Source organism: Lithobates pipiens, unplaced genomic scaffold (genome assembly GCF_037356315.1).
Source record: "Lithobates pipiens isolate NorthernLeopardFrog02 unplaced genomic scaffold, aLitPip1_a1.2 Scaffold_23, whole genome shotgun sequence".
NCBI lineage: Eukaryota > Metazoa > Chordata > Amphibia > Anura > Ranidae > Lithobates > Lithobates pipiens.
This window is the reverse complement of record NW_027507785.1, coordinates 26,240,647-26,384,825: the sequence shown is the minus strand read 5'-3', so window position 1 is coordinate 26,384,825 and position 144,179 is coordinate 26,240,647. Positions and strand designations below refer to the sequence as shown.

The following is a 144,179-nucleotide window of genomic DNA, read 5'->3' as shown; positions in this document are numbered from 1 at the left end:
CCGGGGAAGCTAAAACCCAAACCGTCCAACCAGGCCTGGTTCTGGTCCTGTCATGTGCACCTCACTGTACACATGACCAGGCAGAACTCTAACACAGGCCGGCCAAACTGAGGCCAAAGTTACACCTACACAATCAGCCCTCAGAACCCCTTCACTGTTCTGAGGCAAAAACTAAATTTGTACATAGCGGACACCTTGTCCAAAGTGTCATCGCTACACAGAGATCAGAGGTAAGTAATAATGCAGAAATCAGATGTAAGTACTAATACAGGGATCAGAGGTAAGTAGTAATACAGAGATCACAGGTAAGTACTAATTCAGAGGTAAGTAGTAATACAGAGGTAATTAGTAATGCAGAGATCACAGGTAAGTACTAATTCAGAGGTAAGTAGTAATACAGAGGTAATTAGTAATGCAGAGATCACAGGTAAGTACTAATTCAGAGGTAAGTACTAATACAGAGGTAAGTAGTAATGCAGAAATCAGAGGTAAATAGTAATACAGAGGTAAGTAGTAATGCAGAGATCAGAGGTAAGTACTAATACAGAGATCAGAAGTAATAAGTAATACAGAGGTAAGTAGTAATGCAGAGGTAAGTAGTAATGAAGAGGTCAGAGGTAAGTAGTAATACAGAGATCAGAGGTAAGTAGTAATACAGAGGTAATTAGTAATGCAGAGATCAGAGGTAAGTACTAATACAGAGGTAAGTAGTAATGCAGAAATCAGGTAAATAGTAATACAGAGGTAAGTAGTAATGCAGAGGTAAGTACTAATACAGAGATCAGAAGTAATAAGTAATACAGAGGTAAGTAGTAATGCAGAGGTCAGAGGTAAGTAGTAATGAAGAGGTCAGAGGAAAGTAGTAATACAGAGATCAGAGGTAAGTAGTAATACAGAGGTAATTAGTAATGCAGAGATCAGAGGTAAGTACTAATACAGAGGTAAGTAGTAATGCAGAAATCAGGTAAATAGTAATACAGAGGTAAGTAGTAATGCAGAGATCAGAGGTAAGTACTAATACAGAGATCAGAAGTAATAAGTAATACAGAGGTAAGTAGTAATGCAGAGGTCAGAGGTAAGTAGTAATGAAGAGGTCAGAGGTAAGTAGTAATACAGAGATCAGAGGTAAGTGGTAATACAGAGGTAAGTAGTAATGCAGACATAAGAGGTAAGTAGTAATTAGGAATGAGCCGAACACCCCCCCCCCTCCCAGTTCGGTTTGCGGCAGAATATGCGAACGGACCAAAAATTTGTGCAAACACGCAAACCCCATTGAAGTCTATGGGACTCCAACGTCATTTTAATGGCTAATATGCAAGATATTGTCCTAAAAAGTGTTTGGGGACCCGGCTCCTGCCCCAGGGGACATGGATTGATGTTTTAAAAACAGAAGTTATTTCGGGAGCAGTGATTTTAATAATTCTTAAAGAGGAAGTAAACCCTAAATAAATAAAAATTAACCCTACAAGGCAAAGGCATAATGAGCTAGTATGCATAGCATACTAGCTCATTATGAATAACTTACCTGAGATCGAAGCGACCCTCGTTCTTCATCTCCGCCGCTGCCATGCATCCCGGAGTGACTTCCGGGTCCCGCGGCTCCGGCGCTGTGATTGGCCGGAGCCGCGATGAAGTCACTCTGGCGCATGCGTGCAGGAGCCGTCATTGACGGCATGATCACCTCCACTTGCGGCGCGCTCAGTGCGCCTGCGCCGTACACAGCGGTGCCCCTTTTTTTTGTAAAATATCTCCTTAACCGTGTAGGTTGACCACTGGGCACTTAAACACCCTTAATAACCAGACCAATTTTCAGCTTTCAGTGCTCTCACATTTTGAATGACAATTACTCAGTCATCCAACACTGGACCTATATGAAATTTTTGTCCTTTTTTTCCCACAAATAGAGCTTTCTTTTGGTGGTATTTAATTACAGCTCGGAGTTTTATTTTTTGCTAAACAAACAAAAAAAGATGCAAAAAAAAAAAAAATCATGTTTAATAGTTTGTTATAAAATTTTGCAAACAGGTCATTTTTCTCCTTCATTGAAGTGCGCTGATGAGGCGGCACTGATAGGCTGCACTGGTGGGCACTGATGGGCTGCATTGGTGGGCACTGATGGGCTGCATTGGTGGGCACTGATAGGCTGCATTGGTGGGCACTGATAGGCTGCACTGGTGGGCACTGATAGGCATAGATAAGGCGGCACTAATAGGCACAGATAAGGCGGCACCAATGGGCACAGATAAGGCGGCACTGATGGGCACAGATAAGATGGCACGGATGGGTGGCACGGATGGGCACTGATAGGTACCACTGATAGATGGGACTGATGGGCACTGATAGGTGGCACTGCTGGGCACTGATGGGCGGCACTGATGGGCACTGGTAGATGACACTGATGGGCACGGATATGTGGCACTGGGGTGCAGCACCTTTGTTGAGGCAGATTGTGGGCACTGCTGGGTGGCACTGTGGGCACTGCTGGGTGGCACTATGGGCACTGATGGGGGGCACTAATTTTTTATTATGTGTAGTTATGAGGGGGCATGTGGACACTGGCAGGGGGCAGGTGGGCACTGGCAGGGCTGGCCGTGATCGGGACTGATGTCCCGATCACGGCCGCCGGTGATCGGCTTTTTTTTTTCTCCTCGCGCTGACAGCGCAAGGAGGAATAATAGCCGATTACCGGCTCCGTTATATCACATGATCAGCTGTCATTGGCTGACAGCTGATCACGTGATAAGGGGTCGGGATCGACCCCTTGCACGAATCGGTGATCAGGCGAGTCTCGTAGACTCGCCGATCACAGAGCGCGCCGGGACGATGTCTATTGACGTCGTCCCGGAAAAGGAGATCCGTGCTGTAGCCGTCATTTGGCTATAGCGCGGGTCTCAAGTGGTTAATCACCGCTCGGTTTTTTATTTTTTGTGCTATAAAAGAAAAAATACAGAAAATTTTGTAAAAAAATGAATTTTTCTTTGTTTCTGTTATAAAATTTAGCAGATTAGTAATTTTTTCTTCATACATTTTGGCCAAAATTTATACTACTACATATCTTGGGTAAAAATAAGTACAAATTGGTGGATATTATTTGGTCTTTGTGAAAGTTCTAGAGTCCACAAGCTGTGGCGCCAATATCTGAAAATTGATCACACCTGAAGTACTGACGGCCTATTTCAGTGATGGCGAACCTTGGCACCCCAGATGTTTTGGAACTACATTTCCCATGATACTCATGTACTCTGCAGTGTAGTGGAGCATCATGGGAAATGTAGTTCCAAAACATCTGGGGTGCCAAGGTTCGCCATCACGGGCCTATTTCAATTCTTGAGACCCTAAAAAAGTTCAGAAAAAAGTCCTGCCAGCAGCTTCTTTGGAGCGGTGAAGGAGCGGTAAACACAATGGGGCAGCGCTGTAATTCCGCCAGCAAAACGCCGCTATTGTGGCGGTTTTAAACCTTTCGTGGCCGCTAGCGGGGGGTAAAAGCGCCCCGCTAGCGGCCGAAATGCGCCGCAAATCCGGCGGTAAAACGCCGCTAAAAATAGCGGCGTTTTACCGCCAACGCAAAGGGTGGTGTGGTGTGAAAGGGGTCTAAAAGTGAAAGAATGTGTAAAATGTGTTGAGTAGAATCTGTTTGTAATTTTGAACTGGTACTTTTTTAAAGTGTAGCTGCAGTCAAAAAAATCTATTTTTAAGCTTTTTGGAAAACATAGGGAAGGGTTATCACCCCTGTATAATTTGTTTTTGCTGTCTGTGCCCCTCTTCAGAAGATTTCACCTCACTTTCTGTCCCAATGACAAATGTTTTTTGAAAATTTGGGGTTTTTAGTAAAACAAGGATTGGTGATAAAGCATCAGTGGAGAGGAGACACGTTTTTCCCATATCAACTCTTACAGGAGAGAATTTCCCTTCCTAGGGGGAGATTTCCTCTCACTTCCTGTTGTCTCCTTCCGTTTTGTAAGTCGGATTTTTGAAAATAGGGGACCGCCTGTATATACTATACGGCCTGCCCTATATACTCTGTGGAAAATTGGGCCTTAGGTGTTTGTGGTACCAGAACACTGTAAGCCCTCAGTTAGGCTGTATGCACACGGATGTTTTAAAAAATGGGCTGTAAAGCTATTACAGACGGCAGGAAAAAAGCAGCGTTAAAAAAACGCAATTTTTTCCACGTTTTGCATTGAATTCAATGCACGTTAGCTCTATTAATAAATCAATTGTTCCCTATGGGAGCCCATTGATTTGAATAGAAGTTGGATCAAGATGCTCCGAGTTGCAGTGCGACTTGTGTGCTAAGAACCTTGAAGGGGGAACTCTGCGAAAATTTAAAAAAAAAATTGCGTGAGGTTCCCCCCAAGACAATACCAGACCCTTATCCGAACACGCAGCCCGGCCGGTCAGGAAAGGGGGTGGGGACGAGCTAGCGCCCCCCCCCCCTCCTGAGCCATACCAGGCCGCATGCCCTCAACATGGGGGGTGGGTGCTTTGGGGAAGGGGGGGGTGCCCTGCGGGCTCCCCCACCCCAAAGAACCTTGTCCCCATGTTGATGAGGACAATGGCCTCTTCCCGACAACCCTGGCCATTGGTTGTTGGGGTCTGCGGGTGGGGGGGCTTATCGGAATCTGGGAGCCCCCTTTAATATGTGTCCGCCATAATGTCGCAGTCACAATAAAAAATCGCTGATCGCCGCCATTACTAGTAAAAAAAAATATATATTAATAAAAATGCTATAAAACTATCCCCTATTTTGTAAACGATCTAACTTTTGCGCAAACCAATCAATAATCGCTAATTGCGATTTTTTTTTTTTTATTTTTTTTTTTTACCAAAAATATGTAGAAGAATACGTATCGGCCTAAAGTGAGGAAAAAAAATGTTTTCTTGTATATTTTTAGGGGATATTTATCATAGCAAAAAGTAAAAAATATTGTATTTTTTTTCAAAATTGTCGCTCTATTTTTGTTTATAGCGCAAAAAATAAAAACCGCAGGGGTGATCAAATACCACCAAAAGAAAGCTCTATTTGTGGGGGGAAAAAAAGATGCCAATTTTGTTTGGGAGCCACGTCGCACAACCGCGCAATTGTCAGTTAAAGCGACGCAGTGCCGAATCGCAAAAAGGACGCCTGGTCCTTTAGCCGCAAAATGGTCTGGGGCTTAAGTGGTTAAATAAGCGGTGTCAGTGCTGCCCGTCCTCTGTACATCCCTCCAGCCATGGGATGCTCCATATTAGCAGTGTTGCTGTTTCCTGAGCTCTGCTATACCAGCTGCTCCATTGTGTGGGGATTATCCGTGTTCTGCTGAAAAGGGTCTCCCATGGGAGATATAATCAGAGTGGCTGGTAGTGAGGGACCTCCACCCCTTCCCCCACCCACCCATCCATCCTATTCCTCATTATTCTGCACCCAGCTTAGTTCTGGGACTTCTATGCCGCTAATACAGCATGCAAGGTGGGGATTGGAAAGGCCAAGTCTATGCAAAATCAATGTGACTTTGTGTGGCTCAGTGACACCACAGTATGGCTCAGTGACGCCACAGTATGGCTCAGTGACGCCACAGTATGGCTCAGTGACGCCACAGTATGGCTCAGTGACACCACAGTATGGCTCAGTGACACCACAGTATGGCTCAGTGACGCCACAGTATGGCTCAGTGACGCCACAGTATGGCTCAGTGACACCACAGTATGGCTCAGTGACACCACAGTATGGCTCAGTGACACCACAGTAGGTTTAAAGATCTCAGTGACTTTGTTGGGCGTTTACACCATAAAGATTCTTGACAAACTAAAAAAAAAAAAAAAAATCCTTTGGTACAAAGACCTTTTATTTCATTTATGTCTCTCAATATTCATGTTTTTTCTTTTTTTCTTTTATTTTTTTTTTGTGAATTTGTTTACTCCTGGTGTCCTATACATTTCTTGTGGTGTCCATCTTCTTCTTTTTCTTCCTGTGAAAAAAAAATCTCCTAAAATAATAAGAACAGCGAGGAGGTGTGTTTTTGAGCGCAAGCAACAGGTCCAAGACCAAGCTGATCGGAACTTCTAAACCCTCATGAGATGTATGAAGCCCGTTACTTCAACCCCATTGATTTCACCCGTTCTATTCAATCTGATGCAATTTGGCAAAAGTTTGACTCCCATTTTGAGGAACATTCCGTTTCGCTCGATGCGAATGAACATACATTTAGGTTCCGAGCACACTATAGGTGTGTGCAAGCCTATTGCATTAGGGAGTACAAACACACATATGTGTATATCAGCAGAGCAGAGGACAGTGTCAGTAGGGCAGAGATTGGTGTCAGTAGGGCACAGATAGGCGTCAGTAGGGCACAGATTGGCGTCAGTAGGGCAGAGATTGGTGTCAGTAGGGCAGAGGACGGTGTCGTTTTATTTTATTATTTTTTGTTATTTTGTACAATTTTATTATTTTAAATTAGGGCAGAGATTGGCATCAGTAGAGATTGGCGTCAGTAGGGCAGAGATTGGCGTCAGTAGGGCAGAGATTGGCGTCAGTAGGGCAGAGGACGATGTCGTTTTATTTTATAATTTTTTGTTATGTTTTACAATTTTATTATTTTAAATTAGGGCAGAGATTGGTGTCAGTAGAGCAGAGATTGGCATCAGTAGGGTAGAGATTGGTGTCAGTAAGGCAGAGATTGGCGTCTGTAGGGCAGAGATTGGCGTCTGTAGGGCAGAGATTGGTGTCAGTAGGGGAGAGATTGGCATCAGTAGGGGAGAGATTGGTGTCAGTAGGGGAGAGATTGGCGTCAGTAGGGGAGAGATTGGCGTCAGTAGGGGAGAGATTGGCGTCAGTAGGGGAGAGATTGGCGTCAGTAGGGGAGAGATTGGCGTCTGTAGGGCAGAGATTGGTGTCAGTAGGGGAGAGATTGGTGTCAGTAGGGGAGAGATTGGTGTCAGTAGGGGAGAGATTGGCGTCAGTAGGGGAGAGATTGGCGTCAGTAGGGGAGAGATTGGTGTCAGTAGGGGAGAGATTGGCGTCAGTAGGGGAGAGATTGGTGTCAGTAGGGGAGAGATTGGCGTCAGTAGGGGAGAGATTGGTGTCAGTAGGGGAGAGATTGGCGTCAGTAGGGGAGAGATTGGCTTCAGTAGGGGAGAGATTGGCGTCAGTAGGGGAGAGATTGGTGTCAGTAAGGCAGAGATTGGCGTCTGTAGGGCAGAGATTGGTGTCAGTAGGGGAGAGATTGGTGTCAGTAGGGGAGAGATTGGTGTCAGTAGGGGAGAGATTGGCGTCAGTAGGGGAGAGATTGGTGTCAGTAGGGGAGAGATTGGTGTCAGTAGGGGAGAGATTGGCTTCAGTAGGGGAGAGATTGGTGTCAGTAGGGGAGAGATTGGTGTCAGTAGGGGAGAGATTGGCTTCAGTAGGGGAGAGATTGGTGTCAGTAGGGGAGAGATTGGTGTCAGTAGGGCAGAGATTGGCGTGAGTAGGGCAGAGATTGGCGTGAGTAGGGCAGAGATTGGCGTGAGTAGGGCAGAGATTGGCGTGAGTAGGGCAGAGATTGGCGTGAGTAGGGCAGAGATTGGCGTCCGTAGGGCAGAGATTGGCGTCAGTAGGGCAGAGATTGGCGTCAGTAGGGCAGAGATTGGTGTCAGTAGAGCAGGGGACGGTGTCGTTTGATTTTATTATTTTAAATTAGGGCAGAGATTGGAGTCAGTAGAGCAGAGATTGGTGTCAGTAGAGCCAAGATTGGCATCAGTAGGGCAGAGATTGGCGTCAGTAGTGCAGAGATTGGCGTCAGTAGTGCAGAGATTGGCGTCAGTAGGGGAGAGATTGGCGTCAGTAGGGGAGAGATTGGTGTCAGTAGGGCAGAGATTGGTGTCAGTATTGCAGAGATTGGTGTCAGTATTGCAGAGATTGGCGTCAGTAGTGCAGAGATTGGCGTCAGTAGTGCAGAGATTGGCGTCAGTAGTGCAGAGATTGGCGTCAGTAGGGGAGAGATTGGCGTCAGTAGGGGAGAGATTGGCGTCAGTAGGGCAGAGATTGGCGTCAGTAGGGCAGAGATTGGCGTCAGTAGGGCAGAGATTGGCGTCAGTAGAGATTGGCGTCAGTAGGGCAGAGATTGGCGTCAGTAGGGCAGAGATTGGCGTCAGTAGGGCAGAGGACGATGTCGTTTTATTTTATAATTTTTTGTTATGTTTTACAATTTTAATATTTTAAATTAGGGCAGAGATTGGTGTCAGTAGAGCAGAGATTGGCGTCAGTAGGGCAGAGGTTGGCGTCAGTAGGGCAGAGGTTGGCGTCAGTAGGGCAGAGGTTGGCGTCAGTAGGGCAGAGGTTGGCGTCAGTAGGGCAGAGGTTGGTGTCAGTAGGGTAGAGGACGATGTCGTTTTATTTTATAATTTTTTTGTTATTTTTTACAATTTTATTATTTTAAAATATTTTTTACAATATTTTTTTTTTTTACAATTTTTCTAGGTTCCCCATTATGGGGCTTTGGTGAAATATGTAGGGTCTAACAGACATCTGATGTCTCGCTTTTGAGACAGGGAAAGGGACTGACTACAGAGATTCCCCCGTCCCTTTCTCTGTACAGTGACTGAAGGGGAAGTTCTCTGCTCTCTGCGGCTTCCTGTTCATTCACAAACAGAAACATGGGAAACACAGTTTACTATGCTTCAGTTAAGAGTGAACACAGGAACAATCAGTACAGATCACGCACTGTGTTCATTCAGAAAAGGAAGGGGAAATATTTAATTTAACGGCCCGTTCCTTCGCTCTTCATCCTGAAATATCCCCCCCCCGCAGCAGCCGCCGGGAGAGGAGAGAAGGGAACCTGGCATAGAAAATAAAGGAATAGAATTCAAAAGAATATAATAAAAAAATAAAAGAATAGAATATAACAGAGTGAAACGGGACAGAATACAAAATAAAAAAAGACTAGAATAGAAAATAGGAAAAATGGAATGGAAAAAAAGAGACAGAATACTATTTAAAATAACAGAGTGAAACAGAATAAAATAGAATAGAAAATAAACAAATAAAACATAACCATCTTCTGAAATTCGAACTTAGAATAAAATAAATTTGCATTCAATTAGAATAGAAAAGAATAGAATAGAAAATAATATACTATAAAAGAATAGAATAAACAATAGAAAATAATAGAATAAAATAAAATATAAAAACATTTCCAAAATTCAAATAGAATAAATTCAAATAGAATAGAAAATAAAATAGAAAAAACAATAGAATAGAAACAATATATTATTATATTATATTTTATATTAATATTATTATCAATATTAAACATTTTGAATAGAAGAAATTTGATTTAAATTCAAATAAAAAAAAGTCAAATCGATTTGAATTCCAATGTACAGTCTGATCACTGAGAGAAGAGGAGACTGAGGAAATGCTTCTTCCTGCCTGCAGCAGACTGATGACATCATCTCTGCCTAGGCAAAGGTCCATGGCGGAGAATTTAGGATTTTCTTTTTATTGTCCCACAAACTAAACGTGTCCATAGCCCATCCCCCGGGCTGTGGGGGGTGGTGAGGTCATTGTCTGTATTTCCCTGGTGATCTCACCTCTCCGCTAACCTGCAGGAAAATGATAGAAGACATGAAGATCGGGACGGGTCATTAATATTCATCCTCCTCACCCGAGATGACAGGACCCGACAGGTTCAGAAATCAAAACCTCATCTTTGTGTTTCTATGAATATCTTATCGTCTTGTGTTGATAGGATGACAGGAAAGGTGATTTTTCCACCAGAGGATCCCCGTCTATCAATTCTCCTTACATGGGTTCTGCTGAAATAAAACTTTCCTTCAAAGCAGAAGTGTCCAAACTGCGGCCCCGGGGCCAAATCCAGCCCACTGCTAGGATTTATTTTTCCTTCTGATGTAAGAGAGACTCTAATTCTGACTCTGTAAGTGAGGGCTCTGATGTAAGGGGAGTCTCTGATTGGGACTCTGATGTAAAGGGGGACTCTGGGACTCTGATGTAATGGGGGTTCTCTGATTGGGACTCTGATGTAAGGGGAGTCTCTTATGGGGGACTCTGATGTAAGGGGAGTCTCTGATGTAAAGTGAGTCTCTAATTGGGACTCTGATGTAAGGGGAGTCTCCTATGTGGATTCTGATGTAAATGGAGTTCTCTTATGGGAACTCTGATGTAAAGGGAGTTCTCTGATGTAAGGGGAGTTCTCTGATGTGAGGGCAGACTCTTATGGGGACTCTGATGTAAGGGGAGTTCTCTGATTGGGACTCTGATGTATGGAGAGTCTCTTATAGGGACTCTGATGTAAAGCGAGTTCTCTGATGGGGACTCTGCTGTAAGGGGAGACTCTGATTGGGACTCTGCTGTAAGGGGAGACTCTAATGGGGACTCTGATGTAAGGGGAGTCTCTGATGGGGACTCTGATGTAAGGGGAGTCTCTGATGGGGACTCTGATGTAAGGGGAGTCTCTGATGGGCACTCTGATGTAAGGGCAGACTCTTATGGGGACTCTGATGTAAGGGGAGTTTCTCTGATGGGGACTCTGATGTAAGGGCAGACTCTTATGGGGACTCTGATGTAAGGGGAGACTCTTATAGGGACTCTGATGTAAAGCGAGTTCTCTGATGGGGACTCTGGTGTAAGGGGAGACTCTGATGGGGACTCTGATGTAAGGGGAGACTCTGATGTAAGGGGAGTCTCTGATGGGGACTCTGATGTAAGGGGAGTCTCTGATGGGGACTCTGATGTAAGGGGAGTCTCTGATGGGGACTCTGATGTAAGGGGAGTCTCTTATGGGGGACTCTGGTGTAAGGGGAGACTCTGATTGGGACTCTGATGTAAGGGGAGTCTCTGATGTAAAGTGAGTCTCTAATGGGGACTCTGATGTAAGGGGAGTCTCCTATGGGGATTCTGATGTAAATGGAGTTCTCTTATGGGAACTCTGATGTAAAGGGAGTTCTCTGATGGGGACTCTGATGTAAGGGCAGACTCTTATGGGGACTCTGATGTAAGGGGAGTCTCTTATAGGGACTCTGATGTAAAGCGAGTTCTCTGATGGGGACTCTGGTGTAAGGGGAGACTCTGATGGGGACTCTGATGTAAGGGGAGACTCTGATGTAAGGGGAGTCTCTGATGGGGACTCTGATGTAAGGGGAGTCTCTGATGGGGACTCTGATGTAAGGGGGAACTCTGTAAGCGGGAGGGGGCTGTGATGTAGGGGGGGCCCTGATGTAAGGGAAGACTTTGTTGGGGACTCTGATGTAAGGGGAGACTCTGATTGGGACTCTGATGTAAGGGGGACTCTGTAAGGGGGAGGGTGCTGTGATATAGGGGGGACCCTGATGTAAGGGAAGACTTTGTTGGGGACTCTGATGTAAGGGGAGACTCTGATTGGGACTCTGATGTAAGGGGGAGGGTGCTGTGATATAGGGGGGACCCTGATGTAAGGGAAGACTTTGATGGGGACTCTGATGTAAAGTGTAACTCTGTATGGGACTCCAATGTAAGGGGGGGGCTCAGATGTAAGGGGGGCCTTGATAGGGACTCTGTTGTAAAGCTGATCTGATGAGGACTCCAATGTAAGGGAAGAGTCCAGTGTGTACTCCAATAGGGGGGCTCTGATGTAAGGGGAGGGGGGGGTATTTGATGGGGACTTCAAAGTAAGTAAGAACTCAGATGTTAATGGGGAAAATACTGCATGATGGCCACTAGATGGAGTTGAGGAGCATTCTTATGTCCTGTGATGATACTCAGCGCCATCTAGTGGCCATAATGCCGTATTGTCTGTATTACTTATATTATTTGCAGATCAATTGTTATTCATTAGAAAAAAAAAGATTGAAGGAGGAAAATGCTGCATAACATACAATATACAGTGCTTTGAAAAAGTATTCATACCCCTTGAAATTTTCCACATTTTGTCATGTTACAACCAAAAAACATAAATGTATTTTATTAGGATTTTATGTGATAGACAAACACAAAGTGGCACATAATTGTGAAGTGGAAGGAAAATGATAAATGGTTTTTAAAATGTTTTACAAATAAATATGTGAAAAGTGTGGGGTGCATTTGTATTCAGTCCCCTTCACTCTGATACCCCTAACTTATATCTAGTGGAACCAATTGTCTTCAGAAGTCACCTAATTAGTAAATAGAGTCCACCTGTGTGTAATTTAATTTCAGTAAAAATACAGCTGTCCTGTGAAGCCCTCAGAGGTTTGTTAGAGAACCTTAGTGAACAAACAGCATCATGAAGACCAAGGAAGACACCAGACAGGTCAGGGATAAAGTCGTGGAGAAGTATAAAGCAGGGTTAGGTTATAAAAAAAAATATCCCAAGCTTTGAACATCTCACAGAGTGTGAACACTTTTTCAAGGCACTGTACACAAAGTATCCTTCTAATAAATATACAACACTGCAGTCCACAAATTGTAACAATACACACCCAACTTTTTTTTTCAGGTAGAAACAATCTATTTATGTCGCCATGTAAATCATCCTTCACCACAGAGAACAATCTGCTCCATTCAGTGTGATAATCCACACCCTGGGGTGATAAAAACGTCACATAGCTGTTCATCCGGAGCGTGTGTGACCAGGACAGAATGTTCTCAGGCTAGATTCTCTGCAGATCAAATGTTATTCATTGAAAAACAAGAACAATTGAATGGGGAATCCACTAGATGGTGCTAAGGAGCATGCTTATGTCCCATGATACTCAGCGCCATCTATGGACCATAATGCAGTATTTACTGTATTACCTACTATATTCTTTTGCAGATCAGATTTTATTCATCATACAAAAAAAGTGTGAATGGGGGGGGGGGGGGGGGAATACTGCATTATGGCCAATAGATTTGCAAAGAATTGAGGAAATAGAAATACAGAGAATACGGCATTATGGCCACTAGATGGCACTGAGTATCATGGGATGTTAGCATGCTCCTCAGTGACATCTAGTGGTCATAATGCGTATGTTCCCCGTTCAATTTTTTTTTATTGTTTTTATGACTAGCATTTGATCTGTATAGACTATAGGTAATATGGAAACTACTGCATCATGGCCACTAGATGGCGATGAGTATTATGGGACATAAGCCTTCTCCTCAGCGACATCTAGTGGCCGTAATACAGTATGTTCCCCATTCAACTGTTATTTTTATTTTTTTAAATGAATTACATTTGCTCTGCAAAGAGTATAGATAATATGGAAAATACTGCATCGTGACCACTAGATGGCAATGAGTATCATGGCACATAAGCATGCTCCTCACCACCATCTAGTGGCCATAATGCAATATGTTCCCCATTCCATTTTTTATTTTATTTTTATGAATAACATTTGATCTGCAAAGAATATAGGTAATATGAATACTGCATCATGGCCACTAGATGGCGCTGAGTATCATGGGACATATAAGCATGCTCCTCACAAATGCTATCCATTGAATGTAGTGTAGTCTCCATTTACATATTTTTTCTTTAATTGAACATTTGATCTGCAAAGATTATAGGTAATATGGAAAATACTGCATCACGGCCACTAGATGGCGCTGAGTATCATGGGACATAAGCATGCTCCTCACAAATGCTATCCATTGAATGTAGTATAGTCTCCATTTACATATTTTTTCTTTAATTGAACATTTGATCTGCAAAGATTATAGGTAATATGGAAAATACTGCATCACAGCCACTAGATGGCGCTGAGTATCATGGGACATAAGCATGCTCCTCAGCGACATCTAGTGGCCATAATGCAGTATGTTCCTCATTCAATAATTGTTTTTTTTTTTAATGAATTACATTTGATCTGCAAAGAATGTAGATATAATGGAAAATACCGCATCATTGCCACTAGATGACAATGAGTAACATGGGACATAAGTATGCTCCTCACCACCATCTAGTGGCCATAATGCGTATGTTCCTCATTCAATTATGTTTTTTTTGTTTTTTTATGACTAGCATTTGATCTGCAAAGACTATAGGTAATATGGAAAATACTGTGCATCACGGCCACTAGATGGCGATGAGTATCATGGAACGCAAGTATGCTCCTCAGCGACATCTAGTGGCCATAATACAGTATGTTCCCCATTCAATTGTGTTTTTTTTTTTTAATTAATAACATTTGATCTGCAAAGAATTTAGATAATATGGAAAATACCGCATCATTGCCACTAGATGGAGATGAGTATCATAGATCATAAGCATGCTCCTCATAGCCATCTAGTGGCCATAATGCAGTATGTTTCCCATTCAATTGTTTTTTTTTATATGACTTACATTTGATCTGCAAAGACTATAGGTAATACAGAGAATACTGCATTATGGCCACTAGATGGAGCTGAGTATCATGGGACTTAGAAGGGGTTGTAAAGGTTTTTTTTTTTAAATAACAAATATGTCATACTTACCACCTCTGTACAACAGTTTTGCACAGAGTGGCCCCGATGCTCCTCTTCTGGGGTCCCCCCAGCAGCGCTCCTGGCTCCTCCTCTTCTCGAGTGCCCCCGCAGAGACCCGCATTCCCCCGGGAGCATGTGTCCTGCTGCTGCTGCATCCATTGACACAGACAGTGGAACTCGGCCCCACACCGGGTTTGCACGGCTGGAACGATCGGGTTCAGGTAAGTAAAAGGAGGGCTGGGGGGGGCTGCTGCACTAGAGAAAGTTTTTCACCTTAATGGATAGAATTGATTACACATGCTCCTCGGCTCCATCTAGTGGCCATAATGCAGTATTTTCCACATTCAACTGTTTTTTTGTTTTGTTTTTATAAACAACATTTAATTTGATGAAACTATAGCCTAAAAATATATTTGATTATGCCCTATTCCCACAGAATGGATTTAATTTTAATTTAAATAAGTAGTTTTTTTTTTTTACCATCTCCTCTGATCCTGTCTCCTTCCGTGTCATACAGTCTTTGTCAAGTTCCAGTCTTCTGCTGCAAACTTCAAAGCTACAGTACATTCGGGAGGACTTAGACTGGCCATACACCTATAGATTATCCGCAGATTTTCTATGGTCAGATGGAAGAAGTGGAACAGATTCCTCCATCTACGCTGAACTGTGTGGATGGAAGAATCTCCTACTGGCCCCAAGCTTCCGTATCTTGCTAGTCGGCCCCGCTGGCTCTCACAATACCTGAACATTCTGATTGGGTGCAGGCATTGTTTAGGTTGAGAGCCAGGATGGCCGACTAGCAAGATACTGAAGCTTGGGGACCAGTGGGAGATTCCTCCATCCACACAGTTTAGCATACCATGGAGAAATCTGTTGCACTTTTTCCATCTAACCATAGAAAATCTGCAGATAATCTATAGGTGTATGGCCAGCTTTAGGATTTTGGAAGGAAATTGGTGTCATTTTAAAAGTTACTTCAAAAGCGTCAAACGTATGGCGAGTTCCCTCTGTGGACACTGAGTGGGTGGGATTGGTCACAGTGGTGCCGGATCATTTACACGAGGACACAGATTGCTTCCACTTCATTGAAATTTGGACGTTTATTGTTACGTTTTGCGGACTGCACTGTCCTATAATCATTAGAAGGACAGGAGACGAATGTTGGAATCAGGGGCTGTACAAGGGCATTTCACAAAGTTCCCTCTGTAACTGTTGTGATTTTATGGATGTCCGGTAAAGTTATCTCAACTCCTCCTGTGTGGGAATGACGTGTCCTCTGCCTCCTGTCATTACACAGACCCTTAGTAATTCTTATATAAGGTTATATTTCAGTGTTATAGTCCAGGAATAGCGCATTGTCTCTCTGCTGCCTGACTCTGGGTGGGGCAAAGCAAGAGACAAGCAAAACATCACCTTAGCAGGCAAGTGACAATCCACATCTGGTGACAGGTGACATGGCAAGTGACAATCTGCAACGTGTGGCAGGTGACATGGCAAGTGACGATCCGCAATGTGTGGCAGGTGACATGGCAAGTGACGATCCGCAACGCGTGGCAGGTGACATGGCAAGTGACGATCCGCAACGTGTGGCAGGTGACATGGCAAGTGACGATCCGCAACGTGTGGCAGGTGACATGGCAAGTGACGATCCGCAACGCGTGGCAGGTGACATGGCAAGTGACGATCCGCAACGCGTGGCAGGTGACATGGCAAGTGACGATCCGCAACGTGTGGCAGGTGACATGGCAAGTGACGATCCGCAACGTGTGGCAGGTGACATGGCAAGTGACGATCCGCAACGTGTGGCAGGTGACATGGCAAGTGACGATCCGCAACGTGTGGCAGGTGACATGGCAAGTGACGATCCGCAACGCGTGGCAGGTGAAATGGCAAGTGAAAATCCACATCTGGTGACAGGTGACATGGCAAAGGACAATCTACAACGTGTGGCAAGTGACAATCCCCATCTGGTGACAGGTGGCATGGCAAGTGACAATCCACAACTTGTGGCAGGCAACGTGGCAAGTGACAATCCATAAAGTAAAAATATCATAAACAAATGTCCAATCATAGAAAGTTCATAAGTGAGTCCGGATAAACGTTTGTGACACCACAGTGATTCAACACGATCCAAAAAGCGCATAAAGTGCCCGTCACCGTATATTCAATGCGCTTACCAGAAAGTAAACAAATTAGGGCGTTTGTATATATTCGATGGGTCCCATCAAAAGATATCCTCCTTTTTAGTGGGTCAGCTCTCCATCTCCTAATAGTACCTTCCAGATACTAATATACTTCGTGGTCCCAATAAGGAGCTCAGTAATTCCCAAAAAAGAAAGGAGTTTGCAAGCTGTTTTGTAGTCATTTCTGTATTCCATGCACCTTAAAAATCCGGGAGCCCCATCCTTACACAGACCCTTTTTTATGCACTTAAGGTGTTTTTTTATCGTTATAATCATTTAATGATAATTACTTATATATTTTGTCACTATTTTTTATTTATTTTAGTATAGGGTTGGCGCAGTTTTCCATTTCTGTATATCTGTTTGGTGTTATATCACATCTATTGCTGCTGCCTGTTTCACATATAGTTTATTTGTTTTCACGTTTTTTCCTAGCGCGGCATAATTTTTTCCAAGTGACAATCCACATCTGGTGACAGGTGACAAAACAAGTGACAATCCACATCTGGTGACAGGTGACATTGCAAGTGACAATCCGCAATGTGTGGCAAGTGACAATCCACATCTGGTGACAGGTGACATTGCAAGTGACAATCCGCAACTTGTGGCAATCCACATCTGGTGATGTGACAATCCGCAATTTGTGGCAAGTGGCATGGCAAGTGACAATCCGCATCAGGTGACAGGTGACATGGCAAGTGATAATCCGCAACTTGTGGCAGGCAACGTGGCAAGTGACAATCCGCATCTGGTGACATGGCAAGTGACAATCCACATCTGGTGACAGGTGACATGGCAAGTGACAATCCGCAATGTGTGGCAAGTGACATTGCAAGTGACAATCTGCAACTTGTGGCAATCCACATCTGGTGACGTGACAATCCGCAATTTGTGGCACATGACATGGCAAGTGACAGTCCGCACCTGGTGACATGGCCAGTGACAATCCGCAACATGGAAACTGACAGTCTGCATCTGGTGGCAGGCAGGTGATGATCCGCAACGTGGCACAAGTGACAATCTGCATCTGGTGGCAGGCGATAGTGACATGCTCGGGGCGTCCACTGATTCTGCATTATGGGGAGTTGAACCACTTCATTATATATTACAATGTAATAATATAAATAATGCGTTTCAATCATCCTGACACCATAACAACCATGGTGCCGGTATAATTGAAGTGCCAATACCAGCCATTTCCCAGATAAATTGCCCGCAAAAAAAAAAACCTTATTTTCTGGCAGTGCCCCTCCTGAGACTAGACTCTGGATCCGCCCCTGTGCTGCTGTCAATCAAATGCAATGACGCGGGCGCTCGGGGTGGGGCCTGGCCCGGCATTCGTGTCTGTGGACGAAAATGCTGGACTCGGGAGCGCGCCCGCAAGGTAACCCCCCGGGAGAGCGCTTCTCCTAGGGGGTTATCTGATGTGGAGAGGAGCCGCAAAGGCCACCGGGGGACCCCAGAAGAGGAGGTTCGGGGCCACGCTGTGCAAAATGAGCTGCACAGTGGAGGTAAATATGATATATTCGTTTTTAAACAAAAACGTTCCTTTACAATCACTTTAACCACAGTATGGCTGTATGGAGAGACTAAATCCCCATATTTACTTATTAAGATCAGGTGTTTTTAAGTCTTCTAAGATTTGAAAAGCAACCTTTTTTTGTGTATGTGGGCGCTATTCATATGGTTCAAGTCATAGAATAGTGTCTCATCATTGGTGTCAGTAAAAGAATGGTGTCTCATCATTGGTGTCAGGAAAATAATGGTGTCTCATCATTGATGTCAGTAAAATAATGGTGTCTCATCATTGGTGTCAGTAAAATAATGGTGTCTCATCATTGGTGTCAGTAAAATAATGGTGTCTCATCATTGGTGTCAGTAAAAGAATGGTGTCTCATCATTGATGTCAGTAAAAGAATGGTGTCTCATCATTGATGTCAGTAAAGGAATGGTGTCTCATCATTGATGTCAGTAAAGGAATGGTGTCTCATCATTGATGTCAGTAAAGGAATGGTGTCTCATCATTGGTGTCGGTGGGAGGAAATTTTATCATATTTTTGCAAGAGGATTTGTCACTTGCTGGCACATGGAATAATATAGAGGAGGTGTCGCTGCCAATGCTACATACATACAAACATATATACATACTGTGGCGGGGGGACCCTGTGCTACCTGGAGGATTGCTGGTTTACGGCAGATTTTGGAGAGACGGACATGCCGACTGCACAGCTGTGCATAGTTGCCAACATTGTAAAAAAAAAAATCGGGACACTTTTTTGGCAGTAGGCGGAGTAGTGGTATAATTAGGGGGGGGATGTTGTTATAGGTGTGGCATAGGAAAAGGTAAAAATGTGGCGCGCTTCGCGCGGAAAAATATGGGCGTGATTTGCGTAAATAGTGGGCGTGGCTCAAAGGGGTGTGGTTAGAGTCTGAGATGAATGCGGGATGGAGAGGGAAGGGGGGAGAGGGAAAGGAGGGAGAGGGAAAGGAGGGACAGCAGCCCCCCTGATCCTACACCACAATAGCAATATGTGTTTTCCAGAGTTTGACAATCAGCAGATAAAGATACTCCAAATACCTGGTGTTGGCGCTTCAATCATCCCGGCGCCATGATTGTTATGGTGTCAGGATGATTGAAGCGCATTATTTCTATTATTACATTGTAATATGAAATGAAATCATTCAACTCACCATAATGCAGAATCAGTGGGAGCCCTGAGCGCGTCACTAGCCACGTTGCCTGCCACCAGATGCCACCAGGTGTCCCAAGCGGAGTCTGTCCTTACATCAGGTGCCCCATCAGAGGTACCTTCCTCACATCTGTGTCCATCAGCGGAGCCCCTCCTTACATCTGGTACCCCCCCCCCACATACTCCACAGACCGCCCCCCCACATACTCCACAGACCGGCCCCCACATACTCCACATACCACTGGCCCCCAACATCCACAGACTGGCCCCCACACATCCACAGACTGGCCCCCACACATCCACAGACTGGCCCCCACACATCCACAGACTGGCCCCTGACATTATCTTACCACTGGCCCCCGACATCCGACTGGCCCCCACATCCACAGTGACAGACTGGCCCCCGCTCCGACATCCACAGTGACAGACTGGCCCCCGACATGCCGCCGTTGCTGCGCGGAGGCTTTGAACTGTGGCGCCGCCCACTGCACTTTACACACACACACTGGCAGCGGGGGTGGGCGGCGCCACAGGTTCTCTATTGAAGACCAACTTCTGGTCTTCTTAAAAATGGCGGCCGGCGGAGACATTGTCTCCGCCGGCCGCGGACCTCTAGCGGCCAGCGGCAAAAAAACGGGAAATTCAATTTCCTGGGACAAAATTCATTCGGGACAAATGTCCTAATCCCGGGAAATTCAGGACAGTTGGCAACTATGGCTGTGTGCTGGGCTATTTAGTTGTGACCTGGCTATGGCTCAGTGTTCCACCCAACAGACAGGAAGTGTGTGCCTGGGGGTCAGATGGACTCCCATTCCTCTGAGAGGAGTCAGAGCATGCATGCAGGAGACAGATGTACTTGGTGACAGAGCAGCAAGACGCTGATCAGGAGTGAGCGAGGAGGAAGCTTACCTCTAGGAAAGTCTTTTGGGTCTGAGGAGCGGACCTCAGGCCTAGGCCAGTGATGGCAAACCTTGGCACCCCAGATGTTTTGGAACTACATTTCCCATGATGCTCATGCACTCTGCAGTGTAGCGGAGCATAATTGGAAATGTAGTTCCAAAACATCTGGGGATGCCAAGGTTTGCCATCACTGGCCTAGGCTAAAGGCCTGAATCAGCCGTATGGGTAGAATGTAAGCCAGGAGGCTAAAGTATTGAGTGTGCAAGATACAGTAATGGCGGAACCCCCTGTGTGGGTACTGATGTCTTTGTGAACTTTTCTGTGCTTTTAAATAAAAGTGGGCTACCGGGCCCTTAAAAATACAGTTTTGTACTGGCGTACTCACTGGAAAACGCACCTACCATTTGAGTCTGATAACCCCAATCTTACAATACATACATACAAACATAACAACACATACATACAACTGAATGACACAGACCATCTGTGACTCGGTGTTAGTAAACCATGATTACTATGATCTGTTTTTGTTCCAGAACTATTTTTTTTGTTTTGTTTTTTGGCGGAAGTGTTTTAGTATGTGAGTAACAGAAATAACCCAGACAAGATATATTTAGAAGAAGAGTATAAAATAACATAATATAATATAAAATAACATAATATGACATAAAATTAAATAAGCCGCCCAGACATTTAGCTGGCAGTTATGCTGCTAATATAAAAATGATTATAGAGCGCCCTCTGCTGGACAATAAGCATAGCTTCATGCAAACAACTTTTTGAAATGAAATGTTTGGTGTGCTAGTATGATGGCTGATGGTATCACTGTGGTGATATGGAGTTTATTACCATGATAGTGTAAATGACTTTGGAAGCTCAGTATTAGATTATTATTAGTATTAGATCAGTAAGATTCAGGTTATAGATATAAAGCAGGGGATACCAGGCCATATGGTCCCCATGCAGGGCAGCCTCGGCCTAAAGCTGGGCATACACAGGTCGGTTTTCTGCCTTCCGAAACGTGGTGGAACAAAAAAATAAAACTTGACATCCCTGCATTAATACAACAATGTGAGATGCAGGGATTGTTCTCACTGAGCGATTGTATTCTGAGAGGGGGGGACTACCGGTATTGGTATCAGTGCTGATACTAACCATTTGCAGGAGTACTTGTAATTGACAGAGCTATTTTTTTTTTATAAAGGTCTTGTCTAAAAACCGGCTCCTTTTTTTTTTTTTTTTTTACGTTTCACTGCTTTTACGATGTACCCCTACCCATTCACATGGGGGGACAGGATCTGGGGGCTTCCAGATTCTGATATGCCCCCCTGCCCACAGACCAAAACAACCACCAGTCAGGGTTGTCGGGAAGAGGCCCTTGTCTCGATCAACATGGGGGCAAGGTGCTTTGGGGTGGGGGGCGCAGAGCCCCCATGCTCTAAAGCACCCAACCCCCCTATGTTGAGGGCATGTGGCCTGGTATGGTTTGGGGGGGGGATGCTCACTCATCCCCCTCCCTTTCCTGACCTTCCAGACTGCATGCTCGGACAAGGGTCTGGTATGGATTTTGGGTGGGGGAGACCCCACGCCATTTAAAAAAAAAGTGTTGGCATGGAGGTGTCCCCTTGAAAACCCAATGCCATTTTTTACGTGAATTTTTTTTTTGGCCGGCAATATCTTTTTTGACATTCAGCAGGGAAGCCCGCTTACAGCTGATGACTCATCCATTGCTAAGGACGTGGCGGCCAGCTTCCCGACCCGCTCCTTAGCAGCCAGATATATATATATATATATATAGCGAATGTCCTTTTTTTTTTAAGTCGCAGAAACGCATATCGCGGCAAAATCACTTTAAAAACTCAGTACTTGCATTTTGGATGCGGGTCCATTACATGCTAAACGCTGCAGGGAAAAAAAAAGTTAAAAAAAGGCACAAAAACAGGATTTTTAAAAACAGCTTTCCTGTAAAATCTTTTTCTTTGACGTACATCAGGGGACACAGAGCCATAGTAGTTACTATGTGGGTTATAGGCCACCTTCAGGTGATGGACACTGACACGCCCTAAATTAAAAAGTGAACTCCCTATATAAGCCCTTCCACTACTAGGAGGACCTCAGTTTTGTAGCAAAGCAATACATGTATATACCAAAGAAGGGAGGGGCCTCTGTGTCCCGTGATGTACTTCAAAGAAAAGGATTTTACAGGTAAGCTGTTTTTAAAAATCCTGTTTAATTTTCAAAGATCAGGGGACACAGAGCCATAGTAGTTACTATGTGGGATGTCCCATAGCAATGCCAACTGAAGGGAGGGGAATACAACAATAGTAGGGCACCAAGAGACTTGAGGACTCTGCAGCCTGCAGTACACTGCGCCCAAAGGCGATATCCTCACAATCTATTACATCTACTTGATAAAATCTGGTAAATGTACGGATTGAAGACCAAGTTGTGGCCTTGCAGATCTGAGCCATGGAGGCCCTGGTGATGCACTGCCCAAGAAGTACTAACGGCCCTGGTGGAGTGCCTTTAAAATGAAAAAGGAGGAATTCTCTTCTTTTAAGCCACAAGCTTGAACAATCACTTGACAAATCCACCTAGAGATCGTAGATTCCGATGCTGCCTGTCCTGTTTTAGGACCGTGTGGTCACCTTTAAATGCACCTTGACCGCTCTCACCACATCAAGAGAATGTACTGACCTTTCTTTCAGAGAACGAAGTTCTCAAAAAAAAAAAATGAAGGGAGAACAATACCCTGGTTTAATATGAAAAAAACCTGACGCTACCTTCGGAAGGGAATTAGGATGAGGCCGCAATCCAACCTTATCCTTAAAGCGGAGTTCCGCTAGAAAAAAGAGGGCGACCTTCCTTCCTGCACCAGGGAAAGTGACGTCAGGAGCCCAGGCACAGAAGGAGGCAGACTACGAGGGACCCCCTAGCAACAGGCATTTAGAGGTGAGTAAAAAATAAATTTTCTCCAAATGTTTTATTTTTTATTTTATTTTAAGCACATTAATATATTTTTTTTTTAGGGGTGGAACTCCACTTTAAGACATGGCAGCAAGACTGGTAAAGGAAAAACCCCTGGGAATCCATCTCCCCATCCCTGAGGACCCTACATTGGCTAACTGTAAAGGATCGGATCACATTCAAGACCCTCTGCTTCACCCACAAATGCACACAAGGAAACGCTCCTCAATACCTATGAGAGAAAATAAAACACTACACACCAAATCGCAGTCTCCGATCAACTAACCAAAACCGCCTCCTCATCCCCAAGTCCCGCTACAAATCAAAGGGAGAACGAAGATTCGCAGTCCAACGACCACGGCTATGGAACGCTCTACCCACTAACATCCGCATGGAAGAAAACCAGAAAAAAACTCAAGACCCACCTTTTCTAAACAGCAGGACAACACGGGACGGACAAAGCGCATTAAGGCGATTCAGTTCGCATTTGTAGCGCTATACAAGTCATTCATTCAAGAATAATCCAATATGACTCTTTACAAGAAGGAGCATCCAACCCTGTTACTCTTCTTGCAGAAGACATGGTAACGAGGAAAATTATATTCCCCCGTCAAGAGGACCAAAGGAAAAATCCCATATTGGCTCAGAAAGACTGTTTTTGTAAAGCCGACAGGACTAGTTTTAAGTCCCAAGGATTCAGGGGTGACCTAACTGGAGGATTAATCCACGTTTCCCCCTGAAAAAGTTACGAACCAGAGAGTGGGAAGCAAGTGGTCCTTGAAAAAACACGATAAAGCTGATGCCTGGCCTTTGAAGCTCAGGGCCAGCTTCATTTCTAATCCTATCTGTAGGAATTCAAGGATCCTACCTATGACATATTTCCTGGGGTGCCAACCCCTGGATTCACTCCAGGAAACATATGTCTTCCAGACTCATTAGTATATGACACTGGAGGCCGGCTTCCTAGCATAACCAAAGTAGAAACTACTGAAGCTGATAGCCCACGATCTTATTTTAGACTGTAGGTCTCAATAGCCAAACCGTTAAATTTAGCATTTGTAAGGAAGGATGGAATACCGGACCTTGTGACAGAAGGTCTGGCCTCTAGGGATGGGCTTTATGTTTGGGTCGAACATGAGTTAGACTCGAACATTGGCTGTTCGCCGAATAGCGAACAATTTGGGGTGTTCGCAGCAAATTCGAAAGCTGCAGAACACCCTTTAAAAGTCTATAGGAGAAATCAAAAGTGCTAATTTTAAAGGTTAAAGTGGAAATAAACTCCCCTATCGTTTTCAGCCAAGGGATCTGCCATCTTTGCCTCTGTTTAATCTTCAACTGCTATGGTGCTGCACATGTGATTCGTTATGACACCAGCCATTGGATGGTTTGATAGTTTGGCTGAGAGCACAGCCAATGTGCAGTTAGCATTCCTGGCATGCCTTTTTTTTGTAACTGTTTAAATTGTTGGGTTTACTTCCACTTTAATATGCAAGTTATTGTCATAAAAAGTGTTTGGGGACCCGGGTCCTGCCCCAGGGGACATGTATCAATACAATTTTTTTTTTAAAAATGGCAGTTTTTCCGGGAGCAGTGATTTTAATAATGCTTAAGTTGAAACAATAAAAGTGTAATTTTCCTTTAAATTTCGTACCTGGGGGATGTCTATAGTATGCCTGTAAAGTGGCGCATGTTTCCTGTGTTTAGAACAGTCTGACAGCAAAATTAAATTTCTAAATTTAAAACTACTCGCGTCTATAATGAATTGTCGGTCTCGGCAATACACATAAAAGTTAATTGATAAAAACGGCATAGGATTCCCCCCCACAGGGGAACCCCGAACCAAAATTAAAGAAAAAAAATGCGTGGGGGTCCCTCCAAATTCCATACCAGGCCCTTCAGGTCTGGTATGGATATTAAGGGGAACCCCACGCCAAAATTTTAAAATGGCATGGGTGTCCCCCTCAAAATCCATACCAGACCCTCCAAGACTGGTATGGATTTTAAGGGGAAACCCGTGCCAAAATTTTTAAAAAAATGGCGTGGGCTCCCCCAAAAAATCCATACCAGACCCTTATCCGAGCACTCAACCTGGCAGGCCACAGGACAAGAGGGGGGGGTGAGAGAGCAACCCTCCCTTCTGAACTGTGCCAGGCCACACGCCCTCAACATTGGGAGGGTGCTTTGGTGTAGCCCCCCAAAGCACCTTGTCCCCGTGTTGATGGAGCGAAGGGCCTCATCCCCACAACCCTTGCCCGGTGGTTGTGGGGGTCTGCGGGTAGGGAGCTTATCAGAATCTGGAAGCTCCCTTTAACAAGGGGACCCCCAGATCCCCCCCTGCGTGAATTGTAATCGGTTACAAATGTACCCCTATCATTTCACATAAAAAGTGTCAAAAATGTTAAAAAAAGACAATAGACGGTTTTTGACAATTCTTTTATTAATGTCTTCTTTCCCTGCTTCTTCTTCCATCTTCTTCTGGTCTTCCTTCAGTGTTCTTCTTCTTCCTCCATCTTGTTCTTCCTCTGCTTCTTCCTGCTTCTTCAGCGGGAGTCTCCCGCTGTGTGACGCTTCTGTTCAGGTGATAGCTCTTATATAACAGAGGGCGGGGCCACCCAGTGACCCCGCCCCCTCTGACGCATGGGGACTTCCTGAGCGGGGGGTATTCGGCCCATCCCTACTGGCCACAGTGGTAGGGACCAAGGGTCCCCTACCACCATCTTTATGATCATGGCAAACCTGGGCCACAAAAATCACCTCCTTCCCTCCTTACTTGCTCCCGCGAAGAAGGCGCGGAAGCAGAACAGGAGGGAAAGCATAGATCAGTGAAAACTGATCCCATGAAAATAACAAGGCATCTGTTTTGCATGCCATCAGATCCCTTGTACTTCGAAACAAAGTTGTCGTTCTTGTTGTTGAACCCGGACGCCAATAGACCCATGTCCGGAACTCCCCTTGGCATATTGACAGAAGAATGATGCCGGGGAGAAGGGACCATTCTCCCAGAAACAATAGTACTCAAGTAATCCGCCTGCAAATTCTCCATTCCTGGAATTAAATTGCTGATAGGCAAGGAATGTTGCTTTCTGCCCAAGACAGAAAAAAATTCACCTCTTTCTGGGCCGCACGACTTCTCGTGCCCTCTTCGTGATTGTGATAAGCCACAGCTGTGGCATTGTCAGATTGAGCGTACGGCACCTGGTATTCCCAGGCGGTCTCCCATCCAGGTACTAACCAGGCCGACCCTGTTTAGCCTCCAAAATAAGATGAGATCATTCAGGGTGATGTGGCCGTAGGCTGGATCCTGACAGGACAATAGTCTGAGCATCCAGGCCTCCAGGGCCAGGCGTACTCCTAGAATCTCTAGACTATTGATGGCCAAGGTCATCTCTGATCTGGACCATTTCCCTTGGACAGCAGCTTCTTCCAGGACTGCTCCCCAACCCAAAGGTCTGGCATCTGTTACCATTTTCCACGTAACTGGTAGAAAGGATCCTCTTTTTAGAAAATTTATGGATATCGACCATCAATTGAGGCTCTGACGCACTTTGGCGGATAAACAAAATGGGAAGTCCAGAGTTTGGATCTTCTTGTTCCAAGTTGACAGGATACTGTTTTGCAGCAGTCTTGAATGGATACAACACATCCAAAGATAAATAGAAGGATTCTTCTTTGTTTTGATCCACCGAATCATTTCCTTTAAGGAACTGTGTCACGTACCTTACAGCGGAGTCAGACTGCTGGGGGTGGCCTCTAGCACGGTTCCGGTCTCCACACCCCTGGAAGTGGAAACAGGGAGTGTGGAGGCAGCGAAAGGGTGCAGGTGCCTGCGGCTTGGAGATGAAGACCTGAAGATACTGGGTCATCCCAGATGAAGAGGCGTTGGCCGGTCACTGGTGGAATACAGCGGGAGCCAAGCAGGTGTGAGGAAGACTCTGCATGTCAGGAACAGGCTAGGTTGGCAACTGGCTGGCAACGAGGTACAGAAACGGAAGGCAGGTGCGTAGTCAGGGACGAGCAAGGGGTTTGGTAACGTGCTGGCAGTGAGGTACAAAATCAGGAAGCAAGCCGAGGTCGGAAATATTCCAGGAAACAGTAAACAGGGATGATCCAAAAGAATAGTCGAGCAAGCCGGTAGTCAGGAACAAGATCACAGGCACAAGAACGATCAGGTATTCCAGGGACAAGCTGAAGACGATCCAGCACTGGTATCAAGTCAGGATCCTGTTTATATAGGGCGAGATGTGCCCGGATTGGTGGACGTGGCCGTGCGTGCGTGAGTACGTGCATACGTTCGGTTGGCGCGAGTGCGTCCACGTGTTCATTTTGGCGTGCGTCCGTTCGTACCGGAACTCACACGCCTCTGACGGGGACACCGCGCATGGTCCTTGGGGCGAAAGTGAACCGCTGCTACACGGGGACGGATCTTCACATGGTGAGTTCTCTGACAGTGCCCCCCCTTAAGGGCAGCCTCCGGATGCCTCTTCGAACCAAAATCTTCAGGAGCTAGGGATCCAAAAAGGAAATCCCACAATCCTGGACCTGCAACAGCACCCTGGCAGTAAAAACTTTATGGCCTTAACACCAAAAAGTACTGGATCCCACTGTCCAGCTTCCCAAAGGAAAGCCTTCACAGGCAAAAACCTTGTTTCTTCGGATACGAGGCCCGGGTACCATTCAATACGGCCAAGATTAGCAGTCCCAGCAAGGATCGCTCCAGTGGAGCTCAGCACATCACATCTTCACTCCTGACCAACACCTTAGACACTGGCGAAAAAAACTGAGCTACTCCCAGTAGTGGGAGGGGTTATATAGGGAGGGTACTTTTTAATTTAGTGCGTGCCAGTGTCCATCACCTGAATGTGGCCCTATAACCTACATATTAACTACTATGGCTCTGTGTCCCCTGATGTATGAAAAGAAATTGCATTGATGTGAATGTGTTCCATAGGAACCCATATTAAAAAAAATTCTCTGAATTTCTGCAAAAGGCATCAAACAGCTCATTAGTGTGAATCAAGACTCAGAGGAAGTCGGAGTTCCTCAGCTGTGATGTGGAAGGTAAAAATTTGCTTGGCTTTAGTAAGTGGGAGAAAAAAATTCCATTCAACCATCCTCCCTGCAAGTCCTCTATTTTTTTTTACCATTTATTTATTTTGCTTCCTTCTTTCAGAAGTCTTCAGGCCGACGTTATAGATGGATAGATAGATATACAGTATCTGACAAAAGTGAGTACACCCCTCACATTTTTGTAAATATTTTCTTCTCTCTTTTCATGTGAAAACACTGAGACCCCTTTCACACCAGGGCGTTTTTCAGGCGCTATAGCGTTAGAAATAGCGCCTGAAAAACACCCTAAAGTAGCTGCACCATTGTCTGTAGTGTGAAAGCCCTGAGGGCTTTCACACTACAGCGGTGCGCTGGCAGGACGTCAGAAAAAAGTCCTGCCAGCAGCTTCTTTGGAGCGGTGAAGGAGCGGTGTGTTTACCGCTCCTCCACCGCTGCTGCCCATTGAAATCAATGGGGCAGCGCTGTATTGCCGGCGGTTTTAACCCTTTCGCGGCCGCTAGCGGGGGGTAAAAGCGCCCCGCTAGCGGCCGAAATCCGCCGCAATTCCGGCGGTAAAACGCCGCTAAACATAGCGGCGTTTTACCGCCGCCGCTATCAGCGGTGTGGTGTGAAAGCAGTCTTAAGAAATGACACTTTGTTACAATGTAAAGTAGTGAGTGTACAGCTTGTATAACAGTGTAAATTTGCTCTCCCCTCAAAATATCTCAACACACAGCCATTAAAGTCTAAACCACTGTCAACAAAAGTGAGTACACTCCTAAGTGAAAATGTCCAAAATGGGCCCAAAGTGTCAATATTTTGTGTGGCCACCATTATTTTCCAGCACTGCCTTAACCCTCTTGGGCATGGAGTTCACCAGAGCTTCACAGGTTGTCACTGGAGTCCTCTTCTACTCCTCCATGATGACATCACAGAGCTGGTGGATGTTGGAGACCTTGTGCTCCTCCACCTTCCGTTTAAGGATGTCCCACAGATGCTCAATAGGGTTTAGGTCTGGAACATTCTTGGTCAGTCCATCACCTTTACCCCCAGTCAGTGGAAGGAATAGTGCGCCATCATTCGTGTCAGTGGGAGGAATAGTGCCCCATCATTGGTGTCAGTGGAAGGAATAGTGCCCCATCATTGGTGTCAGTGGAAGGAATAGTGCCCCTTCATTGGTGTCAGTGGGAGGAATAGTGCCCCATCATTAGTGGGAGGAGTAGTGTAGGAGGAAAAGTGTCCTAAGAGCCTGATAAAGGCAGGCAAAGTACCGCATACGCAGGGGCGGACTGACCATTGGGCCACTCGGGCACTGCCCGAGGGCCCCGTGCCACTAGGGGGCCCCATCAAGGTTGCCAGCCTCAGTAAAACCATGGAAAGTATGTAAAAATCTGTTTTTTCTTACATCTGTCTCTGAAATGTCCCTTACCGACATCCTTTTGTGTGTCTGTGTATACTGTGTGTGTGTGTGTTTGTGTATACTGTGTGGCCCCATAATGTCTAATTGCTTGGGGGCCCCATAATCTCCTATTGCCCGGGGGCCCCATGAGTTGTCAGTCCGCCCCTGCGCATACGGCACCCGGGCCACAGTTTACAGACCACTGCTCTAGACTGTTCAATGACCCTATCATTGTTCAGGCATCTGCATCTTCCAGAGTCACCGGCTGATATGCCAGTTCAGGGATGAAGCAGTCTTGTGTACCCTGTTGCCTGGGCAGTTCTTGGCTGTGATTGCACATGTCTCACACAGATCAGCCCTTGCTGCTGCCTCAGACCTTGTGACTTACTACAAAGTTAAAAAGTTGCAGTCTGACCACTGAGGGAGGGAGAGGAGACTAATGCCGCGTACTCACAACCGGACCTTCCGGCAGACTAGGTCCGACGGTCTTCCCGACAGACTTTCGGCTGAGTTCCGACGGACTTTCCGAACGAATGGACTAAGTAGGAAATGCTTCTTACTGCCTGCAGCAGACTGGTGATATTTTCTCAGCCTATACAAAGTAGCTGGACTCTAGACATGGGCGGTTCGTTTAGTTCTGGATTGAAATTCAGACAAAGTTTTCGCTATTCGGAAAATTGGATGTATCTGAATTTCCATATTACAATAGTAATGAATTTAAATAAATCCAAGATAACGAATCAAAATTTTTGGACGAAATTCAAATTCTAATTTCTAGAATAAAAAAGAATAGAATATAAAAGAATAGAATAGTGTAAAAACAGAACAGAATACAAAATAAAATAGAAAACAATTGAATAGTAAAAAAGGACTAGAAAATAAAATAAACAAATAGCATAAAACAGAACAAAATAGAATAGAAAATAAAAGAACAGAATAAACTAGAATACAAAATAAAGGCATATAATAGAAAATAATAGAATATAGTAGAGTAAAACAGAATAGAAAATAAAAGAATAGAAAAAAATAGGATATAATAGAGTAAGACAGAATAAAATAGAATATAAAATAAAGGAAAAGAATATAATATAATAGAGTAAAACAGAACAAAATACAAACTAAAAGACTAGAATAGAAAAAAAAAGAGGGATAGAATAGAAAATAAAAGAATGGCGTAAAACAGAATAGAAAATAAAGGCATAGAATAGAATAAAACAAATAGACTAGAATGAAATAGAAAAAAAAACATAACCATCTTCTGAAATTTGAATTTCAAATAGAATAAATTAGAATTCAAATAGAATAGAAAAGAATACCGTAGAATAGAAAATAAAATAATATAACCATTTCCCAAAATTCAAAGAAAATAAATTTCAATTTGAATAGAATAGAATAGAAAATAATAGATTAGAATAGAATAAAGGATAAAATAATAGAATTGACTAGAATAGAAAAGAAAAAAATAGAATAGAAAAAAAGTAGAATAGAATTGAAAGAATATAACCATCTTCCGTAATTTGAATTTCAAACAGAATAAATTTGAAAAGAATAGAATAGAATAAACAATAGAAAAGAATAGAAAGAATATAACTATATAACCGTTTACCTAAAATTGAAATTGAATAGAGTAGGAAAGAATAGAAGAGAAAATAAAAGAATAGAATATAAGAAAAAATAGAATAGAATGAAATAGAATATAACCATCTTCCAAAATTCAAATTTAGAATAGAATAAATTAGATTTGAATGCATAAACACATTTATGTAAATAGAAACAAAACATATTTTTTGGTTCTGCACATGTCTACTGGACTGCAGCTATTTTTTGATGAAAAGATTAAACTTTGTTTTTTCTTTTGTACAGTAGCTGAATATTACAACCTGTCGGGAATTTATTTAAGCGGATGTGAAATGTTACAGATCCACTTTAAATGAACCCCATAAATGAAATGGAATCTAATATCTAATGAATGCAGAGAAAATGTATATGAGTTTGCAGAGCTAAAGGTTGTTCCATTTTTGGACGGAGAGCGGAATGAGGGGAAGAATATCTGTATGGAGGAGAGTTATCACTTGTAGAAACACGAGAGGCCCAGCAAGGGGAAAACGTTCCACACACACACAGGAGCACACATAGGAGCGCACACACATAGGAGCACACACACATAGGAGCGCACACACATAGGAGCGCACACACATAGGAGCGCACACACATAGGAGCGCACATAGGAGCACACACACATAGGAGCACACACACATAGGAGCACACACACATAGGAGCGCACATAGGAGCACACACACATAGGAGCACACACACATAGGAGCGCACACACATAGGAGCGCACACACATAGGAGCGCACATAGGAGCACACACACATAGGAGCGCACACACATAGGAGCGCACACACATAGGAGCGCACATAGGAGCACACACACATAGGAGCGCACACACATAGGAGCGCACACACATAGGAGCGCACACACATAGGAGCGCACATAGGAGCACACACACATAGGAGCGCACACACATAGGAGCGCACACACATAGGAGCGCACATAGGAGCACACACACATAGGAGCGCACATAGGAGCGCACACACATAGGAGCACACACACATAGGAGCGCACACACATAGGAGCGCACATAGGAGCGCACACACATAGGAGCGCACATAGGAGCGCACATAGGAGCGCACATAGGAGCGCACACACATAGGAGCACACACACATAGGAGCGCACATAGGAGCGCACACACATAGGAGCGCACACACATAGGAGCGCACACACATAGGAGCGCACATAGGAGCACACACACATAGGAGCGCACACACATAGGAGCGCACATAGGAGCGCACACACATAGGAGCACACACACATAGGAGCGCACATAGGAGCACACACACATAGGAGCGCACACACATAGGAGCGCACACACATAGGAGCGCACATAGGAGCACACACACATAGGAGCGCACACACATAGGAGCGCACATAGGAGCACACACACATAGGAGCACACACACATAGGAGCACACACATAGGAGCACACACATAGGAGCACACACATAGGAGCACACACATAGGAGCACACACATAGGAGCACACACATAGGAGCGCACACATAGAAGCGCACACAGGAGCACACACACATAGGAGCACACACACATAGGAGCACACACACATAGGAGCACACACATAGGAGCGCACACAGGAGCACACATAGAAGCGCACACAGGAGCACACACACATAGGAGCACACACACATAGGAGCGCACACAGGAGCACACATAGAAGCACACACAGGAGCACACACACATAGGAGCACACACACACAGGAGCACACACACATAGGAGCACACATAGGAGCACACACACATAGGAGCACACACACATAGGAGCGCACATAGGAGCACACACACATAGGAGCACACATACATAGGAGCACACACAGGAGCACACATAGGAGCACACACACACAAGAGCACACACACATAGGAGCACACACACATAGGAGCACACACACATAGGAGCACACACATAGGAGCGCACACAGGAGCACACATAGAAGCGCACACAGGAGCACACACACATAGGAGCACACACACATAGGAGCGCACACAGGAGCACACATAGAAGCACACACAGGAGCACACACACATAGGAGCACACACACACAGGAGCACACACAGGAGCACACATAGGAGCACACACACATAGGAGCACACACACATAGGAGCGCACATAGGAGCACACACACATAGGAGCACACATACATAGGAGCACACACAGGAGCACACATAGGAGCACACACACACAAGAGCACACACACATAGGAGCACACACACATAGGAGCACACACACATAGGAGCACACACACATAGGAGCACACACATAGGAGCACACACATAGGAGCACACACATAGGAGCACACATAGGAGTGCACATAGGAGCACACACATAGGAGCACACACACATAGGAGCACACGCACACACACACAGGAGCACACACACATAGGAGCACACACAAGAGCACACACAAGAGCAATACTGTTTTAGGTATTATACATAGTTCTATATTGGTTTAGAGGGATTTTGCATTTATTCCCTCAGCACTGACACTTTATGTGTTTTATTTTTATTTTATGATTACCACTTCTTTGCACAGTTGAATGATCAATTTGCTCACTGCTTTATTTATATTGTTTTAACTATATTTATGGTGTAGAGTAATTTTGCACGGACTATTATTTTTGGCACTGGCACTTTATGCGATTTTGACAGCTACAACAAATCGCATTGGGAATCACTTGTTCCAAATATTTTGATTGTGTGTTTTTTCATATACTCTTGCATTTATTCTTGAATTTACCTTTGATGCTACAACGTTATAGTGTTTTTTAGAGTTCCGTACTATCCCCACATAAAAAAACGCACATTGCTTTACCTGTTGCCTTATGTGACGACATATATATCGTCTAACATCTCTAGATCATTCTAGTGCCTATAGATCTCACTAACCTTCAGGCTAGACTTCCTGTCACAGTACAGCGCACCACTACTTCTGCTTTTTTCATTGTTTCCCATTGGGGTTCAGGTACCCCACTACAGTGTGTGCAGCAGTACAATGTCCCTTGTTTTTAAGATTTACCTTGATTAGGTGCAGGAATACTTCCTTATACTTATGGGATCATGAATGGTTGGAGAGATTGGACCCTGGATGGCGGTGGTCTCGGAGACAGGTATGGGATCATGAACGGTTGAAGAGCTTGGACCCTGTATGGCTGTGGTCTCGGAGACAGGTATGGGATCATGAACGGTTGAAGAGCTTGGACCCTGGATGGCGGTGGTCTCGGAGACAGGTATGGGATCGTGAATGGTTGAAGAGCTTGGACCCTGGATGGCGGTGGTCTCGGAGACAGGTATGGGATCACTGGATGGCGGTGGTCTCGGAGACAGGTATGGGATCACTGGATGGCGGTGGTCTCGGAGACAGGTATGGGATCGTGAATGGTTGGAGGGCTTGGACCCTGGATGGCGGTGGTCTCGGAGACAGGTATGGGATCGTGAATGGTTGAAGAGCTTGGACCCTGGATGGCTGTGGTCTCGGAGACAGGTATGGGATCATGAATGGTTGAAGAGCTTGGACCCTGGATGGCGGTGGTCTCGGAGACAGGTATGGGATCACTGGATGGCGGTGGTCTCGGAGACAGGTATGGGATCACTGGATGGCGGTGGTCTCGGAGACAGGTATGGGATCGTGAATGGTTGGAGGGCTTGGACCCTGGATGGCGGTGGTCTCGGAGACAGGTATGGGATCGTAAATGGTTGGAGGGCTTGGACCCCGGATGGCGGTGGTCTCGGAGCACACCTGTCTCCAAGACCACCACCACCCAGGGTCCAAGCTCTCCAACCATTCATTATCCCATAATGTATGTGACATAATGGGGCTGATCCAGGGTTGCCAAACGCCAGTAAATTTACTGACAGTTCATAAAAATCTGTGATTTTTTTTTTTTTACAACTACCAGTAAATATCAGGGCTGATAATTTCATGCTGTGTTGATTTTTTTAAGTGTAAAATTTCAAGCAAATTACTTTTGTTATTGCACACTACAGCTGACCTGGTACAGGGAATCAGAAGAGAGGAGGATCTTGGAATACTGGACTCACTGGAATACAAGGAATATAGTGCATCACTGGGGTACTGGCCTTACAGGCAGGCAGGAACACTAGGAAGGGGCACTGACAGCACTGGGGTGCTGAGCTCACAGATGGGTAGATTTACCAAGGGCAAAAAGACTGGGCACCTTTTATACGCAGTTGCTGCAGAGCTTAGTAAACGAGATGAAGCTTCACTTTGCAATGAATACCCAATCACCTGCAAGGAAAATCGAAAAAAAAAAAAAAGCAGTTTTGCTTGCACATTATGGAAGGCAGTAGAGCTTCCCCTCATTTAATAAGCTCTGAAGCAAATGCACTTGCAAAGTGCTCACTCTATTTGCCTTTAGTAAATCAAACCCAGAGAGACAGGAGTACAGTGAAACCTTGGTTTACGAGTAACGCAGTTAACAAGCTTTTTGAAAGATGAGCAACTTTTTTTTTTTAATTCTGACTCGGTTTGCGAGTGTTGTTTTGCAAAACTAGCAGAATTCAAGCTAATAGGGTGTGCAGTACCGCATTTGGCCAGAGGTGCGGGGACACTGGGGAAATACAGGAGCACACACACATAGGAGCACACACACGTAGGAGCACACACAGGAGCACACATAGGAGCACACACACACAGGAGCACACACACATAGGAGCACACACATAGGAGCACACACACATAGGAGCACACACAGGAGCGCACACACATAGGAGCACACACACATAGGAGCACACACATAGGAGCACACACACATAGGAGCACACACAGGAGCGCACACACATAGGAGCACACACAGGAGCACACACACAGGAGCACACATAGGAGCACACACACATAGGAGCACACATAGGAGCGCACACACATAGGAGCACACACAGGAGCACACACACAGGAGCACACATAGGAGCACACACACACAGGAGCACACACACATAGGAGCACACACATAGGAGCACACACACATAGGAGCACACACAGGAGCGCACACACATAGGAGCACACATAGGAGCACACACATAGGAGCACACACACATAGGAGCACACACATAGGAGCACACACATAGGAGCACACACACATAGGAGCACACACAGGAGCGCACACAGGAGCGCACACACATAGGAGCACACACACATAGGAGCACACACATAGGAGCACACACACATAGGAGCACACACAGGAGCGCACACACATAGGAGCACACACAGGAGCACACATAGGAGCACACACACATAGGAGCACACATAGGAGCGCACACACATAGGAGCACACACAGGAGCACACACACAGGAGCACACACAGGAGCACACACACACAGGAGCACACACACATAGGAGCACACACATAGGAGCACACACACATAGGAGCACACACAGGAGCGCACACACATAGGAGCACACACAGGAGCACACACACAGGAGCACACATAGGAGCACACACACATAGGAGCACACATAGGAGCGCACACACATAGGAGCACACACAGGAGCACACACACAGGAGCACACATAGGAGCGCACATAGGAGCACACACACATAGGAGCACACATAGGAGCACACACATAGGAGCACACACATAGGAGCACACACATAGGAGCACATACATAGGAGCACACACACAGGAGCACACACAGGAGCACACATAGGAGCACACATAGGAGCACACATAGGAGCACACATAGGAGCACACACACACAGGAGCACACATAGGAGCACGCACACAGGAGCACACATAGGAGCACGCACACAGGAGCACACATAGGAGCACGCACACAGGAGCACACATAGGAGCACACACACAGGAGCACACATAGGATTATACATAGGAGCACGCACATAAGAGCGCACATAGGAGCACGCACACAGGAGCACGCACATAGGAGCACACACACATAGGAGCACACATAGGAGCACACACACATAGGAGCACACATAGGAGCACACACACAGGAGCACACATAGGAGCGCACATAGGAGCACACACACATAGGATTATACATAGGAGCACGCACATAGGAGCGCACATAGGAGCACACACACATAGGAGCACACACACATAGGAGCACACACATAGGAGCACACACATAGGAGCACACACACAGGAGCACACACACAGGAGCACACATAGGAGCACACACACATAGGAGCACACACAGGAGCACACACACATAGGAGCACACACACAGGAGCACACATAGGAGCACGCACACAGGAGCACACATAGGAGCACACACACATAGGAGCACACACATAGGAGCACGCACACAGGAGCACACATAGGAGCACACACACATAGGATTATACATAGGAGCACGCACACATAGGAGCACACACAGGAGCACACACACATAGGAGCACACACAGGAGCACACACACATAGGAGCACACACAGGAGCACTCACATAGGAGTGCACATAGGAGCACACACACATAGGAGCACACACACACATAGGATTACACATAGGAGCACGCACATAGGAGCGCACATAGGAGCACACACACATAGGAGCACACAGATAGGAGCACACATAGGAGCACACACACATAGGATTACACATAGGAGCACACGCATAGGAGCTCACATAGGAGCACACACACACACACACACACATACGAGCGCACATAGGAGCACACACACATAGGAGCACACACATACGAGCGCACATAGGAGCAAACACCTAGGAGCGCAAACATAGGAGCACACACATAGGGGCGCACACATACAAAGGAGCACAAACATACAAAGGAGCACAAACATACATAGGAGTGCACACATACATAGGAGTGCACACATACATAGGAGTGCACACATACATAGGAGCGCACACATACATTGGAGCGCACACATACATTGGAGTGCACACATACATAGGAGCGCACACATACATAGGAGCGCACACATACATTGGAGCGCACACATACATAGGAGCGCACACATACATAGGAGTGCACACATACATTGGAGCGCACACATACATTGGAGCGCACACATACATAGGAGTGCACACATACATTGGAGCGCACACATACATTGGAGCGCACACATACATTGGAGCGCACACATACATTGGAGCGCACACATACATTGGAGCGCACACATATAGGAGCGCACACACATAGGAGCGCACACATACATAGGATCGCACACATACTGTACATAGGATCGCACACATACATAGGAGCGCACACATACATAGGATGCATTAAGGTGAATAAACATAGGAGCACGCACATAGGAGCGCACATAGGAGCACACACACATAGGAGCACACACATAGGAGCGCAAACATAGGAGCACACACATACGAGCGCACAAAGGAGCAAACACCTAGGAGCGCAAACATAGGAGCACACACATAGGGGCGCACACATACAAAGGAGCACAAACATACATAGGAGTGCACACACATAGGAGCGCACACATACATAGGAGTTCACACACATAGGAGCACACACATACATTGGAGCGCACACATACATTTATTTTTCTCTCACTGTTTGTCACCTTTTCACTTTTATGAATGTTTTCTGAGGAATGCGAGTCCTCTGGCTTACCCTGACGTCTGGGGTGGGGGAGGGGGGGATGTGTGGCCACCCCGTTCCTTCCTCCCCTGCCTCTGTGGGGGGTCTCTCTTCGGGAGAGCTCCTATGACTTAGTATTTGAAGATGGCTTCAAGTGTCTGAGAAGAAGGGGGTCTGCCATGGAGCCTTGAGCCCCGGGGGTCAGAGTAGAGGTCTTACTCCTTTGGGAGTGGACTAAAGGACACCCTTAAAGGGGGTGTAAACCCTCGTGTTTTTTCACCTTAATGCATCCTATGCATTAAAGTGAAAAAACACCTGGCAGTGACCGCCCCCCCTTCCCGTTTTACTTACCTGAGCCCTGGAACTTCACCTGGCGGGGACACGCTGTCCCTCTGCCCAGGGTTCTCAGCTCTTGATTGGATAGATTGATAGCAGCGCAGCCATTGGCTCCCACTGCTGTCAATTAAATCCAATGACGCAGGCGCTAGGGGACGGGGCAGAGTCCTACATTTGCTGGCTATGGACGCCGAATAATGGACTCGGGAGCGAGCCCGCAAGGTAAACCCCTTGGGAGAACGCTTTTCCTAGGGGGTTATTTGATGTGGAGAGGAGCCACGAGAGCCATTGGGGGACCCCAGAAGAGGATGTTTGGGGCTACTCTGCACACAGTGGAGGTAAGAATGATATGTTTGTTATTTTTTTATTTTTTTAACTAGTTGCTGACCGCCGTCCGTCAAATGACGGCCAGGCGGCGCACCTATTGTGGTGGGAGGCCGTCATATGACGGCCTCCTGTTTAAACAGGGAATGCGCGCATCTCTGTTTCTTCGGTGGCGCCGTGTCACGGAGACACCGCTCACCACCGAAGGGGGTGAACAGCCATTGGTTATGGCTGTTTACCACATGATCGGCCGTGATGAAGTCACGGCCGATCACAGATCACAGATGGTCACACCCCAGCTGTGCACGGCGCATGTGCGCGAGCGAGCTGCGCGTGCACGTCGGTGGCGGCGTGTTCCCCGGGAACACTGCTCGTCACCGACGCTGGTAAACAGCCATTGGCCGGCTGTTTACCCACGTGATCGGCTGTGATCCTTTCACAGCCGATCACTAAAATGTAAACAAACCGCGGTAACGAGATGTTACCGGGTTGTTCTCCTCCTCACACACCGATCGTGTGTGAGGAGGAGATTGCGGTAACATCCCGTTACCGCCTAGTGTACACCAATCACACTGATTGCCCACCCACCCCCAATAAAGAGGACCTGTCACCACCCCTCATAGTACCTGTCAATCACAGTCCATCAGAGTACCTGTCACAGTCCATCAGAGTACCCGAGTACCTGTCACAGTCCATCAGAGTACCCGAGTACCTGTCCCAGCCCATCAGAGTACCCGAGTACCTGTCACAGCACATCAGAGTACCCGAGTACCTGTCACGGCACATCAGAGTACCCGAGTACCTGTCCCAGCCCATTAGAGTACCCGAGTACCTGTCCCAGCCCATTAGAGTACCCGAGTACCTGTCATGGCACATCAGAGTACCCAAGTACCTGTCACGGCACATCAGAGTACCCGAGTACCTGTCACAGTTCATCTGAGTACCCGAGTACCTGTCACGGCCCATCTGAGTACCCGAGTACCTGTCACAGTTCATCTGAGTACCTGTCACAGTTCATCTCAGTACCCGAGTACCTGTCACAGTCTATATGAGTACCTGTCACTGCCCTTCAGAGTACCCAAATACCAGTCACTAAGCCATCAGAGTACCTGTCACCAGGCCATTAGAGTACCCGAGTACCTGTCACCAGGCCATTAGAGTACCCGAGTACCTGTCACCAGGCCATCAGAGTACCCGAGTACCTGTCACCAGGCCATCAGAGTACCCCAGTACCTATTTGCAGCCCATGTCTCATAGAATGTACGTTGGGATGTTTGCTTTCCAAAATGGGGTCATTTTGTGGGTAATTTCACTGTCCTGGTGCTCCAGGACCTTCAAAAGTGTGATGGGTAGGAATAAAATGAGATGTGTCATTTATGCTCCTAGAACGCCTGAACGTACTACTTCAATGTTCGGCCTCTCTATGTGACCAGGCTGTGTAAAAGTCCTACACATGTGGTATCGCCATACTCGGGAGGAGTAGCAGAATGTATTTTGGGGTGTAATTTTTGCTATATACATGCTATGTGTTAGAAATATCTTATAAATTGACAATTTTGTGTAAAAAAAAAATGCGTTTTAATTTTTTTCCACATATTCCAAAAACTTCTGGAAAAAAATTAACCATTCAAAAGACTCATTATGCCTCACAGATTATACGTTGGGGTGTTTGCTTTCCAAAATGGGGTAATTGTATGGGAAATTCCATTGTACTGGTACTCCAGGGCCTTCAAAAGTGTAATAGGTGGTTGAGAAATGAGATGCGTCATTTTTGCTCGTAGAACGTCTGAAGGTACTACTTCAATGTTGGTGCTCTGTATGTGGCCAGGCTGTGTAAAAGTCTCACACATGTGGTATCGCCGTACTCGGGAAGAGTAGCAGAATGTATCTTGGGGTGTAATTTGTTGTATGCATATGCTGTGTGTGAGAAATAACCTAATAATATGACAATTTTGTAAAAAAAAAATCTTAATTTTGCAAAGAATTGTGGGAAAAAATGACAACTTAAAAAAACTCACCATGTTACTTACTTAATACCTTGGAATGTCTACTTTGTAAAAAGGGGTCATTTGGGGGGTATTTGTACTTTCCTGACTTGTTGGTGTCTCAAGAAATGAGACTCACCTGATGTACTGAAAGCCTGATCAGAAGTGATCAATTTTCAGTGATTGGCACCATAGTTTGTAGACTCTATAACTTTCACAAAGACCAAATAATATATACTAATGTGGGTTATTTTTACCAAAGATATGTAGCAGTATAAATTTTGGCCAAAATTAAATGAAGAAAAATGACTAATTAGCAAAAATTTATGACAGAAACAAAGAAAAAGGCATTTTTTTCACAAAATTTACGTTTTATTTTATTTATAGCACAAAAAATAAAAAACTCACTAGTGATTAAATACCACTAAAAGAAAGCTCTATTTGTGTGGAAAAAAGGACGCAAGTTTCATATGGATACAGTGTTGGATGACTGAGTAATTGTCATTCAAACTGTGAGAGCGCTGAAAGCTGAAAATTGGTCTGGTCAGGAAGGGGGTGTAACTGCACTGTATTGAGGTGGTTAAATAAACAAAGCTTTACAATAACTTTAAGTGCACTTTTTAGTGTGTGTTTTACATGCAGGCTTTTTGTTCAATTACGGGTTTTTTCTTTCTAGGTTTTCCACCACCATGGACTGGAAAAAAAAACACCAAAAAACTATACAGTGGAACCTTGGATTACAAGCATATTCTGTTCCAGGAGAATGCTTGTAATCCAAATCACGCACATATCAAAGCAAATTTCCCCATAGATGTCAATAGAAACAAAGATAATTCGTTCTGCATTGACTTCTATTACATGCAATACCGCATGTGGCCAGAGGTGGGGGGGCGGTGGAAAGCCTCGGAAATACTCGGGGACAGCTCGGCTGAATTTGGAAACACTCAGGAACTGAGTATTTCTGAGTGTTTCCAAGTTATTTCCGAGTATTTTTCCGAACCTCTCTGTGTCCCCAGTGTCCCCGCACCTCTGGCCAAATGCGGTACTGCACACCCTATTAGCTTGAATTCTGCTAGTTTTGCAAAACAACACTCGCAAACCGAGTCAGAATTAAAAAAAAAAAAGTTGCTCATCTTTCAAAAAGCTTGTTAACTGCGTTACTCGTAAACCAAGGTTTCACTGTATTCCTGTCTCTCTGGGTTTGATTTACTAAAGGCAAATAGACTGAGCACTTTGCAAGTGCATTTGCTTCAGAGCTTATTAAATGAGGGAAAGCTCTACTGCCTTCCATAATGTGCAAGCACAAACTGCTTTTTTTTTTTTTTTTCGATTTTCCTTGCAGGTGATTGGGTATTCATTGCAAAGTGAAGCTTCATCTTGTTTACTAAGCTCTGCAGCAACTGCGTATAAAAGGTGCCCAGTCTTTTTGCCCTTGGTAAATCTACCCATCTGTGAGCTCAGCACCCCAGTGCTGTCAGTGCCCCTTCCTAGTGTTCCTGCCTGCCTGTAAGGCCAGTACCCCAGTGATGCACTATATTCCTTGTATTCCAGTGAGTCCAGTATTCCAAGATCCTCCTCTCTTCTGATTCCCTGTACCAGGTCAGCTGTAGTGTGCAATAACAAAATTAATTTGCTTGAAATTTTACACTTAAAAAAATCAACACAGCATGAAATTATCAGCCCTGATATTTACTGGTAGTTGTAAAAAAAAAAAATCACAGATTTTTATGAACTGTCAGTAAATTTACTGGCGTTTGGCAACCCTGGATCAGCCCCATTTTGTCACATACATTATGGGATAATGAATGGTTGGAGAGCTTGGACCCTGGGTGGCGGTGGTCTTGGAGACAGGTGTGCTCTGAGACCACCGCCATCCGGGGTCCAAGCTCTCCAACCATTCATGATCCCATACCTGTCTCCGAGACCACCGCCATCCAGGGTCCAAGCCCTCCAACCATTCACGATCCAATACCTGTCTCCGAGACCACCGCCATCCAGGGTCCAAGCTCTCCAACCATTTACGATCCCATACCTGTCTCCGAGACCACCGCCATCCAGTGATCCCATACCTGTCTCCGAGACCACCGCCATCCAGGGTCCAAGCCCTCCAACCATTCACGATCCCATACCTGTCTCCGAGACCACCGCCATCCAGGGTCCAAGCCCTCTAACCATTCACGATCCCATACCTGTCTCCGAGACCACCGCCATCCAGGGTCCAAGCTCTCCAACCATTTACGATCCCATACCTGTCTCCGAGACCACCGCCATCCAGGGTCCAAGCCCTCCAACCATTCACGATCCCATACCTGTCTCCGAGACCACCGCCATCCAGGGTCCAAGCTCTCCAACCATTTACGATCCCATACCTGTCTCCGAGACCACCGCCATCCAGTGATCCCATACCTGTCTCCGAGACCACCGCCATCCAGGGTCCAAGCCCTCCAACCATTCACGATCCCATACCTGTCTCCGAGACCACCGCCATCCAGGGTCCAAACTCTCCAACCATTTACGATCCCATACCTGTCTCCGAGACCACCGCCATCCGGGGTCCAAGCTCTCCAACCATTCACGATCCCATACCTGTCTCCGAGACCACAGCCATCCAGGGTCCAAGCTCTTTAACCGTTCACGATCCCATATCTGTCTCCGAGACCACCGCCATCCAGGATCCAATCTCTCCAACCATTCATGATCCCATACCTGTCTCCGAGACCACCGCCATCCGGATCCAATCTCTCCAACCATTCATGATCCCATACCTGTCTCCGAGACCACAGCCATACAGGGTCCAATCTCTCCAACCATTCATGATCCCATACCTGTCTCCGAGACCACAGCCATACAGGGTCCAATCTCTCCAACCATTCATGATCCCATACCTGTCTCCGAGACCACCGCCATACAGGGTCCAATCTCTCCAACCATTCATGATCCCATAAGTATAAGGAAGTATTCCTGCGCCTAATCAAGGTAAATCTTAAAAACAAGGGACGTTGTACTGCTGCACACACTGTAGTGGGGTACCTGAACCCCAATGGGAAACAATGAAAAAAGCAGAAGTAGTGGTGCGCTGTACTGTGACAAGAAGTCTAGCCTGAAGGTTAGTGAGATCTATAGGCACTAGAATGATCTAGAGATGTTAGACGATATATATGTCGTCACATAAGGCAACAGGTAAAGCAATTTGCGTTTTTTTATGTGGGGATAGTACGGAACCCTAAAAAACACTATAACGTTGTAGCATCAAAGGTAAATTCAAGAATAAATGCAAGAGTATATGAAAAAACACACAATCAAAATATTTGGAACAAGTGATTCCCAATGCGATTTGTTGTAGCTGTCAAAATCGCACAAAGTGCCAGTGCCAAAAATAATAGTCCGTGCAAAATTACTCTACACCATAAATATAGTTAAAACAATATAAATAAAGCAGTGAGCAAATTGATCATTCAACTGTGCAAAGAAGTGGTAATCATAAAATAAAAATAAAACACATAAAGTGTCAGTGCTGAGGGAATAAATGCAAAATCCCTCTAAACCAATATAGAACTATGTATAATACCTAAAACAGTATTGGAGCTATGCAAAATGCCAAAGTGAAAAAGATAAAATATATCGGAAAATGTCCATTACACTTGTGCAAGACCAGTGGCGATTATATCAGAAAATCGCAAGTGCTAATGTTTAAATAATAACACCATGTGCACTATATTTAGTAAAAAACAGTATAATTGGTGGTGATAGTGGTGATGGTGGATATATCCCTCGTGGTCCTGTGTGGTCAGGGTATGGATGTCCCCTTACCTTACAGCTGTAAGGTAACAACGTATAATATGTATATCCTCGGGGTCCCTGGTGCTCTTTGTCTTTTGAAGTTCTGCTGTGGTGTCCCCAGATCCTGGCGTCATTGTCCTGCCTATTGCGCTGTGTTGGTCCCTTTAAGTGGTAACTCAGCAGCATTCAGCGTGGGGGGTGCCTCAGCAATTGGTGTGTATATAAGGGGTTAAAAAGATGTGGAGGAAGGAAGCCCCATAGTGTAGTAGTTTTGACCAAAAATATTTTTATTTAAGCAAACAATAGGGTACTCACAAATAAAAGAGATGTTTCAAACAGTGTATAAACGAGCATCGAGCTCGATTTGCGTCACTTCCGGTAGCTCTCGTCCCGACGCGTGTTCGTCACGGTCACGCGGGTTCCCATGATGAAGTCACGTGACCATGACGAACACGCGTCGGGACGAGAGCTACCGGAAGTGACGCAAATCGAGCTCGATGCTCGTTTATACACTGTTTGAAACATCTCTTTTATTTGTGAGTACCCTATTGTTTGCTTAAATAAAAATATTTTTGGTCAAAACTACTACACTATGGGGCTTCCTTCCTCCACATCTTTTTAACCCCTTATATACACACCAATTGCTGAGGCACCCCCCACGCTGAATGCTGCTGAGTTACCACTTAAAGGGACCAACACAGCGCAATAGGCAGGACACTGACGCCAGGATCTGGGGACACCACAGCAGAACTTCAAAAGACAAAGAGCACCAGGGACCCCGAGGATATACATATTATACGTTGTTACCTTACAGCTGTAAGGTAAGGAGACATCCATACCCTGACACACCACGAGGGATATATCCACCATCGCCACTATCACCACTAGGGATGAGCTTCATGTTCGAGTCGAACATACGTTCGACTCGAACATCGGCTGTTCGTCCGTTCGGCGAAGTCCGAACATTTTGGTCCGTTCGCGCCAAATTCGTGTGGCGCTTACGGCCCACAATGCACTGTGATGGCGCAGTGCATTGCTGGCTCATGATTGGCCAAGCATGCACTGTGACCCCGCATGCTTGGCCAATCGCAGCGCCAGCAGCGAGGAGAGCCATGATTGGCCACAGGCAGGATGCCTGTGGCCAATCATAGCTCAGGCTGTGTAGTGCACGCCCCACACTATATAAGGCCGCCAGCGCGGCAGCCTTGTGTAGTGTGTTGGCGTCTGAAGCAGTTAGTGGGTGTTCTGTGTACCTTCAACACAGTACACACCGATCGTTTGCGGCCGATTTTCGATCTTGCTGTTGTGTAGTGGTTGTTGTCTGTGTGCCCTGACCGCAGTATACACCGCTATATTCACCTCACCTATATAGCTAGTGATCTATCTTTTATAATAGAGCTTGCAGTCAGTAGTGTTAGGAGCTTGTGCGTGCTGTCTGCGTGCTCTGTACCCAGTACACACCGCTATATCCACCTACATAGCTCTTCTCTATTTGAGAGTGAGACCACTTGCCATCTGCAGGAGTTATTGGAAGTTGTGTGTGCCTCCAGCACAGCACAGTATACATCTGTATATACCCCTTTATCTCTGGTGTTCTATAATAAAGGCATCTGCAGGAGTTAGTGGGTGTTGTGTGCCTCTAGCACAATATACACTACCCAACTGCTTTTTTACCCAACTCCCTTCAGGCCATTACCATGTCTGGAAGGCCAGCAAGGAGAGGCAGACAGGCGCGAGCCGATAAAAGAGGGCAAGCAGGCTCTGTGTCTAGAGACAACAGTGCTGGTCGTGGACGCGGTGCATTGTCATCAGCACGTGGCCATGGGACACGCTTGTCCTTCTTTTCGGCAGCTGGACATGTTGAGCCGCAACATGCCAACGACTTGGTAGAGTGGATGACCAAGCCCTCTTCATCCTCCTCATCCTCTCTCACCCAGTCTCAGGGTACTAGCAAAGCAGCTGCCAACGCATCGTCTTCCCTCCTCTCAATGTCATCATCAGTGACTCCTTCCCTAGACCCACCACGTCCTCCTGAGGAGTCTCCTGAACTCTTTGAGCACAGTGTTGGGTACATGCTCCAGGAGGATGCCCAGTGTTTTGTGGGCTCTGATGATGACACTCAGCTAGAGGAAGGCAGTAGCATGAGCGCAGAGAGAGGGGATGCTCAAGAAGGACAGCAATCTGGCAGTCATGTTCCACAAGCTGCAGCATACTGCCAGGTTTGCTACAGCGATGAAGAGGGAGGGGATGATGAGGGCACTGACTCTACGTGGGTGCCTGGAAGGAGAGAGGAGGAGGAGTAGGAGGCACATGTCCAACGAGGCAGGATGCCCTCCGGGGGCCAGCTTAGAGGCAGCACACCGACTGAATCACACCGCAGAGCTCCGCCTGTGCAGGGCGCTGCCTCTGCACGTTATTCTAAAAGTTCTTTGGTGTGGGCCTTTTTTGAGACGAGTGCATCAGATCGCACCGCTGCTATTTGCAACATATGTCTCAAGCGTATCTCGCGTGACCAAAACATCAGCCGCTTGGGCACCACATGCTTGACGAGACATATGTTGACCTGCCATGCAGCTCGTTGGCAAGCGTACCTCAAAGACCCACACCAAAGAACAAAGCGGACCTCTCCTTGCTCCTCATCAGCTGGCATCTCCAACCCCACTAGACCTTCAGTCCTCTCTGAAACCTGCTCTGAGAGGAATGAAGGTGTAGAATTAGGTGTGTCACAGCCAAGTGCTTCCGGGAACTCTGCTAGCGGTACACCCACGTCCGATTATAGCAGGCAAATGTCCCTGCCCCAGCTGCTGGACCGGCGAAGGAAGTTCACTCCCAGCCATCCACATGCCCAGCGGTTGAATGCTAGCTTGGCTAAATTGCTAGCACTTCAACTGCTGCCTTTTCAGTTGGTAGACTCGGCCCCCTTCCGTGAGTTTGTACAATGTGCGGTTCCTCAGTGGCAGGTCCCCAAACGCCACTTTTTCTCACGGAAGGCGATTCCGGCTCTCTACCGGCATGTGGAAGGCAATGTCCTTGCCTCGCTGGACAGGGCGGTCAGCGGTAAGGTGCATATTACTTCTGACTCATGGTCCAGCAGGCATGGACAGGGACGTTACCTGTCTTTCACGGCCCATTGGGTCACTCTTCTGGCAGCTGGGAAGGATGCAGGACAAGGTGCAGTAGTGTTGGAGGTTGTTCCGCCACCACGCCTCCAAAATGCTACTATTGGTTGTGACACACCTCTCTCCTCCACCCCCTCCTCTTCTTCTTCCTCCATGGCCTCTTCCAGTGCTCTGTCCTCAGAACCAGCAGTGCTTCGTAGGCGTTCCAGGGGCTACGCAAGTACGCAGGCAAAACGATGCCATGCCGTCCTTGCGCTGGTTTGTTTGGGGGACAGGAGCCACACTGGGGCGGATGTTTTGTCAGCTCTGCAGGGGCAGGCCGAGAGGTGGTTGACGCCACGCCAGCTTAAAGAGGGATTCCACCAAAAAAAAAAATATTAAATGCCAGCAGCTATAAATACTACAGCTGCTGACTTTTAATAAATGGACACTCACCTGTCCCGGGTTCCAGCGATGCCGGCAGCCGAGGCCGATCGATCGCTCGGCCCTCGGCTGCTGCCGCCACCATTCTAGGTGAGGGAATCAGGAAGTGAAGCGAATCGGCTTCACTTCCCGGTTCCCTACTGCGCATGCGCGAGTTGCGCCGCGCAATAGGAAATCTCCTGGGACCCGTGTGTGTCCCAGCAGACAGCGCGGCAGGGCAGGAAATGGCGTAGACTCCCACGGGAGTCTATGCCCGGAAGTGGGTGTAAATACCTGTCTTTGACAGGTATCTCCACCCCCCTCCCCCCTGAAAGGTGTCAATTGTGACACCGGAGGGGGGGAGGGATCCGATCAGCGGAGGTTCCACTTTAGGGTGGAATTCCGCTTTAAGCCAGGAATGGTGGTTTGTGACAATGGCACCAACCTCCTCTCTGCCCTCCGACAGGGACAACTGGCCCATGTGCCCTGTGTAGCTCACGTCCTTAACCGGGTGGTGCAGCGGTTCTTGGGCAGGTACCCCGGCTTACAGGATGTCCTGAAGCAGGCCAGGAAAGTCTGTGTGCATTTCCGCCGATCATTTAATGCCTTTGCTCGGCTGGCTGAGCTCCAAAAGGAGTTGAACCTGCCCAAGAACCGCCTTATATGTGACATGCCCACCAGATGGAACTCAACGTTGGCCATGCTGCAGCGGCTGCACACGCAGCAGAGGGCCATCAATGAGTACCTGTGCGACTACGGCACCAAGACAGGGTCAGGGGAGCTCGGTTTTTTCTCACCACGCCAGTGGGGCATGATCAGGGATGCATGCACTGTCCTGTCACCTTTTGAGGAGGCCACAAGGATGGTGAGCAGTGACAGTGCATGCATCAGTGACACTGTACCTCTTGTCCACCTCTTGGAGCATACGCTGCGTGGAATAATGGACAGGGCACTTGAGGCAGAACAGAGGCAGGAAGAGGAGGACTTCCTTGCCTCTCAAGGCCCCCTTTATCCAGACAGTGTTCCTGCTGTGCCACCCATCACACAGGAAGAGGATGAGGAGGAGGAAGAGGAGGAGGAGGAGGATGATTGTGTCAGCATGGAGGTGGAGGCTGGCACTCAGCATCAGCAGCAGCAGCAGCAGTCTTGTAGGGATGATTTACAGTCCCAAGAAACACGTGGATTTCTACGTGGCTGGGATGAGGTAGCTGCGGATCATGTTGTCCTTAGTGACCCAGAGGACTCCGGACCGTATGCCTCAGCTAACCTACGCTGCATGGCCTCCCTGATCCTGCAAAGCCAGCGGAAGGATCCTCGTATTCTTCAGATCAAGGAGAGGGACCATTACTGGCTGGCCACTCTCCTTGATCCACGGTACAAGGGTAAGGTTGCCGACCTTATCTTGCCATCGCAGAGGGAGCAGAGGATGAGACATCTCCGGGAGGCCTTGCAGAAAGGTCTGTGCAACGCGTTCCCAGAGACTGGGAGGTTACAAACTCCTGGTCCTGGACAACGTGTTGCTGAGGCATCGGTCAGAAGGAGCGGTGGAGAAGGTGGCCATCTGACTGATGCTTTCAGACAATTTTTTAGTCCGCAGCCCCAAGGTATGATTGGTTCCAGCACCCATCGCCAGCGTCTGATTTACATGGTGCAGGAATACCTAGGGGCAAGGTCAGACTTGGACACCTTTCCCACCGAAAAACCTCTGGCTTACTGGGTCTTGAGGATGGATCACTGGCCAGAGCTTGCACAGTATGCAATTGAGCTACTGGCCTGTCCTGCATCCAGCGTTCTTTCGGAACGCACCTTCAGTGCTGCTGGTGGCTTTGTTACCGATCACAGGGTGCGCCTGTCCACCGAATCAGTTGATCGACTGACCTTCATCAAGATGAATCAGTCTAGGATCACCCACAGCTACCAAGCACCTGAAGCTGATGTAACAGAATAATTTGTTTTGAAATATCACATCCCTTCAAGACTGCCTATGCTGATGCTGAGTGACTGTCCTGTTATGTTGATTGTCTATCCTCTTCCTCCTCCGCTGATATGTTGGAAGAACATTTCTGGTTCTGGGTGATGCCATCAGCCCAATTTTTCTGCCCCTGTTTAACAGGGGTGTTTAAGTACAATTTTTGATGCAATGCTTTGCAGCAGGGCTAATTCCTGCAATCAAACAAGAGTATATGGGAGAGGTTGCAGTGTCGTGGCACCAGCACCAGTGCCTAAGGCCCAATTTTTCTGCCCCTGTTTAACAGGGGCGTTTAATTACAATTTTTGATGCAATGCTTTGCAGCAGGGCTAATTCCTGCAATAAAACTAGAGTATATGGAAGAGGTTGCAGTGTGGTGGCACCAGCACCAGTGCCTAAGGCCACATTTTTCTGCCCCTGTTTAACAGGGACATGTAATTACAATTCTTGATATAATATTTTACAGAAGGGCCCCTTCCTGTGCCCACCCAGAGTAACGGTGAGGACTTATAGTGTTGTGGCACCAGCACCACAACCACCAAAGGTCAATTTTTCTACCACTGTTCAACAATGGCATGTAATTACAATTCTTGAAATAATCGTTCACAGCAGGGCGCTCCAGCGCCCACCAAGAGTCACTTTGAGGGCTTACAATGTTGTGGCAAAACCAACACCTTGTTCTGCCATTTCTGCAGAGCATATAGGACAGGCCCCTACTTTCAAACATCCAACTTACAAACATCTCCTACTTGCAAACGGAAGGAGACAACAGCAAGTGAGATGAAAAAAGATGGACTACAAAACAAATTATACAGGGGTGATAACCCTTCCCTATGTTTTCCAAAAAGCTTAAAAATAGTTTTTTTGACTGGAGCTACACTTTAAAAATGTACCAGTTGAAAATTACAAACAGATTCAACTTAACACAACAAACCTACACAGTCCCTGTCTTGTTTGCACCGCCTGTATACTGCTGTTCTGAGTATATAGGGCCTGGGGGCCACACGCATTTCCTTTTTTTAATATGGGTACAGGGTTCCCCTTAATATGCGTACAAGACCCAAATAGGCTGGTAATGGGCAGGGAGGGCTACCCATGCCATTTTTCTCAATGATTTTCAACCATATTGCAGGAACCAGATATAACATTAAAACCGCAAGCAGTTTTAAATGGTGTTATTTCCGTTTAATGTCATTTTGTGCAGGGACTGTTCTAAACACGGGAAACACGTGGCACTTCACAGGCATACTACAGACACCCCCCAGGCACCATATTTAAAGGAATATTTCACTTTTTTTTTTTCACTTTAATCGTCATTAAAATCAGTGCTCCCGCCAAAACGGCCATTTTTAAAAACATTTTAGGCATTGACCCATGTCCCCTGGGGCAGGAGCCAGGTCCCCAAACCCTTTTTAGGACAGTATCTTGCATATTAGCCGTTAAAATAAGCACTTTTAATTTCGAACGTTCGAGTCCCATAGACTTCAATGGGGTTCTAACGTTTGTACGAATTTGGGGTCCGTTCGAAAGTTCTGGTGCGAACCCAACCGGGGGGTGTTTGGCTCATCCCTAATCACCACCAATTATACTGTTTTTTACTAAATATAATGCACATGGTATTATTATTTAAACATTAGCACTTCATGCGATTTTCTGATATAATCGCCACTGGTCTTGCACAAGTGTAACGGACATTTTCCGATATATTTTATCTTTTTCACTTTGGCATTTTGCATAGCTCCAATACTGTTTTAGGTATTATACATAGTTCTATATTGGTTTAGAGGGATTTTGCATTTATTCCCTCAGCACTGACACTTTATGTGTTTTATTTTTATTTTATGATTACCACTTCTTTGCATAGTTGAATGATCAATTTGCTCACTGCTTTATTTATATTGTTTTAACTATATTTATGGTGTAGAGTAATTTTGCACGGACTATTATTTTTGGCACTGGCACTTTATGCGATTTTGACAGCTACAACAAATCGCATTGGGAATCACTTGTTCCAAATATTTTGATTGTGTGTTTTTTCATATACTCTTGCATTTATTCTTGAATTTACCTTTGATGCTACAACGTTATAGTGTTTTTTAGAGTTCCGTACTATCCCCACATAAAAAAACGCACATTGCTTTACCTGTTGCCTTATGTGACGACATATATATCGTCTAACATCTCTAGATCATTCTAGTGCCTATAGATCTCACTAACCTTCAGGCTAGACTTCCTGTCACAGTACAGCGCACCACTACTTCTGCTTTTTTCATTCATGATCCCATACCTGTCTCCGAGACCACCGCCATCCAGGGTCCAATCTCAATTTACTGACAGATCGCAAAAATCTGTGATTTTTTTTTTTACAACTGCCAGTAAATATCAGGGGCTGATAATTTCATGCTGTGTTGATTTTTTTAAGTGTAAAATTTCAAGCAAATGACTTTGTTAAAGGTATTTTCAGTGTTTCCATATCATGTTTATACTGTTAAAATATTCACTGTGTTAGTTTTCAATGGGAGTTCTGTAATTTCTCAGGTTGCCAGTTAAAAATATGTGCTCCGCCAGTAAATTTTCCATGTTTTTTCAGTAAAAAATGCTGCGGGAGGTTGGCAAACCTGATGCAGATCTGAGGTCTGAATATAAACATGTTTTGTGCATGCACCAGTTAACCTGGTTGCATGCATTTAAAAAAAAACAATAAAAAAAAACAAAAAAAAAATGCCTGGTGATGAAAAGGTTAAAGGATTCGCTCTAAAATCACACAATCCACAGAGAGCATGCTGCTATATACTCTGCACAGCATGGCCCCACCCACCGATCATGTGACTATGAAGTCAACCACACACCCCCCTCCTGCCTTGTCACACATTGCTTGCAGTGAATGGCATTGTGTAGCCGGTAGGATCAGAACTACTACTGGGGAGGACTGCAGGAGAGCATGGAGCTGCTGGGAGCACAGGAGGGTTGCTTGTGTCCGGCATAGGAGGAGGACAGGCGACGTGCCCAGCAGAGAAGAAGGACTGGCACTGATCCCAGCACTACTGAAAACTTTACTTCTGCACTGGGCACAAGAGGAATTGTAGTGAAAGTTGCAGCCAAAAGAAGCATTCTGTAGAAGCTGTGCTCATCAGCAGATCAAAGATAATACAAACTGTACCCATCAGAAGGGGCAGATATTTTACAGACTGTGCCCATCAGAAATATTACAGACTGTGCCCACCAGGAGAGTGGAAATATTGCAGACTGGGCCCATCAGAAGGACAGAGGTATTACAGACTGTGCCCCTGTACCCATCAGAAGATCAGAGCTATTACGAACTGTGCTTATCGGAAGATCAAAGATAATACAGACAGTACCCATCAGAAGAGCGGAGATATTACAAACCGTGCCCACCAGAAAAACTGAGATATTACAGACCATGCCCATTAGAAGGGCAGAGATATAACAGACCGTGCCTCTGTACCTATCAGAAGATCAGAGACATTACAGAGTGTGCCCATCAGAAGAGATATTACAGACTATGCCCCTGTACCCATAAGAAGACTGTGCCCCTGTAACCAGCAGGAGATCAGAGATATCACAGACTGTGCCCCTGTAACCATCAAAAGATCAGAGATATCACAGACTGTACCCATCAGAAGATTGTGCCCCTCTATAGCAGGAGATCAGAGGTATCACAGACTGTACCCCCGCACCCAGTAGATAATGGGCACCATGGAGTTGCTGATGGGCTCTGCGGCAGTGGTGGGCTGCACAGTGCTGCTGTGCGAGTTGCTCCGATGGCTATTCCGGAGGACAGTGCCCGCTGGTCTGGGACGGGATCTGGCAATGGAAGTGGTGTCCACTCTGCAGCTCTGTTGCTGCACCAGAGAGAATGTACTGCTGGGCACTAAGGTTACTTTGCAGCTCTGGCAGTCCCTGACTCTGACCTACCTTTTGACTGTGCTACACTGTGTGACCTCCCAGGGGGCCACCTGTAACCCTTGTAGCAGTTTGGACCAATGGCTCCGGGGACTGGTGCGGAGTTCACACACCCCTCTCCGTGTGTTGGCCCAGTTTGCGGCCGCTGCCCTGTCCCGGGTTCTGATGCCTCATTTCTGGTCACTAGGGCTATCGCCTCTACATGGTCTGGACAAGGACTGTGAGAGCTTTCTGAATATAACCCCCTTGTCTGGGGTTTTGGTGGAGATGGCCTGTTCCCTGAGCCTGTTCCTTATACTACATCTGTTTCCCCGGGTCAGTGCCGCTCTACAACCACACGTAGTGGCTACGACCATCACTGTCATCGTCTATGCAGGTAAGAGGTCATCTCAACTGAAGATAAATGCTGAGCATTGACCTTTCTTGTCCTCCTGGTCTGTGGACTTAGCTGAGCAGAGGGCAATGGGCAGTAAAAAGTGTTTGCTGTGAACTGTATAACATTCCATAATACTTGTAATTCTGGTCAACCAGTCTTGTGAATTCCACATCCAAGAAGAAATCACAAGACTGCTGTAGCTCTCCTTCATTGGACCATGGGTGAGCATCATCACATTGCTTAGTTCCTTTCCGGAGGCTAACTAAAAAACTCATATTCCACCCCCCAGTGCCTGAAAACCTGTTAGACTAGCAGCATGCAGTACAGAAATATTGGTTGACAGAGAGTAATCAGCACTACTCAACCATAACCTGACCGGGGGGCTGGAAAAACCGGTGACCAGGCTTGGTGACTCCACACAGTCAAAAGTAAGATCAAGCCGGCAACCTCGTGACATCCAAAATGATAAGACTTTATTGGCTACATGGTCAATATCAATACATGGGTTCTAATGTGTTTCGGCTGTCAGGCCTTAGTCATACGGTAGCAATGACAATGTTATGACTAGGGCCTAACGGCCGAAACGCGTTGGCACCCATGTACTGCTTTTGACGATGTAGCCAATAAAGTCTTTTATATTTGGATTGAGTTGCTGGCTTGATCTTATGTTTAGACATGCTGGTTGCCTTTTATAACTTCCTACTCTTTAGCTAGCCATAGACCTTACATTTTAATTGTTCAAGCTAGAGTGCCTTCAAAAAGTATTCATACCGTCTAAAATTTTCCACATTTTGTCATGTTACAACCAAAAACATAAATGTATTTTATTGGGATTTTATGTGATAGACCGACACAAAGTAGCACATAATTGTGAAGTGGAAGGAAAATGAAAAATGGTTTTCAACATTTTTTACAAAAAAATCTGTGAAAAGTGCAGGCCGCATTTGTATGGCACCCCCCGGAGTCAATACTTTGTAGAACCTCCTTTCACTGAAATTACATCTGCAAGTCTTTTTGGGGATGTCTCTACCAATTTTGCACATCTAGAGAGGGACATTATTTCCCATTTTTCTTTGCAAAATAGCTCAAGTTCTGTAGGATTGGATGGAGAGCGTCTGTGAACAGCAATTTTCAAGTCTTGCCACAGATTCTCAATTGGGTTTAGGTCTGGACTTTGATTGGGCCATTCTAAAACATAAATATGCTTTAATCGAAACCATTCCATTGTAGCTCTGGCTGGATGTTTCGGGTTGTTGTCCTGCTGGAAGGTGAACCTCCGCCCCAGTCTCAAGTCTTTTGCAGACTCTAAAGCCCCGTACACACTATCCGTTTTTCTGCTGAGTTTTTCCTTCAGGTTTACCAAAACCATGTAGTGGAAGGGCCTGCCTGATTGCATACAAATTGAAACTTCTAAGGTTTGACCTCATATTATATGGTTTTGGTAAATATAAAGGAAAAACTCAGCAGAAAAACTGATAGCGTGTATGGGGCTTAACAGGTTTTCTTCCAAGATTTCCCTCTATTCGGCTTCATCCATCTTCCCATCAACTCTGACCAGCTTCCCTGTTCCTGCTGAAGAAAGCATCCCCACAACATGATGCTGCCACCACCATGTTTCACGGTGGGGATGGTGTGTTCAGGGTGATGTGCAGTATTAGTTTTCCACCACACATAGCGTTTTGCTTTTAGGTCAACAAGTTCAATTTTGATCTCATCTGACCAGATCACCTTCTTCCACATTAGCTGTGTCCCCCACATGGCTTCTCACAAACTGTAAAAGGGACTTCTTATGACTTTCTTTCAACAATGTCTTCTTGTCACTCTTCCGTAGAGACCAGATTTGTGGAGAGCACGACTAATAGTTGTCCTGTGGACAGATTCTCCCACCTGAGCTGTGGATCTCTGCAGCTCCTCCAGAGTTACCATGGACCTCTTGGCTGCTTCTCTGATGAATGTTCTCCTTGCCCGGCCTGTCAGTTTAGGTGGACGGCCATGTCTTGGTAGGTTTGCAGTTGTGCCATACTCTTTTCCATTTTTGGATGATGGATTGAACAGAGCTCCGTGAGATGTTCAAATCTTTGGATATTTTTTTAATAACCTAACCTTGCTTTAAACTTCTCCAAAAATTTATCCCTGACCTGTCTGGTGTGTTCCTTGGCCTTCATGATGCTGTTTGTTCACAAAGGTTCCCTAACAAACCTCTGAGGGCTTCACAAAACAGCTGTATTTATACTGAGATTAAATTACACACAGGTTGACTCTATTTACTAATTAGGTGACTTCTGAAGACAATTGGCTCCACTAGATTTAAGTTAGGGGTATCAGAGGAAAGGGGGGCTGAACACATATTAACGCCACACTTTTCACATCTTTATTTGTAAAAAATGTTGAAAACCATTTATGATTTTCCTTCCACTCCAAAATTATGTGCCACTTTATATCTATCATATCTTATATATATATATATATATATTATATCTATCGCATAAAATACATTGACATTTTTTTGGTTGTGACATGACAAAATGTAGAAAATTTCAAGGGTTATGAATACTGTTTCAAGGCACTGTATGTATAACCTCTTTTTTTTGGATCTAAAAACTCTACCAAGTACATCCCATAGAAATGACTTTTTTTAAACATATTTGATCAGGTAAAAACTCTCTATGTGAACAAATGACACATAAAATTTACATATTATACTTATTATTATTATTATACTTATTCTCATAATTTAAATCAGTGATCTCCAAACTACTTCCCGCGGGCCTTTATTAGGTCCATGAGCAACTGTTCCTCCCACTGACACCAACACTGGGTCACTATTCCTCACACTGAAACCAATGATGTGACACTATTCCTTGCACTGACATAGAAGATGGAATAATATTCCTTCTTTGAACACCAAATATCTGACACTATTCCTTCCACTAACACCAACAATGAAGCACTGTTCCTTCCACTGACGCCAACAATGGGACACTATTGCTTTTCACTGACACACTGACCCCAATGATGGGGTAATATTCCTCTTACTGACACCAGAAATGTCGAAGACCCCTGATCTAACAAAATGCAGATATGTCATATGGATAAAGTAGGTACACCCGTACACTTATCACTGCTTCATATCCATGAAATTAGAATTTGTGTGTTCCAGATTAGCAGCCAATGATTAGATCCTTCTTGGGGAGTATACCAGTGGAACCTGTCCTGTTTATAATTCAGGCATATTGTATAATGCGTTATGTTCTTCGACATGTGTGGTGTAATCATTCCAAGATAAACAGAGCTCTTTGAGGCCTTCAGAAAGAACGTTATGGATGCCTAGGAGTCTAGCAAAAAATGTAAAAAGATTGAAATCCATCATTTTTCTGTAAAATAATCTACAAGTGAGGACGATTTCAAACCACTGCTGATTGGTTGGCCAGCCAAACACATTCAAGTGGTGACTGAAGCTAAAAGCTACAATCAGAAAGCGATTGCAAAAATTCTACCGGTATGGGAGGTGTACTAACCACTTCAATACCGGGCACTTCTACCCCCTTCCTGCCCAGTCCAATTTTCAGCTTTCAGCGCTCTCACCCGTTGAATGACAATTACTCAGTCATGCTACACTTTATCCAAACAACAACAAAAAAAAGTAATAATTTTTTTTCGCACTGCTGTTTTTTTTATTTTTTGCGTTATAAATGAAAAAAAGCAAAAAAAAAAATAAAAATAAAAAAAAGTTTTTTTAAGTTTCTATTATACAATTTTGCAAATAAATAACCCAAATTAGTGAATATTATTTAGTCTGTGTGAAAATTATAGAGTCGACAAGCTATGGTGCCAGTCATTTAACAGTGATCACACTTGATGTACCTGACGGCTTATCTAATTTCTTAAAGCGGGAGTCCGCCGTTTTTTTTTTTTTTTAAAAGCCAGCAGCTACAATTACAGCAGCTGCTGACTTTTAAAATAAGGACACTTACCCGCCCAGCGCGCCCGCGATGTCGGCACCCGAAGCCGATCTCTCGATCGTCTCTCGGGTGCTGCCGCCGCTATCTTGGGTATGGGAATCAGAAAGTGGAGCCTTTCGGCTTCATTTCCCGGTTCCCTACTGCGCATGCGCGAGTTGCGCTGCGCAATAAGGATGGCCCCGCTGCCTCTGGGATCTGTGTGTTTCCCAGCAGGCAGTGGGGGACTTTCGGAAAGGGGCGTAGATCTACGCCCCTTTCCGCAGAGAGCTATCCCAGAAGTGGGTGCAGTTACCTGGATTATCCAGGTAACTGCACCCCCCTCCCCCCTGAAAGGTGCCAATTGTGGCGCCGGAGGGGGGGAGGATTCCAATGAGCGGAAGGTCCACTTTAGGGTGGACCTCCGCTTTAAGGCCCTGAAATGTCAGGACAGTACAAATACCCCCCCAAATGACACCTTTTTTGGAAAGTAGACAGTCCGAGTCTTTTAGTAAGAGGCAAGGGTGAACTTTTTGAAGTTCTAATTTTTTTCCCACAATTCTTGGGAAAATTAAGAAATAGATTTTTTTTTGTTTTTGTTTTATACAAAATTGGGGTATTTACAAGTTATTTCTTACACACAGCATATACATACTTGCAATTACACCCCAAAATACATTCTGCTATTCCTCCCGAGTATGGCGATACTACATGTGTGAGACTTTTATACAGCCTGGCCACATACAGAGGCCCAAAATCCAAGGAGCACCTCCCAGGCATTCTAGGAGCATGAATTACACATATCATTTACTGACAACCTATCACACTCTTTAAGGCCCTGGGGCACCAGGACAGTGGAAATGCCCACAAAATGACCCCGTTATGGAAAGCAAACACCCCAACATATATTCTATGAGGCATAATGAGTCTTTTGAACATATCATTTTCTTTCCACAGGTTTCTGGAAAATAAGGAAAGAAAATCAAAACACATTTTTTTTTTCACAAAGTTGTCAATTTATAATATATTTCTAACACATTGGAGACAAGTACTCTGGTGGGCTGCAGATAGGTACTCAGGTACTCAGATGGGTTGCAGAAAAGTATTCAGATACTCTAATGGACTGCGGACAGGTACTCAGGTACTATGTTGGGCTGTGGACAGGTACTCTGATGGGCTGCAGAAAGGTACACAGGTACTCTGATGTGCTTACAGACAGGTACTCAGGTACTCTGATAGGCTTACAGACAAGTACTCTGGTGGGCTGTGGACAGGTACTCAGATGGGCTGCAGAAAGGTACACAGGTACTCTGATGTGCTACAGGTAATCAGGTTCTTTGATAGGCTTACAGACAGGTACTCTGGTGGACTTTGGACAGGTATTCAGATGGGCTGCGGACAAGTATTCAGGTACTCTAATGGGCTGCAGAAATGTACTCAGGTACTATGATTGGCTGCAGACAGGTAGTCAGGTATTCTGATAGACTGCGGACAGGTACTCTGATGGGCTGTGGACAGGTACTACTGAGGTACTATCATTGGCACTTTACCCTGATCGGGGATGGACTGTGCTGAGGAACACGCCTTATCCTCTTGGGGGCGTGCACGAGCTGCGTGAACAAACATTACATGTGACCGGCTGTGATTTGACACAGCTGGTCACGTGGTAACGAGCCAATTTCATTGGCTGTTTACCCTAATCAAGGATGGGCTGTATCCAAAGGATACACCTCATCCCCAATCGGCGTGCATCATTCTGTAATAGGCTGGATGGGAACCAGTAAAGAAAATGCGTTTTCTTTTAAATATTACAACGTAGAGTACAATTACAGTTTGCCATTGAACATATATGCAAAGACCTTCTTGAACAGTTTTCTCAATCAAAGATAAAGTTGTTTTGTCACAGTAGACATGTTTGTTGCAAAGCAAAGACAGTATTTCAGGAGAAGAACATCATACCAACTGTGAAGCATGATGATAGAAATGTTATGCTAGGAGGATACTTTGCTGCTTTAAGCCCCATACACACCATCAGATTTTCTGCTGAGTTTTCCCTTCAGATTTACCAAAACCATATAATATGAGGTCAAACCTTAAGAGTTTCAATGTGAATGCAATCAGGCAGGCCCTTCTACTACATGGTTTTGGTAAATCTGAAGGAAAAACTCAGCAGAAAATCTGATAGTGTGTATGGGGCTTTAGAGTCATTGCAGTCATCAAGTCAACCATACATTCTTCATCAGCTACTGTAATATTTGCTTGGAGGGACAATACCAGCTTCTGATGCCAAGGGCGTGCTTACTTTTCTCAGATTACACTATTATATCAATTGAGATTTTGTTTGTGACGGGAGTCACTTTAGGTGGGGGGCCCAAGGATCCCAGAATCCCTTGGAGAGATAAGGCAACCCTTGTTCCAGCTCCCCATGCACCTCCTATGTCTAAGTCACCCTGTGTCTATTAGGGGCTCAGGGTGACTGAGAAAATGGACAGCTATTTAATGCACACTGAGAATGTAGTTTGGATTACTTAAAAAGGAACAGTAATATTTATCAACTAAATCCCTCAAGAAATCTATGATACATGAATACCACTGTATCAGAATGATGGAGCATTGTAAGAGTTTTGTAGACTATTGCCATGCTGTCTGCAATCCCTAATTAATCAAAGCATTGCTTGGATGTGGATTCCATGGTCTACAATGTAGAGGACAGGCCTTCTGAGAGCTTCTGCTATTGTGAGAAGGTGTCCTGTGTTTATTTTTATGCAAATTGTTGTCTTCTGAACTAAAAGATGGCAAGGCTGACCTGAAAGGTCATAACTCTGAGTCACCTATTCTGGTTAGATGACTAGTTAATTAGCTCATGTTAATTTATGTTTCGGGTTACAGTTGTATTGTTAGGGTAATATGATCAGGAGGGAGGAACATCCCTCTGAATTGTATATAAGACTGTATTCTTGTTCTAATAAAGAGTTCCATGTTCCTGCGAGCTAGTGTTGGCTAGTGTTGTACGTTTGGCTGTAATATCTGATATCTGATGTTCAGACTGGAGGAGGCTGTATGGTGACGGAAGAACTCAAGCGGAGTGCGACGGGGTTCCTTTACATTGTTGTACAAAAGTATTAAAATGGCAACTTTTTCTTATGTTCTTATTCGAGTATATATACAGTACCTTTTATCTGTAGGCACTGTTTGAATGAGGAACTAATGTTTGGCCTGATCAAATATGTTTGAAAGGGTCAATAATTTCCATGGGGGTGTATTTACTTTTTATCAAGACTATAGCAGATAAACAGGTCTGACCTGTCCTGACTTGGTCACACATTTATCTGGCAAAACAACAAAAAAAAAAAAACACAGGACTTTGCTATCTCCAAGCGTAACTACAGGGCCATCCATGTTCAAACGACTTTATTGGTTGATAAATACACCCATCTCCCCCCCCCCCCCCCCAAGTATCTTGTTGTTTCAGGTTGGGATCTCTCTGGCGTGTTTTCCATTTATCGACTCAGATGTGGGGGTGGGGTGTCTCTTTCCTCCAATCAGCTCTCCTCACTGAGCTCTGCAAAGTAACTTCAGCTCAGCTCTCCACCCCCTTCTTCTGAACTCCGAGGCAAGCTTTATCAATTCAATGGCTATAGACTATAGAGAGTGATGTAGATAAACAAGTACAACTTATGTAGGAGGATTTGTTTCATCTCTGTGTATCACCTGAGGATAGTCCCTTCACTGGGTGTGTGTAAAGGTTTACAATTCTGCCTGTATCTCCAGAATCGCGGCAAAATGCGGGATGCGTTTTAGAATGCCATTATTTAACGGCACCCCAATCGCGGTGTGATTTTTATTTTATTTTTTTTGCCGCAGTTGTTGCATGATAAATCATGCTGCAATCGCAGGAAAATCGCACAAAAAAGGAGCACGAGGTTCTTTTTTGGGTAATAGCATTGCGCGTTTTTTTGATTTTGCAGCCATTGCAGCGCAATTTATTGTGGCAAACGCGTCCTGCCGTGATTTTGGAAGCGCAGGCACAATCGTGGCGAATTTCACCCGCAATTCAAAATGCCTAGGTGTGAATGGAGCCTTAATGAAGATTGTCTCCAAAAATGATCCAGGTTCTGTAAATGAAACGTTTTATTTTATTATTATTGGTATTATTATTATTATTGGTAAACTAATATTATTGTTGTTCATATTATATTATTAAGTACGTTTTTATTGTTTAAAATGTTTTATTTGTACACATTAAATCACAATTAAACCTCTGCAAAAAAATGTAAAGTAAAGGAGCATATTAATAGATTATGGCGGACGTACCTGGCCAGTGATCCCGCCAGCATTGTGCTGTTAGCTCTGACATCGGTCACGGCGGGGGGGGGGGGGGGGGGCGCTGGATTGGCCAGGATGATGCAACTCCCACACATGCACACAATGGAACTTTACTTACTTGTTCAGGTTTTGTTTATCTGGCTTGCCCTCCCCCTTTCAGCAAATTCCACTTTTTTTTTATTTATTTTTTGGGGGGGGGTGTTTCAGCAAGGTACAGTTAGCTCTTCCGCCTTTCTGGCCTAGGCCAAAATGGCATCCCCCATGCCTGAAGCCTTGGATGCCCACATCATGGGTCCCCAAAAGTGTTCAGGGCTGTGTACAACCTACTGCGCATGCACAGCTCAGGAGGCCAGCTTTTAGGGCATGACAGGCAGTCTCCAGATGGGGGGCGCTAGACCTTGCGCTGTGGCTTTTTTGGTAGATAACAGCAGGATAGCACTGGATTATGCTGGAAAGGTGAGCAGTGGCGGCTGGCACTGGAGGATTTTGGGTGGGACCCTCCAGGGTCCACACTCTGCGGTGGAGCCTTCCAGCTGTCGCGGCTCCCCTGGTTGGTGCCCGGCGCTGCCGCTTCTGTCTTGACCCAGTCTTTTTTCCGGGTTCTGGGTCTTTCTGTGCCAAAATTGAGAGCAAGTGGTGGGACTTTATATGGAGCACACAGTAGCACAAAAGGAAGTCAAGTGACTGGGAAATATTGTTTATTCATGTTGTATAATCTAACATCACATCTAAACGGGTATATAACCTCCAAAGCATTTGATCATTTACAACATAGGTTACATAGTAGTCCACAATCATTGAAACAGTTATAGAACAGACAATGGATAAATTTTATTTTTATAAACATAGGTAAATTGAAAACAAAACTGAATATAACAAAAAAATATAAGAAACGGGGAAAAAAATTAAATAAAAAAATGAAAAGGAATAAGCATAATTCATTTACTGAATGATTATAAACATGAATAAAACTGTAGAGAATATAAATTGGTCCATGGTAGAATGATACCCTGTTTCCCCGAAAATAAGACCTAGCGTGATTGTCGGTGATGGCTGCAATATAAGCCCTACCCCACTCCCAAAAAAAGCCCTACCCTGTTTTCCTGAAAATAAGACCTACAAGGACTTTAACTAGGGCTTATTTGGGGAGTGTGGGGCTTATATTGCAGCGATCACCGACAATCACGCTAGGTCTTATTTTCGGGGGAAACAGGGTAGTAAAGTGTAAGGCTTGACGCGTTTCGTGGCCTTATAGCCGCTCATCAGAAGCATAAACCATGGAAAATATCTAAAAACAAACAATATTGATTCTAAATGGTCAAAAAGATAATTGATTTTAGTTAGGCAAATAAAAGGAAAAAAATTGTATAAGAAGGTTTGTTACCAGGTTCCATATTGAACCTACATCTCCATCTGCGCAGTGGCAGTGCAGCATCGAAAGTCGCCCAAAAAATATCAAGGTGCTGATAGGCCAGGAAGCCGCTGGTATTGCAGGGGTGGGAAGGGAGGGCAGGGCGCCCCTTGTGGACTGGCCGCCACTGCAGGTGAGTGTGTTATTTTAGCTTACTCCAGCAGACTAGGTAAGAAGGGGTTAATAATAGTGTTACTAAACCCACAACCGTAAAATCAGCCTGTATATGCAGTAAAGCATGCTTGTTCTACTCACTGTGGAAACTAAGGGGTTAATCCTCTGCATTGTGTAAAAAGGCTGTTTGACCCTGTCTTCTCTGATCCTCCCCTTCTTCCACAGTCCCCAGCCCATCTCCTGATAGAGCAGAGCCTTGGAGTCGCGCTGCACATGCTCAGTTTGGTGTGTATTGCCAGATAGTTTTTAACAACAGCTGAAATGTTTTTTACACTTAGCGTAATCCTAAGCAGGTGGATTTGGGTGTTGCCCGATTTAGGGTTTACTCCTTAAACAGCCTGTTTAGTGTATGATACTTTTGTTGTGAACAAGCAAGCTATCGCTTGTGAAACATGTCAACTGCTTGTCCTGTGTTTGTCTGATACACTTATGATAATAAAGGTACATCGAGCAAGTTTTTTGGAAATTCAGAGTGCGACCATTTCTTCTTTTTATTTGCTGCAAAGAGTTCCGACGGACTTTCCGAACGAACGGACTTGCCCACACCCGAACGGACTAATGCCCCATACACGCGGTCGGAAATTCCGATGGAAAAAGTCCAATCGGATTATGTTGTCGGAAAATCCGATCGTGTGTGGGCTCTATCGGACTTTTTCTGTCAAAATTTCCAACGGAAAAAGTTTTGAGAACTGGATTTGGAATTTTCCAACAACAAAATCCGATCAGACTTTTTCCGATCATGTGTAGAGAATTCCGACGCACAAAGTGTCATCCATGCTCAGAAAAAATTCGGAGACGAAGACTGGCCTGTACATAGTCCCGTCGTACGTTTTTTACGTCACCGCATTCTGAACGATCAGATTTTCCGACAACTTTGTGCGACCGTGTGTATGCAAGACAAGTTTCGGCCAAAATCCGTTGGAAAAAATTCCGATGGATTTTGTGGTCGGAATGTCCTATTGTGTGTACGGGGTATTAGTCCGTTCGAAAGTCCGTTTGTTTTGTACATGATGACGTAAGACGGGACTAAACAAGGAAGTTCAATAGCCAGTAGCCAATAGCTTCCCTTGTGTCGTATTTGGTCCGGCTGACCAGCATACAGACGAATGGTTTTCCTGATTTTTAGTCCGTCGGATAGATTTGAAACATGTTCTATTTCTAGGTCCGTTGGATTATTTTTTTTTTTCGAAAAACGATCGGACTAGCGCACACACGATCAGATTGTTCGGCGGACTGATCCCTTCGGACCTAGTCTGCCGGAAAGTCCAGTTGTGTGTACGCGGCATATGACTACAACTAAATTGCAATTACTGAAATGTACTGGAGATTTAGTCGACTAAATACAACTAAAACTAAAACAATTGCAGAAGACTAAAATGGGACTAAAACTAAAATGCGATTTTATTCCTAAGACTACAATCAACACTGTCTGTATGTAGCTTCTGACAGGCTGCACAAGGAGCCCTGTATCTCCGGAACCATACATGATAGGAACCACAAATTTTGACCAGTGGTGGGGTAGGACTGCAGCTACCCCCCACAAACACACACATTTCACTGTGACCCCAGGTCACCGAGCTATGACCCTTTGAAGTCGATCGTTTTTTTTATGTACATGGCAGCTCGTCCCTGCTGAAGACCTGCATGGTGTGATAGGTGTTGTCACCCTCAAAAGTCTGTGGAATTATATAACCGGGTTTGCAGGAGCACAAGACAGCGTGCATTACTCACACACTTCACACATCTGTTTTGCCAGCTTACATACTGTAGCTCTTATGCTTCACGTTTCATGTTCAGCTGCGTCTTACATATTTTACTAAAGCCTGACCTGGATCTATTTTGACCTAAGGATTTACTGACAGCTAGGAAAACTTTCTTGGTAAAAAGGTACTCCAGGTTTCTTTCAGTACTGATAACATGCTTGGAGGCCTAGGGCTGTGGTGGCCAACATACTACCAGAGATGGTCAGAGACTGTACAGTGTACACATACTACAGATGATGGCCAGAGACTGTGCACATACTACAGATGATGGCCAGAGACTGTGCACATACTACAGATGATGGCCAGAGACTTTGCACATACTACAGATGATAGTCAGAGACTGTACACATATTACAGGAGATGGTCAGAGACTGTACACATATTACAGGAGATGGTCAGAGACTGTACACATACTACAGATGATGGTCAGAGACTGTACACATACTACAGATGATGGTCAGAGACTGTACACATACTACAGATGATGGTCAGAGACTGTACACATACTACCGGAGATGGTCAGAGACTGTGCACATACTACCGGAGATGGTTATAGACTGTACACATACTACCGGAGATGGCCAGAGACTGTACACATACTACCGGAGATGGTCAGAGACTGTACTCATACTACAGGAGATAGTCAGAGACTGTACACATACTGCAGATGGTCAGTGACTGTACACATACTACAGGAGATGGTCAGAGACTGTACACATACTACAGATGATGGTCAGAGACTGTACACATACTACCGGAGATGGTCAGAGACTGTACACATACTACAGATGATGGTCAGAGACTGTGCACATACTACAGATGATGGCCAGAGACTGTGCACATACTACAGATGATGGCCAGAGACTTTGCACATACTACAGATGATAGTCAGAGACTGTACACATACTACAGGAGATGGTCAGAGACTGTACACATATTACAGGAGATGGTCAGAGACTGTACACATACTACAGATGATGGTCAGAGACTGTACACATACTACCGGAGATGGTCAGAGACTGTGCACATACTACCGGAGATTGTTATAGACTGTACACATACTACCGGAGATGGTCAGAGACTGTACACATACTACCGGAGATGGTCAGAGACTGTACTCATACTACAGGAGATAGTCAGAGACTGTACACATACTGCAGATGGTCAGTGACTGTACACATACTACAGGAGATGGTCAGAGACTGTACACATACTACAGATGATGGTCAGAGACTGTACACATACTACCGGAGATGGTCAGAGACTGTACACATACTACAGATGATGGTCAGAGACTGTGCACATACTACAGATGATGGTCAGAGACTGTGCACATACTACAGATGATGGCCAGAGACTGTACACATACTACAGATGATGCCCAGAGACTTTGCACATACTACAGATGATGGTCAGAGACTGTACACATACTACCGGAGATGGTCAGAGACTGTGCACATACTACCGGAGATGATCAGAGACTGTACACATACTACCGGAGATGGTTATAGACTGTACACATACTACCGGAGATGGTCAGAGACTGTACACATACTACCGGAGATGGTCAGAGACTGTACTCATACTACAGGAGATAGTCAGAGACTGTACACATACTGCAGATGGTCAGTGACTGTACACATACTACAGGAGATGGTCAGAGACTGTACACATACTACAGATGATGGTCAGAGACTGTGCACATACTACAGATGATGGCCAGAGACTTTGCACATACTACAGATGATAGTCAGAGACTGTACACATATTACAGGAGATGGTCAGAGACTGTACACATATTACAGGAGATGGTCAGAGACTGTACACATACTACAGATGATGGTCAGAGACTGTACACATACTACAGATGATGGTCAGAGACTGTACACATACTACCGGAGATGGCCAGAGACTGTACACATACTACCGGAGATGGTCAGAGACTGTACTCATACTACAGGAGATAGTCAGAGACTGTACACATACTGCAGATGGTCAGTGACTGTACACATACTACAGGAGATGGTCAGAGACTGTACACATACTACAGATGATGGTCAGAGACTGTACACATACTACCGGAGATGGTCAGAGACTGTACACATACTACAGATGATGGTCAGAGACTGTGCACATACTACAGATGATGGCCAGAGACTGTGCACATACTACAGATGATGGCCAGAGACTTTGCACATACTACAGATGATAGTCATAGACTGTACACATACTACAGGAGATGGTCAGAGACTGTACACATATTACAGGAGATGGTCAGAGACTGTACACATACTACAGATGATGGTCAGAGACTGTACACATACTACCGGAGATGGTCAGAGACTGTGCACATACTACCGGAGATTGTTATAGACTGTACACATACTACCGGAGATGGTCAGAGACTGTACACATACTACCGGAGATGGTCAGAGACTGTACTCATACTACAGGAGATAGTCAGAGACTGTACACATACTGCAGATGGTCAGTGACTGTACACATACTACAGGAGATGGTCAGAGACTGTACACATACTACAGATGATGGTCAGAGACTGTACACATACTACCGGAGATGGTCAGAGACTGTACACATACTACAGATGATGGTCAGAGACTGTGCACATACTACAGATGATGGTCAGAGACTGTGCACATACTACAGATGATGGCCAGAGACTGTACACATACTACAGATGATGCCCAGAGACTTTGCACATACTACAGATGATGGTCAGAGACTGTACACATACTACCGGAGATGGTCAGAGACTGTGCACATACTACCGGAGATGATCAGAGACTGTACACATACTACCGGAGATGGTTATAGACTGTACACATACTACCGGAGATGGTCAGAGACTGTACACATACTACCGGAGATGGTCAGAGACTGTACTCATACTACAGGAGATAGTCAGAGACTGTACACATACTGCAGATGGTCAGTGACTGTACACATACTACAGGAGATGGTCAGAGACTGTACACATACTACAGGAGATGGTCAGAGACTGTACACATACTACAGATGATGGTCAGAGACTGTACAAATACTACCGGAGATGGTCAGAGACTGTACACATACTACAGGAGATGGTCAGAGACTGTGCATATACTACAGGAGATGGTCAGAGACTGTGCACATACTACAGGAGATGGTCAGAGACTGTACACATACTACAGATGATGGTCAGAGACTGTACACATACTACCGGAGATGGTCAGAGACTGTACTCATACTACAGGAGATAGTCAGAGACTGTACACATACTGCAGATGGTCAGTGACTGTACACATACTACAGGAGATGGTCAGAGACTGTACACATACTACAGATGATGGTCAGAGACTGTACACATACTACCGGAGATGGTCAGAGACTGTACACATACTACAGGAGATGGTCAGAGACTGTGCATATACTACAGGAGATGGTCAGAGACTGTGCACATACTACAGGAGATGGTCAGAGACTGTACACATACTACAGATGATGGTCAGAGACTGTACACATACTACCGGAGATGGTCAGAGACTGTACACATACTGCCGGAGATGGTCAGAGACTGTACACATACTACCGGAGATGGTCAGAGACTGTACACATACTGCCGGAGATGGTCAGAGACTGTACACATACTACAGGAGATGGTCAGAGACTGTACACATACTACAGATGATGGTCAGAGACTGTACACATACTACCGGAGATGGTCAGAGACTGTACACATACTACAGGAGATGGTCAGAGACTGTGCATATACTACAGGAGATGGTCAGAGACTGTGCACATACTACAGGAGATGGTCAGAGACTGTGCACATACTACAGATGATGGCCAGAGACTGTGCACATACTACAGATGATGGCCAGAGACTTTGCACATACTACAGATGATAGTCAGAGACTGTACACATACTACAGGAGATGGTCAGAGACTGTACACATATTACAGGAGATGGTCAGAGACTGTACACATACTACAGATGATGGTCAGAGACTGTACACATACTACCGGAGATGGTCAGAGACTGTGCACATACTACCGGAGATTGTTATAGACTGTACACATACTACCGGAGATGGTCAGAGACTGTACACATACTACCGGAGATGGTCAGAGACTGTACTCATACTACAGGAGATAGTCAGAGACTGTACACATACTGCAGATGGTCAGTGACTGTACACATACTACAGGAGATGGTCAGAGACTGTACACATACTACAGATGATGGTCAGAGACTGTACACATACTACCGGAGATGGTCAGAGACTGTACACATACTACAGATGATGGTCAGAGACTGTGCACATACTACAGATGATGGTCAGAGACTGTGCACATACTACAGATGATGGCCAGAGACTGTACACATACTACAGATGATGCCCAGAGACTTTGCACATACTACAGATGATGGTCAGAGACTGTACACATACTACCGGAGATGGTCAGAGACTGTGCACATACTACCGGAGATGATCAGAGACTGTACACATACTACCGGAGATGGTTATAGACTGTACACATACTACCGGAGATGGTCAGAGACTGTACTCATACTACAGGAGATAGTCAGAGACTGTACACATACTGCAGATGGTCAGTGACTGTACACATACTACAGGAGATGGTCAGAGACTGTACACATACTACAGATGATGGTCAGAGACTGTACACATACTACCGGAGATGGTCAGAGACTGTACTCATACTACAGGAGATAGTCAGAGACTGTACACATACTGCAGATGGTCAGTGACTGTACACATACTACAGGAGATGGTCAGAGACTGTACACATACTACAGATGATGGTCAGAGACTGTACACATACTACCGGAGATGGTCAGAGACTGTACACATACTACAGGAGATGGTCAGAGACTGTGCATATACTACAGGAGATGGTCAGAGACTGTGCACATACTACAGGAGATGGTCAGAGACTGTACACATACTACAGATGATGGTCAGAGACTGTACACATACTACCGGAGATGGTCAGAGACTGTACACATACTGCCGGAGATGGTCAGAGACTGTACACATACTACCGGAGATGGTCAGAGACTGTACACATACTGCCGGAGATGGTCAGAGACTGTACACATACTACAGGAGATGGTCAGAGACTGTACACATACTACAGATGATGGTCAGAGACTGTACACATACTACCGGAGATGGTCAGAGACTGTACACATACTGCCGGAGATGGTCAGAGACTGTACACATACTACCGGAGATGGTCAGAGACTGTACACATACTGCCGGAGATGGTCAGAGACTGTGCACATACTACAGGAGATGGTCAGAGACTGTACACATACTGCAGGAGATGGTCAGAGACTGTGCACATACTACAGGAGATGGTCAGAGACTGTACACATACTACTGGAGATGGTCAGAGACTGCAGACAAATTTAGAGGAGATGGTCAGAGACTGCAGACAAATTTAGAGGAGATGGTCAGAGACTGCAGACAAACTACAGAAGATGATCAGAGATTGCAGACATAATAGAGGAGATGGTCAAAGACTGCAGATATATAAGACCCCTTTCACACCACACCGCCCATAGCGTGGGCGGTAAAACGCCGCTACTTTTAGCAGCGTTTTACCACCGGATTTGCGGCACATTTCGGCTGCTAGCGGGGAGCTTTTACCCCCCCGCTAGCGGCCGAGAAAGGGTTAAAACCGCGGGCAATACGCCGCAATAGCAGCGTTTTGCCGGTGGTATTATAGCGCTGCCCCATTGATTTCAATGGGGAGCAGCGGTGGAGGAGTGGTAAACACACCGCTCCTTCACCGCTCCAAAGAAGCTGCTGGCAGGACTTTTCCCTGACGTCCTGCCAGCGCACCGCTGTAGTGTGAAAGCCCTCGGGCTTTCACACTACACACAATGGTGCAGCTTTTTTTGGGCGGATTGCAGGCGCTATTTCTAACGCTATAGCGCCTGCAAAATGCCCTCGGTGTGAAAGGGGTCTTAGAGGAGATGGTCAGAGACTGCAGACATAGCATAAAAAATATATCTCATGCCACTACAGAGATTTCAGAGTGCGCAAATCACGGGAAAGCCCCTAGGTCAGGCATGTCCAAAGTCCGGCCCGTGGTCCGGTTTTGAACGGCCCGCCTGGTTATCTAAATATATCTATCTGGCCCCCGACGATCTCCCAGCGCGGGGGCCACAAAAGATATAGTCTCAGTCTGGCTGCCTCAGAGATAGGAGGCTGTACGAGCGCCTTGCACACAGGAGTATTTCCTGTTTACATGGCAGCCTCTGTAATCGGAAGTCCCGTCTCCGCCATTGGACGACTGTTCTGTCCATCAAAGGAGGCGGGACTTTCTCTTAAAGAGGCCGCTGTGTAAACAGGAGATTCTCCTGTTCTTTGGCGCTCGTCCTGCCCCCTCCATGTCCCCTCCAAGGCTGCACTGATGGCAATGGTGAGTACATTCCTGGCCAATGGCGGGTGCATTCCTGGCTAATAGTGAGTGAAATCCTGGCTAATGGTGGGTGCATTCCTGGCTAATGGTGGCTGCATTCCTGGCTAATGGTGAGTGAAATCCTGGCAATGGTGGGGGCTGCATTCCCAGCAATGGTGGGCGCGCAGATGGGCACTGACCTCCACAGTTTTTTATTTAAATTTTTTATTTTTTTTCCCCTGAAACTTCCCTCTTAAAGTGAAGGTGCGTGCTATACACCAATAAATACGGTATATCCAAATAACACGCCCGAGCTCATCTCTTCACCACACACAGCCACAAAGGCAAGATAATTCTTGTTGGGCCGGGTATTAGAGCTCGAACGAACATGCTTAGACCGAATTTTAATGGTTCAAAGAATGTCAGGCAAAATGGTCGGCCCTCACGCATGTTCACTTCATCAAATCTGGCCCTCTTTGAAAAAAGTTTGGACACCCCTGCCCTAGGTGGTTTACCTTTTCAGTGTTTGCCAAAAACTTAGTTTAACAGGATCAGCAGATGTGGCAAAAAAAAAAAGAAAAAAGAAATTGATGAAGTGTAAATGGAATATCTCATGAGATGTAGGCTATGCTATCCCCTCTGTACATAAGTGGATAGGATATGATCTGGCAATGTGCATCATGTACAGATTCTACAGAATGTTCTACACATCGGCTTGGAACATTACACTTACTGGATATATTTAGAATCCATGTTACTTGTACAAGGAAAATCAAACCCATCTCTTGAAGCCTAGCAGAGGACGGAATATGACTCTTCCTCCACCCAAACATAACCGCTAATCTCTCATAAAGCAAGAATGGAAGAAGGCAATAATAAATGTGCCCACATTGCAAAAAGAAAAAATAATGCCCATTTAATAATTTTTTTGCCTTGCAATAGCAATTCCTGGTTGCAATGCACAGGCTCCTGTAAAGAAGTGATTAATCGACTACGAGTGTGGTGACCTCACCGTATTTATGTTCATTTGAGTCCCTCTGCTGTGTTGGTGGTTGGGACCTAGTTTTATCATACAGAGATTTGTAAGAGGATGACAAGCTTGAAAACAAGCCATCACTAACCTCTCTAGATGCTTGTACTGTGAAATAATTCATTTTCATACTGTAGATTCCCAAAGATTCCAACAGAGGCTTTGGTTCCAGTTGGGTTCTATTGGCTTAGAACCTTGGTTCCCAACCTGCAGCCCCTCAAACCTCAGCAGTGGTGGGAGTATTGATTTGAAAAAGGGTGATAGCAGTGATCTCTGCCGTCCTCTTGTGGCACATCCCCAGTCTCTCACTGTCTTCACTGTCTTCTTCAGCATGTCCCCAGTGTCTCATTGGCTTCAACAGCGCGTCTCCAGTGTCTCATCTTCTGCAGAATGTCCCCTGGCTCTGAATGTCTTCTACAACATGTCCCCAGTCTCCTTTTGAATGTTACAGCATGTCTACAGCCTCTAGTCTTATGCATCATGTCCCTAGTCTCTCATTGTCTTCTACAGCATGTCTCCAGTCTCTTGTCTTCTGCAGCATGTTCCCGGTCTCTTATTGTGTACTACAGTATGTCTCCAGCTTCTCATTTTCTGCAGCATATCTTCAGCCTCTTATTGTCTTCTGCCACATATCTCCAGCCAGGGCAGGACTTAGGGTGGTGGGGGCCCCTGGGCTTGAGTCACTTTCGGGCCCTACCTTCTATACATTACCATATTTATCGGCATATAACACGTGCCGGCTTATAACATGCAAGTTTAGGAGGGAATTTTAAGGAAAAAAATTACATTTAAATGCCCATCAATGTAGCCTTATTAGTGTCTATCTGCAGCCTTGCCCATCCATCTGCAGCCTTGTCCAGTGTCATTTGTAGCCTTGTCATTGCAGTCTTGAAGTTTAAAAATGGCGCTGCCAAGATACAGAGTCCTGTGTATCTCGGCGGCTCTCAGGTCCTCTCGGCGGTGTAACGACATATTCGGCGACCCATCGCAGTTTGCTACGGAAGTGACGTTTCGTCGCCGCCATCTTGCTACATCCCACACTCGTCCACAGTAAGGATACACTAAGGCTGCTTTCACACTGGGGCGGGAGCGGCGTCGGCAGTAAAGCGCCGCTATTTTTAGCGGCGCTTTACCGTCGTTTTAGCGGCGGTCTGCGGGGGCTAGCAGGGTGGTTTTAACCCCCACTAGCGGCCGAAAAAGGGTTAAACCCACCCGCAAAGCGCCGCTGCAGCGGCGCTTTGCCGGCGGTATTGCCGCGGTGTCCCATTGATTTCAATGGGTAGGAGCGGTATAGGAGCGGTGAATACACCGCTCCTTCACCGCTCCAAAGATGCGGCTAGCAGGACTTTTTTCACCGTCCTGCCAGCGCATCGCTCCAGTGTGAAAGCCCTCCGGCTTTCATACTGGAGGGAAAGGGGCCGGTTTTTTTCAGGCGCTACACAGGCGCTATTTTTAGCGCTGTAACGCCTGAATACCGCCCCAGTGTGAAAGCAGCCTAAGTAGGGGTAAAGCAGACATCTTGTTACACCCACCAGAGTCTTGCATTTTACACGTATTTATAACAGTAAAGTCAGTTTATATAGTGAAATACAAGACTTAGAACTCCGTCTGACTACTTAGATCTTGAATTTTAAAAGCAGCGGCAACCCTACTCATCTCACAGGTTTGCTAATCTGACAGAAATTTGCTGCTTTTAAAATTCAACATCTAAGTAGTCAGACGGAGTCCTGTATTTCACGATATATTAACTTTAATGTTATAAATACGTCTAAAATACAAAGCTCCAGTGGGTGTAACAACATGTCCGCTTTACCCCTTCTTAGTGTATCCTTACTGTGGACGAGTGTGGGGTGTAGCAAGATGGCGGTGACGGAACATCACTTCAATAGCAAACTGTGATGGGTCGCCGAATATGTCCTCTCGCAGTCCCGAGCGGAGCCAAGAGTAGCCGAGTGTACTCGGCTCGGCTCACAGTCACGCCTAGTCCCTGTGTTATGCCCATCATAGGGCGGGACTGGATGTGACTGTGAGCGGAGCCGAGCCACATACACTCGGCTATGTATCTCGGTGGGGCCCCCTATTGGGCGGGGCCCATGGGCTTGAGCCCAGTCAAGCCCAATGGTAAGTCCTGCCCTGTCTCCAGCCTCTTATTGTCTTCTGTAGCATGTCTCCAGTCTCTAATTATCTTCTGCAGCATGTCTCCAGTCTCTCATCTTCTGCAACATGTCTCCAGTCTGTCATTGTCTTCTGAAGCATGTCTCCATTTTGTCATTGTCTTCTGCGACATGTCCCTAGTCTCTCATTGTGTTCTGCCGCATGTCTCAAGTCTGTCATTGTCTTCTGCAGCATGTCCCCAGTCTCCCATAATCTTCTACAGCATGTTCCTAGTCTCTCATTATCTTCTACAGCATGTTCCTAGTCTCTCATTATCTTCTACAGCATGTTCCTAGTCTCTCATTATCTTCTACAGCATGTTCCTAGTCTCTCATTATCTTCTACAGCATGTCCCCAGTCTCTCATAATCTTTTATAGCATGTCCCTAGTCTCTCATTATCTTCTGCAGCATGTCTCCAGTCTCTCGTCTTCTGCAGCATGTCTCCAGTCTCTCATCTTCTGCAGCATGTCTCCAGTCTCTCGTCTTCTGCAGCATGTCTCCAGTCTCTCATCTTCTGCAACATGTCTCCAGTCTGTCATTGTCTTCTGAAGCATGTCTCCATTTTGTCATTGTCTTCTGCGACATGTCCCTAGTCTCTCATTGTGTTCTGCCGCATGTCTCAAGTCTGTCATTGTCTTCTGCAGCATGTCCCCAGTCTCCCATAATCTTCTACAGCATGTTCCTAGTCTCTCATTATCTTCTACAGCATGTTCCTAGTCTCTCATTATCTTCTACAGCATGTTCCTAGTCTCTCATTATCTTCTACAGCATGTTCCTAGTCTCTCATTATCTTCTACAGCATGTTCCTAGTCTCTCATTATCTTCTACAGCATGTCCCCAGTCTCTCATAATCTTTTATAGCATGTCCCTAGTCTCTCATTATCTTCTGCAGCATGTCTCCAGTCTCTCGTCTTCTGCAGCATGTCTCCAGTCTCTCATCTTCTGCAGCATGTCTCCAGTCTCTCGTCTTCTGCAGCATGTCACCAGTCTCTCGTCTTCTGCAGCATGTCTCCAGTCTCTCATCTTCTGCAGCATGTCTCCAGTCTCTCATCTTCTGCAGCATGTCTCCAGTCTCTCATCTTCTGCAGCATGTCTCCAGTCTCTCGTCTTCTGCAGCATGTTACCAGTCTCTCATCTTCTGCAGCATGTCTCCAGTCTCTCATCTTCTGCAGCATGTTTCCAGTCTCTCGTCTTCTGCAGCATGTCTCCAGTCTCTCGTCTTCTGCAGCATGTCTCCAGTCTCTCATCTTCTGCAGCATGTCTCCAGTCTCTCGTCTTCTGCAGCATGTCACCAGTCTCTCGTCTTCTGCAGCATGTCTCCAGTCTCTCGTCTTCTGCAGCATGTTACCAGTCTCTCATCTTCTGCAGCATGTCTCCAGTCTCTCATCTTCTGCAGCATGTTTCCAGTCTCTCGTCTTCTGCAGCATGTTTCCAGTCTCTCGTCTTCTGCCGCATGTTTCCAGTCTCTCGTCTTCTGCCGCATGTTTCCAGTCTCTCGTCTTCTGCAGCATGTTACCAGTCTCTCATCTTCTGCAGCATGTCTCCAGTCTCTCATCTTCTGCAGCATGTTTCCAGTCTCTCGTCTTCTGCAGCATGTTTCCGGTCTCTCGTCTTCTGCAGCATGTTTCCAGTCTCTCGTCTTCTGCAGCATGTTTCCAGTCTCTCGTCTTCTGCAGCATGTTCCCGGTCTATTATCATCTACCAGAGCATGTTCAAAGTCTCTCTTCTTCTGCAGCATGTTGAGAAGGGGAGTGTATTTAACACAAAGGGGAAGTGGGACTTTATATGAAACACCAGCCAGCAAAAGAGTATTAGGATGAAGTAAGGAATTTTATTTAGAAAAAACTGGTTTAAAACACATATACAGTTTGCAGGTGATAATGATACATGAGAAACACACATATAGTAATTAGACCATTAGACACAGTCAACATACACATGTCATAGTAACAGTAATAAGTAGTAAACAGGAATTGACAATGAGATAGATAGTAGTCTCTCATAGTATACACACATTAAATTCCTTGGTTCACCTTATGAAGATGAATATAAACCAATATTAAAAAGATATGGCCTGCCGGACCTGTGGCATCCTTGGACCTGGAGAAATAAAACTGCATGATTAATTGAGACATCATGATATGACTGATAAAGACACGGCAACTGGTAGCTCTACGCGTTTCATGGTTTTACTACCACTCATCAGGAGCAAGCACGTGTAATATTGAGGTTTAATATATTGCTGGTATGGTGGCGGGGCCCTGTAGGCCGTCCGGGAGAAGGGTTCCAACCGGGAGCTGAGGTGGAGACCCCACGGACTGGAAAGGGGAAATTGGAACCCATTGAGAGGGAACCAATAAAGTGTGGGAGCCAATTTGTGTGCACATCTAAAAGTGGAGACAGCCTTGAGTGCCGGAACCACCCAAGGAACACTCCTAAATAAGCCAGCCGCAAGGGAATCCACCAATGTCATGCTGCGCAGTAAGGGAGGGGGGGGGGCACCGTGCACTGGACAAACAAATCTCCGGCCCGGAACACAGCCAATTGCCCCAAGCTGCACAAGCATGGTAAACACAAGTCTGCACGCACCGGCGTCAGGAGACAACGCACGTGCAGCGTGGAATGCGTGACATGGGCACGCAATAGCAGTGCGCCTGTCCTCCTCGATGATGCGGATAGAAAAGGGGAGGAGGGACGCCCGGAAGGCATGTCGCAGCCCCCGGAACAGGGGAACCACCGGACAGCAAACCCGCCCAGAACACCCACCATCTGCAGCAATAAAACTTACTATTGGGCATTGTAAAAAAAGTATTAAAAAAAATAAGTAAATAAACAAATATATAGGAGATAACAAGTTAATGTGAATGTATAAATTAATCGGATGAGGCAGCCATTGAACAAAAGGTCATGGAGGGCAAAAGGAATGTTTAGAGCTAAACTAATAGAGCTAAATCGCGTGTTTCCATCCCTGATTGTATTCAATAACCACAAAAAGTTTTTTGGGGGGAAGAGAGTAGGGACTTTCAGGAAGCCATGACTGGTATTTCATGTCTCCAGCTTCTTATCTTCTGCAGCATATCTCCAGCCTCTTATTGTCTTCTGTGACATGTCCCTAGTCTCTCATTGTGTTCTGCCGCATTTCTCAAGTCTGTCATTGTCTTCTGCAGCATGTCCCCAGTCTCTCATAATCTTCTACAGCATGTCCCCAGTCTCTCATTGTCTTCTACAGCATGTCCCCAGTCTCTCATTGTCTTCTACAGCATGTCCCCAGTCTCTCATTGTCTTCTACAGCATGTCCCCAGTCTCTCATTGTCTTCTACAGCATGTCCCCAGTCTCTCATTGTCTTCTACAGCATGTCCCCAGTCTCTCATTGTCTTCTACAGCATGTCCCCAGTCTCTCATTGTCTTCTACAGCATGTCCCCAGTCTCTCATAATCTTCTACAGCATGTCCCCAGTCTCTCATTGTCTTCTACAGCATGTCCCCAGTCTCTCATTGTCTTCTACAGCATGTCCCCAGTCTCTCATTGTCTTCTACAGCATGTCCCCAGTCTCTCATAATCTTCTACAGCATGTCCCCAGTCTCTCATTGTCTTCTACAGCATGTCCCCAGTCTCTCATTGTCTTCTACAGCATGTCCCCAGTCTCTCATTGTCTTCTACAGCATGTCCCCAGTCTCTCATTGTCTTCTACAGCTTGTCCCCAGTCTCTCATTGTCTTCTACAGCATGTCCCCAGTCCCATTGTCTTCTACAGCATGTCCCCAGTCCCAATGTCTTCTACAGCATGTCCCCAGTCTCTCATTGTCTTCTACAGCTTGTCCCCAGTCTCTCATTGTCTTCTACAGCATGTCCCCAGTCTCTCATTGTCTTCTACGGCTTGTCCCCAGTCTCTCATAATCTTCTACAGCATGTCCCCAGTCTCATTGTCTTCTGTATCATGTCCTCAGTCTCTCGTTGTCTTCTGTATCATGTCCTCAGTCTCTCGTTGTCTTCTGTATCATGTCCCCAGTCTCTCATTGTCTTCTGTATCATGTCCTCAGTCTCTCATTGTCTTCCACAGCATGTCTCCAGTCTCATTGTCATCCACAGCATGTCCTCAGTCTCTCGTTGTCTTCTACAGCATGTCCTCAGTCTCTCGTTGTCTTCTGTATCATGTCCTCAGTCTCTGACCATCATTTCTCTTACCATCTACGGTGTCCTACAGTCCTCTCTAGAATCACATATATTAAACATTATGTCTGGCCCTTTTGGTGACATCAGGGGCCACAACCTTTTTATTTTTTTTTAAAGATTTCTGCCCTGACATTGGGATTATTTTCATAACTTTCTCTTTCGTTACTTGGAAGACACAGCTTTGCTTTAGTTCAAATCATCACCTACTGGGTATAGCCGTGCCACTTGTATCAATAGGTTATGATCTAAAGCAGAGCCATGTCTGCCAATGACAGGACAGTACAGTGAGTACAAAATATCCTTTCAGTGCCTCTCTTATGAATTTTGAAGATACATTTAGCCACAATGCCTATAGCTACAGAGGTGAGTTGTTTTTAAAGGGTGTTCACTAAATATCTGTGCATAGTCAGGGAAAAGGGGCATATTTTTGTATTACAGCAGACCTTGCACAAAAATGCAAAATCAACGTATGCCCCGTACACACGAGTGAATTTTCCGCCAGAAAAAAATGGAAAAAAACGGAATTCCGCTCAAGCGTGGCTTGCAACACACGGTCACATAAAAGTTCTCTGAACTTTCGACCGTCAAGAACGCGGTGACGTACAACACAACGACGAGCCAAGAATATGAAGTTCAATGCTTCCGAGCATGCGTCGAATTGTTTCCGAGCATGCGTAGGAATTTTGCGCGTCGGAATTTGTACAGACGATCGGAATTTCCGATCGTAACTTTTTCCGACCGAAAAATAGAGAACCTGCTCTCAATCTTTTGCTGGCTGGAATTCTGCCAGCAAAAGTCCGATAGAGCGTACACACAGTCGCAATTTCTGACCAAAAGCTCACATCGGACTTTTGCTGGCAGAATTTCCGATCGTGTGTACGGGGCTTTATTGTGCAGCTTCTACCTCCTGAATTGATGAGCAGTGTGAACCCAGCCCATTGCTGGCAGGCAGTTTTCTGCTGTACAGTGTATAGTATGGTTTGCTTTGAGCTATCGCAGCTGACAATGTAGTACAGGGGTCACAGAGATTTGTACTTTGCACCTTCATGCCCTGCTGGTATTTTCTGTTTCAGACACGTGCTCGGCTCATGTAGAATGAAAAGAATTTTCTGATTTTGCTGGCATGCAGAATTTGGAACTGTGCTATTGCATGAAGAAGAGAAGAAAAGACTGATCGCAGACTTGAATCCAAAAGAAACTGTAGAAATTAATTTATTGTCACGAGCCAGACAAAATTGCGGTGATGATCAGTTGACGCGTTTCGCACGAAAAGAACTGCGTTTGTTCACAATAACTGAAATGCTCACAATACAAGCTATTTAAAGGCGTATGTATATCAAATCAAACACCTAACACAAAACACCTGTAGTTAAAGAGCAATCAACACAAAACTTCACCGACATAAAAACATTTCTTAAATACTAAAATATCTGATCACAAAATAGTCAAAACAAAAAATAGACAAGAAATGTATTAAAAACAAAAATAGAAAAATGAGTGAAAAAACATGTATATACACCAATATAAATCACATATATCACTCTATAACAAATTAAGTCTATTGCCCCGTACACACGGTCGGACATTCTAACGAAAAAATCCGTTGGATTTTTTCAGACGGATTTTGGTCCAAACTTGTCTTGCATACACACGGTCATACAAAGTTGTCGGAAAATCCGATCTTTCAGAACGAGGCGACATAAACCACGTACGACAGGGCTATAAAGAGGCCAGTAGCCAATAGCTTTCATCTCCTAATTTATTCTGAGCATGCCTGGAACTTTGTGCGTAGGAATTGTCTACACACGATCTGAATTTAAACAATCGGATTTTGTCGTCGGAAAATTTTAGATCCAGGTCTCAAACTTTGTGTCGGAAATTCCGACGGAAAAAGTCCGATGGAGCCCACACACACACAATCGGAATTTCCGACAACACAGTCCGATCGCACATTTTCCGGCTGAAAGTCCGACCGTGTGTACGGGGCATAATTGTGTGATTTACTACTTATTATTAAAGACTTATTAACCCCTTGTTTACCAGGCCCCCCCGTCTAGACCAATTTTCAGCTTTTAGTGCTGTTGTACTTTGAATGACAATTGCGCGGTCATACAACACTGTACCCAAATGACATTTTTATCATTTTTTCCCCACAAATAGAGCTTTCTTTTGGTGGTATTTGATCACCTCTGAGGTTTTTATTTTTTGCTAAACTAAAAAACACTGACATTTTTGAAAAAAAAAATGATTTTTGAGGCGGCACTGATGAGTTGGCACTGATAAAGTGGCACTGATGGGCACCTCTGCAGTTTTTATTTATTGTTAAAAAAATTTAAAAAGAACGAATGAAAAAAAAAAATTTTTTTTTTATATTTTGTTATAAAATTTTGCAAACAGGTAATTTTTCTCCTACCATTGATGTACGCTGGTGAGGCGGCACTGATGGGCACCGATAAGTGGCAGTGATGGGCACTGATGGGTGGCAGTGATGAGTGGCAATAATGGGCACTGATCGGCACTGGTTGGTTACACTGATAGGCAGCACTGCTAGGTGGCATTGATTGGCACCACTGGTGGACATTGATAGGTGGCACTCGTGGGCATTGGTAGGTGGCACTCATGGGCATTGATAGGTGGCACTGATGGGCACTGGCAGGTGGTACTGGTGGCACAGATGAGGCAGAGTTGCCTCTTCCTCTTCGGGACCGATGTCCCTTGCACATAAGCCAGTGGTTTTCGCTGTTAGCGTGAGGAGAGAAAAAATACGATTACCGATCTTTTGTTTACATAACGTGATCAACTGTCATTGGCTGACAGCTGATCACGTGGTAAGGGGCCGGGATCTGTGATCACCGAGTCTCGGTGACTCAGTGATCACAGCACGCGCCCTGCAAAGGGGAGGACCTCATATGGCGGCCTCCTGGAAATTCAGGTCCTCACTGTGCCCATCATTCGGCTATAGTGCGGACGCCAAGAGGTTAAAAACTGTTCAAGGATAAGAGGAAACAATAAGATGCTAAACCATATACATGATGGAAAGAATGCACATACACATGAAAATCAACCATTTCCACATATATATAAATATATATATATATATATAATAAATATATATATAAATCATGCAGAAGCAAAATATTGTGTATATAAATGGATGCACATTGAAAATATTCCACACAGAACCACATAGAAAGCAACCAAAATCGCTCGCTTTTCAAGGGGAACAAAAAAATAAAATTAATGAACAGCAACCAAAATCGCTCGCTTTTCAAAGGGGAAAAAATATATATATAAATAAATAAAATAAATGAAAAGCAACCAAAATCACTAGTTTTCTAAAGGGAAAAACTATATATAAATGAATAAATAAATAAGATTAATGAAAAGCAACCAAAATTGCTTGCTTTTCAAAGGGAAAAAAACATATATAAATAAAATAAATGAACAGCAACCAAAATCGCTTGCTTTTCAAGGATAAGAAAAAAAAAACCCCAAAAAATAAATAAATTTACAATCAAACAAAGCAAGAGCAAAAAAAACACCCCCTCTTTTACCTCCATGATGGAAGGAACTAATTATAGTAATGTGTATTGTCCCACTCAAAGTTCATTCCAAACGGAATGCGAGTCTTAAATTAAAAAATCCAAAAAACGTTTCTTTTACAGAGAAGTCTAAAGACATCGCAACCCTGGGTGTGGGAACCTTCTCTATGATTTGCACACCAACAGCCAAAGTATTGCCTTCATGACATTTTTTAAAATGTTTAGCTACATTGGTGGAGAATTTCTTCTCTATGCTATATATATATATGTTCCTGAAACCTTATCTCTAATGCCGCGTACACACGATCGGAATTCTGGCCAGAAAAAGACCAATGAGAGCTTTTGATCGGAAAATGCGACCGTGTGTACGCTCCATCGGAATTTAGCTGTCCGAATTTCTGCCAGCAAAAAATTGAGAGCATGTTCTCAATTTTCCTGACGGCAAAACTTTAATTCCGATCGTGTGTGTGTGTGACACGCCAAAAATCACGCATGCTCAGATTCAACTACAAGACGGAAGCTATTGGCTACTGGCTATTGAACTTCTTTTTTTTCTAGTCCCGTCGTACGTGCTGTACATTTCCGCATTCTGCCTAGTGACACTGTCACTGATCACCGCTCACTGTGATCGGGAGCGGTGATCAGTGTGGTGTCACACACGCCCCCCCCCCCCCACAGTTAGAATCACTCCCTAGGACACAATTAACCCCATACAGTGCCACCTAGTGGTTAACCCCTTCCCTGCCAGTCACATTTACACAGTAATCAATGCATTTTTAATTGCACTGATCGCTGTATAAATGTGAATGGTCCCAAAATCAGTGTGGTGCCACACACAGCTCCCCCCCCCCCCCCCCCCCCACAGTTAGAATCACTCATTAGGATACGATTCCTCCCCGTGAGACGATCGCGGGTATCCCCGCGGACATCGAGTCCATGGGACCCGCGATCATGCTCACGGAGCTGCGGAGGTGCGCGCGCGTGCCCGCAAGCTGCCTCTTAAAGGGCAATGTAAAGGTACATAATTCTGCCTGTAGGTGCCCTTCTGCCACAGTATATCTGCGTGAAGCGATCGGGAAGTGGTTAACTACTGGTGTTTTGTGTTAGGTGTTTGATATACGCCTTAAAATAGCTTGTATTGTGAGCATTTCAGTTGTTGTGAACAGGCGCGGTTCTTTTCGCGTGAAACCCGTCAACTGATCATCATCACTGCAATCTTTCCTGGCTCGTGATAATAAAGACATTTCTACAGCATCTTTAGGATTCAAGTGTGCGATCAATCTTTTCTTCTCTTCTTGATATGGCCTACGGTGATGAGCCGGGATTAGCACCTCCGATCGGGTGTGTCAATTTATTTTTTTCCTTCAGTGGTGTGTGCACGTTTGTTCTGTTTCCTGTGTTATTGCATGCGTGACATACCGCAGGTCTCTGCATTTTGATCACAATAAAAATAATGCACTTATAGATAATATAATAATAATAATAATGCACTTTTAGACATAAAATCCCACTCAACTCTAGAAATAAGTGCATGGGCTGTGCTACACACTGCAGTGACACCAACCCATCGTTGCATTTACAAGCTGCTTTCTATGCAGCAGCTGCTCCCTGTTACCTTTTTAGGCCCCTTTGACACGGAGGCAGTTTACAGGCGTTTTAGCGCTAGCAATGTCTGCTTTCACACTGAAAACGCTGGCCGTTAGCGCTAAAGCGCCACTCGTTGTAGTGCAGTTTTCCCTGCCGCTAGCGGCGGGGCACAGTTAACCCCAAAAAAGGGTTTGAAAACTCCAGTTTTGGCGGTTCTTTCAAAGCGCTTAGAAAGCGCTGCCCATTCATTCCAGCGGACAGGGTGTTTTGGGAACCCTAAATACAGCGCTCCCAAGCCACCCCAAAGATGCTGCTTGCAGGACTTCTCGGGGTGTCCTGCAAAAACACCGCCCCAATGTTAAAGGTAACACTGGAATGAATGGCAGGTGGTTTTCAGGCACTTAGCAAAGACTATTTTCAGCGGCAAAGCTCCTGAAAACCGCCGCAGCGTGAAAGGGGTCTAAAAAAGTGCCTGAAAACTGCCTCCTATTCTGTTCAATAAGTTTTTTCACACTGGGGGGGGGGCAGTGCACTTGCGGGATGTTGGGGAAAGTCCTGCAAGCAGCATCCTTGGGGCGGCTTGGGAGCGCTATGATAAGCACTACCAAAGCGCCTGCACAAAAGAAAAAAAAAAACGGCGGTGGGGTTGTGGGAGGGGGGGGGGGGGGTGTACTGACCATCACACTGACCTACCTGACCCACACTAACCTTTACACTGACCTACCTGACCCACACTAACCTTTACACTGACCTACCTGACACACACTGACCATTACACTGACCTACCTGACATACACTGACATGCATTGACCCACACTGACCATTACACTGACCTACCTGACCCGCACTGACCTACCTGACCCACACTGGCGTACGCTGACATACACTGACCTACCTGACACAGACTGACCCGCACTGATCTACCTGACATGCACCAACCCACACTGACATATACTGACCTACCTGACCCACATTAACATGCACTGACCCATACTGACCTACCTGACATACAGTGACCTACCTTACCCACACAGACCTACCTGACATGCACTGACCCACACGGACCTACCTGACATACACTGACCTACCTGACCAAACTTTAGGTGACCTCCTCCTGCAGCTCAGCCGTATCGTGCGGTGCACCCATCATCATCACAGTAGACAGCAGGCAACCGGAGCCAGAAGAGGAGAGCCGCCTGCTTGAGCGCCGAGTGGGGATCTTCTCATAGTCACATGACTGCATTGTAATTCCCACCTTCTGGAGCGCCTATGATGGACGTCACACATCCCGGGGTTCTGCCATATAGTGTCCGGCCATCATATAATGTCCGCGCCGTACTGCACATGCGCAGTACGGAGCAGACGAAGCTTCGGAAAATCTCCGAAGCTGAACGGCGCCTGCGCCGTTAGTGGAGGTGGTAGCCACACCATCCAAGCGGACATAGGGTTGTGAATATTAGAGGGCCCCTCGTGGGCGAGCTTCGCTCGCCACGCTTCGGGCTTGGCCTCGCTGCGCTCGGCTCTTTTATATTCCTACTCTATGTCCACTTGGATAGTGGGGATAGAACCTGGACTCACGGCGCAGGCACCGTTCATCCTCGGCAATTTTCGGAATCTGTGTTGCTGTGTACTGCGCAGGCACAGTACGCAGTGGACACTATCGGATGGAGGACCTTATATGATAGGACACCGGCATTGGACCAGTTGGACGTCCATCATAGGCGTTGCAGACTCCAGAAGGCAGGACCTGCTATGTCACTTAGCCGCACTCGGAGTTAGATCGCTCCCCGCTCAGGGCTAATAATAGAGCTGTGAATGCCCGAGACTCTAGGCTTTTTGGGGGCTCACTCGGAGCTCCAGCCCCCTTCCCGACGCCACTAAGCGGACCTATGTCTTCCCACAGCCAATAGCTACCAGGAGCTATTACTGCAGGGCTTAGGAAAAAGAGATTGCTGGCATCACTGATCACATGACACAGAGACCAGGAAGTCTGTGATCACTGGGCTGTTTTATCATTTCAGCAGTCCCAATGCCACAGTGGAATGGACAGGGCCAGGCCCTTCAGAGGGTAAAATAAAACACCTTTTATACTCTTCTGTTCTATTCCACTTACACAGTATGTATTTTTTCTGTGTAGTATTGAACTGAACTGAATCAGGTTTTTATTGTTAGGTAGTATGCTGACATCTAGTGTTGGTTTTTAGCCGCTGCAGTTTGTTTAGTTTAGTTGTTTATTAGCAATTTAGTATCTCCCTCTGCCCCGCCCTCTTGTTTAGTGCTAGGTATTTCAGTCCTAGCTAGACTGACCAGCTTCTTCTATGTTCCCCCAGTCAGTGTTAGTACTTGGCAGAGGCAGGGCTCAAGAAAGTCACTGTCTTCTTATACTTCAAAGGACTGGAAAAATATCCTCTGTACTGCAGTTATCCTAAGTAGAATTGAGTTGTATTCAATTTCTTATTGAACAGTTAAGCTGCCTGTGAATAGTGCCAAGTCAGCAGGTGACCATACTGTCCAGTGTGGATGGTGCCAAGTCAGCAGGTGACCATACTGTCCAGTGTGGATGGTGCCAAGTCAGCAGGTGACCATACTGCCCAGTGTGGATGGTGCCAAGTCAGCAGGTGACCATACTGTCCAATGTGGATGGTGCCAAGTCAGCAGGTGACCATACTGTCCAGTGTGGATGGTGCCAAGTCAGCAGGTGACCATACTGTCCAGTGTGGATGGTGCCAAGTCAGCAGGTGACCATACTGTCCAGTGTGGATGGTGCCAAGTCAGCAGGTGACCATACTGTCCAGTGTGGATGGTGCCAAGTCAGCAGGTGACCATACTGTCCAGTGTGGATGGTGCCAAGTCAGCAGGTGACCATACTGTCCAGTGTGGATGGTGCCAAGTCAGCAGGTGACCATACTGTCCAGTGTGGATGGTGCCAAGTCAGCAGGTGACCATACTGTCCAGTGTGGATGGTGCCAAGTCAGCAGGTGACCATACTGTCCAGTGTGGATGGTGCCAAGTCAACTATACTGTCCAGTGTGGATAGTGCCAAACCAGTAGGTGACTATACTGTCCAGTGTGGAGGGTGTCAAGTCAAAAGGTGATCATACTGTTCAGTGGGGATTGTGCCAAGTCAGCAGGTGACCATACTGTCCAATGTAAATAGTGCCAAGTCAGCAGGTAACTATACTGTCCAGTGTGGATGGTACCAAGTCAGCAGGTGACCATACTGCCCAGACAGACGGGTTGATTTACTAAAACTATAGAGTGCAAACTCTGGTGCAGCTGTGCATATAAAACATAGTTACATAGTAGGTGAGGTTGAAAAAAGACACAAGTCCAACTTATGTGTGTGATTATATGTCAGTATTACATTGTATATCCCTGTATGTTGTGGTCGTTCAGGTACTTATCTAATAGTTTTTTTAAACTATCGATGCTCCCCGCTGAGACCACCGCCTGTGGAAGGGAATTCCACATCCTTGCCATTCTTACAGTAAAGAACCCTCTATGTAGCTTAAGGTTAAACCTCTTTTCTTCTAATTTTAATGAGTGGCCACGTGTCACATTGAACTCCCTTCTGCAAAAAAGTTTTCTCCCTATTGTGGGGTCACCAGTACGGTATTTGTAAATTGAAATCATATCCCCTCTCAATCGTCTCTTCTCCAGAGAGATTAAGTTCAGTGCTCACAACCTTTCCTCATAACTAATATCCTCCAGACCCTTTATTAGCTTAGTTGCCCTTCTTTGTACTCGCTCCATTTCCAGTACATCCTTCCTGAGAACTGGTGCCCAGAACTGGACAGCATACTCCAGATACAGCCAGACCAGAGTCTTGTAGAGCGGAAGAATAATCGTTTTATCTCTGGAGTTGATCCCTTTTTAATGCCAATATTCTGTTTGCTTTGTTAGCAGCAGCTTGGCATTGCATGCCATTGCTGAGCCTATCATCTACCAGGACCCCCAGGTCCTCTTCCATCCTAGATTCCCCCAGAGATTCTCCCCCCCCCCAGTGAGTAGATTGCATTCATATTTTTTGCCACCCAAATGCATTAAGCCAATCAGCTTCCAGGTTTTATTGTTAAAGCTTAATTGAAACAAGCTGATGTTAGAGGTTAATTGACTACTAGCTGAAGAGTTTCCCCAGCCTTCCTAAACTTAAGTAGTTTTTAGTGATAAAACAAAAATATCCATTTGTGTGATTGTGTGAGGTTATGTGAAAGGTGCAGTGCCGTGGTGTAAGACAGGAAAGGGTGGTGTAAGTGAGAAACCACAAACTTAATTACAGTGTCAAGGTCAAGTATTTTAGGAGAGGAGCATTTAAAATGTTTTAACCCTCCAAGTAAAAAAAAAAAATCATAAATGTCAGAAGATATCAGCACTTACAAAGTATGATCTATGATGCCTATCACTTGAAGCTCCTTTGTATTCAGCCTTTGAAAATTCACTTGCCTGTATTTCCATCTTTCGGGGTGGCTATGCTACCTTGCTGGGTCCCATGGAGCCCCGCGGTAGCCACCCCTACAAGCCTGGTCTCAGTCTCTGTGTGTAAACTTACAAAGGCAGCCCTGAAGCCCAGGACTCCAACCCACTACAATGCTCCACTTCCTTAAAATTTGATTGACCGTGGCTCCCGAGATATGTCATGTAGAAATGTTTTCCTGACACTAGCAATGCAGCACTTAGAGGCAGAGAACTTAGAGCTTCTACATCTAATGCCGCGTACACACGACCAGACTTTTCAACATCAAAATGATTCCGGCATACTATTCGATCGTGTGTGGGCTGCAGCAGACTTTTGATTTGCAAAAGTCTGACAGACTTTAGAAATGGAACATGTTTCAAATTTTTCTGCCAGAACTCCGCCGGACGCAGTTCCTACCGAGAAATACACTCGTGTGTATGCTAGTCCGACGGACAAAAATCGATGCGAGGGCAGCTATTGGCTACTGGCTATGAACTTCCTTATTCTAGTCCGGTCGTACGTCATCACGTTCGAATCCGTCGCATTTTGCTGTGATTGTGTGTGGCCAAGTCTGTTCATTCGGAAAGTCCGTCAGAACTCTGTCAGAACTCAGTCGAAAGTCTGCCGGACTTAAGTCCTGTCGTGTGTACGCGGCATAAGGCCCCATTCACATCAGTCTGGCCAGCTGTGGTGCAGTAAACACACATGCATCCATACTCCTATACACTGGAAGACGTCATATTGGGCGAAACACATCGGGTGGAGCTACACCGGTGACAGAATCATACCTGCTAGGTGATGACCGTGCTGATTTATCTACTTGCCTGATTTTATCTTCCTTACGTGAGTATTATTTTTTAATAAACTGGTGAAGTTTAATACTACTACACTATGAGTTCCTGCCTTATCTCTATATTCCCCTGAGCTTTTTCTGTTCTGGGAGCCCTTATTCTGAGTCCTGGAGTATGCCATCCATCCCAGCAGGGATCTCTCCTAAAAAGTGCATCTGAGGTCTTACCTGTCCGTAAACAGTTTGTGAGTTGGGTGTGAAGGGGCATTAGGTTACATATGAAGATTGGGGCGATATCATTTTTCTTGCACCGCTCACTTTTTATTTTAACTGATTTTGCACTGTGCGCTATATTAAATGATCATCTTTGGGCACTTTTGATGAATTGATTTTCACTCGAGGATTCCTATGCAATATCCTTATGTTATTGGATTCCATTATTAATATATTGGCACTTTTGATACCGCAACACAATTATTTTGTCTAATGATTAATGCATGTTGGGTAGCACATTAACATTGCATTGCATTAGGGCAGTCCCTTCATTTGAACAGGCTGCCCATGGCACTGCAACAGACCACAAACCATGCATGCAGCATTTCCAGCAACACACCACAATGGACGCCAGTTGGTAATATGCCTTTGAGGTGCCATTCAGAGTGAATGGCACTGCATGGCACCAATGCATGTAACAATAGTTACTGCAACAAGATGGTGTAAATGGGTCCTAATTGAGGGCGGCACAGTGGTGTAGTGGTTATCACTCTCACCTAGCAGTAAAAATCCCGAACACGACACTACCTGCCTGGAGCTTGTATGTTGCCTGCGTGGGTTTCCTCCGGGTACTCTGGTTTCCTCCCACACTCCAAAGACATGCTGGTAGGTTAATTGGCTTCTGTCCAAATTGGCCCTAGTATATTAATGACCTTGAATTGTGAGCTCCTTGAGGGTAGGGACTGATGTTAGTGTGCGATGTACAGGGATAGGGACAATTGCAGACACTCACTTGAACTGGATGGACTGGTGTCTTTATTCAACCTTACAAACTATAGACGAACTATAGACTGGGGACATTGTTTGAAAAACAATCAATAGGGTCTTCATTTCCTCCACCCCTTCAGAGACTTGATTGATAAGCCTTCTTAGCAATCGGCACAATAAACCATTTCACGGCCAACACTGTAGCTCTGATGGTTAATCCTGCCCCTTGCCAGCTGTAATGAAAAAGTGATCTGGGTGGCCGCCCAATCACTTCTACAAGCTGCCCATAGAGCTTTTTATTTTTTTTTTTCTTGGTACGCCCCCCCCCCCCCATCCTGATTTCCAGGGGTACACTTTGCCTCTTTTGTGAGCCTATGACCAGTACCGGAGGGACCAGGATGGAGGGAGGGGCTTCAGGATGGAGAGCTGGTTGAAGGAGATTGGGAACATCCAGCTCTGACCTCCTCCTGCTGTGAATGAACCCAGAAGGGTTCAGCTTGGTCCAAGATGGCAATCTGAGAGGACGCAGGATCCAGAGCTCTGTTGGATACACAACATTTATCCAGAAGGGTTCAGCTTTGTCTCCTGATGTCTCCATAAAGAGCACCTGTCACTACTACCACAGGGGGCTTATCAGCCTCCTTGTTGTTGTAGCATTTTTTTTTTTTAAATGTGAAAATGTTTAAGAACCATTGCCCCAACCCCCACTTACCCCGCCGACACACAGTCAGGTGTAAAAAAAGAAAATACATAAAAAAACACAATTGCAAATTTCTAATAACCACATATGGCAGAGGTAGAGATGCCCGTGGCCTCTGGTGTTTGTTGACATCCATTGCCTCAAGTCCTCTCACTCTTGGCCACATCTGCACATTAAAGCTCCATAGAAGTCTATGTAGTATGGACAAAAGACCCTCTAGTGCAATTTTTTAAGGCATGAGTACAGACCACTAGAGGGCCTTGTCCATACTATTTCGTTACTAGGGATGCGGGCATCACCCTGCACCCCCGTTTAACGGCAAATCAGTCTACATACCCTTTTTGTTTTTCAGCCCAGCATCCAGATTTGTAACCCTTTCTATTTATACTATTCATCAAACTTAACTCTATAATTACCCATTTCCAATTCAGGGATTACCTGGCTAAGGTATTCAGAGCTGTGTTTGTCCATATTACTGGGGTTTAAATCTTATTGACAATTATTAAATATTTTATCAACCTCTTTTATTTGTTGTGAATCTGTACTAAATCCAGGTCTGTCTTATGGTTTTTGCAGGTGGACCCCTAACTGGAGCCTTCTTTAACCCAGCCCTGGCCTTCGCAGTTGTGTTTTTGTGTCATGGGAACACCTACTTGCAGAATATCTTTGTCTACTGGATTGGACCTCTTATTGGTGAGACAAATGTTGTTGGTTGGAAATGGAGTGGATAAATATGGGGCCTTATTTACTAAAAGCTGAATTGCCTTGCCTTTAGTCTTCCCTAGTTAACATTTCTAAATATATATTTTTTTCTGTGGCCTCCTAACGAGAGAGGTAAAGAGGAAGTAAACTTGCTTTACTTCCTTTTACCTATAGGTAGTGTAAAGGCTTACCTATAGGCAGTGTAAATATCTCCTAAAAGTGCACAGTTTAGAAGATATTTATATTACATGCAGCCAGTGACATCACTGGCGCATGCGCTCTGAAGGAATGTCAACCCCGAGCCCTGTGCCGTGAACGATTACACCTGTGCGCATGCACGGGAGTGACATCATCACGGCCCCTGCCAGTCACAGAACTGGAGCCCGTGAACCCGGAAGCAAGGTGGGTGAAGATGGAAGCAGCTGCAGCACTGACATCACGGCACTGCAACAGCTTCGTTTTCAGGTAAGTTTCACATAATGTGCTAGTATGCAATGCATACCAGCACATTTGACTTTACTTTGCAGGGAAGAAAGAAAAATGTCCAGCGGTATACAACCGCTTTATTAATAGTCATGCACCCGTTATTCTGATAGGATTCAGTGTCCTAGTGTCAGATGGGACTGACAGCAACTGAATGAAGCATATCAGATAGCAGGGAAGTTGGGTTGTTGAAAACTGAGTACCTCTGATGAGACTTCAGCGGTATTCATTTTGGTGGCCCCAGGTTCCGTAGAGCAAGTACCCCCTTAAATATTGTAACTTTATCCATATGGGCTTCTTGTTTATTCTAAGGTAGCCCCAAGTTGAGCAAGCATATCAAATACTGTAACGTTATTTATATGCCCTTATCTTTTCTTCTAAGATGGCCCCATGTTTTATAGAGCAAGCATCCCCTCAAATACTGTAACTTTAGTCATATGGGCTCATCTTTTTTCCAAGATGACCCTAGATTTCATAGGGGACACACCTCCTCTAATACTGTAACTTTATTCATATGGGCTCATCTTTTCTTCTAAGGTGGCCCCAGATCCTTTCTTCTAAGGTGGCCCAAGGTTCTGTGGAGCAAGTGTCTCCTCAAATACTGTATCTTTATTCGTAGGGGTTCATCCTTTCAAGGTGGTTCCGTGTTACATAGAGCAAGCACCCCCTTAAATACAGTAACTTTATTCATATGGGCACACCTTTTTTTTTTTTCTACAGTAGCCCTAGTTGTCATAGAGCATGCACCTCTTCAAATACTGTATTCTTCTTCGTATGGGCTCACGTCTTCTTCCATAGAGCAAGCACCCCCTTAAATACAGTAACTTTATTCATATGGGCACACCTTTTTTTTTCGACAGTAGCCCTAGTTGTCATAGAGCACGTACCTCCTCAAATACTGTATTCTTCTTCGTATGGGCTCACGTTTTCTTCCATAGAGCAAGCATCTCCTTAAATACTGTAACTTTATTCATATGGGCTCATCTTTTCCTTAAAGGTGGCCCCAGGTTTCATTGAAAAGGCATTTACTCAAATACTATAACTTTATTTACATGGGCTCAGTTTTTCTTCTAAGGTGGTTTCTTAGAGCAAGCACTTCCTTAAATACTGTTATATTATTCATAGGGGCACACATTTTTTCATAGGTGGCCCCAGGTTTCATAGATTAAGTACCTCCTCTAATACTGTAACTTTATTCATATGGGCGCATCTTTTCTAAGGTGGCCCCAGATCTTTTCTTCTAAGGTGGCCAAGGTTCTGTAGAGCAAGTGTCTCCTTTAAATACTGTAACTTTATTCATATGGGCTCATCTTTTCTAAGGTGGCCCCAGATCTTTTCTTCTAAGGTGGCCAAGGTTCTGTAGAGCAAGTGTCTCCTCAAATACTGTAACTTTATTCATATGGGCTCATCTTTTCTAAGGTGGCCCCAGATCTTTTCTTCTAAGGTGGCCAAGGTTCTGTAGAGCAAGTGTCTGCTCAAATACTGTAACTTTATTCATATGGGCTCATCCTTTCTTCTAAGGTGGTTCCAGGTTGCAAGGAGCAAGCGCCTCCCTCAAATATTGTAACTTTATTCATATGAGCACAAGTTTTTTTTTCCTACAGTGGCCCTAGGTGTCATAGAGCACGCAACTCCTCAAATATTGTATTCTTCTTCATATGGGCTCATGTTTTCTTCCATAGAGCAAGCATCTCCTTTAATACTGTAAATTTATTCATATGGGCTCATATTGTCCTCAAATGTGGCCTTTTACACAAATGGTATAACTTTATTCACAGGGTCTCATCTTTTCTTCTAAGGTAGTCCCAGGTTTCTTAGAGCAAGCACCTCCTCAAATACTGTAACATTATTCATATGGGCACACTTTTTTCTAGTGTGGCCCCAGAGTTCATATAGCAAATGAATCCTCATGTACTGTATTCTTATTCATATGGGCTCACCTTTTCTTCGATAGAGCAAGTGTCTCCTCAAATACTGTAACTTTATTCATATGGACTCATCTTTTCTTCTAAGGGTCCCAGGTTTTATAGAGCAAGCACTTCCTTAAATACCGTAACATTATTCATATAGGCTTTTCTTTTTTTCTAAGGTGGCCCCAGGTTTTATATAGTAAGTGACTCCTCAGATACTATATTTTAATTCATATTGGCTCACCTTTACTTCTAAGCCCTTGTACACACGGCCGGAGATTCCGACAACCAAATCCGTCTGAGTAATTCCGACGGATTAATTCCGGAAGAGGTCCGGAAGTGATGTTGCATACACACGGTCGGACTAAGTTGTCGGAAAATCCGATTGTACATAACATGATGACGTTATTTCGTTACGACAGGACTACGTTCAGGCTAGTAGCCAATAGCTTTGGCCTAGGAATTTGATCTGAGCATGCGTGGCACTTTGTCCGTCGGAGTAGGCTACACATGATCGGAGTATATCCGATCGGAGCATGTTGTTGGAAAATTTTACCGGCAAGTTGGAAAACTTGGTCCGTCGGATATTCAGACGGAAACAGTCCGATGCATACCACACACAGTCGGAATATCCGACGAAACGGTCCGATAGGAAACATTCCGACGGAATCTCCGACCGTGTGTACAAGGGCTAAGGGTCGCAGGTTTCATAGAGCAAGCACCTCCTCAAATACTCTTACATTATTCATATGGGCACATCTTTTTTCTAAGGTGGCCCCAGGTTTCATACAGCAAATGACTCCTTAAGTACTGTATTCTTATTCATATGGGTTCACCTTTTCTTCTAAGGAGGCTCCAGGCTTCATAAAGCTAGCGACTCTACAAATACTGTAATCTTATTCATATGGGAAGATATTTTCATCTAATGTGGTCCCGGGTTCTATAGCGCAAGCACCCCCTTTAAATACTGTGAATGTATTCTTATGGGCTCATAATTTCTTCTAAGGCACTCCCAGGTTCAATATAACTCTATTATGGAACTCTATTATGGAACCAAAGCTTTCATTGTTTATGGCTTGCCCATTTAATTTTTAGCTTTCCTTTTTGCCAGTGAGATTGCCCATTTATTGGCTACTAAAACAGTTGAGGAAACAGGCTAGGTGTCAATCATCAGCACTCTGGTAATATTTTCTATTTCGGTATGCCTCATGACGTACCATCTGCTTGCCGCGTTGCACCCTTCTGGGCTTTCTTAAAGGAACTAAAGGCACTCTATAATAGAAATATCAACCAAAGCTTTCATTATTTATGGCTAGCCCACTTATTTTTGGCTTTGCTTTTTGCCAGTGAGACTGCCCATTTATTGGCTACTAAAACAGTTCAGGAGGAAACGGGCTAGGTGTCAATCATCAGCACTCTGGTAATATGTTGCTATTTGGGTATCTGTCACAATGTACCGTCTACCTGACGCATTACGCCCTTCCGGGCTTTCCCAAAAGGAGCCTAACTAAAGGTACTGTATAATAGAAATATCAACCAAAGCTTTCATTGTTTATTGCTGTCCCACTTGTTTTGTGTTTTTCTATTGGTCAGTGAGGCTGCCCATTTATTGGCCACTAAAACAGTTTGGGAGGAAACAGGCTAGATGTCAATCATCACCACATGGTAATATTTTTCTATTTGGGTATCCTGAAGTGCTTTTGACAATATATAAAGGATGCAGAGAGGCAGCTGAAGATGGACCTGGGGTCACCTTGAAAGGTAAGGTGAGCTTACAAGTTCCCATTAAAGGTTTATTCCACCAAAAAGTGATCTTTTAGCAATAGGTGGACCTTCGGCTGTCTTCTATGTCTTGATAACCAAACTGTGAGAGCTTCCTGACTGATATAAATACAAAGAATTACCGCTCTAAGGAAATTACTTCTCCCAAAACAGCTGTCTCCACAGTCCCACAGGGTGCTGGCTCTGTTTGCAACAGGAACTGAAGTAGAAAAGATGTAGCTGGATAGCCGCACTCCGAATTATTCAACTTTATTTCAAAAATGTAATTAAAATCATAGCATCTAGGCTGGTAAACAGACTAACTGCACAGCGGCTGTGCAGTTAGTCTGTTTACCAGCCTAGATGCTATGATTTTAATTACATTTTTGAAATAAAGTTGAATAATTCGGAGTGCGGCTATCCAGCTACATCTTTTCTACTTGTGAGAGCTTCCTGCCATAGACTGTTCCTGTCCACCTGAGAGTGTTCCCATCTACCTTTGTGTGTTCCAGATTCTTTTGTTTCATTTCTAAAATAAATAATCCAGCAGACAGACTGAAAGCCTTCATAATAGGCAGAATAAGTGTGCAGATTTGGAAACTCAACAAAGCCATCTCAATAGACTTCCTATGAAATATAAGAATCAGTCACGCAATATAAACCTCCATCATTTACTGAAATCAAAAATATCAATTGTTGGCCGACTGGACGTTTAAGATACTTTTTTAAATTTAATAATATAAAGAATTGGAATTTGCCAAAAAAGGTGTACATGTTATGTTATACTACTTATCTGAATACAATTGTAGCTGAATACAACCATTGGTTTACCTTTTTTCCATCTTGTTCCAGGGGCGGCAATCTCCTTCTTGCTTTTGGAGTACATTCTTCCAAAATTCACACTGACTAAAGTATCTTCAGAACGGGTAAAAAAGGATTAGGCTATGGCTGGAGTTTCTGCAATCAAGACCTGAACGATTGGCTTTCATTGGTTTCTTCTTAATGCCATGAAGTTTAGGGTACATGTGTTCCTCAACTTTTTTTTAACAGACTTTGTCCTATTAATCTTTTTTAATAGACTTTGTGTTTTGTTTACTTTAAGATAAACTGTGAAATTTGGGACTAAGTTGGTTCCTATGCAAATCTGAATAACCAAATTTAGGAGGTCAAATGTATATAGAAAAAGTCTTTCTACATTTTGCACAGGGTGTATCATGTTTTTTAAGGTAAATTTATTTTCTCGCGGCTGCAGTGCCATTTTGGTACATATGGCACTAAAACTCCCAGAATGCTGCAGCTTGTGTCCTCGATTGGTGGGGGTCCTCATGTTTTCTGTCCCACTTATAAAGGAGGATCAGGTTTTGGCATCTTAATGGGGACATTCAGTTATTAATACAAGTACCTGTTTTTTATGACTGTAGCACATAGCAGTAAACATTTTTGGGTAGCTGAGACCTCCAGCAGTTCTGGTCTTTACATTGCTTCACTTTTTATAATAGTGTTACCAGGTTTTAGCATCTTAAAGGGGATTTCCGCAATTAAGCAAAAAAATTAAAAATAAATTTCATATATTTCATATTCTTATTGGTATCTATACTGAGGATTCCTACAAGACGGAGCAACCCCATCATCTCAAAATTATCTCTCTCAGAATAAAGCTCTGGCCACATCAACCTAAACAACAGAACTATATTCAGAGAAAGGTTTACCCACGTTGACAGTGATAGTTCTCATTATCTAGGTCAGGGGTCTCCAAACATTCTAAACACAGGGCCAATTTACTGTTCTTCAAAATAAAGGGGGACTGTGGCCTTTGAGAATAGAAAAGGTCCCTGCATCTGTTGAATAAACAATGCCCCAACTTTGGTGTTATTGGGAAGAGTAGTGCCCCATCATTGGTGTCAGCGGGAGTAATGGTGCCCCATCATTGTTGGCATCATTGAGAGGAATTGCACTCATCTTTTTTTGTCATTGGCAGCAATTGTGACCTACCATTGGTGTCATTGGGAGTTATTCTGCCTCTTCATTGGTGTCAGTGGAGGGCAATATGCCCCACTGTTGGTGTCAGTGGAGTGAAACAGTGCCCCAAGGGCCAGGTAAAAGCAAGCAATCTGGTGTTGGAGACCACTGATCTAGGTCATTGTACTGTATATATCTAGTAGTAGTTAGTCCCAATGAGCTAGACTTATCCTGTGATGTAAAAGACGTTAAAGCATTAACTGTATATCCACACAGGTAGCACAAAAACCCTAATCCAATCACCATGGAATGTGTCAAGGCAGACTCAGCAGTTTTCCTGCACCTTAGGGAAAAGATGGACTCTTTTGAGGGCAGGGAGGTGCACATTCTGGACAGAGGACAACTGGTTCACATCACGGATATGAGAAAAGACCATCTACTTCAAGCTGGAACAACCATCCCTGAATAGAGGCGGGGGCCTTCAACACCATCTGTCCTCCACCTATAATGCCAGTTTAACATCTCTACCCTGGTGATTTGACAACAATTCACAACTTTTTTTTCCCATGTGAATCAAATGAATAACGGCTATGCAGACTTTAGCTACCAAGGATGGGATTATGAACAGAGTGGTTCCACATCTAGTTCTTGGACAGTAAACCGTGACATATTCCATGGTGATTGGATATGAATGTAGGGTGTCTCCCTGAGAAATCTTTAGAACTGAAGAAGTTGGATAGGCTACAAAAAGTCTTCAACGTTACGTAACAAGTCCAGTTGAAGGTGAATAACAGCTATCAGTTTCACCCACTTTTAGTAAATTCCACATCCTTCCACTTCCTTCTGGAGCAATGTGCTGCAGCTCCACCAGCTACAGAGCCTGCAGCCTATCCAAGCAGTTATGGATACTGTAGGAGTAACATGATGTGTGTCTTATTGAGTTCACTGAGCAATATATACAGAAATGACATGCTTGATGGCTACATGAGCTTGTTATTAAATCAAACAGGCTGAGGTTCTTTTATCATGGAAATCCCCTTTAAATCCCCTTTATCAGACAACATGTCCTCATGAACTCCAACTCACGCTTGGAGTTCTGTCAGTGAGGCTTGTTAAAAGCAATGTTCACCGTGGATGAGCTTTATCTATGTATTAAGATCTATAGACAGGCTATCAAGCAACTTTAGCAGATTAATTACATTACACAAGAGAAGCACTATCTTTATTTGCTCGGTTGCACTTTAGCAGCTGCACATGCTCAAAAAAAAAAAAGAGACATATTTTCCTCTTTTGGGATCTGGCTGCAATTGCAGATATTGCTAAAGACTAGAAAATTCTCAATACAGTATGTGTACTGTAATGCCTTTTCTTTTATGTTTGGAGACACAATCTAAATGATTGAACCACCAAGGAAGGAGAGGGATGTGCTAGGGAATTGTCTCCAGCAAGTTAAAAATGAATTAAAAAATAATTTATTGTGATGACAAACATGACAGGTTAACATTTAAATACTTGATTTTTCTGTGAATTTACCTATTTTTAGGTTGGCGACAGGGTTTCTTTAAAGTGTAATTAAAATGGCATTTGTTACCCAGGGTTAGGTAGAATCCTAGGTTTCCTTCAGGTTGCTAGGTGTTCCTTGAATAATAAGCAATGTAACAAGGCATTCCTTCCACTGACCAGCAAAGTAAGGGGCGCATCTCTCCTACTGAACACCAAGAGTCCATATCTCCCGCTGACCACCAATGTAAGGGGGATCTCTTGCACTAAGCAGAGGAATCTCTCCTACTGACCATCAATGTAAGGGGTATCTCTTCCATTGACCATCAATTTAAGGGTGGATCTCTCCAGCTGACCAATGTAAGGGGGTATCTCTCCAGCTGACCATCAATGTAAGGGGGTATCTCTCCAGCTGACCATCAATGTAAGGGGTATCTCTCCCACTAACCATTAGTGTGAGGGGGATCTCTCCCACTGACCATTAGTGTGAGGGGGATCTCTCCCACTGACGAGCAATGTAAGGGGGGATCTCTCACATTGACCTTTAATGCAAGGGGGGATCTCTCACATTGACCCTTAATGTAAGGGGTGATCTCTCCCATTGACCATCAATGTAAGGGTGGATCTCTCCAGTTAACCATCAATGTAGGGGCGTATCTCTCCCACTAACCATCAGTGTGAGGGGGATCTCTCCCACTGACCATCAATGTAAGGGTGGGATCTCTCACATTGACTATCAATGTACGGGTGGGGGGGTATCTCTCAAATTGACCATCAATGTAAGGGGGGGGATCTCTCACATTGACCATCGGTGTAAGGGGGGGATTTCTCACATTGACCATCAATGTAAGGGGGGATCTCTACCATTGACCATCAATGTTAGAGTGGATCTCTCCAGCTGACCATCAATGTAAGGGGAGTATCTCTCCCACTGACCATCAATGTAAGGGTGTCTCTCCTATTGACCATTAATGTGAAGGGGCATCTTTATCAATAAGCACAAATCTCTCTCAATGACTATCAATGTAAAGTGATATCTCTCCTACTGACCACCAATGTATGGGGGCAGTTCTTATACTCACCACCAATGTAAGGGAATATCTTCCTATGATTTGTATTGGGGGGGGGATGTAAAGAGGCACTCCACTGACCACTATAGTAAGGGGCATTTTCCTCCCATCATCAATTTAAAGGGACACTACAAATTTCACGGTCTGCACTTTTTTTTGGCCATTATTATCCGACAATGCAGCTAGCAAGGAGAAGGCTGCTTTGACAAATTGCACTTTTGTACATCTCCAAGCACTTGCAGGGGGAAGGGGGCTTGTCTTTCAAAATGTTCCAGGCAAAACAGACAAGTGTTTGAAGATGGAGAAAAGTGGTGTCTGTTAAAGCATCCATCTCCTTGCTATCTGCATTGCCAGATGGTCATGGAGGGAGGAGGAGTGCCCACGGTCAGATTTTCAGACGGAAAATGTTCGATGGGAGCTTTTTGTCGGAAATTCTGACCATGTGTAGGCTCCATCTGACATTTTGCTTCGGAATTTCCGGCACACAAAATTTGAGATCTGGATCTCACATTTTTGGACAACAAAATCCATTGTCAGACATTTCCGATTGTGTGTACACAATTCTGAAGCACAAAGTTCTATGCATGCTCAGAATCAAGCAGAAGAGCCGCACTGGCTATTGAACTTCAATTTTCTCGGCTAGTCGTACGTCACAGCGTTCTTGATGTTCGGAATTTCCGACAACATTGTGTGACCGTGTGTATACAAGACAAGTTTGAGCCAATGTCCGTCGGAAAAAATCCATGGATTTTGTTGTCGGAATGTCCGATTGTGTGTACGCGGCATTAGACAGCCCCTAGGAGAATGGGACTAATGACTACATTTAATTTGTTCCCTAGGGAATAGAACACATTAACAACAACGAAAAAGAGAGACTTCTTCTTTTATGAGTAAACATCATTTAGCAAAGTAGGATGTGTAGTAACTAGATGCATCTACCTCACCATTTTACAGACAGGTGCCAAGCACTTCTGGTGTTGTGTGGTCAGCTATTCCTGCCTTGGTTTTGTAGTTCTCTTCATTATAAGCCATTGATATGCAATTAGCGGACCTCCAGCTGTTGCTAAACTACAAGTGCCATCATGCCTCTGCCTCTGGCTGTCATGCTTGTGGCTCTAAGAGTCTTGCTATGCCTCATGGGAATTGTAGTTCTGCAACAGCTGGAGGTCCGCTAATTGCATATCCCTGTTATAGGCCATGGGAGCTGTAGGGGAACAGGCCCTATATGTGCCTGACTTGGGAATCCAACACAGGAAGGGAAGGTAGGTGTCCCACAGCCTGTTCCATGCTGAATATCAGGTTGATAGGACAGTGTGGGGGATCCCTCCTGCTTGCCAATTCTCCCAACCAAAGCTGCCAAATGTACGTATAGCCAAAAGTGTTTTGTTTGTAATAGAATGTGGAAGAATTAGAACCCATGTTAAGATGTTATTACTATCTCTGTCCCTTAAGGGTAAATCAGTGGCCCTTTATTTGTCCTGGTGGCCCTTGTCAATTGGAAAATCAAAAATTGTAGACCAGAACAGATGGTGAGGGAGGGGTAGATTTTCCAATGGGGACACCTGTTTCGGTGACAACTGGCAAAGAGTGGAAGAGCTCTTACTTCCTGTGGCATCTCTGGAACAGGAAGTGAAGAAAAGTCTCCCCAACCAGGAAACAGAGGCAAAAGAACAAACTAGCATTGGGTTTGATTTACTAAAATTGGAGAGTGCAAGATCTGGTGCCGCTGTGCATGGTAGCCAATCAACTTCTAACTTCAGATTTTTCAGCTAAGCTTTGACAAAAAAAAAAAAAAAAACTGGAAGGTGATTGGTTTCTATGCAGAGCTGCACTAGATTTTGCACTCTCCAGTTTTAGTAAATCAACCCCATTGCGTCTTAACCATTCCCCACTTCATCCAAAACTGGGGGAAAAAAAAGTTCTGACTTTAAAAAAAATACTTTAACGTTTATCTACCAATCCAATCTTTAGCAGTTGCCATTTTTGATTTCTTTTTTTCTTTTTCTTTTCTTCAACTCTGTTGACCGCAATCATTATCTTTTCCAATATTTTTATTCAGAAAATGTTTAACAAGTGCAAGATCAACATTTCCCATCATAGTAGGAAGCAATTGTACGATTAACAAATCGGTTATGATTTGGTTGCATCACAAAATGATCTTATGTTTATGTGAAGTTTTATGCATCAGCCTCCATTTTAGATTTATATAGTATGGTCAAACCTAAGCCGAAAAAAACTTCCAGGTGGTATTTCAGTTGTAATAAGGCTACTTTCTCATTGAAGGGACGCATGCTCAGATCAAATTCCTAGACCAAAGCTATTGGCTATTAGCCTGAACGTAGTCCCGTCCTAACTGATTAACGTCATCACGTTACGTACGATCGGATTTTCCGTCAACTTTGTCCGACCGTGTGTATGCAACACAAGTTTCAGACAAAATCCGATGGATTTTGTTGTCGGAATGTCCGACCGTGTGTACAAGGGCTAATAAACATTGTGTTGTGTGCAAAATCCACAATCTGTTCTATGAATGTATGGATGGGATGGGACTGTGCATTCGTCATCACAGCGGTGATATTAAGACCCCTTTCACGCTGCCGAGCCCATAGCGTCGGCGGTAAAACGCCGCCATTTCTAACAGCGGTTTACCGTCGGATTTTCAGCGCATTTCAGCCGCTAGCGGGGCGCTTTTACCCCCCACTAGCGGCCGAGAAAGGGTTAAAACCGCCCACAATATGCCGCAATAGCGCCGTTTTGCCGGCTGTATTGCAGCGCTGCCCCATTGATTTCAATGGGGAGCAGCGGCGGAGGAGCGGTAAACACACCGCTCCTTCACCGCTCCAAAGAAGCTGCTGGCAGGACTTTTCCCTGGCGTCCTGCCAGCGCACCGATCCAGTGTGAACGCCCTCGGGCTTTCACATTGAAGTGAATGGTGCAGCAGTTTGAGGGCGGATTGCAGGCGCTATTTCTAACGCTATAGCGCCTGCAAAACTCCCTCGTTGTGAAAGGGGTCTTAAGTGTCTTATGAGCACACGGTCTTATTCCACTCCCGTGCCTCTGTGTGACATTTCCATATACTGATTATAGGACACTTATGTGCCTTAAATTTTGTTAAAGGATAGTACTGCACATTTTCCTATGTGGAATTCGATTAAAAAAAATTACTTGAAATGTTTTTTTTTTTGTTTTTTTAAGCTAAATAAAAATTTTTAAAAATGCGGAATGTCGTTAATGAAAAAAGTAATTCAAGTTTCAAAAAAAGTATTAAAGCTTTTAAAGTATTATAATTTCTTTTAAATGTTAAATGTTTTTAAAAGCGTTACAGCAAAACCAAGTTTTTAATGCAACCACTTTAAAAAATTGCAAGGTAAAAAATAATGCATGGACACTTGTGAAGCTATGGAGGGGTGTTTTATTTATATTTATTACGTATTTATTATGTTGCCGAGCTTTTCATCCTGTAAAACTGCATGTGAACTACATTCATTCTGTGCAAATGAGGAGCAAAAACAAATGCCCTCTGGCTATTTTCTCTCTCCGGGTGTAATGTACAGGAATCAGGAAAATACTGAGTTATCGCCACTAGATGGAGCTGACAATCATAGAGGATTGAAGCTTGTTTACCCACTTGCTGACCGCGGCACGCCAATATACGTCGGCACAATGGCAGCAGTGGGAAAATGGGCGTACCTGTATGCCTCCTTTAATTGGCGGAGCTAGCAGGCGCGTGCCCGCGGGACCCGTGGACTCAATGTCCGCCGGTCTCCCGGTGATTGTGTCATGGAGCCGCAGAACAGGGAAGAGCCTGTGTAAACAAGGCATTTCCCTGTTCTGCCTTGTGCCATGACAGAGATCACCGCTCTCTGTGATTGGGAGCAGTGATCACTGTCATGAGTGGAAGCCCCTCTCCCCACAGTTAGAATCACTCCCTAGGACACACGTAATCCCTTGATCACCCACTAGTGTTTAACCCCTTCCCTGCCAGTGTCGTTTACAGAATAATCAGTGCATTTGTATAGCACTGATCGCTGTATAAATGACAATGGGCCCAAAATAGTGTCAAAAGTGTCCGATGTGTCCGTCATAATGTCGCAGTCCCAATAAAAATCCCCATCGCTAATAAAAAAAAATGTAATAATAAAAATGCCATAAAACGATCCCCTATTTTGTAGATGCTATAACTTTTGTGCAAACCAATCAATATATGCTTATAGCGATTTTTTTTTAACTAAAAATATGTAGAAGAAGAATACGTATAGGTCTACACTGAGGAAAAAAAAAAATTTCATATATTTTTGGGGGATATTTATTATAGTAAAAAATAGTTTTTTTTTTCAAAATTGGCGCTTTTGTTTTTTTGTTTATAGCGTAAAAAATAAAAACCGCAGAGGTGATCAAATACCACCAAAAGAAAGCTCTATTTGTGGGGAAAAAAAGCACATCAATTTTGTTTGGGAGCCACGTCGTACGACTGCACAATTGTTAGTTAAAGCGACGCAGTGCCGAATCGCAAAAAAGTGCTCTGGTCAGGAAGGGGGTAAAATCTTCCGGGGCTGAAGCGCTTACTGTGATTGTCAGCTCCATCTAGTGGCCATAATGTGGCATTTTCAGATTCTTACACATGATTACATTTGACCTGGAAAGAAAATAGCCTGAGAACATTTGTTTTGTCCCCGTTTTCACAGAACGAACCTACGTGCAGTTTCATAGGATGAATGGCTCTGCAATCATTTTTTTAACAAATACACCCCTTTGTGTCTTGTGGCTTTTGCAGAACAGCACTGAACCTGGGATTTTCTACGACCTCTTGGCTTCAGCTCTGCTGGTTGCACAGCCCAGCGGTCATAGACTTTCCACACCCAATTTTCAATATGTCATTTTGCACCTATATTTGCGATCTCTGGCACAGAACAAGGCATGGCTTGGGGTCACCCGGACAGTCCAGGTTTTGAATCATGTGCCCATGTTTCAGACTGCCTGATACCCGGACACATTATTCAGCCCAGACAGTGGCTCCCAGACAGGATTGCTCACTGTAGTTGCCCAGACCCAGCACTGACAGTCCCCATCCTCTCTTCCTCCCTCGAGGGAGAGCTGGATCTGCTCCTCCTCCTGCCCCTCTCCTCCTGTGTCTGCCTGCCCACACTTCAATCCCTGGCAGTGCTGTACCTCTCTCAGTGCTCTGCAGGGGGTTGTTGGTGGGAAATTTGAAGCCCAGCAGCTGCAGCAATATCCTACATGAAAGATGCAGAAGTTTGAGCCTCCAACCAGAGGTGAGTGAGCTCACCATCCATCCCCTGTCTGTGCCTGAGTCTCCCCCCCCCCTTTCTCTTTTCTGCCCCTGAGTTAGCACATTAATGTAAGGGGGGGGGGGGGGGTGACTCTGATGTAAGGGGTGCTCTGCAGACTCTCATGTAAAGGGCAAAAAAAGAGAGTTGGGCGAACCAGTAGATGGGAACGTCCTGAAGAGAAAAGCGGCTACAAAGGCAGCAAAAAGGCACTATTGTAATCTGAAATCAGTATAAAAATATATTTTAATTATTAAATATGCAGATGAAAACATGTTAAATGAACTGAAAATTAAATGAACATACACACTGGTTTGACATTTGTTAAGTTCCACACTATGAAAAAAGCTGTGGAACTGACACAATGGACAAACAAACAAATGGAGAATCAAACAAAACCCATAACAGGGTCCGGACGCCAAATAACCAGAAAAAAAAAAAATCCTATTTGGGCAGTGTGTGTGTGTCACACACACACAGTGTGTTTGTGTGTGTGTGTGTGTGTGTGTGTGTGTGTGTGTGTGTGTGTGTGTGTGCGTGCGTGCGTGCGTGCGCGTCCCCCCCAGGGGCTACAGAAGAGCAAAAAGATGTTGTAACCTTGCTGGATACCTAAATGGAGACTAGCAATGATAATAGCAGGCAATGTTAATCAAACCGTGCAATACATGGAACTGCAAAAAAAAAAAAAATAACACCTCAATATGATGCACCAGGCAGACACAGGAAGTCAAGTGAAAGAGATGGCAACTGTCACATAGGGGAATCCCGTAAAGTGAACAAATACATTCCTGTAACTGTTGACATCAGGTCCATAGGTCCCAAGAGACTGTATGTGTGATCTGTACTTCTGCAGGAATGTGGTTGATGATGAGCATCCTGCTGGGTGCCTTAAATAGGCTCAGAGTTCATAAACAACACACTGTGGTGAGTCACAGGCGGAGGGTATCTACATGCAGGGGCGGACTGACCCATCGGGCACTCGGGCACGGACAATGTACAGAGATCGCCCAGATGATCTGTGTACATATTTATTTTTCTTCTCAAAACCACTCTTTAACTGCTAGCCGACTGCCGCACGCAGATGTACGTCGGCAGAATGGCACAGACAGGCAAATGGGCGTACAGGTACGCCCCTTTAAATTCGCTGGCCTTTCGGGTGCACGCGTGCCCGCCACGCATCGTGAGGGTGTGCCCGCGGGTTCTGGGAACGCATTGTCTGCTGGGGGGGGGGGGGCTCGCGATTGTTGTGTGGAGAGGTAGAACAGGGAGGTGCCTAATGTGAACAAGGCATTTCCCTGTTCTGCCTTGTGTAATGACAGAGTTCCACTGCTCCCTGTCAGCGAGAGCAATGATTGCTATCATGTGAGTTGAAGCCCCTCCCCCCACAGTTAGAATCACTCCCTAGGACACACTTAACCCCTTTATCGTTCCCTAGTGGTTAACCCCTTCCCTGCCAGTGTCATTTACACAGTAATCAGTGCATTTTTATATGATCGCAGTAAAAATGACAATGGTCATAAAACTAGAGATAGAGAATCTCCATAACCGACACAGATAGCAAAGTGTCTTCTTCATGTTGTTTCTTTACCTTTTTCTGGCTTTGCTTCTACCAAGGAGGTATAAAAGGTGAACAGCTGGCAACTCATCCTTCCAAAAAAGGCACTTCGAGTTGAGTGGTCTATGCGTTTTGGCAATAAGCCTTAATCATAGCCATTATTATTAGCTCCTACCAAGCTGTCTGTCTGCAAGGTGGTAATACAGGTAATGGTCTGGGGAGGGATTCAGGAACAGATTCTCTGCCCACAAAGTGCTAAACACCTTCTCCCTAAGGCTGGGTTCACAACTTTGCAGTGCATTAGCTCAAAGTGCATTGACAAATGTTACATTGTACTTTAGGCTTTAAAAGAAGTTGTTTTAGGCTCGGTTCACACAGTGGGCGGCACGACTTGCAGCCCCGCGACCTGCCACGACATCAGCGGCGACTTGCAAAACGACTTCTGTATAGAAGTCAATGCAAGTCGCCCGAAGTCGCCGCAAAAGTAGTACAGGAACCTTTTTTCGAAGTCGGAGCGACTTGAGTCGCTCCTATTAGAACGGTTCCGTAGTACAGAACGGGGAGCGACTTGTCAGGCGGCGAAGTCGCCTGGACAAGTCGCCCCTATGTGAACCGAGCCTTAGAGTAGAACGTTCATTTGAATGGGCATCCTAACTCTTTAAATTACACCAAAAAAGGTGCATGTACTTTTTTTTTTAAAGACAGTGCACCACAACGCATGGTTGTGTCTCACCAAGTGTTGTGGTACACCGAAATGCACCGGAATAAATTCACCATAGATAGATTCATGCATAACCTAACCCTAGCATGAATCTATCCATGACCGCCACTGCTACCCCCTATTCAGGCGTCTGGCCCCTTTTCGGACGTTGGGCACCTGAATTACAATGGCGGGGGTGTTTTTTTTTTTTTAAAGCACTTGATTAGAGCCATAGGCTCTAATAGGCTTTGAAAAAAAGGGGGACTTGGAGTCCACCCAGATGTGTTAGAAAAGCAAATATTAATTTGCTTTTCTAACACTGAACCGCTTCTCTGCCGATCAGTAAACTTAGGTCTAATACCCAACACTTGATTAGCTGAAGGCACAGCCGCACCCCTATTGGCCGCCTAGCAGAACGGAAGAAGGGGGAGACATGGAGGACACAGGAGCCTTCCCACAGCTCGCCGCCGTTACCTGCTGCCTGACCCGCCACCAAGATGAAGTAAGACAGCGGGCAGTTGCATCTGATGGGCATGAGTGGCTCCATTTGATGGCCACAAGTGGCTGCATTTGATGGGCACAGTGGCTGCATTTGATGGGCACAGTGGCTGCATTTGATGGGCACAGTGAGGCTGCAATTGATGTTTTTTTTTTTTTCAGTATTTTTCTGTTTGCACCCCCCCCCCCCCCCCCAAAAAAAAATTGAGCACCAGCCGCCACTGACTGTCTCCCCTTTATGTTTTAAAGTGCTGTGTAAACTGTTAGCGCTATAAAGAAAAAAAGATAAAACTGTATAATAATAATAATAGACTAGCATAACTAACGTTCATTAGTCCTAAATTCTAAACACTGAATTAGTGTATAGTTACTGAGTTATTGTCACATGCAAAATGTCAGCTTTACTGGATAACTGTATTTTAGAACACATTAGATCTTTTGAAATATTCAGGGACACTTTAGATACAAGACCCCTTACCTCTACCTTTCATTTTCTTTATCACAGCCCTAGGTCAGTATAAACACTGCTTGTTTACTGTCAGGTAGTCTGCAGTCTGCACTGTAATTGCAGACCAGGACTGAGGGCCATGGAAAGCATCTTGCTCCACGTATCTGTTTACATTTTTGTGATAAGTGGTCATTTGTCTACTGGGACACAAGGGCGGGTACTTGGATATGCAATCAATTTAAGTTTATTGGCTCTTTTGATTGCTGACTGGAGTTCTCCTTTAAATTGTGGATGGAGAATGATGAGACGGCAGGCGGTGTCGTGTCTGATGCACAGCTTAAGTTCCTGTCACTAGGATCACTCACATCACATGGTCAAAGTCAATCATCCACTTTAGCCCCCATTAAGGGATCGTTATTGATGTAGTACTCTTCAAGGCTTTCTTCAATGACATAAGCATTTTCTGCATTCTGCTGTGTCATAGTAAGAACTCTCTGTGCATTAACACTTATCCTGCTGCCCATTTATTTTTCTTTCAATTTTGCAAATGCACAATAAATAATATTATAAACTTGAGAATCTACAAAACATCCTCAAATATGATTTTATTTATATATATACTGTGTATAATGAATATATAGATCTATATCCAATAGAAACATCAGACACATGTGTTAACTGCCAGCAGTGGGCAGCAGAAAACAACTTGCTTCCGCAGCGGTGAAGACTGAGTAGTTCAATCTTTGCTACTGCAACTAGAAAAGGAGGAGTTTGAGTAGACTATGCCCTGAGCTGTAAGAAGGTTTGTAGTAGAGTGGAGGAGACTTGTCTACACACAGCTGCAGAAATACGACAGATGTTGCTCATGGACACAACAGAGGAGTAAACACTATGCCCTATGATCCAGCGCTAGTGCAGACTGTGCCCCAGAACCAAAAAAAAGGAACAGGGCTTGTGGGGGCTGGACTTCTGCACCCAAGAAGGCAACAGGTGTAGTGGGAACTGTGCCCCAGAACCAAGCAGAGGAACAGAGGTTGTGTGGACCATGCCCAAGAACCCAACCGTATACTAAAGAAAGTGGGGACTGTGCCCCACATCCCAGGAGAAGAACAAGGTTAGTGTGGACTGTGCCCCTGAACCCAGAAGAAGAATAGAAGTAGTGTGGACTGTACCACAGAACCCAGAAGAACAGGGGTAGTGTGGACTGTGCCCCTGAACCCAGAAGAAGAATAGAAGTAGTGTGGACTGTACCACAGAACCCAGAAGAACAGGGGTAGTGTGGACTGTGCCCCAGAACCCAGAAGAACAGGATTAGTGTGGACTGTGCCCCAGAACACAGAAGAACAGGATTAGTGTGGACTGTGCCCCAGAACCCAGAAGAACAGGGTTAGTGTGGACTGTGCCCCAGAACCCAGAAGAACAGGGTTAGTGTGGACTGTGCCCCTGAACCCAGCAGAGGAACAGGGTTAGTGTGGACTGTGCCCCAGAACCCAGAAGAAGAATAGAAGTAGTGTGGACTGTACCACAGAACCCAGAAGAACAGGGGTAGTGTGGACTGTGCCCCAGAACCCAGAAGAACAGGGGTAGTGTGGACTTTGCCCCAGAACCCAGGAGAACAGGGGTAGTGTGGACTGTGCCCCAGAGCCCAGAAGAACAGGGGTAGTGTGGACTGTGCCCCAGAACCCAGAAGAACAGGGGTAGTGTGGACTGTGCCCCAGAAACCAGCAGAAGAATAGGGTTAGTGTGGACTGTGCCCCAGAACCCAGCAGAAGAACAGAGGTAATGTGGACTGTGCCCTGGAAATCAGCAGAAGAACAAAGGTAATGTGGACTGTGCCCTGGAACCCAGCAGAAGAGCGGAGGTAATGTGGACTGTGCCCTAGAACCCAGCAGTAGAATAGGGTTAGTGTGGACTCTGCCCCAGAACCCAGCAGAAGAACGGAGGTAATGTGGACTGTGCCCTAGAACCCAGCAGAAGAACAGGGGTAGTGTGGACTGTGCCCCTGAATCCAGCAGAAGAACAGGGGTAGTGTGGACTGTGCCCCAGAACCCAGCAGAAGAGCTGAGGTAGTGTGGGCTGTGCTCCAAAACACCAGAGATAGTGTGGACTGTGCCCCAGAAGCCAGCAGCAGAACAAGATTAGTGTGGACTGTGCCCCTGAACTCAGAAAAAGGAACAGAGATAGTGTGGACTGTACCAAAGCACTCAGCAGATGGATGTCCTGGAGCTCCTACTGGGATCTGCCGCCCTGGTTGCCTGCACGGTGCTGCTATGCGAGTTGCTTCGATGGGCATGCCACAGGATTGTGCCCAAAGGTCTATGGCTAGAACTAGTCTTGGAAGTGGTGTCCACTGTACAGCTGTGCTGCTGTACCCTGGAGGTGGATCTGCTCTGCACTAAAGCTGACATAGAGCTCTGGCTGGTACTGGTTCTCATCTACCTATTGACTGTGCTGCACTGCCTGACCTTCCAAGGTGCCTCCTGTAATCCCTGTGGCAGTGTGAATCAGTGGCTACGGGGCCTGGCGCAGGGGACACAAACGGTTCTGAAGGTGATGGCACAGTTTGCAGGTGCTGGACTTTCTTGGATGCTCATGCCCCACCTCTGGTCACTGAGACTGTCCCCATTGCACCAGCTGGGCAAGGACTGTGAGAGCCCTCTGCAAGTATCTCCTCTGTCTGGGGCCTTGGTTGAGATGACCTGTGCTATTAGTCTCTTCCTGATTCTGCACCCCCTTCCCAGGGTCAGTGCCCCTCTGCAACCTCATATGGTGGCTCTGACCATCACTGGTATTGCCTATGCAGGTAAGGAAAAGGCTGGGGGGGGGGGGATGTTGAACTTATGAGAGGCTCATGAAATTTCTGTAGTACTGTTCTCCAGTTTATTCAATTTTTTTATTGAAGAGAACCATTGTAACCCTTGGTAAAAACGTACTGCTTCGGGGTAGGGGGGCATGTCCTCTTTCCAGGATACAGTGCTCCTGCATTTGCCTAGGTGATTCCAGTGGAAGTGGGTACCTGTCAAAACTAGATACCCGTTTACCAAAAAAACCCAAAAAATTATGTTCCAACAGTAGAAGAGTGGTAGGGGGGCTGGGTTAGAGCACAAATTCAATTTTTCAGTGAAGTTCCACTTTAAGTATATAAATATATATAAAAGACTGCCTTATTCGAATCTGTCTTGACATCAGCCACCTGAAGTCCCCTGCGAAACAGTGGCCATTGGAGAAGGGGGGGGGGGGGGGGGGGGGGGGCTTTGGTCTAGTCAGTGCTTTATTTCTTTGGGCAGTGATGTTTTAACATCTCTACTCCAGTTATTTTTTTCAATAATTCATACTTGCATTAATTTAAATGGAAGAATTAACAACTACACAGATTTCCAATCCTGACAACAAGCATGGTATTATGTAACTAGAACAATGTGGTTCCACAACTTTCAGCCCTTGTACACACGGTCGGAGAATCTGTCGGAATGAGTCTTATCGGACCGTGTTGTCAGATAATCCGACTGTGTGTGGTATGCATCGGACTTATTCCGTCCGAATCTCCGTCCGACCCAATTTTCCAACATGTTGGAAATATTTCCCGACCAAGTGGGCCGGACGGACCTAATCCGATCATGTGTAGAGCATTTTGATCGGACCAAGTGCCACACATGCTCAGATCAAATTCCTACATCAAAGCTATTGGCTACTAGCCTGAATGTAGTCCCATCGTAACGAAATTACGTCATCACGTTCTGAAAGATCGGATCTTTCGCCAACTTGGCCCGACCGTGTGTATGCAACAGTTTCGGACACAATCCGTCGGACTAAATCCGACGGGCAAAATCCGACGGATTTGGTTGGCAAAATCTCCGACCGTGTGTACGTGGGCTCACACCTCCCATACTGGTCTTGGGCAGTCAGGATCTTGGATAATCTATGTAACGTCCTCAACGTCTTTAGCTCTGGTTCTTGCTGAATGTGACCATCTACTACTAGCTACCCCAAGCTATATGCAAGTCTTGAATTTTCCTATAAAAGTTGAGCATGGTTCCAGCCTTTCACAAACCACTCTAGCCAATTAGAAGGCAGAAGGTCGGCCAACGTTGACTATTGTGGAAAAGTCAAGATGACAATTCAGCTATCTTTAATTCAGGATCTACTGATCATTCTGAAATGTGTTTTTTGCAGAAGGTAACCAGTTTATACATCAACACACACACACACACACACACACACACACACACATATATATATATATACACACATATACACACACATATACATATACACACACACATATATATACAGTGGTGTGAAAAAGTGTTTGCCCCCTTCCTCATTTCCTGTTCCTTTGCATGTTTGTCACACTTAAGTGTTTCGGAACATCAAACCAATTTAAACAATAGTCAAGGACAACACAAGTAAACACAAAATGCAATTTGTAAATGAAGGTGTTTATTATTAAAGGTGAAAAAAAATCCAAACCATCATGGCCCTGTGTGAAAAAGTGATTGCCACCCTTGTTAAAACATACTATAACTGTGGTTGTCCACACCTGAGTTCAATTTCTCTAGCCACACCCAGGCCTGATTATTGCCACACCTGTTCACAATCAAGGCATCACTTAAATAGGAGCTGCTTGACACAGTAAGGTCCACCAGAAGATCCTTAAAAGCTACACATCATGCCGAGACCCAAAGAAATTCAGGAACAATTGAGAAAGAAAGTAATTGAGATCTATCAGCCTGGAAAGGGTTATAAAGCCATTTCCAAAGCTTTGGGAATCCAGCGAACCACAGTGAGAGCCATTATCCACAAATGGCGAAGACATGGAACAGTGGTGAACCTTCCCAGGAGTGGCCGGCCGCCCAAAATTACCCCAAGAGCGCAGCGACGACTCATCCAAGAGGTCACAAAAGACCCCACAACAACGTCCAAGGAACTGCAGGCCTCACTTGCCTCAGTTAAGGTCAGCGTTCATGCCTCCACCATCAGGAAAAGACTGGGCAAAAATGGCCTGCATGGCAGAGTTCCAAGGAGAAAACCACTGCTGAGAAAAAAGAACATCAAAGCTCGTCTCAATTTCTCCACAACACATCTTGATGATCCCCAAGACTTTTGGGACAACATTCTGTGGACCGATGAGACAAAAGTGGAACTCTTTGGAAGGTGTGTGTCCAAGTATATCTGGCGTAGAAGGAACACTGCATTTCATAAAAAGAACATTATACCAACAGTAAAATATGGTGGTGGTAGTGTGATGGTCTGGGGCTGTTTTGCTGCTTCAGGACCTGGAAGACTTGCCGTGATAAAAGGAACTATGAATTCTGCTGTCTACCAAGAGATCCTGAAGGAGAATGTCCGACCATCTGTTCGTTTACTTAAGCTGAAACGAACTTGGGTTCTGCAGCAGGACAATGATCCTAAACACACCAGCAAGTCCACCACCGAATGGCTGAAGAAAAACAAAATGAAGACTTTGGAGTGGCCTAGCCAAAGTCCTGACCTGAATCCTATTGAGATGTTGTGGTATGACCTTAAAAAGGCAGTTCATGCTCGAAAACCCTCTAATGTAACTGAATGAGGACAATTCTGCAAAGATGAGTGGGCCAAAATTCCTCCAGGACGCTGTAAAAGCCTCATTGCACGTTATCGCAAACGCTTGGTTGCAGTTGTTGCTGCTAAGGGTGGCCCAACCAGTTATTAGGTTTAGGGGGCAATCACTTTTTCACACAGGGCCATGATGGTTTGGATTTTTTTTCACCTTTAATAATAAACACCTTCATTTACAAATTGCATTTTGTGTTTACTTGTGTTGTCCTTGACTATTGTTTAAATTGGTTTGATGTTCCGAAACACTTAAGTGTGACAAACATGCAAAGGAACAGGAAATGAGGAAGGGGGCAAACACTTTTTCACACCACTGTATACACACACACACACACATATATATATATTTTTAAAGGTGTTTATTTAGATTTTACAGAAATAAAACACAAAAAAGAAAGAGAACAACTCTGGAACTCCATATACATAGGAGGCATGCAAATAATTTACATTACTCTTGTATACACAGTGTGTGGGGGAAAACTAAACACTAGTGAATCAGACACCCAACAGGCTCTCGCACACTTAAAGGGGTTGTAAAGGTTTATTTTTTATTTTCTACATAGGTTCCTCTAAGCTAGTGCATTGTTCACTTACCTTTTCCTTCGATTTCCCTTGTAAATGTTTTTTTTCCTTTGTCTGAATATCTCACTTCCTGTTTCTCCTCAGTAAACTTCACACCATCATCCGAGCGGTGTTTAGTCAGCCAGAACAGCTTACTGAATAGCTTACTGAGGAGGAACAGGAAGTGAGAAATTCAGACAAAGAAAACAAAGAAAAAAAAACATTTAGAAGGGAAATCGAAGGAAAGGGTAAGTGAACCAACAATGCACTAGCTTAAAGGAACCTATTTAGAAAATAAAAAACGAACCTTTACAACCCCTTTAAGGAAATAAAGATTCCCAAGAGGTAAGAGCGTCATAAGCAGGATTCTAAAAACACACAGTGCCAAAACGGAACCCCAAACTACATCAACATGTACACATTCATACCAACAACACATACATTCCCCACACAGCAGCGCCACAGTCCCTAAAGTACTCCAACTTGGCAAATAAACCAGAATAAAACAATACAAAGCAAAAATAACAGCCCTTTGCGTATGCCACACCGATTTACATAAGTGGAGAGAACCTGATTAATTAAGCTATGATGATAAGACATCTCCCCACAAAGCATCAGAGACATCCAACCATATTTTGGAAACCTTCTTAGGCCATGCCCTACTTTATATATCAGCTTAAATTTGGGTAGATCACCATGAACAATTATGAAGCATGAGCTGTGAAAAGGCCAGATCCTTCCAGTGCAATAACATAATTTTACGAGCATAGAACAACAATATACGTGATAGAGTCCTAGCATACGTCCGGGGGACAAAATCATTAAGAACACCTAAAAGTCCAACTTCTAGGGTTTGGACTAGTGGAAGATTAAGCTTGTGCTCAAAGAAACTAAATAAATCCTTCCAGAAGGACGATAGGCCAGGACAGTTCCAAAACATATGAAAAACATTTGCAACAAGGTCACATCTAGAGCAAGCAATATTCGAACCCAATTCCATACAGACCAGTTTGTCTGGAGTATAGTGTTAAGTGGTAAACAAACTTATATTGAATTAACTAATCAGCCATGCTAAATATATCCTGAAAGAAAACCTCTGTAGCCTCTTCCCAGTCCTCCTCAGAGAGTTCAGGCAGCAGCAATAGCCACTTGCGATTTGCCAATTCTGAAAAGGGTCAACCCCCATCAACTGAAGACGACCATAGAAAGTCGTCACCAGCTTGGAGATTTCAGGATACGCCAAGAGGCCTTCAATGGAAGATTCCGCGAGCGTGATGGTCAAAGATCCAAACTGCACCCAAATGGCATGCCGCAGTAAGATATTTGAAAAGGAATTTATTACCATTGCCAAATCTATGTCTAAGCCCTTGTACATACGGTCGGAGATTCCGACAACCAAATCCGCCGGAGTAATTACGACGGATTAATTCCGGAAGAGGTCCGGAAGTGATGTTGCATACACATGGTCAGACTAAGTTGTCGGAAAATCCGATTGTACATAACGTGATGACGTTATTTCGTTACGACGGGACTACGTTTAGGCTAGTAGACAATAGCTTTGGCCTAGGAATTTGATCTGAGCATGCGTGGCACTTTGTCCATCGGAGTAGGCTACACATGATCGAAGTATGTCCGATAGGAACATTTTGTCGGAAAATTTTACCGGCAAGTTGGAAAACTTGGTCCGTCGGATATTCCGACGGAAACAGTCCGATGGAGACCACACATCCACATATCCAAAACACGGCGGCAAGGCTGATAACAGGAAAAAAACCCTGGGAATCCATCTCTCCTTCACTGAGGAGCTTACATTGGCTAACTGTAAAAAATCCGATCACGTTCAAAACCCTTTGCCTCACCCATAAATGCGTGCATAGAGAAGCTCCGCAATACCTAATGGAGAAAATAAATCATTACACACCAAACCGCAGTCTTCGATCAGCTAACAAAAACCTCCTCCTCGTGCCCAAAGCCCGGTATAAATCCTAGGGTGATCGGAGATTCGCTGTCCAAGGGCCCCGGCTATGGAATGCTCTACCAATCAACATCCGTCTGGAAGAAAATCACCTGGCTTTTAGGAAAAAACTTAAGACCTTCCTCTTTTAGCAGATGATCAAAGCTCGCCACAGCGCCTAGAGGCGATTCAGTTCGCATTGTGCGCTATACAAGTATTCATTCATTCATTCATTCACACACAGTCGGAATATCCAACAAAACGGTCCGATAGGAAACATTCAGACGGAATCTCCGACCGTGTATACAAGGGCTTAGTGTTTCAAAGGACACAAAAATGTTATCGACTATGTTTTTTTTTTTCTTGAAAGCCCATGGCGTGTGAAACACTCAAAAACCTTCACCCGGTGCCAAAAAAATAAATGTGCACACACATACAGAGTGAAACACAAAAGAGTGCAACGGGTACCCAAGCCCTCTGAAATCAGAGGGCCTTGCCCTGAATCCCCTGGGGCGTTAGGCTCCTGATGGGGACAAGGGTACTTACACTAGGTCCATCTGGCTGAAACCAGACGGACCCCCTTCTCTGGACGGTCTGCCAAAACAGACCCACCCAAGTACTCGGTGGGGCTCCCGCGAAGGGAGACCCCATGAGAGAAGGTGAACAAAGCCAAAAAGCCATGTTCACCCCCTCCCAAGACTTTCAGGGTAGGCCCATGGACCTGCAACCCTACCCGTCACACAGTGCAAAACCGTGTACAAACAAAATAAAAACAAAAACCTGACAAACAAAGGAAATACATAAAAAGAAAGGCAGCTATAGATGAGAAAAATAACCATTGAGTAAAGAATAAAAATTCTTTATTGGAAGATAAGGTGGGCTATTACATGAGTGTCAAAATATGAGCTTGAATGGGTATATACCCATGCCAAATACAGGAGGTAGCAAACAAAGGTTATACACAGCATATAATAATGACTATTGCATAACAGTGACTGACGCGTTTCGACCCATGTTTGGGGTCTCTTCAGAGGATGAGTTTGCTAAGAAAAAGAAGAATGTATAATCATTTATCAAATTTATTTAAAAACAAGATATAATATATGCAAAAATGTTTGGCAACATGTTGCACATACCGTATATACTCGAGTATAAGCCGAGATTTTCAGCCTCTTTTTTGAGGCTGAAAGTGCCCCCCTCGGCTTATACTCGAGTCATCGCCGTCTGCCTGCCCGATCAGCGTGTCGAGCAGACAGACGGCGGCCATTCTACTATTCAAAAGCCGCGCCTCCCTGTCTGTGATAGGCGGAACACTCAATTTCCCAGCAGTCAGTGTTCCGCCTATCACGGACATCCGCTCATTCTCATACTACGGACGAGGATGAGAGGATGTCCGTGATAGGCGGAACACTGACTGCTGGGAAATTGAGTGTTCCGCCTATCACAGACAGGGAGGCGCGGCTTTTGAACAGAGGAATGGCCGCCGTCTGTCAGACGAGGAGAGCATGGCACACAGAGGCTGCAGATCGGCACAGGTAGGCAGGGATGGACGGGACACAGCGACGGACGGGACACAGCGACGGACGGGACACAGGGACGGACAGGACACAGGGATGGACACAGGGACGGACTGGACACAGGGATGGACACAGGGATGGACGGGACACAGGAATGGACACAGGGATGGACAGGACACAGGGATGGACACAGAGATGTCTCACCCTCGGCTTATACACGAGTCAATAAGTTTCCCAGTTTTTTTGTGGTAAATTGGGGGCCTCGGCTTATATTCGGGTCGGCCTATACTCGAGTATATACGGTAATTACCACTGCATTTGGAGATACCCCTCGGTCAGAACCTCCCCACACAGCCGTCAGATCATTCTGTGCGCCCCCCACACCACAACGAGTCACAGAGAAGAGGAGGAGGATCCACTCAATGCGGCTTACAAGGAGTCACACGTAAACAAATGCCCCCCCCACCAAAGTGTCCCAGAGGGGGCGGAGCCAGAACCTACGGCAAGCACTGTCACTCTAAGTTAGAATTGCGCGGCAATGCAACACTGTACCCATATGAAATTTTTATCATTTTTTTCACACAAGTAGAGATTTCTTTTGGTGGTATTTAATCACCACTGGGGTTTTTATTTTTTACTAAACAAACTAAAAAAAGACCAACATTAACAAACAAAAAAGTTTGTTAAAATTTTTTGCAAACGGGACATTTTTCTCCTTCATTGATGTACACCGAGGAGGCTGCACTGATGAGGTGGCACTCATAGGTGCCACTGATGGGCGCTGATAGGTGACGCTGATGGGTACTGGTAGGTAACAGATAGACAGCACTGATATGCACTGGTAGGTGACACTGGTGGGCACTGCTTAGCAGCAGTAGGTCTCGAGTGTGCGGGACCGATGTCCCGTTTACGCCAACTGGTAATCTGCTTTTTTTTTTATTCTCCTCACGCTGTCAGCTTGAGGGGGAAAGAAAACCTGATCGCTGGCTCTGTTTACATAACGTGATCAGTTGTTATTGGCTGACAGCTGATCATGTGGTAAGGGGCTGGGATCGGCCCCTTACTCCGATCTGTGATCAGCCGAGACTCATTAACCTAATGATCACAGAGCGTACCGCTCGTACCCCTTGTGAGGTGCGCAGGCAGCTCATGCACAGGAGGACCCACAGACATCCTTCCGGCAATTTAGGCCTGCGCTGTAGCCATCTTTCTGCTATAGCACAGGTGACAAGAGGTTAAAGTGTTACTAAACCCACAACAGTAAAACCAGTCTGTATATGCAGTAAAGCATGCTTGTTATACTTACTGTTAAACCTAAAGGGTTAATCCTCTGTATTGTGCAAAAAGACTGTTTGTTCCTGTCTTCTCTGACCCTTCCCTTCTACAGTCCCCAATCCATCTCCTGATAGTACAGAGGGGCACTCTGCACATGCTCAGTTTAGTGTGTATTGCTAGAGAATTTTTTTTTTTCTTGGGAGGGTGCATGTGAACAACACAGGGCCAATCAGCACTGTCCAGACAGAGGGTCAGGGGTCCCACAAACCTCATAGGACAGTCAGAGGAGAATGAAAAGCTCCTATAAGCTTTAACCAGACACTAATAGGAGTTAGAGTTTACAACCCCTTTAAGGTTTAGATCTAGTTTTGGCTTACAAGGATGTTGCCATATGTGTGCAGAGCATGTACTGCAGGCAGGCTACACACGCCACAGAACTGCTTTTGCCAGTGGCCCCAGGGTAGATCTTTTATAATCCTAGCAACATCCCGTCACAGTATTATTGGTGAGTATATTATCATAAAACATGGAAGTAACTTTTAATTAGTAAAGGAAGTAAAGAGAATTCACCCCAGTGGGCATGCAAACAGTAATAAAACCAAACAGATTTGCTGACCCTTTAGCTCTATCCAAACCCCCCCCCCCCCCCCCCCCCCCCCCCAAAAAAAGTGAGTTTCAGGTTAAATGCAGAATTTTTACGTTCAAGTCCTTTTCCAAGCAGGATTTTGTTGGATAATTCTCAGGTACAGATACACTTCGATGTGAGGTCATTGTTAGCAAATGTAGCACAAAGTTAGCTGAAGACTTAGAAGAACAAAGGTTACACAAGATTCTACTTTGTACCTTGCTGTTCTTAGATTTGCTGATGTTTCATGATAATTTTTTTTTTCTAGCAGCATTTTGTGGCTCAATGTATGCTTTTGCTGCTGCAGATTTCTTGTATATCCCCTTCTGGCTGAAACAAGAAACACGATTTCATTAAATAATAATAAAAAGGAATCCAAAGCTTGGTGATCAGAACAAAGTCCATGGCCCACGTGCAGGCACTTGGCAGTTAGAAGAGCTACAGCTTTAAACAGATTTAAAACAAATATTAATTGTCCTTTACAAAGAATCAACACAACAATGTGACCCTGTTACCAACTTGAAAAATTGTAGTTTAAAGGAGCTGTAAAACCTTGGCGTTTTTGAAAAACCTTCTTTACTGCAGCAAAGCCCCCGAGATCCTCTTATACTTACCCAAGCCCCGTAATTCCCATGACGCGAACGAGCACTTCAGCTCCAGCCAGTGTCTCCTGTCCTGTTTGGATAGATTGATAGCAGCGCAGTCATTTGCTCCCGCTGCTGTCAAGCGAATCCAATGATGCAGGAACCGGGAAGCCGGGCTGAGTCCTGTTGACTGTGTCAATGGACGCAGCAGCAGGACACGGGATTGCGCCCGCATGGATGCCCCCCGATGGAGAGAGCTTCTCCAACAGGGCACTCGAGAAGAGGAGGAGCCAGGAGCGCCGCTGAGGGACCCCAGAAGGAGGAGGATCTGGGCCACTCTGTGCAAAACCAACTGCACAGAGGAGGCAAGTATGACATGTTTGTTTTGTTATTTTATTTTTTAAAAGGAACATTTACATATGCTTTAAGTGAGTCTCAAGGACACACATAAACCCCAGGACAAAGCATTCATTTGAGAAAAAAAAAAAGAGACTACCTTAATACTAAACCCAGGACCCTGCATTAACTCTGTTCTGATTGGATAGATTGATAGCAGCGCAGCCATTGGCTCCCCCTGCCATCAATCAAATCCAATGACGCGGGCACCGGGGGCAGAGCCGAGTCCTGCTGTCTGTGTCAAGGACATAGAAGCGTGCCCACATGGGTGTCCCGTAGGGGGAATGCTTCTCTGATGGGTCACTCAAGAAAAGAAGAAGCCAGGAGCGCAGCGGAGGGACCCCAGAAGAGGAGGATTGGGGCCATTCTGTGCATAACCAACTGCAGAGCAGAGGTAAGTATGACATGTTTGTTTAAAAAAAAAAAAATCCTGAACCTTTACAACCCCTTTAAAGTACAGAGAAATCTTGTATTTTAAATGCTTATGTAGCACTGACCCCCGAAGGAGCTGCTGGTTTTATTGGACTTACTGTTACCTTCTTGACCTCGTCTCTGTCTTGGGTTTCCCGTGGTTGATGGCCCAAAGAAATGCAGAAACTGACACTGGATCATCTTTTGGGTTATTTATTTTGAAGATAAAACAGTCTCTTAATGAAGGGTAGAGGGTTAGGAGAAAGTTCAGGTACTTTTGGACTGCAAAAATAGAAAGTCTCTTATAGAAGAAATCCAGAGAATAACTGTTTCACAGCTGGATTTTTACAACCTTTGGATAGATAGGCCTAGCAGCTGATAGGGTATTAAGTAAGCGAAGTCTCTGCCACAGATTTCAATGTGAATTACTTGAGAAAAGTCTCTGCCACAGACTTGAACGTGAATTACTTGAGCGTCATAGACCAATTTCGAGAACTATCATACGGTACCAGTATCTCTCAACCGGTCCGGCGATACCGTAAGATTGTAAGTCCATGAAGTGTCCTTCAACTGAGCCTCCAGGCTCCTTCAGAGAAACCAGCCTTGCGCATAGCCTTCTCCTGAAGAGTCCTCCCCTGGATGCTTCTCCAGTTGCTGGGCTTCTCCTTAGTTGAGACGGCACGGACCACCTTTGAATCCTCAGGCCTCAATATCCATTCAGGCCTGTCCCTGCAGTTGCTTCACCTCGGGCTATCCAGCCCAGAGACTCGGAATTGCATGGATCCGCACCCCAGGCCAGGAGGGCCATGGGGGCTGGTCAGGAGGACCAGGACCAAGCAGACAGAAAATATCTTCTGTGCCGGAACCCCAAAAGCACATGATGTCACTACCTTAATTACCACCTCCCAGAGTGCACAGCAGGAAAACATTCCCACTGGGCTGGTTCCCGAGAAAATGTGGCACCCAATACACCCAGCTAGACTGCGTCCCACCACTTACTGGCGGTGACAGCGACACCTGCGGTTAAGGAGAACTCAGTGCAGTCCAGCCAGACTGGTACTGAAACCATAATTTAGCAAAATTAGCCCCAAAACCCAACTGTAGTTTTAGGAATATTAATTTTCAAAAACATATAGCACATGCTCGTCAGGAGCCGGCGCTTCCCTTACTTGCAGGGTTTCCTTTCCATAAATATTTTTTTTAAACCACATGCAATGTACCTCTGAACTCAGCAATCTGAAAAACTCCGGGAAGTGTTAGTTCCCTAGCATATCCCTCTGCCCTTCTGGGAGACTCTACTGATTGTCTGTGCTGGCCTAGCTCCTCGACCCCTCCTGCATAATCCTTTCATGTAGCTGCTGGGGGCGGAGTGAAGGGGAATATTATAGAGTGCCACATGATTGAAAGTTCTGAGCTTGCTGGGGCAGCTGACATCACATCCAAGATGGCAGTGCCTGGCAGTCTCAGGACTTCTGGATGTCTACAGTTGATACCTGAAATACAAATGCACTTATAATATTATTGGAAGACTGTTGTTGAAATGAATGGTCTGGTAACTCCTTAAAGAGTCACTGATGCTTAAATGGAACTAAAGTGAACATATAAAAAATTGCGAGCAGGCAGGCTGTTTAATGTAGAAGGGACATGCTGTGTCTCTTCTGCAATGAATCAAACTTTCCTGCCCATTCTCAATCTTCTGAGCTGTGTAACCTGTGTAGGCAAATGTTAATGTTAAATGTTAAACCTGCGTTAATATTCAACACTTGTCCCGCCGAATGGCGTTGCATTGAATAGGAATGGCCAGTTGAAGATTACATAGAATCCAAAACCTCTGGGACTGTCCATCTCCCGTGTCCTCCTTAGCACTCTATGGTTCCTCATGACAACCTCCGCATCACTGCTCTGTCAGGTGGTCACATGGGGACCAGTTGTCATTTTAATCTTCTGGCTTCAAGGTTTTCCAAAGTTCTGACATCAGTTCCTGAATACTTGACAGCACTGAATGAATCACAACATCCCCATTATTCTCATGGTAATTTTCCTTTAATTGGCCAATTTTTTTTTTTTTTGCACTAAATCTGTACTAATTCCTGGTATGTTTTATGGTCTTTAAGGTGGACCACTGACTGGAGCCATCTTCAACCCTGTGTTGGCCTTTGCAGTTGTCTTCTTGTGCCATGGTCACAGCTACCTGCAGTATATCATCGTCTATTGGGTTGGACCTCTTATTGGTGAGTGTTTCTGTATTTCATGGGTAATAAGATGCCCATAATTGTAGGGGGTGCTGGGGATGGGGTACCATATTGTAATAGGGGCTGGGGGCAGGGTATCATTTTAGGAGGAGGTGGGTGCAGGGTACCATATTGTAAGAGGGGGTCTGGGGCAGAGTACCATATTTTAGGAGGAGGTGGAGGCAGGTAACCATAATGTAAGAGGGGCGTGGGGCAGGGTACCATATTTTAGGAGGAGCAGGGGTCAGGTAACCATAATGTAAGAGGGGCGTGGGGCAGGGTACCATATTTTAGGAGGAGCTGGGGGCAAGTAACCATGTTGTAAGAGGGGCTGGGGCAGGGTACCATATTTTGGGAGGAGGTGGGGGGCAGGGTACCATATTTTAGGAGGAAGGGGCAGATAACCATATTTTTAGAGGGACTGGGGGCAGGGTACCATATTTTAGGAGGAGCTGGGGACAGAGTACAATATTGTAAGAGGGGCTGGGGGCAGGGTACCATATTTTAGGAGGAGGTGGAGGCAGGTAACCATATTGTAAGAGGGACTGGGGGCAGGGTACCATATTTTAGGAGGAAGGGGCAGGTAACCATATTTTTAGAGGGATTGGGGGCAGGGTACCATATTTTAGGAGGCGCTGGGGACAGAGTACAATATTGTAAGAGGGGCTGGGGGCAGGGTACCATATTTTAGGAGGAGGTGGAGGCAGGTAACCATATTGTAAGAGGGACTGGGGGCAGGGTACCATATTTTAGGAGGAGGTGGAGGCAGGTAACCATATTGTAAGAGGGGCTGGGGTAGGGTACAATATGGGAGCACCAGCTGCCATTAGGGGGGACCCCAGAAGTGGAGGATTTGTGCAAAACTATTGCACAATGCAGGTAAACTTTGACATGTTTAAAAAAAAAAAATTCCTTCAGAATCACTTTAAGTGCGGAGTTGTAAAGTTACCGAAAAGTCAGGTTTAAAATAAAATAAAGTTGACCCCACACTATTACAGTTTTGTTTACTTCCTCTCATTTCAGGAATGTTGCTCTCTTTCCTGTTATTGGAGTACATGCTTCCAAAGCTCCAGCCTGGGAGAGTGAAGAGGGACTAGGCGATCTCTGCCTTCCATGTATAACAAGTCCTCTGACTGCCATGAGTCTCCTCTCTATGAAGGTGCTAGTAGCCATCCAATACATTGTGCTCTCAGCATATATATTGTCCATGTGTTGTTCAAATGGCTATTTTTTTTTTGCAACCTGGAAAAATGGAACACATCTTGTCATCTAAATGTGTATTCCATGAAGATTTCTAAACGTTGTGGATTGAATGTTTCCTGGGATGATATTTCCGTAAATAAATGTGAAAATTACCTTTCTGGACGCCCTCCAAAATCCGGTTTCTGGCTGTCTCTGTCATCCAATCAAACCCCAGACTTCCGTATAAAACATCAGGCTGACAGAACTTTATTTTTGGAATGATCATTTTTTTTAAAATAAAACAGTTTCTGGTGTGTGTGTGTGTGTGTGTGTGTGTGTGTGTGTGTGTGTGTGTGTGTGTGTGTGTGTGTGTGTGTGTGTGTGTGTGTGTGTGTGTGTGTGTGTGTGTGTGTGTGTGTGTGTGTGTGTGTGTGTGTGTGTGTGTGTGTGTGTGTGTGTGTGTGTGTGTGTGTGTGTGTGTGTGTGTGTTAAATTGCCAAAAGTATTGGGACGCCCCTCCAAATCATTTTATTCAGGTGTTTCAATCACCTCCATGGCCATAGGTGTATCAAATCAAGCACCTAGGCATGCAGACTGCTTCTACAAACATTTGTGAACGAATGGGTCGCTCTCAGGAGCTCAGTGAGTTCCAGTGTGGCACTGAGATAGGTTGCAACCTGTGAAATAAGTCCAATCCGTGACATAGCCTGGCTACTAAATATTCTACGGTCAACTGTTAGCGGTATTATAACAAAGTTGAAGCAACTGGGAACAACAGCAACTCAGCCACGAAGTGGTAGGCCAAGTAAAATGACAGAGCAGGGGCAGTGCTTGCTGAAGCTCACAATGCACAGAAGTTGCCAACTGTCTGCAGAGTCAATAGCTACAGACCTCCAAACTTTGTGTGGCCCCCAGATTAGCACAACAGCAGTGAGTAGAGAGCTTCATAGAAAGGGTTTCCATGGCCGAGAAGCTGCATTCAAGCCTCACATCACCAAGCGCAATGCAAAGTGGTGGATAGAGTGGTGTAAAGCACACCGCCACTGGACTCTAGAGCATTGGAGATGTGTTCTTTGGAGTGACCAATCACACTTCTCTGTCTGGCAATCCGATGGACGTGTCTGGGTATGGCGGTTTTCCAGGAGAACGGCACTTGCCTGACTGCATTATGCCAAGTGTAATGTTTGGTGGAGGGGGTATTATGGCGTGGGGTTGTTTTTCAGGGCTTGGGATTGGCCCCTTAAGCCAAGTTTGCTTGCAGCCGAATGTCGGTAGACATTTACCAGTTAAAAAAAAAAAAAAAAAAAAAGCTCACATTCGGCCCGTGTGTATGTTGGTCTGGAAAACCAGCAGCAGACCGATTCTCGATATCGGAGTGTTCTGGTGGGGGGGAGCGTCCCCCTGTTAGAACACAACAGCTCAGCAGGGGAGATCTCTGTACTTACTTTGCATAGTGAGTACAACGTCTCCGACCTGAGCTAACAGTTTTTTTTTTCCGCTGGGTTAAATGGAAAAAAAACCTATATTGTGTACCAGGCTTTAGTTCCAGTGAAGGGAACACTAAAGGCGTCTGCGTACCAAGACATTTTGGACAATTTAGCTCCCAAATTTGTGGGAACAGTTTGGGGATGGCCCTTTCCTGTTCCATAAAAAAAAGGGGGGGGGGAACGAGAAAAACTGGGAGCATAATAAATACCTAAACATGAGGGTACCCCCATATATGATGGTAGGGTGGGGTGTGTTCACAAGCTACATATGTCACACAAAACAAAAAAAAAAATTGTGCACACCCAAGGGTTAGCTCCTCATTACTATTTATTCAGATAGGTATAAAACATTACATATCTCTCCATAAAATATCTATGAAAAAAATCTAGCCTCCCCCACACAGCCCCACCACTCCCCAACAACTGAAAAAAAAACCCTACCCCTCCCTTCCAAATGACAATAGCCCGCTAACACTAAACCAACCCCCACCTCCCCCTAAAAAATGGGACCACTGAACTACTCCCCTGCAGAACTAGAGACAGGAACCAAATACATCCCCCGAAAAACAAGAAAGTACCCCGAAACACCAAAATGCAATAACCACAGATTTACTGGAGTCAGTAGCTCCCAGTGCCCCCGAATGAGAAGCTCCGCAGCTTATGGGCACAATGGGCGAATGCAGTAGCTGATCAAATTCAGGGATTACTTGGGGGGGGGGGGGGGGGGTCAGTCTGGCTGCTGGGTGAACTCTGGAGAAATTACAAACTAAAAAAGGTAATAACATGGGCAGTCCATAAAAGAGACTTGAAAAAGCAATGATCCTGTCAGGAAGACCACAGCAAGGGATAAGAGGACGCCGACAGCTGAGGAATGTGGGAGGTTTCTCAGTGAGATAAAATTACAACGTAAAGTTATACCGTAGATCAGGGATCCTCAAACTACGGCCCTCCAGCTGTTGCAAAACTACACATCCCATGAGGCATTGTAAAACTCTGACATTCACAGACATGACTAGGCATGATGGGAATTGTAGTTCCTGAACAACTGGAGGGCCATAATTTGAAGACCCATGCCGTAATTTATCCCATGCAATGCCACTCGAGGTGGGGGGGGGGGGGTTTGGTGTGGGGGAGCCAAATAGCAAGCAGTATACAGACAGTCAAAGTCACATAGAGAAAGCAATGGCTACATCCAATCTGGCCAGTGAATGAGGGGATCCTGATGCTCTACATATCCCCTACAAACTGCCGATATGATGGGTCATGTAAGGTGTGTGTACTTGCAAAGAAAGAAAGAAATGGCTGCACATCCGGGAATTTCCGATTGCCTTTTATTTTGTTTCACAAAGATAACACCAAAGACACCAAACTGTGGTCACGTAGATGAATTTTACACATACATCTTGTGCTTAATCATTACCATGATTAAGCACAAGATGTATGTGTGAAACGCATCTACATGACCACAGTTTGGTGTCTTTGGTGTTATCTTTGTGAAACAAAATAAAAGGCAATTGGAAGTTCTGGATGTGCAGCCATTTCTTTCTTCTTTCCAAGTTTCCCACGGAGGCGGGCCGGGGCTAGAACTCTGCAAGATACTCCAATCAGCCTTATCTTTATACACCTGGAGCAGCGGTTCTTTTTCTTGTAAGGTGTGTGTACTCACTGTCCTGTTTCGTCAGATGGTGCTCAGGTAGGAATGGGTGATCACATTCATCCAAAACTCCACACAATCCAACTAGGAGGTAGAATTGGGTCGGCTGTGCTGTGGGTCATGCAGGTAAATCAGCACACGTGAAGCTCCTTAATGGGTCCCACAAGCATATCGTTCCTCAGACTCCAAAAGCAAACTGAGAGCCGTTCCTAGTGCACATTTGTGCAACAGCTGGTGATCATCTAACGCTCCAGACAGCAAAGATAGCATCAATCATAGATTGGCCAATATATGGTTAGTCCCGTGCTGGTTGGTTCCTTTGGTTCCTCTAAAGTGATAGAGCATGTGGTGCATCGAGGGGAGGGGGAATTGTCAAGCGGAGTGTGGGATGTTTTGTTACACAAGACATTTTGGACAATTTAATTCTCCCAAATTTGTGGGAAGTTTGGGGATGGCCCCTTCCTGTTCCAACATGACTGCGCACAACCAGTGAACAAAGCAAGGCCCATAAAGACATGGATGAGCGAGTTTGGGGTGGAGGAATGTAACCGGCCTGACCTCAACCCAATAGAACACCTTTGGGATGAATTAGAGCGGAGACTGTGAGTCAGGCCTTCTCATTCAACATCAGTGCCTGACCCACAAATGCACTTCTGGAAGAATGATCAAACATTCCCATAGACACACTCCTAAACCTTGTGGACAGCTTTCCCAGAAGAGTTGAAGTTGTTATAGCTGCAAAAAGGCTTTATTTGTAAGCAAGTCAAAAATAAAGCTTCATTCAGCACACAGCACAAAAATATAAAATAAAGTCCACTTATCTTCAGAACAAAGAAAATGCACATACAGGTTGTGGCGCCGGGTCTTCACCCCAGAATTTTAAGAGTCCTTGTTGAATATTTATCAGCTCCAAACAGAAACACAACTCACCACAACAGGTGCAATCACCTCCTCCTCACCACCACTTCATTACTTCCTGTCTTATGAGCTGTTTCCTGGAGACCTTTAACCCCCTGTGTGCTGAATCCGTGTGGTTAGGGGTGGAGTCTCTTTCCCACCTGAATATCACTTTAGAGCCTCCGGAATTCCGGGCCCCAAATAACTCTCTATTAAGACAGAGAGGACTGAGAGCCAGACCTCTCTGGATTAATTCTACTGCTGAGAATTCCTCACCCATTCTGAGTGATCCCCTGAACGCTATCACAACTCCCTTAACCGCTTCCTGCCCGCCCTATAGCCGAATGCCGGCCTTAGGGCGGGCGGCTTCCCGTGCCTGGCCGTCCCTGGACGGCCTGGTGTTTACTTCCGCAATGCGCGCCGCCGCGGGCGCGCATCGCGGAAGTTCTGTGTTTGCCGTGTCCCCCGGGGACACGTCTATTGACGTCGTCCTGGTTACGAGCGGCCTGCGCGCCCCCTGAGGGGCGCGCGCGGCGCGCTCTGTGATCGGCGAGTCCGTGAGACTCGCCTGATCACCGATCCGTGTAAGGGGTCGATCCCGACCCCTTATCACGTGATCAGCTGTCAGCCAATGACAGCTGATCATGTGATAGAACGGAGCCGGTAATCGGCTATTATTCCTCCTCGCGCTGACAGCGCGAGGAGAGAAAAAAAAAGCCGATCACCGGCGGCCGTGATCGGGACATCAGTCCCGATCACGGCCATCAATACAAGGGACCACCTGCCACCTGCCTGTGCCCACCTGCCTCCCGCAGTGCCATCCTGAAGTAAAATAAAAGAAAAAGTAAGTGCCCCCCGTCAGTGCCCCCTGTCAGTGCCCATAGTGCCCACAGTGCCACCCACAGTGCCACCCACAGTGCCACCCACAGTGCCACCCCACAGTGCCACCCACAGTGCCACCCAATCTGCCTCAAAGGTGCTGCACCCCAGTGCCGCCCATCAGTGCCCAGCAGTGCCGCCCATCAGTGCCCAGCAGTGCCACCTATCAGAGCCACCTATCAGTGCCCATCAGTCCCATCTATCTGTGGTACCTATCAGTGCCCATCCGTGCCACCCATCCGTGCCACTTATCCGTGCCACCCATCCGTGCCATCTTATCTGTGCCCATCTTTGCCCATCAGTGCCGCCTTATCTGTGCCCATCGGTGCCGCCTTATCTGTGCCTATTAGTGCCGCCTTAACTATGCCTATCAGTGCCCACCAGTGCAGCCCATCAGTGCCCACCAATGCAGCCCATCAGTGCCCACCAATGCAGCCTATCAGTGCCGCCTAATCAGCGCACTTCAATGAAGGAGAAAAATGACCCGTTTGCAAAATTTTATAACAAACTATTAAAACATGATTTTTTTTTTTTTTTTTTTTGCATCTTTTTTTGTTTGTTTAGCAAAAAATAAAACTCCGAGCTGTAACTAAATACCACCAAAAGAAAGCTCTATTTGTGGGAAAAAAATGATAAAAATTTCATTTGGGTACAGTGTTGTATGCCCGCGCAATTGTCACTCAAAGTGCATCAGCGCTGAAAGCTGAAAATTGGTCTGGGACTGAGGGGGGTTTAAGTGCCCAGTAAGCAAGTGGTTAAATGTCAGTTTTTTGTTTTAAACGTTTTTTGCAGCTGCAAATGCACTTTGCCAGCATCCAAGACACCAGTTTTAAACTTTGGGGATAAACAGCTCCACGGGACCAAGTGCATAAACCGTTCAAACTTTAAACAAGAAGGCTTTATTTGTAAGCAAATCAAAAATAAAGCTTCATTCAGCACACAGCTCAAAAATATAAAACAAAGTCCGCTTATCTTCAGCACAAAGAAAATGAAAGAAAAGGCTCATACAGTTTGTGGCCGGGTTTTCACCCCAGGGTTTTAAGTCCTTGCTGAATCTTTAGCAGCTCCAAACAGAACCACAGCTCATTACAAGTGCAATCACCTACTCCTCCTCACCACCACCTCTTCATTACTTCCTGTTCTTTATGAGCCGTTTCCTGGAGGCCTTTAACCCCCTGTGTGCTGAATACCTGTGGTCAGGGGTGGAGGCTCTTTCCCACCCGAATATCACTTTAGAGCCTCCGAAATTTTGGGCCTCAAATAGCTCTCTATTTAGACCCCTTTCACACTGGGGCATTTTTCAGGCGCTTTAGCATTAAAAAAAAGCGCCTGTAAAGCGCCTGAAGCCTCATCTGCAATCCCAATGTGAAAGCCCGAGTGCTTTCACACTGAGGCGCTGCGCTGGCAGAGCATCAAAAAAAGTCCTGCAAGCAGCTTCTTTGCACCGCTCCTAAAGCGCCACCTTCACATTGAAATCAATGGGAAGCACCTGCAAAACGAATGCAATTTGCTTTTGGCAGCGCAGCTTTTAACCCTTAATTTTAAAAGCGACCCGCTAGCTCTCGAAAAAACGCTGGTAAAGCGCTGCTAGTTTTTCGGACCTTGGCAGTGTGAAAGGACTATTAAAGCACTTGGGCTTTCACATTGGGATTGCAGATGAGGCTTCTTTCAAGTGCTTTACAGGCACTTTTTTTTTTTTAACGCTAAAGGGCCTGAAAAACGCCCCAGTGTGAAAGGGGTCTAAGACTTTAGAGGATTCTACTGGCGAGAATTCCTCACCCACTCTGGGTGACCCCCTGAACACTATCACGACTCCCTTAAAGGACAACAACCCAAATACTGGTGCTATATAGCACCCGTCCAGGACCCAACCTTGGCGTCCTGTACAATATATATATATATAAAATTTAGTCAGGTTTTAAAAAAATGCTATAAAGTAAGCTTTAAGAAATAGAAGTGTTAAATTAAGGGAGGGTTATAACCACTGTCAGAATTTTTTTTTTTTTGCCGTGTCCCATTGTCATTGTCAATGTTCTAGAACAGTGATGGGGAACCTTGGCACCCCAGATGTTTTGGAACTACATTTCCCATGATGCTCATGCATGATCAGACCCAAATATTGATTTGATTTGGATTTCTCTTATTTACTTTCATATCGTTAATTAATAAAAATAAACTATTAACACTTTTATTCTTCATTTACAGCATTTTCTATCACACCTGCCTAGAACATTTGCACAGTAGTGTGTGTGTGTGTGTGTGTGCGTGTGTGTGTGTTGCCTTGAAAAGTATTCAGACCAACACAAAATGGCACATAATTTGTTAAGTGGAAGGAAAATTATAAATGGTTTTCAAACAAAATCATTTACAAATAAATATGTGAAAAGTGGGGGGTACATTTGTATGGCGCCCCCCGGAGTCAATACTTTGTAGAGCCACCTTTCACTGCAATTACAGCTGCAAGTCTTTTTGGGGATGTCTCTACCAGCTTTGCACATCTAGAGAGGGACATTTTTGCCCATTCTTCTTTGCAAAATATCTCAAGCTCTGTCAGATTGGATGGAGAGCGTCTGAACAGCAATTTTTAAGTCTTCCCACAGATTCTCAATTGGATTTAGGTCTGGACTTTGACTGGGCCATTCTAACACAAGAATATGATTTGATCTAAACCATCTAAGCTCTGGCTGTATGTTTGGGGTCGTTGTCCTGCTATAAGGTCTTTTGCAGACTCTAACAGGTTTTCTTTTAGGATTTCCCTGTATATGGCTTCATCCATCTTCCCATCAACTCTCACCAGCTTCCCTGTACCTGCTAAAGAAAAGAATCCCCACAACATGATGCTGCCACCACCATGTTTCACAGTGGGGATGGTGTGTTCAGGGTGATGTGCAGTGTTTGTTTTCTGCCACACATAGCGTTTTGCTTTTAGGCCAACAAGTAAAATTTTGGTCTCATCTGACCAGAGCACCTTCTTCCACATGTTTGCTGTGTCCCCCACATGGCTTCTCACAAACTGTAAGCGGGACTTCTTATGGCTTTCTTTCACCAATGTCTTTCTTCTTGTCACTTCCATAAAGGTCAGATTTGTGGAGAGAATGACTAATAGTTGTCCTGTGGACAGATTCTCCCACCTGAGCTGTGGATCTCAGCAGCTCCTCCAGAGTTACCATGGGCCTCTTTGCTGCTTCTCTGATGAATGCTCTCCTTGCCGGGCCGGTCAGTTTAGGTGGACGGCCATGTCTTGGTAGGTTTGCAGTTGTGCCATACTCTTTCCATGTTCAGATGATGGATTGAACAGAGCTACGTGAGATATTCAGAGCTTGGGATATTTTTTTTTATAACCTTACCCTTCTTTATACTTCTCCACAACTTTATCCCTGACCTGTCTGGTAAGATCCTCAATTCCATCTAATGGTTATATGTTGTATTTCTCAGGCCACTGTATTTATAATGAATGAATAACATTCAACCTGAGCAGGAAATAGGAGAGCATTCAAATTTGCCCCATTCATAATGTACCAACAGTTTTACTGGACAAATATCTATGTACATTTTTTATCATTACACGCCTTAAAGCCAAAGGTGTTCCCTTAGGCTACTTTCACACTAGGGCGTTGCGGGCGATGGCCGTAAAAGGCGCTATATTTAGCAGCGCTTTACCATTGTTTTAGCTGCGCTATGTGGCCGCTAGAGGGGCAGTTTTAACCCCTGCTAGGGGCCGAATAAGGGTTAAAACCACCCTCAAAGCGCCGCTGTGCAGGCGGGTTTGCAGCGATGCCCCATTGTTTTATATGGGAAGGGGCACTTTAGGAGCGGTAAATACACTGCTCCAAATATGCGGCTTGCAGGATTTTTTTTGACCGTCCTGCAAGCGCACCGCTACTGGAGAGACAGCAGCGGCTGTTTCAGGGCGCTTTGCAGGTGCTATTTATAGGCTATTTTGCCTGCAAACCCCCCATTGTGAAAGGGGCCTTAGGGTCCTGGCAACAATCTTTTCACCAGACATGAAGTGAAGAAAATTCTCCAACAGCAACACAGACAGACAAAAAAAACCCTTTTGTTTACAGTTAAAGTGATCTGTAATGGTGATGGGGAATTCCAGAACAGTGACATAAACATAGAGCTCAAAGAGCAAAGTGAGATCTGTGTATGTTATTCAAGGGGGAAGGTTAACCCTTTCATGCCTAAGCCTTTTTCTGACATTTGTTGCTAACAAGTTAAAAATCCATATTTTTTGCTAGTAAATTACTTAGAAACCCCAAGCATATTACATATTTATTATCAGAGATCCTAGAGAAGAAAATGGTGATCGTGGCAATATTTTATGTAACACGGTATTTGCACAGCGGTCTTTCAAACGCAATTTTTTTGGGGGAAAAAAAAGGACACTTTTATGAATAAAAAATAAAATAAAAAGTTAACCCAATTTTTTTTGTATAATGTGAAAGATGATGTTACGCTGAGTAAATAGACATCTAACATGTCATGCTTTGAAATTGCTTACACTGGTGGAATGGCGACAATAAAATTCTCCATAGGTTACTAGTTTAGAGGTACAGAGGAGGTATTGTGCTAGTAAAATGTCATTCCCAGAACAGAAAGTGATGCAATACACTAAAATTTTATTGTAACAACATCTATACCTGGGGAACGTGTCCAAGATGGAGACCTGAGCAGCTGGGCTAGTTATTATCCTACTCCTGGGCTATAGATCAGTCTACTAATGGCTCCCCGCCTCACAGATGAGACGCCGTTTCTCCAGGATATCGACTGGAAGGGGAAAAAGGCTCTGCTTCCTGCCACTGGAGGAAATACAGAGCCTGTCTACCAGCGCCCACGTGAAGCCTCGATCTACACAGCATATTAATATGCCATCCCAGACGGATCCACTGATCTCAGAAGCCTCCCCCCAGCCTGGATTTGCGGATGTCATGGCAGCTTTTGCCACGTGCCAGGCCACGCTCACTGCTAAAATCGAGATGGTGCAGCTGGATGAGGGCCTATTGAGACAGGACATCGACGCGCTCCGTTCCAGGGTTTCGGAGGCTGAGCAGTGGGCGAGTCTTGTTGAGTATAAGGTTTCAGGGCACAATACTGGAATTGTTGCTCTGCAAACAAAAACCCGTGCCCTCGAATATAAAGCCGATGACGCGGAGAACTGGAATCGAAGAAACAATCTTCGTATCATGGGGTTGATGGAGGGTGCTGAGGGCACCAACCCCACAGTCTTTGTCATCTTCCCCGACTACTCAATAGAGACACAGAAGCTCAGGAAATCCTTTGATCAAGTGAAGGCTGCTTTGAGAGCCCGCGGTATCCGATATAGTGTCCTATTTCCTGCTTGCTTGAGGGTTCAAGATGGAGAAACAGTTTGCTTCTTCAGTTCTCCCCGGGAGGCCTCTGTGTGGATAGAGTCTCTACCACCCCATCGCTGATCAACAGGTCGTGAGTTATCCTTTCTTATCATCACTGCAAGGATTCACTGCTTTTTTCCTTGTCTGCGGGGAATTTTTATTTCCCCCCTACTTTGTTGAAATACCTTTTGCCCTGTTGGGGTATGACCCCCTTTTACTGGTTCGAATTACAGTTGATACTTAAGTTTGTGTCCCTGAAACGTCAGGTAAATGACCCGTTCAATGTGCTCTTTTATTCAGGGATTGAACTTTTCTACAGGAATAGTTCCCTGCACAGCTGATCCTTTGTTTACTCGGACTCGCATCCTGAATCACCCGGGAGTTATTTTCTTCTGTTTACATTACACCAGAACTGCCTTATAAGTCTTTTGGCATTTTTGATACGTTTAGGGTGCTTCTAAAACTGAGCCTATTCGCCCAGCTCACGCCCCTCTGCACTACTGTTACTGTTGTTTGTTTTGTTCTGGGTATATGCATTCCATTATTGTGATGGAAATGCAGGGTGGGGGGAGGGTTCTTCTTTTCCCAAACGTTGGGGAGAAGTGGGGTGTTCATTTTATTTAGTGAGGGTGTTTCTCCTCTGGGGGTCTGTTGCCCCCTCATTGCGCTCTACTGACATGGTATATATGCTCAATTTAAATGTCCAATGCATGATCTTGGAATTGGGAGTAGGTGGGGTTGACATTCTGTCCTCTGGGTCTATACTAATTCAGCTCAATATGGGCTTATCCTATTTTTCCAGCCTTAGGCCCCTTTCACACTGAGGCACTTCTAAACTTCCAGTAAAACATTTGAGCGCTTTTGAAGAGCTTTTCATTATTTTAATGAAGAGGGGCATTTTTTTTCACCACCCTGCCAGCCCCCACTGCCCCGGTGTGAAAGCATTCATTGATTTTAATGGAAATAGGTTTTCGTGAGCTTTTCATGCGCTTTTTTTTTTTATCGTGAAAACGCCTGAAAAGCGCCTCAGTGTGTAAGGGGTCTTACTGTTTTTATATGTCCAGCATTTGTATAATTTCCTGGAATGTCCGGGGGCTCAACTCGTCTATCAAATGGTCCCTAGCGCACAAATTCCCGCAGCAGTCCTCTCATCATATATGCATTCTTCAAGAGATTTACTTACTTAGTTCCAAAATACTTGGTCTGTGTAGGTCGTGGCTCATTATCATTCCACCTACTCCAATTAGGATGCTAGAGGAGCGAGTGTCTTAATTCGTTAATCCCACTCCCTTCAGATCTTGGATGCCGGAACAGACCCAGAGGGCAGATATGTGATCCTACATGCTCTAATTTATGATAAACGCATGCTGTTGGTGGGGCTATACTCACCTCCTCCTGCTAATGTACGCATTTTGTATGACATTATGCATATTGTGTTGGGAGATGACACCTCTGAGGTTTTCCTTTTTGGAGAATTTAATTTGGTCCCCTCTCAGGACTTGGATAAGCTCTACTCCACAGCAAATGATCTCCCACAGTGGGCTACCACTTTTACAGTAACGGATGTCTGGAGGCACTTTTATCCATATGGCAAAGAATATAGATGCCATTCTGCCACATTTATGAGCTTATCATGTATTGATTTGGCTTTTGCCTCCTCCTCCACACTTCCCTGGGTGAGAGAGGACAAACATTTGTCTAGTAGGAGAATATCTGATCATTCCGCTCTATGTCTCCCCCTGTCAATTGCTAACCCCCTGAGTGTGTGGCGCCTTTTCAGGTACTGGGCATTAGATACCAATTTGCAACTACCACTTATGGAAGATATCTGTAATTATTGGTTATTAAATAATGACTCGGCTGCTCCAGGAGTCATGTGGGATGCTTTTAATTTGTGGGTAACAGGGCAGTATGGTTCCCGTATTTCTGCAGCTCAAAAAAAGGTCAGCCGTTTCCTGGAGGCAGAGGCTGAGCGGTATGAGGCGGCATATGATCACTCTCCAACTGAGGCCAATCATGTGACCTGGCAAGCGGGCACTGAGGGAGCTTTCGGTATGCAGAAGTGAAAAAACGAAAAAGTCCATATTACACTCTGCACAACAGGTCTTTGAATATGGGGACAAAAATTACAGACTCCTGGCCCACACTGCCTCTCCTCATATAGCATGCATTTGAGATGCTCAGGGCTCACACATTATGGCTCCTGAGGGAAATAATGCCCGATTTGCCAAATTCATCCAAGAGGTATACACCTCTAGGACACAATTCTCCTCTGCTGAGTTATAGCAGTTTCTAGACTCCATCTCTTGTCCTGTGTTAGATGAGTCCCCCAGGAAACGACTTGAGGCTGATGTCACCTTATGCCGCATACACGCAAGCGGACTTTCCAGCGGAATACGTCCAATTATTCCGATTGTGTGGGCTTCATCTGCCTTTTTTTTTTTTTTTTTTTTTATTCAACAGACCTAGAAATAGAACATGTTTTAAATCGTCCTGCCAGACCCAGTTCCTATCGAGTAGCCCGTTCGTCTGTATGCTGGTCCGACGGACCAAATACAGCGGAAGGGCAGCTACAGCACCTGCCTGCGAGAATGTTCACGGCTACAGGGTACTGTACCTCTCACGCTCGCTGCAATAGGAAAAACACATGCGAGAGATAAGCAATAATGTCCCTTAGGTCTGGTATGGATTTTAAGGGGAAACCCCTACGCCGAAAAAATGGCATGGGGGTGCCCCCAAAATCCATACCAGACCCTTATCCGAGCACAAAGCCCAGCCGGTCAGGAAAGGGGGTGGGGACGAGTGAGGGGGTGGGGACGAATGAGGGGGGGGGCCCCCCCAACCATACCAGGCCAGCTGCCCTCAACATGGGTGCTTTGGGGAAGGGGGCACCCTGCAGCCCCCCGCACCCCCCCCCCCCCAAGCACCTTGCCCCCATGTTGATGAGGACAAGGGCCTCTTCCCGACAACCCTGGCCGTTGGGGTCTGCAGGCAGGGGGCTTATCAGAATCCGGGAGCCCCCTTTAATAAGGGGGCCCCCGGATCTCAGTTCCCCATCCTCTGTGGGGGGGGGGGGGGTGTCTAAAAAGAGGTTTTTAAAGTAATTTATTAGGCAGCTTCGGTGGTCTCTTCCGACTCCCTCTATCTTTACATACCCACTTTACTTTCACCTCTTTCCAGCCACCCTCCACAAGGTCCCTCTCTCCCCCTCCAGAATATAGTGGTTTAATTTTGCTCTGTAAAGGTGAACTTACCCTTTAATGCATAGCTCCTTAAAACAGGGCTTGACAAATTTGCTTGGAATCTAGGAGCCAGCTTAAAAAAAAAAAAAAAAAATGTTAGGAGCCAGGTCAATAACGGCAATCCGGACCTGTCCCTGGCCTGACATGGAGACGAGTGAGGGGAAGATGGCACCCCCGCCTGTCTCCAAGTCATTGGCCATAGCTCTTAGAGGGACATTTTATTTATTTTTATTTTTTTCAAATGACATTTTTTTAAATTGTATTTTAGTGTAAATATGAGATCTGAGGTCTCTCTGACCCCAGATCTCATATTTAAGAGGACCTGTCATGCTTTTTTCTATTACAACGGATTTTTACATTGCTTGTAATAGGAATAAAAGTGACACAATTTTTTTTTTTTAAAAGCACAGAGAAAAAAATTAAAATAAAAGTTAAAATAAATAAGAAAAAAAATTATTTAAAACGTGCCCTGTCCCGCCAACCTCGCGTGCAGAAGCGAACGCATACGTGAGTAGCGCCCGCATATGAAAGCGGTGTTCAAACCACACATGTGGGGTATCGCTATGATCGGTAGAGCGAGAGCAATAATTCTAGCCCTAGCTCTCCTCTGTATCTCAAACTGTGCAACCTGTAGAATTTTTTTTCAACGCCGCCTATGGAGATTTTAAAAGGTAAATGTTTGTCGCCATTCCACGAGCAGACGCAATTTTGAAGTGAGATGGGTATCAATTTACTCGGCGTAACATTATCTTTCACAATATATAAAAAAAAGGGCTAACTTTACTGTTGTCTTATTTTTTAATTGAATTATTTTTCCACAAAAAAGTGCACTTGTAAGATCACTGCACAAATAAGGTGTGGCAGACAGTATTGCAACGACCGTCATTTTATTCTCTAGGGTGTTAGAATAAAATATATATAATGTTTAGGGGTTCTAAGTAAAGGGAAGGAGATAGGTGGGCAGTGAAAACAGGCAGGGGAAGCTCAATTAGCATTGCTGGTTGTCATACTAACGCCCACCCCAGGGCGGCAGATTCCAGAAGGAAGCATAGAACCGCAGAAGGCCTCAAAGCCGTGGCCTCAATTACTGGCCGGCGCTAGCGGGGGGGGGGGGGGGGAAGGGACAGGATACCACCCAGCTGTGCTGCCCCAGGTGCTAGGTCACTAATTCTAGTCGCAAATGCGACCTGGCGCTTGGGGGTTGGTCGAGCCCTGCCTTAAAAGCTATGATACCATGGTATCTGGTTGTTTGTTCTGCTCATTGCAATTGGTTTTCCTTTTGTATTCTGATACCTTGACTACAATAAAGCAATCTGGATTATTATTTTTATTATAATTTTTTTTTTTTTTTTTTTTAAGAAAACAATCTATACCTAGATGGGGAATTTGAAAAGGAAATAGTAGGAAAACTCTTTTTATACAAATACAGAAAGACAGTATGAAAAAGATACAGCTACTCCGTGGTCAGGTCTGAAACACCATATTCTTCTCTCTCTCCACCACATTCATCAGATTTGTTTTGTTGTATAGAAAGACTACATTTGGAGGACTTAAAAAAATAAAAATTAAGTCCTCCAAATGTAGTCTTTCTATACAACAAAACAAATCTGATGAATGTGGTGGAGAGAGAGAAGAATATGGCGTTTCAGACCTTCTGACCACGGAGTAGCTGTACCTTTTCATATTGTCTTTCAAAAACTGTATTTGCATAAAGAGAGTTTTCCCACTATTTCCTTTTCAAATTCCCCATCTAGGTATAGATTATTATTATTATTTTTTTTTTTTTTAGAAAACAAATTCTTTTGTTAACATGGGAGAAGAAAAGGCATCCAAAATGTCATCACACAAGTTGGGCAATCCTAACTCAAGCAGTTTGTTTTATTGAACTGGCTTGTCAGTTGGCCCTGGTTACTATGCGCACTTTAGAACACATGCCAATGAAAGGAAAGGGCTGAAAGGGGAACTAGAATACAAGCCAAAGAAGATTGTTATCAGAGAGCAGGGCAGCAGGATGTAACCAGGAACTGCTCAGATCTTAAAATTATGATGGAAGAATTCCAGGACTGTAACAGACAGAGCAGAACTTGAGATCTGTGCCCATTATTCCAGGGGGAAGGTCAAGCACACCAGTCATATAATGAAGTGACCCAGTGAGTAATGCCTTTACAAAGTTGGCATCGTTTTCTTTCTTTCATAATGTCAACTCCGCCAAACGATCTTAACTTTGTTGCTTGAAACATTGTTTTATTGGGCTTGCCATTTAGTCCAAATCCATTCAGTTTTCATGTGAAGCAGGTGGGTGACATCACAATCCACACATCAGCTAATCAGAGGAAACTGTACTTATCCACAGAAAGCAAAACTTCCTGTGAATGGCGCTCAGCCCAACTATTTTTCTCTGGGTTTGGGATGGGATGGGATGGGATGTTCTCATCTCACAACACAGTGCTGTATACTGTTTTTTAGCTAAGGCTACATATCATTTAAGCAGCATGCCCAACAAGAGCACCGGTTAAGTGCATTAAATAGCTTGGCGCAAACAAACCATTTAAAGGGCCATTAAAAACACGGAGACCAGCTTTAACCCCATCAAGCCATTTTCTGACACTTGTTGCTTAACCACTACAATACAGGGCACTTTCACCCCCTTCCTTCCCAGCCCAATTTTCAGCTTTCATCGCTCTAGCGCTTTCAGTGACAATTGCGCGGTCATGCTACACTGTACCCAAATGAAATTTTTATCATTTTGTTCGCACAAATAGAGATTTATTTTGGTGTTATTTATTCACGACTCCGTTTTTTTTTTTTTTTGCGATATAAGCGCAAAAATAGCGGAAATTTGGAAAAAAAACAATATTTTCTTTTTTCTATTTGAAAAGAAATCCAATAAAATCAAATTTTGTCATAAATTTAAGCCAAAATGTATTCTGCTACATGTTTTTGGTAAAAAAAAAATCCGTTAAGTGTATAATAATTGGTTTGTGTGATCACGGACATATGTACGCAAATGATCATGTACATATGTGTGCAGGTGATCACGTACATATGTGTGCAGATAATCATTGGGACATGTGATTTTAGTGGGACATATGTGGGGGACATGTTTTTATTATTAGGGACATGTGTTTTTATTATTTGGGGACATGTATGTTTTGGGGACATGTGTGGGGACTGTGTTTGTACTGTGTGGTGTGTTGTGTGTTTACACTACACTGATGATCAGTGAGTAAAAAGCTGTAAAAAGCAGCTCATACTCAATGATCATCAGCCGGCTGCAGCGTTCTGCTCTCCTCTCCTCAGCGGTGACTTCCGTGTGAGGAGAGGAGAGCCGATTGCCTAGCAACCGGCTGTTTGTTTACATCACATGACAGCCGTGATTGGACACGGCCGTCATGTGATCAGGAGGGCCAATCACAGAGCCCTCCTGCCGATCTGAGATGTGCCATGTCCGGGTGACACGAGCACATCGGGATCGCGCCGCTGCGCGGGCACGCGCGCGCGATCCCGCTACTCCTGAATGACGTTCCTGAACGTCCTATCAGGAGTAGACGGCTCCCACCCGGCCGTATATATGCATTGGCCGGGTGGGAAGTGGTTAACAGTTAAAATTAGGATTTTTTTTTTTTTGCTAGAAAATTACTTAGAATCCCATATATATATATATATATATATATATTTATTTATTTATTTATTTAGCAGAGACCAGAGAGAATAAAATGGTGGTCGTTGCAATATTTTGTCACTCTGTATTTGCACAGCAATCATTCAAATGGTATTCTTTTGGAAGACACACACACTTTCATGAATGAAATAAAAACACAACACAGTAAAGTTAGTCCAATTGTTTTGTATAATGTGAAAGATGATGTTACGCCAAGTAAATAGATACTAAACAGGTCATGCCTTAAAATTGCACACACTTGTGGAATGGCGACAAACTACAGTACTTAACCGCTTGCCGATCAGCCTCTGCAGGAGAATGGTGGGGGGGGGGGGGGGGGGGGGAAACGACATTCTATTACGCCGTCTCCAAACCCGATGCGAGTGCCCAGCAG

The 144,179-nt window shown here is 45.1% G+C and overlaps 1 protein-coding gene and 1 long non-coding RNA gene across 3 annotated transcripts; one reads left to right on the top strand and one right to left on the bottom strand.

Moving 5' to 3' along the window:
• Nucleotides 1-53,513: 53,513 nt before the first annotated feature.
• AQP11 (aquaporin 11) lies at nucleotides 53,514-126,881 on the top strand. 2 transcript variants are annotated; one of them, XR_013262261.1, is made up of 4 exons: nucleotides 53,514-54,945; nucleotides 92,983-93,099; nucleotides 98,115-98,281; nucleotides 125,313-125,430. XR_013262261.1 is itself a non-coding variant. In XM_077451371.1 (3 exons), the coding sequence occupies exons 1-3, from the start codon at nucleotides 112,492-112,494 to the stop codon at nucleotides 126,524-126,526; spliced, it is 783 nt and encodes a 260-aa protein (XP_077307497.1). In that variant the 5' UTR covers nucleotides 111,057-112,491; the 3' UTR covers nucleotides 126,527-126,881. The 2 variants fall into 2 exon arrangements, 1 of the variants encoding a protein (XP_077307497.1); XM_077451371.1 differs by lacking the exons at nucleotides 53,514-54,945; nucleotides 92,983-93,099; nucleotides 98,115-98,281 and adding exons at nucleotides 111,057-113,083; nucleotides 126,453-126,881 and having other exon boundaries at nucleotides 125,313-125,429.
• LOC143927352 (uncharacterized) lies at nucleotides 119,234-122,808 on the bottom strand. Its single transcript, XR_013262262.1, has 2 exons — nucleotides 122,026-122,808; nucleotides 119,234-119,433 (listed from the first exon to the last, which is right to left on the bottom strand). It is a non-coding gene; the product is annotated as an uncharacterized LOC143927352 (long non-coding RNA).
• Nucleotides 126,882-144,179: the final 17,298 nt, after the last annotated feature.

Bases quoted from the DNA above. Each gene is read 5' to 3' on its own strand.
- AQP11 (XM_077451371.1), top strand. From the start codon at position 112,492: ATGGATGTCCTGGAGCTCCTACTGGGATCTGCCGCCCTGGTTGCCTGC. The intron at 113,084-125,312 runs GTAAGGAAAAGG...ATGGTCTTTAAG, and splicing joins CACTGGTATTGCCTATGCAG to GTGGACCACTGACTGGAGCC. The intron at 125,430-126,452 runs GTGAGTGTTTCT...CTCTCATTTCAG, and splicing joins TTGGGTTGGACCTCTTATTG to GAATGTTGCTCTCTTTCCTG.